The sequence below is a fragment of the Peromyscus maniculatus genome, chromosome 1 (genome assembly GCF_049852395.1).
Source record: "Peromyscus maniculatus bairdii isolate BWxNUB_F1_BW_parent chromosome 1, HU_Pman_BW_mat_3.1, whole genome shotgun sequence".
Classification (NCBI taxonomy): Eukaryota; Metazoa; Chordata; class Mammalia; order Rodentia; family Cricetidae; genus Peromyscus; species Peromyscus maniculatus.
The window spans coordinates 188,147,621-188,273,364 of record NC_134852.1 but is presented as its reverse complement, the minus strand read 5'-3'; the positions used below and the strand labels follow the sequence as shown (position 1 = coordinate 188,273,364).

At 41.5% G+C, this 125,744-nt stretch overlaps 1 protein-coding gene across 4 annotated transcripts; it reads left to right on the top strand.

Moving 5' to 3' along the window:
* The first annotated feature begins 20,765 nt into the window (after window positions 1–20,765).
* Htr7 (5-hydroxytryptamine receptor 7) lies at window positions 20,766–113,729 on the top strand. 4 transcript variants are annotated; one of them, XM_006989015.3, is made up of 3 exons: window positions 20,766–21,411; window positions 102,325–103,080; window positions 112,079–113,729. In XM_006989015.3, exons 1-3 carry the CDS (start codon window positions 20,864–20,866, stop codon window positions 112,119–112,121), a joined length of 1,347 nt encoding a protein of 448 aa, XP_006989077.1. In that variant the 5' UTR covers window positions 20,766–20,863; the 3' UTR covers window positions 112,122–113,729. The 4 variants fall into 4 exon arrangements, with proteins under 4 accessions (XP_006989077.1, XP_015862895.1, XP_076418808.1 ...); XM_016007409.3 differs by having other exon boundaries at window positions 102,325–103,085; XM_076562693.1 differs by lacking the exon at window positions 112,079–113,729 and adding an exon at window positions 107,993–108,113.
* Window positions 113,730–125,744: the final 12,015 nt, after the last annotated feature.

The following is a 125,744-nucleotide window of genomic DNA, read 5'->3' as shown; positions in this document are numbered from 1 at the left end:
AATCCATGAGAAAATTGCTTCAGCTTGTAAGCTGCTTGTCTGTGAAATGTACGGTGAGTGAACTTGCTCAAGATAGATAACTTCTGGGAATGGAATAGTTGAGTTAATCTTAAGAAACTGTCTATCCTCCCAAATTTTACTGCCTCTACTGTTCTTGCAAGACAATGGATCCTGGGACTAATTGATAATTTTGCTTCTGTAAACACTGTTCTCTTGCTGGAGATAAGTGAGACATCTACGGGATGTCTATTGTCAAAGATAGTCACCCCAGGGATGTGAGATAATTCGACCCTCCAAAAGCTGTAACTTTGTAACTTTGTGGTTTCTGCCCTTATAAGCCTAGGGTGAATATGACTAGGTGCTGCATTTTGAGAATTCTGAATCTAAAGATGCAGACCTGGCACCACCAGTATTTAATAAAGCCTCTTATTTGCTAGAATTTAGTAGTGGTCACTGTGAATCTCTGAGGGACCCCAAACCCTTAACACTCTCCACGCAGAGAGTTCCTATATAACCCTGCCATTTTGGCCATATGCTCTCTTTGCTCCTCCTTGACCCCTTTCTCGGCACCCTCTCCTCTCTTTCCCTCCACATCCCATCCCCCTTCTCCTCTCATGGCCTGGTTCAGTCTGCTGGCCATGTTTCTGTACTACTTTCTCTTGCTGCTCCGGAGTCCTCCAGATGCCTCTGCTGTGCTCTCCCTCATATCTGCAATAAAAATCTTCTCAACCATGCCTTGAAGTGGTCATTCTTCACTTCACACACTGAGAAGATGGGGTTTTGCATTCAAAGTAGCCTTTGGGCTCCTGTCAGTGCATCCAAAGACTTCTAAGTTTGGAGGAGGTAGGAAAAAATATTGGGGAGACCCATCATATGATATTTGGAAAGCCAGAGTTACTTTTTGGGGTTCTTAGTTTCATCAATAAAAGAATTTAAGAATAGACACAAATAGGCTGGAGGACAAAGAATGGACTCAAGCAGAAACTCAGGACGATTTATTAGAATTTAAAAGGAGAACTCGAGGGCAGCCAAGCTGTAAATACATCACAGCTGCCTGTAAGGAAGAGGAGAATGGAAAAGAACAAAAGCGATTCTGCTTGGAAAAAAGCAGCATGGAGGTCAGCCACCTGGTGGCAGGCTGGGAAGGCGAGCTTTAGAACAAAAGCTAGGAGGCACGGAGTGCTAGTTAGAGAGTTTTAAAGGCTCTAGCCAGTGTAGAAATGGTTACTGCATTGGGAGTCAGGCCTCAGAAAGGTGGGTAGATCCAGTCGAATCTCACGGAGGCTCAGATGGTAGAAACTGCCATAGTGGGTGGAGATTTGGGCAAGAAAAAGCACATTAAATGGTGAACCTGCTTTCTTAGGGGTGATTCCCTAGTCAGGTCCCAGATCTGGCAGGTTTTATTGACTCTTGAGAGAGTCAAGGGCACGTCTCCACCTAGAGGCAGACTCTGTTCTTTGCAGGGCTTCTTCTCACGAGTTCCTTCTCAGGGCCTCATAACTTCCCATCTTTCCATCCTGCCTTAGTCTCACTTTAAAGCCAGTGTTGTCCAAAGACATGTGGGCTGAGGACGCAGGAAGAGCCAGGATTTCAATTCGAGTGCAAAGACCAGGAAAAACTAATGTCCCAGCTCATGGTAGTGGAGGAATGCTCCACAAGGCAAGAGAGCTCGGTGTGCATAGATAGGCTTCACCTTCAACAGACTGGATAAAGCCAGATCAGGGAGAGCAATCATTTGACTTAGTCTACTTACTAAAATGCAAACTCCATGGAGAAGCACACTCACAGCCTAAACTAGAATGGTGTCCTCCCCATCCACAGGTCAGTCAAACTGACCAAACCAAAGCGAAACAAAAAACAAACCAGCAAGGCAATGCTGCTCCACATCACCTGTAGACAGCTGCTCAAACAACCCTTTTTATTTCAGGCAAGTTTACATGGGGCATTTATTAAGGCTATAGAAGAGAGCAGATCCTAAACAAAGTAGCATTTATAAATGTAATTCTTAGAAATCCTATTGTTTAGTATGTTGTGAACTCATAAGACAAGTCCCATTTAAAAAACAACAACAAAACCCCAAAGAAACCTAATTTACACCTGGCATTTTTCATTGCTGCTCTTAAGTAACTAGATGCTCCAAATCTACTTGTATTTCTGAGAATTTTACTTTATGCTTGAGTTATGTGTAGCGGTAACGCCCGCGCCGCCGCCGCCGCCACCACCACCCGTTCACCATGTCTGAGCGAGGGGCTGTGGATCAAAGAACAGAGACAAGAGACAGCGGGTCATTTGCCTCAGCAGAATGCCAAATGCCTTTTATTGAAGGAGGGAGGAGGCCTTAAATACAGGCTTACAGCACAATGGAGGAACCCCAGAGGGCAGAAGTTCACTACCAATGTTCTACATTCTTGCATCTAAGCTGTTTACACCAAATGCAGGATACAGGAACAAAGGACCTCTGGTGAGTGTTCAGGAAGAAGGAAACCGGTATGGAATCAGCATAGGGAGGACATCTGGTCAAGATCAGCAAGCAAGGCAACAGCTACCCAAAATGGGGGGCCAGGGCCCTACAGTTATGTACGTGTGTGCATTAGTATGTGCCAATACCTGAGGAGGCCAGAGGTGTCAGATCTCATGGACCTGCAGTTATAGCTATTCTGAGCCACTCAACATGGGTTCTTTGAATCGAACTTAGGTCCTCTGTAAGAGCAGTAAGTGCTCTTAACTGCTGAGCCATTTCTCTCCAGCCCGTGATGTGAGAATTTCGACAAGACTAGAAACCTTTTAGAAATGGTGCTCCTCAGAGGTACAATCTTTGAAGTAGCTTATTTTTGTGTAGGGAGAAGAGTTTTGAGAATTTGAAAGTAGACGCCTCAGAACTGGTAACCATGACAACAGATGGGCTTCCTCCAGGGGTCAGTATTCACTTTAGACTTACAAGCACAATGTGACATGGCTTCATCGAAGCACAGAATTTAAGCCAATTTATTGTGCCATTGACCCAAAGCCACTTTGGGCTCTAAATTTAAAAACCATACAAATGATAGCTAAAGTATTAACATAACCCCCACATGGTTCGTGCTCCAAATAACTATAGCGAATATTGAGAGATGTTTGAACTGTCAAAAGAAATTTACTTGTAAATGTCTTCAAGGGTACAATCTCCACCTTAGTGTGTTAGTGAAGAGTGAGTCAAACCCAGAATTTTCAGTTGATGGCACTATGGCCCCTTTAAAAACTCCGAAGTACTCTACCTTTCAAGGAAACGTAAACTGAATTGCTCATATATAGCAAAATGCTTTCTTTGGAAAACCCATTAGACTAGCAGTAATCTAGCACATTTCTTTAAAATTGCAACTCATTTCTACATATGAAAGTTAAAGACTCACTTCCTACTGCAACACACAACTGTGGCGGTGATCCTGGTAGACATGGAGGTTTGCTGGGTTCTTGACAGGAGTTCTAGTATCCTCAAACAGGAAATGAGCAGATACAGAGTTCATCAGAAGCAGAGACAGGATAGTGAGGGAACATCCATGTCCACGGGAGGAGGGAACTGAGCAAAGAGGACATTCAAGAGCCCAAGCAGCAGCTGTGCGCAGACTCAGGGCTTTTATGGCTCATTACCTGGGCTTTAAGGGACATTTGCATAGCAGAGGCTTTCTGGCACGTGCTCTGGCTGTCACACATAGTTCTAAACACGACTCCATGCATCCCGTGCTTCTTAAGTCTCCACCCAGGGGTATACAATTTTTGTATTATAATGAGTCAGTCATATGTCACCTTAAGACACTCTGGGATGCCAATTTTCACAAAGTCTATCCAAAAGTATAAGAATTATGAACATTTTCACTATGCTAACATAGGCTAACACTACTATTGTAGTAATGACAGAAAAATCCCCCACAATAAAGAATACTGAAGATCAATATCTCCTATGAATGTGGTTGTGATGATACTCAACAAATGCCATAACCCTCAGTGCAACAGCCTATTAAAAGCATCATACAACCACAGCCAAGTGGGATTACCTCGAGACTTAAGGATGATTCAGCAGTGAAGAACAACAGATGTTGTCTCTCATACCAACACAATAAGCAACAGAAACGCATGATCATCTCAATGCCAAGAAGCATGATCTTAATTTTTTTGAGGGTATCCCTTCTAACTCTTCTTTAAAAAATGTTTTCACTGTTTGGGGAATTTTTATCAGAGCAAGAATTTTCTAACCCAATTACATTTTCTTGCTCAGTTATCAGTTTTGTTTTGTTTTTTTTCTCAAAACAAAACTGACATTCCAAGCTATTTCATAGTAAAGAATTACAAAATTAAAGACAGAAACACTTTGCGGTTTTGTACTCCGGTGAAAGTTCTTTTCCCAGCTCTGTAAAACATTAATTTGTTTTTATATTTTGTGTGTGTGTGTGTGTGTGTGTGTGTGTGTGTGTGTGTGTGTGTCTCGCTGTTTTAAAATCAAGTAATCCAGGACTAGCATTATTTGCTAGACCTAGCATTTGCTCCGTAAGGTTTAGTTTTCTTTCTTAAATTGGGTTGCAAGACACTGGGTTTATGTGTGGCTTTTTCATATACACTTTCCTATGCTTAGCCCCCTAACCTCACCCTACATACACCTTCCCATCCCATACATCGATTTTCAATTCTAAAATCATTTTACAAAAACAAGAATAGAAAGGGCTTAATTGAAATGTGTCTTACTTAGGGTTACTATTGCTGTAATGAAACTCCATGACCAGAGGAACTTGGGGAGGAAAGGATTTATTTCACTCACAGTTCTATATTGTTATTGTTCATTATCAAAAGCAGTGAGGGCAGGAACTGCAGGGCAGGAGCTGATGCAGAGGCTATGGAAGGTTGCTGCTTACTGGCTTGCTCCTTATGGCTTGCTCAACCTACTTTTTTATAGACCCAGGACCATCAGCCCAAGGGTGGCACCACCCACAATGAGCTGTGTCCTCCCCCACTGATCACTAATTAAGAAAATCCTTACAGTTGGATCTTCCGGAGGCATTTTCTTAACTGAGGCTCCCTCCTCTCTGATGGCTCTAGCTTGTGACAAGTTGACATAAAATTATTCAGTACAACCTGATAAAGACCATCTTCGAGAAGCCCATGACTGGCATCATGCTCAAATACAAAATACTGAAATGTTACTCCATGTTCTTCTCCCAGAGTGAGTAACAAAATGAGGATGCAAATGTTGCCACTGCTGTTCAGTATTTCACTGTAATGTTATGGAGACAAGAAAAGGGAATGAAAGGCACCCAGATTCTCAGGTGATTTTTACCCCATTTATGTGTAAAGTGCTTATGAAGCCATACACAAAAATTTCTAGCATTAATAAGTGAGCTAAGCTCTGGTATATGAGATCAACATAAAAGTTAGTTTTATTTCTATATACCTGCAATAGGTAATCCAAAAATGAAAATAAAAAACAACAAACAGTATTATCAAAAGAGTAAAGTAATTAGGAATAAATTTAACCAAGGTATTGCCAGACTTTAACATAAAATTAGGGCAGTATTAGAAAACATTAAGTAAGACCTAATAAATGGAAAGACATCTCTGAAGTAGAGGGCTTAGTATTGTTAGGATGTCAATATTATCCAAATGTATCTATAGTTTTGTTATGGTTTAAACAGGAAATGTTACCCAAAGACTCATGTTTTGACACATATTCCATGTCTGGTAATTCTGTTTCTAGAGGTTATGGAACCTTTAAGAGGTGAGATCTGCCTAGAAAAACTAGATTTGAGGAGTGGGCCATAGAAATAATAGCCCAGCCCATAATTCTGACCCAGTACTCTGTTTCTTAGTACAACGCCCTGTGAACAAGACTCTTCTATCCACTCCTGCAACCAGGCCTCCCTTGCTATGATGAACAACAACAAAAAATCTCACTGAAACCATAAACTGAAGTGAACTAGTTTACAGATTCTTGAACTGCTCATCTTTCTTGCCTTAAAATCAGACCGTCCCCCTGTACCCTCAATATGTCCCTTTTAAATAACTAACAGCCCCTGCTGTGATAATTATAGCACACAGATCTCAGTGGGATGATCTCAGTATCTCCCACTTGTAAGTACAAGATACATTTGGGGTCCTACCCTGTACCTTATCTTGGCACATGGATCAGGTTAGTCTAGACAAAGTCACATTGTGTGGAGCTTCCTATTGTTGGCAGATTTTTCTGTTCCACCTGCCAGCTCCCAAAAAACCACACAGAGACTTCTTATTAATTATGAAAGCTCAGCCATTAGCTTAGGCTTATTTTTAGCTAGCTCTTATGACTTAAATGAATCCATTTCTATTGACTTATGTGCTGCCGTGAGCCTTGTTTACCTCATCTACGTACTGTCCATCCTGCTTTCCTGCTTCCTCCATGTCACTTGTGTCTCTGCCCTTCTTCTTCTTCCCAGTGTCCTCTGTGCCTGGAAATCCTGCCTAGCTATTGGCCGTTCAGCTTTTTATTAACCCAATCAGAGTGACACTTCTTCACAGTGTACAAAACGATTATTCCACAACATTCTACTATTCTAGAAAATTTATAAAAATAAGAGAACAGCTTTGTTCATTTTTTTTCCTCTTTAATCTCTAGGCCCTCTGTCACATAATACATGGCAGCCTTCTCTCCTAATGCGGCTCCCCTCTAGACCTGATTGAGGGCTCTCCAACTTCCAGGCCTTATTTCTAATAACTGAGCTTCTTTCTGAGTTTGGAGGGAAGGCTTTCTCTTTCTTCCCAAGGCCCTGCCATGCTGTATCTAGTCTGATGCTTCATCTCTTTTAGTGCTCTTGTACTTTGAGGACCACTCATGACCTTTTTCCATGTTCACAAGGAGCCCCCTCCCCCTCTCTCCTCATAATGAAAATTCTGAAAGGAAATTTTGTGTCAGCTCCTTTCCAAAACCAACCAACCTTCTATTCTTCTGTTACTAGAAAATTGGGGAGTCCCACCTGGGGTGCCATATGTTATCCAGGAAATTGGGTCCTCTCTTGGAGTTTTTGTCTCATTAATAAAAGAACTTAATTACAAACTCAGAAGTAAGCTTGGAGACAGTTTTATTAGACTTTAAAAGGAAAACCACAGGGCAGGCAAGCTGTCAGTTTGGTAATTGTCCAGAGGGAGACAGAGAAAAGGAAGAGAGAGCCATGCCATTTGTAAGCAGCCACATGGCGGGGAGGAGAGCTTCAGAGAAACGGTGAAAGCATACTTAGGCTCTGGCCAGCACCCAAAAGCAAGAGATTAAAAAAAGAGGAAAAGTAATTCAGTAAAGTGGTCAGGGTTAACTCAGCTGCATGGCTCTGGTTACATAGTGACGGTACCAGGGGCAGGCTTTCTAGGAAGGAAAAGTACATTATCTCATTAAAGGGATCATTATTCCTCCCATCTCTTTAGCACTGCTTCCATGAATCCAGGCAAAATAAGTGAAGTTGTTTCTATTGGGTATTTTATCAGAGATGTAAACAGTAATCAAAACCATTTTATTTTTTATTTATGTGCATGTGTGCGTGTGCTCGGACTTGAGTGTGTACTTCTGCTGTGGTGTGTCTGTAGAGGTCAGAGGACAACTTGTGAGATTCTGTTTTTTTGGTTTTTCAAGACAGGGTTTCTCTATGTAGCTTTGCACCTTTCCTGGAACTCACTTTGTAGACAGAGATCCGCCTGCCTCTGCCTCCACAGTGCTGGGATTAAAGGCGTGCACCACCACCGCCCGGCCCTGTTCTCTTCTTCCACTCTGTAGTTCTTGGGACTACATAGGATGTCAGGCTTGGGGGACAATACCTTTACATCTCCATGCTCTCTTGAAACGGGGATTTTTTTTTTTTAAAAAAATTATCTTTATTTTATTTTATTTTATTTTTTGAGACAGGGTCTTGACATATAGCTCTGGCTGTCCTGGAACTCACTCTGTAGACCAGGCTGGCCCCGAACTCACAGAGATCTACCTGTCTGTACCTTCCAAGTGCTGGGATTAAAGGTGTGCACCACTATGCCCAGCTGTCCTTGAAACAGTTTTAAATGCTTTCTTGTTTTTGAAGAATTAGACAAGATGAGCTTATAATCCATGTTGCATTGCAAATAGAAAACCTTGATGAGGCAGGATGTGTTGGAGGGCATGTACTTGCTAAGAACAAAGCAGTCTAGCAAATGTGGAGTGAAGAAAGTGGGGAGCATGGGAGTCAAGCCACATGTTCATGACCAGTGAGTTTTCATAGGGAAAGAATCATCTTTTCAACCAGTGATGCCGGCACACTGAGTACTCAGACGTACAAGAATGAGTTTCATTCATATTATATATCAAAAAGTAACTTGAAATGGGTCAAACACCCAGACACAAAGGTCTTAGAAAGAAATGCTGGTGCCAATATTCATGGAGTTGGAAAATACTTAATTTTAAAAAAGATTTATTTTATGGGTATAAGTGCTTTACCTGCATGTATGTATATGTATACCATATGTGTTTCTGGTGCTTGAGGACAGAAGAAGACATTGGATCCTCTGGAACTGGAGTTACAGAGGGTAGTGGGCTACCACGTAGGAACTCAGAACTGAATCTGTTCCTCATCAAGAACTACATGTACTCTCTCCTTTTCATTATTTTTCCTTTGTTTTAAAAAGGTTTCTATTTATTATCTTTTTTATTATTTTATTTTACTTTTGAGATTATAATTTAATTAAAACATCTATCCCTTCTCTTCCCTCCCTCAAAATCCTTCCATACACCCCTCCTTGCTCTCCATCAAAGTCATGGCCAACTTTTTCCACTAATTTTACAACAATTGTTATTACATGCATACATGTATATACATATATATTCATAAATATAATCCATTCAGTCTCTATAATGTTACTTGTATGTATGTTTTCAGGGTTGACTATTTGGCACTGGACAACCAATTGGTGTGCTCTTCCCTGGGGAGGGCCACCCCTCTTGCTCCCAGATTTCCTCAGTAAGAACAACAAATACTCTTAACTGATGAGTTATCTTTCCTGGTACTGTTCTTAAATAGGGCACCAAAATCCTAAAGTGGCAAATCTATTCTGGTCAAAACGGTAGATTTTCTGGGATTAACAGGATCAGTGTATCTTGAGGTAGCTTGGAGTTCCTGACTTCTGCCCCAGCCTCTCAAGTGCTAGGATTATGGGGATGCCATGATGCCAGGCTAGAAGCAAAATCTTTGTATTTTAAAGTACATTATTGAAAAAGTGAAAATATTACTCAAAGAATTAGAAAAACTATTTGGAAATCATATATCTGAGATGAGTCTTACATCTAGAATGTGTAAAGAATTCTTTTATTTATTTATTTATTTTTAAAATTACACTCATGATATTAATCACATTTGTGGTATTCATAGATTACATTCTCAGTATTCATTCAAATATATATACATTTAATTTTAGATGTTGAATGTCATTTCTTGAAGGGGGTAGGAGGTCTTAATTACAGGCTTACAACACAATGGGAGGACCCCGGAGGGTAGAAGTTCGCTACTGATGTTTTACAATCTTGCATCTAAGCTGTTAATGCCCATTATTCAGGATACACAGACAAGGAACTTCCCTAAAGCATTCAGGAGGGTGGAACCTGGCAGGGAATTAGCATTGGGAGGATATTAAGGTCAAGGTCCGCAAGCAAGGCAGCAGTTACCCAAAACGGGGGCCAGGGCCCTACAGGTCCCCCTTTTATTAAAAAATGAGCTTCTGACTTGGGTTGCATGGGACGTCAGCAGGTCACCTTACCCGTCATGGAGACGCCTGCCCAGGCCATACAGGTGCTCTGTCTTAGGTTGGTGCGTGCCCCCCAGGTATTACCCATCTCTGAATACTCATTATCATACTGGCTCAATTGTGTGTGAGCTGCATGGTTAATTGCTGCCAAAGATCTCAAAGTGGCACTGGGCTTGCAATCTGTGTGTTCGATACAGAAAAGACCAACAGAGGTCCTATCTCACCCATAGCCAGTAGGCAAAAGGCAACTGAGCCATTCCCTTCCTTATCAAGCCATACTGTACATTGGAGTCCTTGTAAGATAGTATCCCAAAAGCAACTGGAACTTGAGTTTATAAATTTATAATTTTCAAAGCCAATCGAGGTGTATATAATTACTGAATTAAATTTATCATGCCCAATAGGATGAAAGATTAACTAACTGTTGTAGCTACTTTTGTTGCCAGGGTCTCCATTGTGCTAGCTGTAGTAAGCAATTATGAAATGGTAGTTCCAGAAACAGTAGCAGCGGTGTGTGCCATTGTTATAACAGCAACAGCGGCAGCAGCAATGTCAAATTCTCTTCTGGATTGTGTGGACATCCACTGGCATGGATATAACTCCAGGTACACGAACCGCCAAGGCCCGTTTTTCTTGATCCGAGCATGACTTTGGCTGGCAGCTCTTCTGGAGAATCCAATCTCATGGCTACAGTTCCTAGGCTTACATTAATGCTTGCCAAAGCTGGCCATATTGGGCTCTCAATCTCCATTGGCATCAGAAGGGTAGATTTTTTCATGATGACCCATTAGGTCTCTGTCATGTTGGGCTTCAGCAGCAGCCACAGGGCGCATTCAGTGCTCAGGAATCCAAAGAGGAACCTCATTGTCCTGAGGAAAGACATAAACCAAACTCCGGGGCCACACCAGCACTAGATCAGGTCTCCTCCACATGCTAGTAGAAAGATCCTTCCATTGCTCCAGAGGGTGAATTGCAACAGGAGCCCTCCAGTGCTTATTTGTATCGGATCCTCCAGCAGAATCCACTGATAAACTCCAGCAGAATCCACCGATAAAAAAATTTAAAATATATAAAACAAGGGAAAGAATAGAATGTGGAGAGGAATGATGAGTCCCTAGTTCTCCCTTTTTTGTAAAGAATTCTTACAGGTCAACAGCAAGACATTAACAATCCAGTTTTTAAAAGGCCAAGAGACTTTACTTTAGAGCTTTCTCCAAGTAGACAAACACTGGATGATAGGCACCTGAGAGGATGCTTACTACCATCAGTCATTAAAGAACTTTGCATGAAGACAATAATGAGATACTACTTCATACTTACTGGGGTGTCTGTAATTAAACAAATCCAAGTCAAGTAATTAACAAGAGTTGATGAAGATGTAACAAACTGTAAGCTTCATAATTCCTTAAGAGAATGTAATATGGTGTGACTACCCTGGAAAACATTTTGAAACATATTAAACCTTTACACAGAGAGGTATCACATGATCCAATAGTTCTGCTCACAAGTATGCAAGATAACTAAAAACACAAGTTCATTCAAAATATTATATATAAGTTTTCATAATAGCATTTTCCTTAACAGTCAAAATGTGGAAACATTCTGAATGTTTATTAACTGATGAAGAGCTAAGCCAAATTTGGGTTACTTATTCACTGGGAAATTACTTAGGCCTAGCAATATTACAAGTCTCAACACGGGATTACATTGGAAACATTTTCTAGTGAGAAAGAAACTAGACACCAAAGGGTACAAGCTGCATCATTCCATTTATGTGAAATGCCCCAAATAGAAAAATCCATAGAGACAGAAAGCTGATCAGTGATTGCTAGGCACTTAGACAAAGGAGCTGGAGAGGGGCTGCTTAATGTGTGTGGGGTTAAGGTTAAGTTAGTATGTTGAAAACTAAGCTTGATGATGGCATTACCTAGAGGTAAGGGTTGCACAACTTGATTAATATATTGAAAATCACTGGGTTACACACTTTCAAATAGATGATATTAGGTTGTGTGAGTTTCATGTTAATAAAAAACATATGCTTGTAGACTGTCAGGAGCGTTTGGCAGGACCCATGTGAAAGGGTCTTTTCAAAGATGAAATATTTAAAATCTCATTACAGAGCATCACTAAGAAATGAACATATCTAATTGCTTTGATGGTAGGAGATCACTAATTTTGAACACCAGTTAAGTAAAATATTACCCCTTAGGCTGAATGACATTCTTCTCAGTAGTAAATATATATTACAAAAAATTACACTGTGCTGTTATACTTTGAATTTCAGTTAAAATTTGTGGAAACGTTTTCTCTCTAGCCATTTAAATGTCAAACAGGCACAATTTGCATTTTGGTCTGGAAAGCCTGATATATTAGCTGTTTGGCTTGTAGTATGTATGAATGTCTGTACAGATATATTTACATCTATGTGTGTATAGGTGTATATGGTATGTATATAACAATAAGCCTCATATAAAAGACCTATTCATTTAATAAGTATTTATATTTCCCCACAATTCTTTTTGGTTAAGAATATGAATCAGACTGAATATTATTTCCAGTTAGAGGATTCAAGGCAGAATTCTGTATTGTACATAATAATGCAAAATAATACTAATTAAGGATAGTTATAGTAAAGACAATGATAACAAAATAAAAACTCCAGCATGCTTCATTTTGTCCTATGATAAAATAGTATGTTTTCCACTCTAAATCAAAGAAATACTGAATTTCATTTATAAATTAGCTAATATTTTATTTGTCACTCAATGCATTTTCAGTTTTAATGCAATCTATGGCATGGTTCTTCAACTTTTACATAAAAGACGTCTGGGGCCAGTTAATCTTATTACAGCATTTGTCTTGAGCTTTTACGATATTCTGCAACTCCTCTCTCTGATGGATAGCATCAGATGCTCATAATATCCCTCCAGTCCTGGCAACAGAAGATGATTCTAGACTCTGCTAACAATGTAGCAGAGGACAAAGCCCTTGACTAGTAACTTGATACTTGTGTGAAGCAGATGGGGCCACTGTACTGGTGAATCTCCCACCCCTTTTTAAAGAGGCATCAGAAAGCCAGATGGGAAGGAAAGAGAATCACACCTGACTACAGGAAATATATGGGAAGAAAGGCCTTCAGGGAAGTATGCAAACTTGTAAGACAGAGATGTTCTATGTACCTAAGAAGATAGGGCCTTCCCTTCCAGTACCTAGTCTAGGCAAGGCTTACACACTTCTGAAGTGCAGAGGAACTGAATTGTTGTTTTGTGGGGCTACATGGTCTTAGACAGTGTAGAACCAAGTAGCTTTCTAGAATGTTCTTGGAGCATAAGACTCTAGATCCGTCCTGCAACCTGGGTGTCAGGGAAGAGACTGAGAAAGCACACTAAAATCTGGAGTAGTCAGAGTAATGTCAGCTAAGTAGGTTGGGGACACAGGAAGACAATAGGACTCTCCTTACACAGAGTAAAGCTCAAATTTACTTTGTATGGAAAACAGGTTTCTCTATGATCCATCCCCAGTCCACCCTCATAATTCCCAATGCATTTCAACATCTGCAGATGTGAGGAATGTTTCATGTGTTTATGGATGTTGTTGGCACTGCATTCTTCATATCCTCCAGTCTTGTACATGGACAGTCTTAGAACCTTCTTCTTGAGCTGAAATGTTAGCTCAATAGATTCTTTAGTCTCCCTGAGGCAGTATTAATGCCACTTTCCTGAGAGCACATTTCTTTGGTTTACACCTAAATTAATATACTATTCATACTGCACTGTAATTATTTAACTTGTCTTTCTATGAGGCTGTTAATGTCTGCAGAGCCAAGAACTTGCCATATTTGACTACTGACCATTGACCTGCCTGGGTACAGGTAAGGTTTCCTCCTCCTCTTTCCTTCCTCCTCCTCCCCCTTCTTATCCCCCATCTCCTCCTTCCCCTATTATCATGTGTTGAGGATAAAATCCAGCACTTTGTACATACTAACCATATGCTGTTCCATGGAACTACACCCCACTGTGAATAAAAATCCCTGAAAAGAAGCTGTGTCTGGCTGTGAATGAAAAGTCCTGGAAGGAGTCTGTCTGCAGAGACTGATGGACCGATCAGAATTTCAGTACTGTGAAGAGATTGGAATTTTGCAAGTTCAGAGGTAAATTACCTTGTCTTCTGCTATTTTTAACCTTCTAGAATAGCCATTCCTTGCCCTACATTGTATTGGAACTAACATCTTTTGACAATAGCCAAAAATATTTTATTATCTATTGACTTAGCAGAATAGTAGTTTCTGCCAATCCCAAAGCAAAGAATGTTATCAAACAGCATTTTAGGACTGCATGATACCCCCTCCCCCCAAATCTCACTGTACGTTCCTCTCTGGTATACCCACCAATGTATTTTAAATTTGCCTTGATTTATGACTCTCTTTGTTCAGTAAAACTATAAAAACTTCATGAAACTGCTTCACATGGAACATGGAACTTAGGGAAACCCAAATCTGTGTTCTGAGGCCATGGTCATTCAAAATGTCTCAAGAATAAACTCTTATTCCCTTTAAAATGAGAGGTGTGGTTTTTGCCTCAACACCACCTTGCCAATTTTCATTTCAGATACAATTTTTGAAGAATCCAGGACTCCCAACACATCAAAAAGCTTTAGAAAAGATGGAGTTAGATGCATCCCATGCCCCATTTCTTCAGGGAAAGAAAGCTCCTCTTTTTATTTTCTCTATAGCACACATTCCTGTGGCTTCTGCCTGAACTGCTGGCTCCTTCTGGAACAAAACTCCTGCGAATGCCACCTGCCGCTGCCGCTTTTCCTGTTCTGGAATCCATTCCAGCCTGCTTTTGTTCCTACCACTCCACTGAGATTTCTTGCCATTCTTAGTGTTTTCCCACTCGGTGGAGGCTTGATTGAGAACGGCTCCCATAGGCTCAGACATGTGAATACTTGGTAGCTCCTTGGTGGACCGTTTGAGAGGGATTAGGAGGTGTCACCTTGTTGAAGGAGGTGGTTGTGTCACTAGGGGTGGACTTGAAGTATCAAAACACTGGTGTCATTCCCAGTTTCTCTGTCTCTGTCTCTTTGTCTCTCTCTGTCTTCCCCTTTCTCCTCTCTTCTCTTATCCCCTCTCCACCCACCTCTCTCTGACTCATGGTTGTGGATTAAGATATGAGCTCTCAGTTGTTCCTTGCTCAGCCACCACGGACACTAATCTTCTGAAACCACAAGCAAAATTAAATGTTCCCTTTAATCAATTGCCTTGGTCATAGTGTTTTATCCCAGCAATAGAAAAGTAACCAAGATGTTCTTTGAAGCATATTCTTTCTTGGACTTTAGGTGTCCAGTCTCTGCTGGTTCTCTGTGTGCACCGGCCTCTCCCCAGTCTTTTCCCACTTCTTTTCCTTTCCCTTACCTCAGGAAGTTGGGGCATCCCCAGGCTGCTCCTCTATAATTCCTCTTGGGATAGTTTCCCTTGAACTTTTGCCTGCTTACTTGACATCTGCACTTGAATGTCCAAGATAATCTCATATTAAATTTGCGCTTTGGCTACTTTTATCTGTTATTTTTAAATTTAGAAGCTTTAGTTCTCTTTTCATTAGATTTGGACTATGGAACCTGGTAACAGTTTGTTCTTTGACAATTTTTCTTCCATGGCTTTCCTTGCGTATTGTCTTTGCAGAATTTCCATTGCTGAATAGAATTCCCACTAGAGGGCGCACATGGATCACCTATATGTTAAAAAAACCCGGGCCTAGTAAGGGAAAATACTGAACAATTAAAGTAAGAATATATATGTTCTCTGACTTTCCCTCCCTCCCTCCCTCCCTCCCTCCCTCCCTCCCTCCCTCCCTCCCTCCCTCCCTCCCTCCCTCCCTCCATCCCTCCCTCCATCCCTCCCTCCATCCCTTTCTTTCTGATAAGGTCTCACTCTGTAATCCCACCTGGCCTGAAACTCGCTGTAGGCCAGACTATCCTTGAACTTGTGATGACGTACTCAGCTCTGCATCCTGAGTGTTAATGTTACAGGCATGTGTCACCATGCCCATCTGTTCACTGATTTTCTAGTCATCTTGATTGAAAGATTTCATTTATTATTATTATTATTATTATTATTATTATTATTTTTGAGACAGGATCTCACTATATAGCCCTGGCTGGCCTGGAACTCAATATATAGAGCAGGCTGGATTGGAACTCCAAGAGATATCAGAGGTATGCCTGCCTCTGCCTCCTCAGGGCTGGGATGAAAGACATGTGCCACCATGCCCGGAAGAAGAAAAAAAAATTAAAGATTACAAATGTAAACTTTATTTTGTATAGAGAATGATTAATTTCTCAATGGAAGTAAGTACATTTTTAAGTATATTAAGATTTAATGAAAATGAAAGTAACATGCATACATGCACATGTCTGAACTAAAATTCTCCTTACCTCTGTGGGCACCAGGCATGCATGTGGTGCACAAACATGCATTCACGTAAAGCACTCATACATAAAGATAGAAATAAATAAAAATATAAGATATGATGCAATAGTAAGTACTATAACAAAGATACAGAAAAAGTTCCCTAAGAGCCTGGGGGTGGGAGGGAGGGGGACTGAGAGTAACTATGGTGACCGGCATTGTCACAGAAGACATTTGTGTATTCCAAGCTAACTTGCTTTCATCACGACAGAGCCTCAGAATGTCTCTGGTGACAGACTTGTGTCCTAGCTCTAGAACGAATGTTCTGTTATCTGTTACTGCCGTAGGGCCCTTATAGTGGCTCCCGGGTAGGATTTAGACATTTACATACAGTAATCCTGGTACAGGTTTAGCATCTCTAATATGGAAATCTGAAACCCAAAGTATTCCCAAATCTGAACTTTTTGAGTGCTTGTGTGATAGGAAAATTCCACAGGTAAAATGCAGGTGCACTAAAAATATTATGTAGAATTACCCTTTAGGCTCTGGAGTTAGTGTGAGCCTTGAGGGGATTTTATGTATAGACCTGGGCCCCATCCCCAAGGTATCTCAATATGCCTAGACAGATAATCACAATCTGGAAGAATCTGGATTACAAAGGGACACTCTGCCCCTCTCTCATTTAGCACAGTGCCTGCAAATAGAGAACTGATACCTGATTATGAGAGGATTAAAGGATGTGTCAGGAATGGATTCTTATTATACCTATGGAAATATGTGTATTATATATTTATTTATTACATAATTATAATATTATATATATTATATATATGGAAATACAAAAATCTAGAAAAACATCGGAAATGGGAAGTTTCTGGGTCTCAGCCATTTCAGTTAAAAGATACCCAACCTATTCTATACCCATTTAATCTTATCTCATCTAATTCTGGAGCCAAAGGACACCCACATTATTAGTTCATTTCAGTTAGGTAATGGGCATTAAAATGAGAGGCTGAAAAATTTGGAGAAATTAAATACTAGCCTTGCACCAAAGAAGTCTGCTGCCTTGGGCCCGAGAAACCATTGGAATCCCAGCAGGCAGATACCAACATACATGAGCGGTGAGTTTCCATGGACCCTTTGGCATAGGAAGTTTTATCCTGAGTTTTCTCCTTAAGCAAGGATTACTAGCTTATCACAATGTTCTATTTATGGGTAAATAAACTGTCCTCAGTTTATGTCCTAATGTACAGCCATGTGTAGGTTTGCATAGTTATGATGACGGATGTGCATTTGGATGAGCCAGATGAGTACCCAGAGGAAGGAAGGGCACATAAAAAAGATGAGACTCCATGTTGCAGAGCTGTGTCCTTCCGCACTCTCCCAGAGCGGTTTTGAGAGCAGGAGACTGACAGCTGGAAACACCAGAAAGCTGTATTCTCAGGCACCCTCACTGATGATTTCATGCCAATGGTTTTATAGGCAATGAGACTGGTTGAAGACTGGTGTGTTTTAAAGCTGCAGAAAGAAATAAAAGGGATAAAAACTGAAGACATGGTCTGATTTAGATGCCAACATTTCACTTATCTCCAGCATAAGTGACAGAGCGGGGAGGCAGGAGGAGACGTGAGGGATGCAGCACCTTGATACACATGTTAAACGGACAGCAAACTAACGCGATGGACAGCAAATTCACATGAGTGCCTCTGTATTGTGTAACTGTTTCGTGGGTATATACCTTTAATTTTCCTTTGTAAGACAAGCATTGAGAAACAGACACAAGATTTTAGCATTTTTATTAGGATACAATTATTTGTTCCTGAAGGCTGGAGGGAAATTGCAAGAATTCCAGATTGTTCCGTCAGAATTTCAGAATAATACAATGATAGATGAAACTTAAAGTCAACATAAACAAGGTAATGCTGTGGAAGCCAAGATTCTCAATAACGATGTTTATGCATTGTGACAGCTTATAAATTAAAAATCTAGCAAATCCTAGGACATAAACCCAGCCACCACTCGGAATAATGTAACAGAGGTGACTTCTATAAAGAGGGGGGTTTGGGCCATGTGCTATATTGACAATGAAAAGGAAAGACATTTTGAAAATCGTATTTTATGATTACTTGGAGTGTCCATATGCCACATAATTTAAAAGTTGTTACGGACTAAACAGGTTTTTTTCCTTATTAAATTCATATGTTGAAATCCTGCTGCCCAGTGTTGTGGCATTGGGGGGGGGGGCGTCACACTGGCAGAGCCCTAATGCATGGGATTAGTGTCTTCACATAAGAGACTCCAACAGGCCCTCTCATCCTCTCTACAGTGTGAGGACAAAGCAAGATGGCTGTCCGTGAATCAGGGGTTGGAACTGCACCAGGCACTGGGTCTGTTGGCCTTTGTTTTGTATTCTCTGGCCTCCAGAGCAGTGAGAAGTTACCCCCACCCCTGTAAAACTAGTTAGTTAGTCTATGGTGTTTTCCTCTACCAGCTTGAATGGAGTAAAACAAAGCAGAGACAAGAACCAGAAGTGACTATCAGATACTACAGAACTAGGCAAGCGTGTAGCTGGAACATACGTGCACTATAAATTTCGATGTAAAAACTACCAACCTCTGAATCTTTGTGTAATTCACCATTGTGAAATATTATTTAAAAGCGCCAAGGCAGAATGTATCTGCTGAATCAGTCAGGGCTGGTGGTCAACGAGGAAGAAAATGAAGAGAAAAACAGACATGAGTAAAAAAATTCAAGTAAGCGGAAGTATCTTGTGCAACGAACCACTTGAAGGGTTTTCAGACGCACGAGGACAGGTCTAAACCTCAGAAGTGAACACCGAGACATTTCACTGTGGCCACGCAATCCTGGAGAAACAGACTCTTCCAGCTTCCTTTTCATCCTCTGTACATGGGTGAACAGATGATTGCAAAGTTGCCTTCCAGGCACAAATGATTATTATTATTTTTTTTGTTTGAGAGTAAATACAGCAATAAATGAAGCTAAGAAACATCTTCTTCCACCTTCTTTAATGTTAGACAATGGTGTTTTGCGGCCCGGGCGTTATCGAATGCCACCGCTCACTCCCATTGCGTTGTTCTTTTCAATAGAGGACAGTTCTGGATTGTAGATCCTAGCAAAGGTGAACGTTGGGCCACCATTTAGGCTGTATATTTTTCTCTTTCGTTTCTTTTAGTGTACAGGGGAAGATTTTAGAGCTGGTAATTAGCCAAGCCTGAGTTTGAAATACAGTAATTACTTAACCAGTGGATTGCAATAGTAACTCTTTCCTTATCTGCCAAAACAGGGCTATTACCTTGAAAAATGAGAGTACTATTCAGGATCCAGATCAATATATTTGAGTTTTTTCCCCCTTCTTCTTCCTATTTTATAAACCATTGGGGCCTAACTAGAAGAGAAAACGTATTTGAATATTTTTGGAGCCTAAAGCTTATAGAAATCACCATGGTTTCCAATAAAACTTTCAAACAAATGGAATGAAGCAAAGTCTCATATAAATAATAAAAACCAGCCACCTTGACAGCACGTGAATTAGAGGGGGTTTTAGGTAATAGATATTAAATCAACATACACCTCCAGGATTACCTCTGCAAAACATTATAACCGGTCATTCTTTGCACGTGTGTGCAAGAATTCCTGGATGTTGAGGGAAATTCAAGCCGCATCTCGGGGTGTTGTGTACTTGGAAGCCTTAACATAACGGCATCCAGGGGCCAGTTTCAAGAGTAGAGGCCTGTTTCTAGTCCTCAAGAAGGCTAGTCAGAGTTGAAGGCCCCAGAGGCCGGTGCCCAGTGCCAGCCTAGCTGCCAGGGCCTCGAGCATTCCTCCCTCCCCGCCCCCATTTTTTTCTTTCTTCCTTTTTATCAGAGCTCCTACACCCACCCCATCTGCTGCTTCTTCTTTTCCATCTTCGCTTTCTCTCATAAGTGGTCAAAATGGGAAACAGAAGTATCTATTTGTTGCTTGGTGTGATGCTCAAAAAGGTTTTTTTTTTTAATTTTTAAAATTTATTTATTTTTATTAAAGGATTAAAAAAAAAAATCTCCAACAAGGTTCTTCACCGGTTCATGCGCTGACCCCCGAATCTTCTTAAAAAGCAAACCTCCCCCACTGGCTTGTCATTTGCTACAGTGCTGGGGTGGGGGGTGGTCTGCGGCAGGGCGAGCCGGGGCTGGGTATTCGCACGGTGTGGCGCGGTGGGGTTGCCTAGCAGGGGAAGCCCGTCCCGGAGCGCGCGGGGCGCTGGCGGCGGCCGGAGGCGGTGGCTGGGACGCGGCGCGGTTGCCGCAGGGGAGCGGCGGCGGCGGGCGCGAGGGGCGGGGCGCACTCTGCAACTTCGGCCGCGGTCGCCGGGCGCTCTCGGCCGGCCCCGGCGCTCGCCGCTGCGGGGCTGCGGTGCGGCCAGCCTGGCCCGGCCCGGGTCCACCACCCCACGCCTCCCGCGCGCCCGTCGGGGACCGCTGGCGCCTCCCGCGGGGAGTCCTCGCCCACGCGTCACCCGCAGCGGCTGGGGGACCCTGGGACGTGCGGGGTCGCGAGGCCGAGCCGGGCGCCCCCCAGTGGCCAGCGCCGGCCCCCATGGCTGGGCCGCGCGGAGCCGAGCGGGCAAGGTGAATCCAGCCCCGGGGCCGGCAGCCGGAGCGCTTGGCTGGGGCGCCGGCTCCATGGGCAGCGGCGCTCGGCACGATGATGGACGTTAACAGCAGCGGCCGCCCCGACCTCTACGGCCACCTCCGCTCGCTCATCCTGCCGGAGGTGGGGCGCGGGCTGCAGGACCTGAGCCCCGACGGTGGCGCCCACCCGGTGGTGAGCTCCTGGATGCCGCACCTGCTGAGCGGCGTCCCGGAGGTGACGGCCAGCCCCGCGCCCACCTGGGACGCGCCCCCGGACAATGTCTCCGGCTGCGGGGAGCAGATCAACTACGGCAGAGTCGAGAAAGTTGTGATCGGCTCCATCCTGACGCTCATCACGCTGCTGACGATCGCGGGCAACTGCCTGGTGGTGATCTCGGTGTGCTTCGTCAAGAAGCTCCGCCAGCCCTCCAACTACCTGATTGTGTCCCTGGCGCTGGCTGACCTCTCGGTGGCCGTGGCGGTCATGCCTTTCGTTAGCGTCACCGACCTCATCGGGGGCAAGTGGATCTTTGGCCACTTCTTTTGCAACGTCTTCATCGCCATGGACGTCATGTGCTGCACGGCCTCGATCATGACCCTGTGCGTGATCAGCATCGACAGGTAAGGGCCAGGCGGCTCCGTCCCAGGCTCTGCTGGGGATGTGCTGGGCGCTGAGCCCGCGCCAGCCTTTCCTGGGAGGATCAAGCCAGACTTCACCGCGGGATGAAGGGCTGAGCTTAAAATACAACCCCACACGCATTCCCCTACACCAACCAGGCAACTTCAAGCACAGGCTAAGCACACCTTTAAAAGAAACCTTGAAATGTTTCTGGTTTAGTGTAGGGATGATTCTAAGACCAGAGTTTTTAAAGCACCAGGAATGCCACCAGGGATCCCTTTGCTGTTTTTTTCTTTTCTTTTTAAAGAATTTGGTTTGATGCTCTCTAGCTCGATAAACCATTGCTGTCACCCATAAAATAATTTCTCTCTTGAAGAAATCAGTCAGGAGGAAAAAGTCTGTGCTGCCCAGATTTTAGGAGCTACTCTGGACAATGAAGAAAGGCCTTTGAAGGGCCCTAGCATTGGGTTCTTAAACGCTGCACTCTTACAAATGCTAATTCTGAATTTTATTCTCGTGAAAGTCTGGTTTCAGTGTTTGGCCATGCTGCCAGTTTCCTGCAAGCTTACGGACTGGAGCCTTATTCCTGTCTTAAAGGTTGGTTCTAGTCTTTCGTCATATTCCTTGGGAATCTAGGAATATTATCTGGAGAACTCCCCAAGTGGAGCACTGAAGCAGAGGTTGACCATCTATCAGAGATGCTGGGGAAAGGGAAAAAAAATGCTGCTTTGGGTGTAGAGTAGGAGAATCCTTGGAGTTTCTTCAGACTCTAAGAATATAGAATTTTGAGACTGAGCTGCTCTTTGGCCTTAGACGTATGCAAACAACAACCTGAAGTATGGTTTCAATACTCTTTGACTACAGAACACTTCTGTTTTATTTGTAATTGAAAATATTAAACCTCAATACCCACACTAGGATTCTGCTGGTGACTTCAACCCAGCACAGAACTATACCCTGTGGTGTTTAATGATACAGAGAAATAGTTGCTTATTTTCTTAGTGGACCCGCAGAACCTCTAAATGTGTAGATCTTTCAGCATGGGGACAATAATTGATGCCTCTGCATTTAAAATGACTGTGCCTCAGAGGATGCGCTGGCATGTAGCTGAGGTTTCCTCCCCATTTCCTCCTTGAAAACATTGCTATGCGTGGTTTGTTGTGTTTGAAATGTTCTTCCATTTTGCTGCTTGACCAGAGTTTATAATTACTAAATAAAGGGAACCGTAGGAAAGGGAATGTTTGTCAAGAAAAAGAAACACATTGTAGTTGTATTTAGGTAGTGATTTAGATTTTTTTAAAAACAATCCTGCCATTTTATGTCATGACAGGAGCCTCTGACAGCAAACAAGGGGTTATTTTAAGACTGGAGCATGAACTGCCTATGTGAGAATATTGGCACCAAACTTGGCAGCTGAAGTTCTGAATTACTGCAGTTAAAAGTGACAAAAAACATATGCATTTACAGTCTGGCTGTGACAACAGGAATTCGGAGAGTGCACTCGATATACATAATAAGTATATCCACGAGTGACATGCCCAGACAACCGACTGCTCAGCCAACCAAAACTCAGTTCCTCCATGATTGGAGTCCTTGTCAGTGGACCTTAGTGTAATAAAACAAATCCCAAGTTATGCTGCACGTGACGGCTCTGGAAGCCTGTCTTCATCTTGTAATTGGAAAATGATAAGCAGCACATCGAGCTAACTTGTCGGCCAGTGCTTCTGTTGCGGTGGGCACATGCACGTTCTGCTGAGCTCACACTGATTCCTATACTTGGGCTAAAGGCATCCTTCAATCTGCATGCACATGCAGTGTGGTGCCAGCAGGGTGTCCTGAATACAGCGTACAAGTTAATTCTTCTTGGCAAGATCTCAGCTTTTCATTAACTATAGCCTTGGGATTGTTACAAGTTATGGCAATATAGGCATATATTTTACCTTTTTGTTCCTCCAAGAATTGACCCACTGGTGAATTCCCATCTAAGCAGAATTTTAGATTTGCATTTTTTTTAAGATAAAATGAAAATTTTATACCACTTCATGGCTAAGCTCAAAGAACTGTGCCCACAACTGTATTTCCTTCTTTACTGTTCAGTATGTGAGTTCGATATTACCAACTCTACTGCAGTCTTGGAACTTGACTCTCTAGTTTCATTTTGCCCACCCCCATCAATTTCCTAAGAAAAATCTAGAATGATCTATTATTATTATTATTATTAGCAGAGTGAACATAGATTTATTAATGAAAAGTGCTAAAAAAAAACCCTCCTGAGAGTGAGAGAGATTGCAGGGAAGGAACATTTTAGTCTTTGAAAAAAAACCCATAGTTAAGATAAAGCTAAGCATAATAAAATACACATTTTTTTCCCTTTTTTTTCTTTTGAAACAAAGTCTTCCCATGTAGCTCAGGCTGGACTTGAACTCACAATCTTCCTGCCTCGGCTTTCCAGATGTTGAATTACGGCTATGAAATGACAACTGGCTAATGCATAGATCTTAAATGCCTTGTCCAACCCATGTGATCCACGGCACCGGAAAGATACAGTTTCGTCGTCATCCTACAAGGCTCCCTCGGGCCTTTCTTAGCAAGCTTCCTTTATAAAGTCGTAGAGACAAGGGGGGCTCCAAACTTGCTGTGGTGGATGCCATCAGGAATCAGCACACGTCAACTATATTGAGATTTTTAAAAAATGTCTCAGACATAGATGCAATCTTACTATTATTCGTATAGCTTTTCATGCACCTGAAATGCATTTTAAAACTTACATTTTGAAATACATATAGAACAGTGTACATTCTAAGTGCAGAGCTTGGTAACTAACAGCATATCTTTATAGTCAACAGTATAAACTAAAAGTGTCAACCTCACAGAGGTCTTCCCCTCCTCTAGTTCTTCACAAAGTACAATGTAACCTCCATTAGGTGATCAAGAGAGAATGAATGAAGAGTAAATTGTCTTGTAATTTTCATAAAGAATCCAATGTCCTGACTTTGGGCATCATAACATAGTTTTGCTTGACTTAGAACTTTTAAAAAGGTAGAATTGGAACTGTATAGTATATACTTTTTTTGTTTGTGATAAGGTGTGATTATGTAGCTCTAGCTGGCACAATCCTCCTGCCTCAGCTTCCCTAGTGCTGGGATTATAGGCGTGTGCTACCATGTTCAGCTTTGGCACTCACTCCATTGAATCCCCCTTCTTATGCTTATCATACTATACATAAGATTCATCTATAGTTTTAACCAATTAGTGATTAATTTATTTTTATTTATGAGTTGTATGTCAATGTACAATGATATAATCACCTGTTTTATATATATATATATATATATATATATATATAAAATTTAAGTTTCTAGTTTGTGCTATTATGTATAAAGCTGCTCTGGATGTTGATTGCTCATCAAGTCACTTTGCTGTGGTAAAACACCATGACCAAGGCAACTTATAGAAGGAAGAGTTTATTTGGGCTTGTGGTTCCAGAGGGGTAAGAGGCCATCACCATAATGGAAGTGTGGCAGCAGGCAGGCATGGCAGCTGGAGTGGTAAGCTGAGGTCTCATATCCTGAACCACAAACAGAAGGCAGAGACAGCAAACCTGGAATGATGAGAGACTTTACATTCTCAAAGCCCACCTCCAGTGACACACTTCCTCCAGGAAAGCCACACCTCCTAAGCCTCCCCAAACAGTGCCAGCAGCTGGGAATGAAGCAGTCCATAGCCTGAGACTGCAGGTGACATGTCATTCAAATAGATGCAAAGCAGACATATTGAGGGGTTTATTATTTTAATTCAGTTAAGGGATGGGCTCTGTATTACTTTTCTTATTATTGTGACAAAATATCTGATAAGCAACTTAAGGTATAATAGGTTTGTTTTGACTTATAGTTTGAGGGTGTGGTCCGTCATTGTGGGGAAGGATGGTGACAGGACATGAAAGAATAGTTCACATTGTTTTCACAGTCAGGAAGTAGAGAAAGATGGATAATGGTCTTATTAATTTCTCCTTGTAATTCAGTCTAGGACACTACCTCATGATGAAGTGTTGCCCACATTGATGGTGGGTCTTCCCCTTTCAGTGAAAACCTTCTGGAAACATTCTTACAGACATGCCCAGAGGTGATGCTAAATTCAATCAAGTTGGCAGTGAAGATAACCATCAAATATGTCTTTCTAATTCAACCTCCAACTATATCACTTAAATCATAACATTCCACTCCTGGCTCCCAAAGTCTAATTTCCATCTTAATGCAAAATACATTAAATTCATCTCTAAATGTCTTTCTAGACTTAACAGTTCCAACACTGTTCAGAAAATCTATTCTGAAACTCAAAAGAACATCTTAACTATGATTGCCTGTGAACAACAACAACAGCAACAGCAGCAACAACAAACTGTCTATGCCTTCAGTGTACACAGGCAGAGACTAAACAGTCACATGCCAGCAGGACTGGGAGGATAGTAAGAAACAGCCAGGCCAGAACAAAACCGAAACCATTCAGGGCAAACCCCCAAACCTTCAGTGTCGTATCTGCCATCTGGGACTCACGATGGAATCACCTGGGCTCCAACAGCCCTAGGCAGACACTGTCTGCTCCTCCAATTGGGCTGCAGACAGCACATACCGACTCTTTTTTTGGTCAGGGGAGAGAGGATCAGTTCTCCTCTGTGATTTTTATCTTTCCTTGGTGGATGTCCTATGTTCCTGGCCATCTCTAAACCTTTGGAGTCTTCATTTCAACATAAGCCTCACATTCCCAGCTTTATAAAAATGGTCTCCTAGGCTTTCTTGGGGGGGAAATCCAACTTTGCTACCCATTGCCCGGCCTCATTTGCTTTCTGGAACCTTAGTGAAAGTCCTCGTGACCCCATTCCCTCTTGTATCTTTCATGCCTGAAAAATCAATACCACGTATAAGACAGTGCCTCTTGAGATGTAGCCCGGGACCCGTGGACTATAACTGCAGCAGCTCCTGTACACCTTTGAGGCTGACCCTGGGAAAACAATTCCCTAATTGCTCATTTTGGAACGGAGAATCCCTTCACCAGCTTTCTCTGTCCTGTCTCTGATCTTTTAAATGTATTTGCATTATTATAACCTGGAGCCTTCAATGGATGACGGGGTCTTACCCCAGAGCACTTTTCTGCGGGTGAGAGTTTTCCCTTATGGTGTCGCTAATCACTTCAACAATCACAGCTTATTTCTCGGCACCCTCCTTCTTCACAGCTTTAAGCTCTCTCAGGCCTTTCTTCAGCAAGCTGCGTTTTCCATGTCTTCCTGCTTCACTTGTTCGCTCACTATAAACCTGGGTAAGAGCAGTAACTGACAGCCGTGTCTCAGTCTGTTGGCTATCCGGTCTTGAAATTTTCACTACCAAACAAATTAGTCGATTATTTTAAAACCCATCCCCATTCAAAGTCTCAGGACAGGCAGAACAGCGTCAGGTTCTTTGCAAGGATATAGCATGAATGGCCTCTAAGCGTAGGTCCCGATAGAATTCTTGTTTCACTCTGAAACCTTGTGAACTGAGACGCCTACTTTCCACGGTTCTCTTGGCATTCTGGTCTTCCAGACTCTCACTAGAATGGCCCACTGAGCTCTATTTACAACATGCTAGGGCATCTTTAGCTTGAAGCTCCAGACTCTTCCATTCTCCCCTGCAGATGGGTTCTTCATGCCTAGGAACTACATCGTCAGATCTATCACAACGATTGCACTCCTGCTACCAACATTCTTTGTTAGGTATGCTTCTCGTTGCTGTGCCCAAATACTGGAAGAAAAGCAATTTAAAGGAGAACTCTTTTATTCTGAGACAAGTTCTCTCATTAAACTTGGAGCTCCCCACCTGGCTAGACTGACTGGCCAGCCTGAGAGATTCAGTGGTCTCTGCTGCCCTAGCACGGGGATTACAGACATGTGCTGACACACCTGGGTGCTAGGGGTCCAAACTCGGCTCCTTGCACTTACTTGTTTGGTTCTTTTCTGGCTGAGCCATCTTCCAGTCCCTGAGAATGGCTTTAGTTTGAGGGGACAGAGTTTACTGTAGTGTGAAAATCATGCTCACAGTACCATGACACAGCTGGTCGGTCACATTATGTTCTCAGTCAGGAAAGACAGAGAGAGAATGCTGGTGCTCAGCTTACCCGCTCTGTTAGACTTTTCTGGAAACACCTTCTTGACACAACCAGGAAACGTTTCCATGGTGATTTTAAATCCAATCAGGTTGACAATGAAGGTGAGCCGTCACCAGCTGTCCCCCTAAGTCGTCCTTTACTGATGAAGTGCTGTCTCTGGCAGACACCCCTTTCTAGGATGCAGCCTTCCTGGGATTTCAGCTCGGAGATTTGGGTGTTCTCAGTGACTTCTCCCTCAGACTTACTTATGTTTTAGTCTCTGGAGAACTGTGAGACTGTCAAAACTCCCACTGAAAACTTTCAGTATGGGAGCTTTACGCTTCTCAGCTTCCTGCTCTCCTCTGTTCCAGAATTCAGCCAATGTCTTGAGTGGGATGCCAGCTCAGTGCTTGCCGGCTTTTCTGGTCCTCCCTTCTCACTGGGTTCTTGGCCTCTCAAGTCTCTAATTGTTGTCTCTCTGGTTCCAGAAGATTGCCGAAAGCTCTTCTGGTGTTTTTGACTCTTAAAAGCAGCTTTGAGTTTAGGCTCTTTCCTGGATCCTCAGCCCTTTCGGCCTGACCCAGTTTTGGCTGGTGACTCAAGGGGCTTTTAGCTTACCTTCCTGTCTTCTGTAGCGCGTTCAGTCCCGAAGTCCTCGTGTTTCAAGAGTTCTGCGATACCTACAAGAAGGTGTGTATGTGTGTGCACTTTGTATTGTATCATGCTTTTTATAGTTGCTTTAAGTGGAAACATTGGTCTAAAACATCTGAAAATCTCATTACAGCTAGAAGTGAATGTGTGCTGAAATAGTTTAAACATATAAATATAGAAACAGCATCATGTAAATTTCTTGTTTAAAACCCATCATTGGCTTTTCATTTCACTTGGGATGAAATTAAAACCCTTTTAGATATCTACAAGGACCTTGATTTGTTCCCATCTTGCTCCTCCACATCTTGTAAAATATTATGTTTTGCTCTCTACATTCTGGTTATATTGATTTTTTTTGTTTTGTTTTCTTTTCTATGATACCAAATGATTTCCTGTATCAGCCCTACTCCAAGAAAAACCATTAAATAATATTGTCATATTCTGCACAACAACATATAAAGATGTTATGTGAATGGGTGTGCTGCCTACATGTGACTGTGCACCATGTATGTGTTGGATCACCTGGGACTGGAGTTACAGACAGTTAGGAACTACCATGTGGGTAGTTGGAATTGAACCCAGGTTTTCTGGAAGAGCAGCCAATGCCCTTAACTCTTGAGCCATCTCTCCAGCTCCCCATCACAACATTTCAATCAGTGATGGACTACATACGCAATTTTTTAAAATAAATTTTTTTGAGTCACATTTTTTTTTTATTATTATTATATATGCAGTGTTCTGCCTGCATGTGTCCCTGCAGGCCAGAAGAGGGCACCAGATCTCATTACAGATGGCTGTGAGCCACCATGTGGTTGCTGGGAATTGAACTCAGGATCTCTGGAAGAGCAGTCAGTGCTCTTAACCTCTGAGCCATCTCTCCAGCCCAAACAGTTTTTTTTTTTTTTTTTTTTTTTTGTAGCTGAGGATCGAACCCAGGGCCTTGCACTTGCTAGGCAAGCACTCTACCACTGAGCTAAATCCCCAACCCCTACATATGCAATTTTAGTCTCATAAAATTATATCACCTAGTGATGTTATAGCCTGTCTTAGTTAAGGTTTCTATTGCTATGAAGAGACACCATGGCCATGGCAACTCTTATAAAGGAAAAACATTTAATTGGGGTGGCTTACATTTTCAGAGGTTTAGTCCATTATCATCATGGTGGGACACGGCAGCGTGTATGCAGACATGGTGCTGGCTGCATCTTGATATACAAGCAACAAGAAGTGGTCTGAGTCACTGGGTTGTATCTTTTGTGTATATGAGACCTCAACGCCTGCCTCCACAGTGACACACTTCCTCCAACAAGGCCACACCCACTCTAACAGGGCCACACCCACTCTAACAAGGCCATATCCCCTATTAGTGCCACTCCACTCGGAGGCTATTTTCTTTGAAACCACCACATGGCCATTTTAATTTGGTCAAATAATGTGTTTCCACAAAGATGAAACTGGCTGACAGTGCACTCCTTGGAATTTACCTCCAGTCTTTGATGAGAAACAATGCTTGACTGTGTTTGTGAAGCTGAGTTCATATTTGAAGTTCTGCTAGTTAATGAGTGGTTTGTTTTTTGTTCTACTTATTTGTTTTTGAGGTAGGATCTTGTAACGAAGTCTAGTCTGCCATTGAAGTGGTAATTTACATACCTCGGCCTCCCCTAAGTGCTGAGATTACAGGCATGGACTACCGTGTTGTATTGTAGTTAACTTTGATCTTAAGTTAGAAAGCTTAAAAATGTCCAATCCTCCAGATGAGCAATAAATGAAGTATCTGAAAAAATGCTAAATGTTGGCAAGAATGAGAAATAAAGAGAGCTGTCCTATGTTAGCAGTGTAACTGTAAACTGATGAACCATTTAACATGTTTTACCGTTTTCATGTGTTACTGAGGACACATATACACTATACCTTTGTTACTTTACTAAAAGTATATATAACAGAGACTATTGCCTACTAAAAGCATTCTATAAAAATGTTTATTGTACTCATCAGTTTAAAACTCCTGAGCTTGAGATGAATAATACACATATGTGTAGATAGAATGAGTAAATAAATTGTGGTATATAGAGATAGTTGAATAAATTAACTATGAGTCAGATCCACTTAGAGAGCTTGCTCACAGCACTGATTAAATCAAATTTTAGATGTCATATCATTTTAACAATGAATACTCTAAGGTCACATACATAATGTTGAACAGAAGAAAGAAAGTACAAAGAAATAAATATATGTGATTCCATGCACAAGAAAAGTAATTAATAGACACCATTGTGTAGGGATGTGTATTACTGGTGACTTAAATAAGGTGGGAATGTGGCTAAGGAGGACAAGAATAATGATCATTTCTAGGTGGGAAAGAGTGTGTAATCCAGGTGACATGCTTCTGTGGGTACTGCAATACTTACTCGCTTTCTAGACTGGAGTTGCAATTGGAGTTTAAAATTATTGTTAAAGCATCCATACACACTTTAGGCATTTCCTAGCACAAAACAGGTCATTTTGTAGCAAAAGAAACAAAAGTATTTATTTGAGGACAGCTTGTGTAGTGCACTTGCCTCTCTGAGATGTCTGATCAATCTGAGCAGACGCAGTATTGTCTTAGCTGTCAGCAGTCCCTGGTCTTTCGCCCCCTGTGTGGGGGCAGGGGTCATCTTTGTGTTGTTCACAGTTACAGGAAGTCATCTGGTGCTTTTCCAAGAGCCACGGTGTTTAGTTCCGACTGGTGTCTGGCTGAAGTCTTGCTTCCCTGCCAGGTTCTATGACTCATTGCCTTCGATGATCTGAGATCGGCTGTTGGCCTTAGTTCTGCTGTTATCAGCAGTGCAGGGGCAGTCTGGCCTCTTCAGATCGTCTTCCTCTTCGAAGGAAGTCATTCTTTCTCAACTCTATATGAATTTGTGGCTTGTACATACATTTTAAGAATTGTTGGAATCTTCTAGCTTTGCTAAGGAAAGATTAGAGAGACGAAACAGAATCTCTTGTTCTTTTGGGAGGAAACACTTCCCACAAGCAACTTGAATTTTCTTCTTACGTTAACTAACAGTATTGCTTTTTTTGTTCATAAACCACTTCCACATACCAAGTCTTCTCTCATCCTTCTTGCAGCATTATGAAGTGATTGTTCTCACCATGTACTGTTAGAGGAACCAAAGGTTCAGAGGGCACAGGTGACTTGTCTAAGGATATACAGTTTACAGAGATGGATCTATGTTCAAACCAGTTCAGGCAATATATATTTATATTTTTTATATAAATGTATAATATATATTATGTTTTATACAAATATGAATGTTTTATATTTATATGTTTTATAAATTTATAAATAATTATTTATAAATAAATATAAAACAGAAAATAACAGGAAAATTATATTTGTGAAATATAATAGATGTTGGTGGGGATAAATCTTGTCTTAGATCACAATAGAAATGTAGAATTAGATTGGTGGTGAAAATACCAGAAGGTATCCCAGGGATAGGAAAAGCACCCATGAATGGAGGCTATAACATCATTTGAGTGAGTTCAGAGAGAAGAGCAAAGAGGCCTTCCAAGTGAAGGGATGTCAAGGAAGAAACCCGAGTCAATAAGACGGTGCCCCTTGTTGCTGATTCTGCAGTTTCAAAGACTTATTTATTTATTATGTATACAGCATGTATGACTGTAGGCCAGAAGAGGGCACCAGATCTCATTACAGATGGTTGTGAGCCACCGTGTGGTTGCTGGGAATTGAACTCAGGACCTCTGGAAGAGCAGCCAGTGCTCTTAACCTCTGAGCCATCTCTCCAGCTCCCTCTGCTTCATCTTTAGGTATGGAAATACTCCCCACACTCAGGCTAAGGCTTCCTATAATAAAGACCGTTTCCTAGCTTCTCTTGTAGCCAGGTGTGGTCATGTTACCTTATTTGGTCCAAGAGATGTTAATAGAGCTATTAATGTTTCAGCCGTCTGTTAGCATCCCTTAAGATAGTTAGCATGAGACCCCCCTTTTTATTTTGTCCTTTCTCCTTTCTTGTTGCCTAGAATAGGAATCTGGTGACTAGAGGTTTGGCCACTTTGGTCAAGGACCATGCTTCAGAAGGAGGAGTATGAAGGAAGGGTTTCTCAGCTTCCAGAATAAGTACTGCTGGAGTCCTTAACTTCTTACTGATTAGCAATTGCTACTGTGCTACTTATTACATGGTTCAAGTCAATCAGAACCACTACATCTAACTACCAATTTCTTCCCCAATTTGATTGTCCTTCCTCCAAATGTTTCCACATTTCCTCGATCCTCAGTGTATATGTGTCATTCTCTTTTGTAAATATTTCAGATATAATCTACCATTTCATAAGTATTTCTTATGTTACTTAACTTTATAGATATCTAACAGTAACCATTTATATCACTGAATCTTCCTAGCATCCTGGCAAGTGTATTTATTGAGTATCTGACATCGAGTGTCTCTTCTGATCAAAAGGGAACATGACATATATGACTACTTTCAAGACTATTCTGTAGGTGAGAATGCTGTGGAAACCCATGTACATTGCATACAGCAAGAATGCAAAGCTTATTTGGTTCCTTTACATCATTGTAGCCATTGTCTACTGGGTGGCGTGTTTAGAAGCATTCCTGGAATCCCCAGACATAAATAGTCTCAGATCACTGTGCACTTTTTCCTCCTTGCAGTCACTTCAATTTGTAATTAAAGTTTTGAGAAAATTGACTGTAATGACTTCATGATTCATGGGCTCATCTGTACAGTCTACATGGCAGGATCTGGGCTTATCTAGCTAGAAATTGCATTTCTAGTTCCCAGCAGCAGTAAGTGTTCAGTTGCCTTTGTGGATTGACTGAAGGAATAAGGGAAGGAGGGAGGGAAGAAGGAAGGAATGATGTCTCAGATTCCTGAGTCCACATATCTAGGCCTAACTTCTTATTCTCCAACTTCTACAGAACATCCCTCTTGTTGAAGGTGGAGTTTACTTGGGAAAGCAAATTAAGACAAAAGAGATTGTATAGTGAGAACAGAAGCAAGGAGTAGGCAGTGATAAAGCCAAGGAATGGTCCCCCCAAGGCATTGTAAGCTGGTGAGTCACTTATGGCTCTCTGCACCTGTGGAACACAGACATTAACAAGTTGCCAGTAATGTGAAAGCCTTAGCGGCTGAAAGCCAGGGGTGGCTTTTACCATCATTGCTGTAGATGAGGATAAAAATGCAAACAAAATTAAATGAAAATTCCAAAGCCTTTTTTTTTTAGTGAATCAACACATTTTCAATTAAGCTCATGAATCTCACAAAGAAAGCCATAGGTGTTAGGTATGAAGGCAGTGCCTGAGTAGAGCAGCTGGGAGTAGAAATACCATTTATTAGGTGTGTACTGTATACCAGGCCCAATGACAGATTTACATGATTCTTTTTATTTAATCCCTTTAATGATTCTGATTACTTTTATACTGAACTCAAAGCCCTAAGGTGAGAAAGAGAAGCACATTATTTAACCACAGTTGGTAAATATTTTTTTTTCCTAGGGATACACAGAGAGAAAGGAGCAATTGCAAGGGGGTGTATGTGTGTGTGCTTTGACATTAGGTCTTTTGAACCTTCCACAGGTCCTTTGTCATTGGCATTGTGAATGTGGTCTGTTAACTCTGTCAACCACAGAGCATTTCTCTTCCCATTCAGATAAGAGTATAAAGATATTAAGAACAACTGTAATTATAATATTAGCATAATTCCTTAATGTTATATCTGAAATCCTTTGGGCTGGCACTATGTATTTCAGAGTTCTGATTTTTTTGGAGTTTAGAAATGCAGTTCAGTGAATGTATAAATATATAGCTGCTATGACAGTTAATTATGTGTCATCTTGATTATATTGAGATACCCATGTAAATGCCAAAACGTTTTTTTTTTCTGGGTATGTTTACACTTCTTTAAAAAACTAAAGACTAAAAATTAGTAATATCAGTTCACATCATGTTTTGCTGCCACATAAGCTTACTACTAGCTTAGTAGGAAAAAAATTGGCTTTCCCAAGTACACCTGTGTCCAAATTCCTGGAACCTGTAAATATATGACCTTGTATAGTAAAAGCATCAGGGGAGTTGAAGGTAGCAGGTGGAATCAAGGTTTCCAGCCAGTTGACTTTAAGGTTGAGAAATTCTCTTGGATTGTCTAGTTGTACCCAATATAATCGTAAGGTCTTTAAATGTGGTAGAGGAGGGCAAGAGAGTTAGAGAAGGAGACAATGCAGTGGTGTAGCAGTTATGGTGCTATTCTGTGGGACGAGGACTCAAGCCACCACTGCTAAGCTTTGAAGATGGAATGAACATGTCAAAGCATGGGAGTAGCTGCTAGAAGTCAGAAAAGATGAGAGAGAAATGGGTTCTTCTTGAGTCTGGGAAGGACTGCAGCCTTCTAATGTCTCAATATTAGCTAAGGAAGATGCGTATCACACTTGTGACCCAAATAACTATTGAATAATAAATTCATGTTGTTGTTAGGGGCTAAGTTTGTGGCCATAGGGAATCTGATACAACCAGTTTAAGAGAAAGATCTGATACCAGAACTTTTGGGGTGTCAGGGTTATAGATGAGAATTGTGGGGTTGAAATTAGTTTTAACACACAGTAGGTGCTGCTGCATTGGCTTAATCCTTTCTTTTTTTTTCTCTCGAGACAGGGTTTCTCTGTGTAGCTTTGCGCCTTTCCTGGAGCTCACTCACTTGGTAGCCCAGGCTGGCCTCGAACTCACAGAGATCCACTTGGCTCTGCCTCCTGAGTGCTGGGATTAAAGGCATGCACCACCACCACCCGGCAAGGCTTAATTCTTTCTAGAGCCCCATGCAAAGGTGCTTTTGCTGATTCTTAAGGTAGAGAAATCAAGCTCAGGAGGTTAGCAATCATTCCTAAGGTCACACAACTCATGAATGGAGGCTTGGGACTTGAAGCCTTTGGTGTTTTGGTGGGTGGGGGCTGTCAATGCGAGGGATTTAATCTAGGCTCTTGTGCATGACAGTCTGAACTATACCTCATTGCCCTTCTGTGGGATAAGTACAAGAAACTTACCTGTAAAACTGGTACTACTAAAACTTCACTTTGTAGGTTTTGATAGGATGGCATGTGGACAAACCTTTACCACAGGCCTGGTTCGTACTGTGGTATGTTAACCATTGTGATTGTTAGTATTATTGTGTTAAAGTATGCATTTCTATTTAACAGGGAGTCTATTGCTGGGCACAGAAGAATTGGATCTCTAAGAAAATATTGAGCAGTCCTAGTAAGTTGAAACTTGTAGGATAAAATTTAATAAGATAATCTGTGCCTTTGTCATCAGGACTCCCTTTCCTGGCTGGCTCATGGAGTTTTGGGTGCTCAGGATACTTGCATGTCAAAGTTTCTACATATAATCTGGAGAAAATAGTGAGCCCCATTTATTCTAATAAGCTGGGCGTCCTTCACTGGATTACCATGGCAAGCTTTTGGGGCAGGGTTAAGATGAGATCACTGTGGGATACTAGACCCACTCCTTCCCAGGTCTAAGGTACAATGTAAGTGATGAACTTGAGTAGGGATTGTGTGTGTGTGTGTGTGTGTGTGTGTGTGTGTGTGTGTGTGTGTGTGTGAAAGAGAAAGAGAGAGAGACAGAGAGACACAGAGAGAGACAGAGAGAGACAGAGACACAGACAGACAGACAGACAGAGACACAGAGACACAGACACAAAGACACAGAGGGCAGGGAAGGAGAGTTAAAAGATTGAATGAGTAAACTAGAGATTTATTTAATAAGCAAATCTTTCTTCTTTGCTTCCTAGACACTTTAAATATTGAAGATGCAAAGCCGAATAAAGACACATACCCATCTTCCAGGCATATCTAGCAGAGAGTATCAGGATTATTTTATTTACATGTTAGACTTTGGAGCTCAAAAAAGTTCAGTTAAAGATATTGTATTACCATTAATTCCTGTGTGGTATGACCTTTCTTGAAGGAGTTATGAGTCATTTAGCTTCCAGTTGCAAACAATTGGAATATTTCAACTCTTCTATCAATAAAAACCAGCTACTCTGTGATTTGTTTTCAAACAGGCTTTCTGTGCCTGAAGAATTCTTAAGAACTGCTGCATTGATTGCCCTCTAAGTCAGAAGTATGATAAGGGTCACTCTTTTGATGTGTGTTGAAGTTAGCGATGCCAGTCTTAAGATGAGAAGCTGTGGACTTTTGAGGACATCTATAATGCTTCTATTTGGGGGAACATTCTTATTGCCCATTCTTCCATTTATATTTTTGTTTTCATCATGGCCTCTGTTCTGACTCAAATTCTGGGGTGATCTGTGTTGCTGAACACTCTGATACTTTCTACTTTCTAACAGACATCTGGATATATAGGTGTTTTCCTTCTGAATGTTTTTGTCATCTGAAACATCAGGCAGAACCATACTCTAAAGGAAGCCATAAATATTTAGGCAGAAACATGGGAGACTTGCAGGGCATACCCTAATCCAGCTGTGGTCAATATGGTTCCAACTGTCTACATATTTCAGAATTTTATTTTGAGAAATGCATTTTTATATGCTTGGATTTAAAATGTCTCTGCTGTTCTCAGGAAAAGGCTTTAAAATTCTTTCTTGCTTATGAATGGATTTCTTGTGATTTCATTTTTGGCAGTTTTCTATGTACTACAGGCTCCTATGATGCTACTGGCTTCCTTTCTAAATTCCAAAAGTCAAAGTCTTTAAAATATCTATTGAAACATTACCACACCCCTTTATTATTAGAGAACTTATAGGAGATTCATGTATTTACTTCTTCAACATTTATTGATTCCCTAATCTGTATTGTTTACTTGTAACACAAATTGCTATGCTAAATGGCCTTATTAATAATAATAAAAAAAACCCCAAACCTGGAGTCAGATATTGGGGTGAAAGCTGAAAGATCAGAGGACAAACCAGATGCAAGTTCTTACCACTAGGAAATCCTCAGCCCAAGAGAGCTACTCTGTATACTCATGCCTTATATGCCTTTCTGTGTTCTGCCATCTCACTTCCTCTCTCCGCCTAGCTACATCACTTCCTCTTCCTGCCCAGCTCTATCACTTCCTGTATGTCTGTATATACCTCCAGACCTCTATGGTTAACTAATGCTGGGATTAAAGACATGTACCACCATGCCTGGCTCTCTTCCCAGTGTGGCCTTGAACTCACAGAGATCTGGATGAATCTCTGCCTCCTGAACGCTAGGATTGAAGGCTTGTGTTACCACTGCATGACCTCTATGTTTAGTGTAGTGGCTGACTTTGTCCTCTGATTCCCAGGCAAGCTTTATTTGTTAGAGCACAAAATAAAATAATCACCATGTTTACTCTCCCATATCCTAAGCAAGACAAACACACTATACTCTGGGATCGTATATTTTAATGAAATGGGCAAGAAACAGTTTACACACAGAGAGACAAATACGTTAGGACTAAGTATGACATGGAGAATTAAAGTAGAGAAGAAGGTTAGAGTGGGTGACCATGAAGGCCTTTCTAAGGAGGTAAATGCAAAGGGTGGTGAAATGGTTCAACTAAGAAAGAGGCTTTTCCCCAAGCTTGGTGCCCTGAATTCTTGGATCTACATAGTGGAAGGAGAAAACTGACTCCCACAAGTTGTCCTCTAACCTCCACATGTGGAATTTCCTCAACACACACATGTATGCACTAGAAAACAAAACAAAAATCCACTGAGATGTAGATAATGTAAGGGGTGTAGTAAGAAGAACATTCCAGTCAAAGAGAGCAAGTGTTGCGAAGGCCCTGGGCCAGTGTGATTGCAGTGGAGGGGCCCGAAGTAAAACCTTGGAGGAGATGAGAGTATCAAAGTAGTCAGCTATTATATTCAGGATTCAGGGCAGGTAAAGAATTTGAATTTTATTTAAGTGTGGTATAGCCATTGGAGCATAGGTTAGCAGGCTGGATTTCCATCCCAGTAGTCCATTGTGGCTACTTTATGGGTACTAACAGAGGAACAAGACTAAAAACTAGGAGGTCCACTGAAAGGCTTTTGCAGTGGTTCAGGAAGGAGGCAATTATAGTTTGAAATGGGTTTAGGGTGGCGAGAATGGAGGCAAGTAGAGGTATCCCAGATGTATCTTTGAGATGCAGTGGTTGGCCTTGCCTATGGACTGAGAGCTCATTTGTCACTCTTGTGCTGTGGGCTCAAGAAATCCAAGAGACAGTGATGCCGTTGACTGTGAGGTGAGAATAGTAGAGTCAGCGGTTAAAGGAAAGAGTTGTGTTTTAAATGATAATTTGGTATCAATTCTAGAAAGAAGTCAAGGGTAGAGATATGAATGTGGGTGTTGTTCTGGCTAGTTTTAAAATGCCCCCACCAGATTGACCTGTGGGCAATCCTGCGGTTCATTTTTTTTTTTTTTTTGATTGATGATAGATTGATGTGGGAAGGCCCAGTTCACTGTGAGTAATGTCACCTGTGGTGGTTTGAAAGGGAATGGCCCTCAAAGGGAGTGACACTATTAGGTGATATGGCTTTGTTAGAGTAGGTGTGGCCTGTTGGAGGAAGTGTGTCACTGTGGGGTGTAGCAAGAATCCTACTTGGTCTTAATAAAAACCTGGAGCCAGATATCAGGGGTAAATCCTGAAAGATCCAAGAGACAAAGGAACAAGTCACAGCCACCCCTTCTCAGCTCACCAACTCCTTAGCTGAAGAAGACCGAGCTCCTGTCTCCTCCACCTTATATTCCTTTTCTGCACCTAGCCATATCACTTCCTGTCTCAGTCCCCCCAGTGCTGGAATTAAAGGCATGTGTGCCTCCCAGGTACTGGGAGCAAAGGCATGAGAACCCAAGCGTTGGGATTAAAGTTGTATGCCACCACTGCCTGGCCTCTATGGCTAATTAGTGAATGGCTTCCCCCCACCCTGATCTTTAGGCAAGCTTTATTTGTTAGAGTATACACAAAATATCACCACAGTGGGGGTAGGCTTTGAGATCTCATATATGTTCAAGCCATTCCCAGTGACTCAGATCACTTCCTATTTCCTGCAGGATCAAGATATAGCTCCTTCTTTACTCTCAGTTTCTTCCCTAGCTCCATGTCTGCCTGCATGTTGTCATGTCCCACCATGATGATAATAGACTAAACCTCTGAAACTGTTAAGCCACCCAATTAAATGTTTTCATGGTATCTCTTCACAGCAATAGAAACCCCAACTAAGACACCACGTATGGGCTTGTTGTCCTGAATGCTATAAGAAGTCAGGCTGAGCAAGCTGTGGGGAGCAATTCATTAAGTAGCACTCCTCCATGGCCTCTGCACCAGTTCCTGTTCTCAGGTTCCTACCTTGAGCTCCTGTCCTGACTTCTCTGAATGATGGACTACAAGCTATGGGATGAAATAAACCCTTTCCTCAAGTTGCTTATGGTCTATTTCATAACAATAGAAACTTAACTGAGACAGGTGTCACTGTAATGATTAAAAAAAAAAAAGAAATAGTGGGAAAGAGAAGACATGAAAAGGCATTCCAATGCTCACAGTATCAAGCCTTTGGGAGATAAAGTGAATCGAAGTTAGAAGAAAATGAGCCAGCAAAGTTTGGGAAGGATGGACAGTGAGCTATGAGAAATGCCTGGGTTTTACAGAGGAAATTAAAGGGAGAGTGTTTTGGTGAAGGTGGAATGTAATCAGTTTGCTGATCTGGAAGTCATTGGTGGTCTTGACAAGGGTAGTCTCAGGGAAGTGGTAAGAGGGAAGTCTAGGGGATGGAGGTGACTTTGAATGAAGGAAAGAAGTAGAACACAATGGTGGTGGAACATTTAAAGTAGCAATAGCACTTCCAAGAAGGTTAGCTGTCAGGCATTCACCAAGGAACCCAAATTCCAACCCTATATTGGATGCAAATTGCTTATGCGAATGTCTTGAATTCCATTAGGATGGGCAAGAACTTCAAGTTCATTATTCGCTTCTATATCTCAAGCCTTACAGAGTGCTGGGCACACAGTAGTTGCTTAGTCATTTTAGCTGAATGAATGGATGGGTGACTTTAAGAATATCCTACTGTAATAGGAACACTTTAGGCTTGAGGCCATGTCTCATATCTTGAGTCTCACATACAACAGTTGAGATGCAAATGTATTCCTCAATGAATAAATGAGTCTGATGAATCTGGTTGTAGACAGAGAAACTGCAGGTAGGAAAACTCAGAGATGGGAGATATTTAGACCGAGGTTCCTGGAGCCATGAGCATGACCCACGCCTGGAGTCTCAGGCCAAAGATGTCTGTTGAGACAGAAAGGAGAGGGTAGATTGCAGGCTCTTCTAAACTTGACTGATTCTCTAACTGTAACTTCACTTGTCATCCCTTAATTTAAAACCTCATTGTTTATAATTATAGCTATATCTCCATAAAAGTAGTATGGTGGTTTCATGAGATTATATCAGTAAGGAGGTTAGCCAAAGGTCTGACTCTTATGAAACATCCACGAATGCTCAACATTGCACTAGGAACTTAGGTTCTCCAGTCAGTCAGGACATCTAGAATTGGAGAGTTGTTTGAATGGGAGGATTCCCTGATGTCCTTGTTGACTCTCCTTTCATTCTAAAAGGGATATATAAATCATATTTATCTTTATGAAAAGCCTACATGTGTTCTTGATGAGGCTTCAACAAATTTCATTCTGTCCCTCAAACTATACAACTTGCTTACTGATGTCAGAAGTGGGGACCAAAGTCTGTTCCATGGACAAGGCCAGATGTGGTTCCATCCAATCAGGAACTGTTTCTGCTCCTGGAGAAGGGAGGGTTCATGGTTGGACCATCATGTTTTAACTGGCTCTTGCCTACTCTCTGTGATACTTCCTGGGTGTAACCATGCCTTCCCTTACTTCCATGCCTCAGTACAAACTATTTCCTCTGCCTGGAATGCTCTCCCAGTGTCTGCTGATTTCTGAAACATTCTTGGAGATTCAGCTAAAGTACAGTGGTTATCGGGACGCTGTCCCTGGGCTGAGTGTTCCTCCCAAGATTTCCTGTAGTTTGTACAGCAAGCTCTATTTTGTGCCATCACCATATGAGACTGTTGCTTTATATTTACGTCTCCCTCTCTTTATCAAATGGTAAGACCCTTAGTGGGAGTTTTTTCATGTCTGTTTTCTCCTAGCTCCTATTGGCATTTGGAAGGTATTTGATATACATTTGCTCAATGGATGAATGGATTAATAAGTAAACAAATGAAAGAAGCAGATAGGGACCATTTACCTGAATCTTGAGCATAAAACATGTAGCCAGGGGTAAGTGAAAAGAGACATGGAAGCCACACCATTGATGACACAGTTTGGACTTGCTGGGCCTGTTTCCTTCCCTTCAGCATAGCTGCCGGCAGCATTTGTCTGTGACTTTGAAAGCACAGTTCTGCCTCATATGATTTATGAAGACACTGCTGATTTTATCCCCAGGATGTTCTTGTCAGGAAGGCCTTCCTGTAAGGACAATCATTGTAATGGGGTTTTACCTGCGTAGCTCATTATATGAACATCCCTGGAAGTCTTATTGGGTTAGTTTCTAAGCCTCAGAGGCACAGCTTGACAGTGGGAGTAATATGGCGGGAGTCACTCTAGCATAGATATTTCCAATATACCTGCACAACATGGGAAATCACATGGTGAACCCTGATTTTTATCTCCAGAACTTTCCTAAACACATCGCTCACTGTTCATTGTCACACCTTGGCTGAACTTCAGACATTTTTATCCATGCACACTAGCTCCAGTTTGATTCTTCTTCCAGAGAATAGCTTCTACTCTGAAAGATTTCTTGGAGACTGGAACATTCTTCTCAGATGTCTCACTTGTATACAGGCTTGTAATATGCTGTGAAAATGGTCCTAAGTTTCTTCCATCCCAGTACATACAACCCTTTAAAAGTAGAACTTCCTTGCCCTTTCATATGGGCTCTGGGCTTGGCCCTATAATCTGTTTTGGCTATTAGGATTTTGACAAACATGATCTGACTTGAAAAAGATGCTCATTTCTCCAGTTGGTGCTTTAAGGACTCTGTGATGCCAGTTACCTTGGGAAGAACCCTAGGTCAGATAAGAGATGTATAACTCGTTTACTTGGCTGCCTGTTGCCCATTTCATGAATGAAGTTATCATAAATTATTCAGATACCAGAAGATCTATCACTTGACCAGAGACATGTAATAAAAAGACAGATGAGATGAATCAAACCTGCCTGGACCAAAATGGTGAGCTGAATAAATAGCTGATGTTGAAACCACAAATTTTAGAATGGTTTGTTACTCTGCAAGAGCTAATTAATGAATTTACTCTCCTGTCTCCTGAATTCATGTTCCCATATTGATTTGTTCATATTATGGCACAGTGCCCATCATACTCTCCAGATGGGTAAGTTTATGTATGAGTGTGTCTCTCTAGGAGACCTTAGATACTCCGATGACAGGATCAGTGCCCTCAGGAGCAAAAAAATTCATCTATGTAAGTTCAAGCCCAATGCCAGGCACAAACATCCACTCTGGAAATGTGAATAAATATATGCAGATAAACAGAATAAATATACTCAGATAAACAGAATAAATGTATGCAGATCAATTAGGTATCTTTTAATCTTGTCTCCTTGTCACCAGCAGTAACTTACATATGACTTTCCCACTTCCCATTTAGCTATTCAAAACTTGGTGTTGAGCATATTACCACTGCTTTGTGTTTTCACATTCTCTTTTGCAATTATGTTGCCTTTTGACCATCCTCATAACATCTCAGTGTACCCACAGATCAAAGTAAAGTCTCTCAAGTTTTAAAAAATAGGATTATATAGCCATAAAAGACATCAGCCAAAATAAAACCTTTTGATAAAAGCCAAAGTTTCCTTTTTCTAAATTACATTTCTCAAATGGCATTATGTGATGATTGATATTTTATTTAGATATTTTCTTTTCAATGCAAAAGACTTGTACTTGCAAAATGAACAATTTTCTCACTGAAAGCTATTAATTTCATCTTGTCTAAGGTGATAAATCTTGAAACAAATTCATTTAATGCGTTGCTCCAGTATAAATTGCTGATCAGTTTGTAGCATTCTGGGTAACCCCAGAAGTCAAGTGAAAAAGGCTTCCAAAGCCAGAGTGAAGGCAAAAGAAGGCAGCACAGGTCAGTTATTAACAGACTTCCAAGAATTGCTTATTAAATAAATGCCCAGTGTGGGATTAATAATAAACATTAGCGTTTACTAGTCAAACCCTGTGCTGCCTGATGAATACCTTATTTAATCTTCATAACAGCCCCACATGGTAGGTTCTAATGTTCCCATTTTACAGATGAGGAAAGGCTTAGGGAGTTTAATCTGCGTACTCAGGATAATTTGGGCCCTAGAACCAAACACTGTTGTGTTAACACTGTTGTGTTGGATTTAGACACAACAGTGTCTATTTTAAACCTAATATCTTAATCATTGAGTTTCACAGAGAGGGGGATGAAAAAATATCTCTTGAGTTTCACAGAGAAGGGGATGCAAAATATCTACTCATGATGAATCATGTATTTTAATATTGCAAACCAAATTACTAATGTAGCCATGACTTACTTAGGGGCATGAAGTTCTTGGCTGGCAGAAACATCTTATTTATCTCCTTTTGAATCATATTGATATTGAGAGGGTAGGAGCTGACCTTGGTGAATATGTGTGTCCACAGCTGTTCCTAGTTGCCTACAAATTTTAGGTTTGCCTGTCTTTAGGTCAAGGTGTCCCCACAAAGTATCAAATACCAGAATGTAAAATGGAAAAGGGTCCTGCCCTAGTTCTTATCTCCACATCAAGTCTCCACCCTTCTCCAGTCATTTCTCTTCTGGAAAACTGACTCATGATCTGGCTTCTGCTGGACACTGCAGCAGAGGTCCTAGGGAGGACCTGTCAGAGGTGAAGGGAGGGTGTGCCACCCCTGTTTCTCTATAGGGCCAACTTGTACTTACTGTGTTTCTCCTTAAAATGTTTTTATTTTGCATTTCTTATTTTCCCTCATTTTTATTAGTTCTCTGAGAATTTTGTTCTCAGAGAACTTTTCATTTTCATTTTGATCATGCTCACCCCTCCTCCATTCCTCCCAGGTCCATCTCTCTCTCTCTCTCTCTCTCTCTCTCTCTCTCTCTCTCTCTCTCTCTCTCTCTCTCTCTCTCTCTCTCTCTCTCTCTCTCTCTCTCTCTCTCTCAAACCTGTTAAGTACAGTTTATACTCTTGGATGTGTGGCCTTCACTGGAGGGTGGTCTATGCACTAGGATTTTCACCCTTACAGAAAACTGATTCTCCTTCCCCTAGCAGCTGTCAATTGCCAATAGCTGCTTAGCTAGGGCTTCATGCCCACCTTTCGTTCTCCATGCTGGAATTTTGTTTGGCCCGAGCCTGTGCTGGTCTTGTGCAGACTGTCACAGCTGCTCATATGTGCGACGGCCCTGTTGGGTCTAGAAAATGATGTTTCATGTCTTCATCTACCACCTAAGGCTCTAGATGTTTCACCCCCTCTTCCACCATGATCCCTGAACCTCAGATAGACGGGGTATAACATAGATGTCCCATTTAGGACTGAGCATTCTAAAGTCTCTTATTCTCTGTACCTTGATCAGTTGTGGGCCTCTGTGTTGATCTTTAGCTACCTCAAAGAAAAGCTTTTCTAATGATTGTCAAGAACTGTACTAATCTATGTATATAACTGTAACTGCTTAGGAGTGTGCTTAATACCATGTCCATCTAGCAGAGTATTTTATTTTAATAGGTCCTCCCCCTAGCCCCCTGCAAGGCCTGTGACCTGCCTAGTTTCTTGGCCCCAATAATGGTGCTTAGATATGGGTTTCAACTTTTGGAGTGGGCCTTTAATCCAATCAGAAAGTTACTGGTTCCTCTCATGATGTCCATTCCACTACTGTACCAGCAGGCATGTCGCACCAGGCCAGTTGTTATTATAGTTCACAGTTGGGTAAGAGTGATGATTGTTTTTTTCCCTCTGGTATCATGCCTTTCATGCACCATGAAAATTAGCCAGTAGGGATGAGGTTTCTCAGTGAGTACCACCTTAATTTCTTCATGCTCTATGACTCAAGAATGTGGAGTCTTCATTAACAGGTCTTAACCATCAGGTTCTGGAGAACAATCAAGTATATTGGCAATATCTTGTAATATTTTAGTTTCTATGGGACCTCATTTGCTAACAATGCTAAGAGAGGTAACCCATTCCTGACATTGTGCCTTTTATTTGCTTGTCTGTGGTGTTTACTACGGGCATGGTTGAACATTTTAAAAATGTTCCTCAGCCATTTGCATTTTGTCCTTTGTAGTTGGACATTTTCTCCAGTCCCACTAGGCCCTCGCAATCCCATGGTCTGCTTGTAAAATAATCACTCAGAAGCTTATACTAATTATAACTGCTTGGACATTTGCTCAGGCTTATTACTGACTAACTCTTACACTTAAATTAACCCATAATTCTTATTTATGTTTAGCCACATGGCTTGATACCTTTTCTCAGTTCTGCCTTGTCATCTTGCTTCCTCTGTATCTGGCTGGTGACTCCTGACTCAACCTTCCTCTTCCCAGCATTCTCCTCATCTGCTCGCCCCACCTCTACTTCCTGCCTGACTACTGGCCAATCAGTGTTTTATTAAACCAGTGTACAAGATCATTATCTTATAGCAGTCCCTTGAGAACTCTTTGTTTAGTTTCATGCTTCATTTTACATAGAGTTGTTTGTTTTCTTGATATTTAATCTTTTGAGTTCTTTGTATATTCCAGATACTAACCCTCTGTCAGATACATAGCTGATAAAGATTTTTTTTCCTATTAGGCATTTTCACTTGAATTTCGGTATCTTTTCTGTAGAGAAGTTTTTTAGTTTCAGGAGATCCCATTTATTAATTGTTGGCCTTAATCCCTGACCTGTCTTTGTCCTGTTTAGAAAGTCTTTTCCCGCCAATGAGTCCAACACTACTCTCACTTTCTCCTCAATCACATTCAAGATATCAGTTCTCACATTGAGATCTTTGACCCATTTGGAGTTGAATTTTGGCAGAGTGAGAGATAAGGATCCAGTTTCATTCTTCTATACATAACTATCCAGTTTTATCAGCACAACTTGCAGAAGATTTTCTCCCATGTGTATTGCTGGCCTCTTGGTTAAAAATTAGTAGACTGAAAGAGTATGGCTTATATGTGGGTCCTCAGTTCTATTCTACTGATCAATGTGTCTGTTTTTATGTGATTATTATGCGATTTTACTACTATAGTTATATAGCAGATTTTAAAATCTAAGGTGGTGATATATCTAGCCATTCCTTGTTGTTCAGGGTTGTTTTTGTTATCCAGTATTTCCATATTGAATTTAATAATTTTCAATTTCTCTGAAGATCTGAATTGGGATTTTAGGAGGATTGCATTGAATCTGTATGTTGCTTTTGATAGGATGGTAATTTTTACATTGTTAAGCCAAGAGCATGGGAGATAATTCTAGCTTCTGGTATCTTCTACAATTTCCTTCTCAGAGTACTAGTCTTTCACTTCCTTGGTTAGATTTAGTCAAGGAAATTTTGAGGCAATTATAAATGGACTTGCTCGCCTGGTGTCTTTCTCAGTGTGCTTGTCGTTTGTATATAGGAAGGCTGCTGATTTGTGTGTGTTAATTTTCCAGCCTGTTATTTTGCTGAATGTGTTTATCAGCTGCAGGGGATTTCTGGTGAAGTCATTAGGATCTTTTATGTATAGAATTATATTATCTGCAAATAAGGATAATTGCATTCTTTCTATTTCTATTTGAATCCTCTTTATTTCCTTCATTTGTCTTATAGTCTCAGAGATGAAGAGATGGTTCAGTATATGTAAATCAATAAAGATAATCTACCACATAGACTCAAGGAAACAAACCACATGGTCATCTCATTAGATGAAGAAAGCCTTTGACAAAGGTCATATTCTTTCATGATAAAAGTCCCAAAAACAATCTAGGACTGCAGGGGACATACCCCAACATAATGAAGATAGGAAGCCCACAGCCAGCATCTTGCTAAACAAAGAAAAAGTCAAAGTCTTTCCACTAAAATCAGGAACAAGACAGGGATGTCCACTTCCCACCCCCATCCCCCCTTATATCCAATTTAGCACTGGAAGTCTTGTCCATTCCATACCCCCACCCCACCTTGTATTTAACTTAGCGCTGGAAGTCTCACTATGCTTCTAGACTGTTCATCCTCTCAAGCCTACCTTGCTAAATATCTACTGCCCTCCTGGCCTAGTTCCCCGTCCCTTTTTCATGTGAGCCCAGGATAGGAATTGTTCTCTTGTTGTCACACTCTTCCCTTTCCCTATCCCAGCCCACATCCCCGAACCATTCTCTTGGAATTATCCCGGGTGTGCACTCTCTTTCTTCCTGGGACCCTGACTGAAAAGAGAGGTTTAGAGACTATACTCCCCACTTCACATTCCATGAAAAAACAACAAAGCAAAGCTGAAGCACAGAGAAGTTAGCATCTGCTGTGCCAGCTGTTGAGGAGTACAGCCAGATGTGGAAGGCCCATGGACCTGCTTTTTTTGTCCAGTGATATTCTGCATACCCCACTAAGGAAAAACCAGTGAGGGTGGGTACCTTCCTCATGTCCTCATGTTGTAGGCAAGCCCAACCTTTTGACATTGTGGCACAACACTGCCATCTACAAAGTTCATGCTTGAGAACTACACAGCCATTTTTTTTTTTTTTTTTTTTTTAAGAAACGAATCCTAAACGTTTTAAGTTGGTTTGGTTACAGCTTTGTTTGGGCCACATTCATAGCTGTCCTGGGGTGCATGCATCCTTGCACTGCTGTGGTCCTCCCATGATGCCTTTAAAGCCAGATCATAGCTCATCTGTTCTTGGATCGTTTCTCTTGCAGCCTTATCCTTATCCTCTGGAATGAAAAAAATGCCTCGAAGGGACTTCTGTGTGTATCTGGTGACAGATTTAAAAACCATGTAGGCAGATGATTTGTGTGTATAATGAATGCTCTGCAGGGTAAGGTGATTTTGTTCTTTAAAAAATGTAAAGTATTTATCCGTTTTCTAACACCCACAAACCAAAATGGCTGCCAGTCAAAATCTTTCCATGGGGGTGGCTTTCATCGCAGTAATTAAGTCTGTTCAAGCTTGGCTTACTGTTAGAAGGCTGTTGCAAGGTACTGACACGGCCCAAATGGCCAATAAATATTTGTTGCATGAGTGAATAAATGTTTATGCTGTGGAGGAACTATAGTAGTTTAAAGTTAGTGTGTAAACTGTGCACAACAGTGTTACTCCTTTGACCTCTGATGTGTTCTCTCTGGCTGCTGAAGTCTCATGAAGTTAACTAGAATGTTGCTGATGCCTTGATTATGTTTTAGTTTGTTTTTTTGCACCTGTGATAAAGCAAGAGCAATACTTTGAAGTTTGAGGGCCTGAGTTTAGATATTCCCGTGAGACTTCTTATTAGATACGGTGATCCACACTGTAGAGCTGGATTGATAGCACTTTAAAAAAAATTGTGTGCAGGAGAGTGTTTTTGTTGTAAGTTGTCAAGAGGTAATTGCTTTTACTTTAGAGTTCAGGTCTTGCAATTAGCCTTTGAACTGGCAACAAAGTGGTACTGTCCTGTGGGAATTAGGCTGAAGCGTTCTAGTTCAGCTGCTTGGGATCTTCTAATGTCCACAAACACATTTATAATTCTTATGATTCTATGGAGGTAGATAATGAAAGAACATCATCAGAGACCATCTTTCCTCATAACAGCTATCTCTTTCTTCCTGGTAGCTAGGATGTCTGGCAGCCTCCAGACCTGGGTACCAAGCAGCAGTGGTGGTCTGGACTCACATTTAACAACTCTTCCAATCAAAGTTTTACCCCCACAAAATCTCTGTACAGGTTTGGGTCCTTCCTTTCCCTTCCTTCCTTCCTTCCTTCCTTCCTTCCTTCCTTCCTTCCTTCCTTCCTTCCTTCCTTCCTTCCTTCCTTCCTTCCTTCCTTCCTTCCTTCCTTCCTCCCTTCTTTCCTCCCTCCCTCCTTCCCTCCCTTCCTCTGTCCCTCCTTTCCTTCCTTCCTCCCCAGCAATAATAAAAACAAATGTAGGAACCAAACAAAGATTCATTGCTCTCTTAAACTTCTAGGGAACAACTTAAAAGGTCTTTTATTACAATATTTCCTTATGTGGAATTTCTTTAGCCTGGAAACTCATCCCCTTGTTATCATACTAGTCCAGAGCCTTCTGCTTCAAAGTCTAGGGGCTGTGTCATCCTAAACAAATGAAGGACCTACTTTGAAGAAAATCCTGTAAGGTTTTTGGAATACAGAAGTGTCTTTCAAATATTTCTTCCTGCTTTGAATAGCAGATTTTTGTATTTGATAAATGCCAACATTGTTACGATGAATAAAATGTAAATTTACTGAGCATTTAAGCTATCATAGTAGGTTTTTGTCATTCTGTACTTTTTCAATCAACTAATATTAAAGTATAATTACTATTGTGTGTGGGTTTGAAAAATGTTTAAAAATTTTCAATGTTTTAAGAAGAGTGGGAATTTTCCCTGAGATACTGCCTTAATTCCACCCCACCTCAGAGCTAGCAAGGAGCTAAATGGTGTCAATTTGAATGAAGTTTTTGGCCTTGATTCTGGACTAATTTTTGGGGGTTTTGTGCCTGATATGTTTTGAGGAGGGGCTGAACTAAAACAGGGGCAGGGCAAAAATGAGCTAAGGAACCAGAGACAGGGGTGGTTGGTGCCAAAAGATGAAATGAGGTCTTCAAGGGAGAAGATTTGGGCTTATAACACTATTCAAAAATCGGTGGATATTTAGGAGAAGTTAAGAGAGAATGAAGTCCTTGTTTAAAGAGAAGGCACAATCTCAGCATGTTCCTGTAGACTTGAGTTCTAGCTCACAGTAGATACAGAGACAGAAAATGATAGAAGGAGGAATGGGAATGAAAACTTGATGTTTCACTACATTTTCATCTTTTTTTGTTGTTGTTGCTTAACACCTTTAATAAGGCATAATCTATATGGCACAAAATTTACCCATTGTAAGTATACTGCAAGTATATAGATAAGTGTTTTTGAGTGAGAGTGTTGTGTATCTATTAATACAGTGTTCAACATTTCCAGCATTCCCCAAAGTTCCCAGTCTTGGGAACACATACTCTTGTTCTCTGGTCTCAACTATGCTGATTTCTGGGTCTATTGATTTGCCTTTCCTGGAAATTTTGTGTAAATGGAACAATACAACATATAATATCTATATATGGCTTCTTTAACTTGGCATTACTTTTTTAGGTTTATCAATATTACAGTTTGCATCGATAGCCCCCTTTCTACTGAATAGAATCTATTGTATTAGTATACCCTATTTGGGTTATCCATTCAATGGCTGGAAGACATTTGAAGAGCTTCTGCTCTTAGCTGTTGTAAATATAGATTATCTTAATCCAAAAATCCAAAGTCCAGAACACTCCCAAATCCACGTATTTTTTTTTGTTGATAGATAAAAATTGCATATGCAATCTCATATGACAGTTGAACACTGCAGTGTTTAACATCTTATCAAATTACCTTCTATGTATATTTGTAACATAAACAGAATTTCATATTTAGGGTTGGCTCTATCCCCCAAGACATGTCAATATATGTATGCAAATATGCTAAAAATGTCTATAGTCTAAGTATTCATCTGGTTCCAGAGATAAGAACAATTTAGTCTGAAGTTTTTCTGGTCCCTCCCATCTCCCATGGCCCCACGGTCCTGCAGCCGCTCAGACCCAAATGAACACAAAGAGGCTTATATTAATTACGAACTGTGTGGCCTAATGGCTCAGGCTTCTTGCTAGATAGCTCTTATATCTTAAATTAACCCATTTCTATAAATCTAAATCCATGTGGCTTATAGCTTACCAGTACTTTTATATCTTGCTTCTTTTGGCGGCCAGCAGCAGCTCTCAGCTCTGCCTTTCTCCTTCCTCTCTCTCTAGTTGGAATGTCCCACCTAACTTTATTCTGCATCACCATTGGCCAAACAGCTTTATTTATCAACCAATCATAGCAACATATATTCACAGCATATAGGACGATGTCACCCATCAATTCTTCCATGAAGATTTGTATACAGGCCTTTGAATAGACAGTGGTTTTTTTCTCTTAGATTGAGACCTGTGAGGAGAATTGCTATTATATATGTTTAGCTTTGTAAGGCACTGACAAACCTTTTTCTAAGACAATTGTGTATTTCCAACACCAGTGCCTGGAAGTTTCAGTCTTTTAAATCCACACCATGATGGATAATATGGATTGTCAGCTTAGCAGAACCTAGACTCACCTAAGACACAAATCTCTGGGCAAGTCTGTGAGAGAGTTTCTAGACTGGGTTTATGGAGCTGGGAAGACCTAACCTAACTGTAACTGTGGGTGTCGTGATTCCATGGTTTGGAGTCCATAAAGAGGTGGAAACGTGTGTGGGATGGCATAACAGGTAAAAACACTTGGTGCTTGCCACACCAGCCCGAGGACCTGAGTTCAATCCCCAGAACTCATGTATGCTAGTTAATTTTTTTTTGTCAACTTTACACAAGCTAGGATCATCTTGGAAGAGGAAATGTCAATGGAGAAAATTCCCCCATCTAATCAGCTGTAGGCAAGCCTGTGGAAGGGGCCTTCCCTGGGTGAGTGTTCTTCTTTGTATACGAGAGGAGGCTGAGCAAGCCACAGAGAGTAATTCAGTAAGTAGTATTCCCCCATGGCTTGTGTTTCGACTCCTGCCTCCAGGAGTTCCTGCTCTGCTTTCCATTCATGATGGGCTGTGATTGGGACATGTAAACTGGAATAAATGCTTTCTTCCTCCAGTTGCTTTTGGCCATCATGTTTATCACAACAATAAAAAATCTAGCTGTGACACTTAAAGGTGCAAAGGAAGAACGAACTGCATAGAGTTGTCCTCTGGCCACCGCAGGAATGCTGTGGCGCATGTGCCCCCATCATATACGAACGCATACAATAATACTTTAAAAGTTTAAAAGGAGGAGATGAGCTGAGCATCATCATTCATCTTTCTGCCTTCTTACTGTGGATGCAGTGAGACCAACTGTCTTAGTCTCTTGCCACTGTGACTTCCCTATGATGAAGAACTTTCAACTGTGAAAAAAATAAATCTTTTTTTAAGTTGCCTTTGGTATGAAAAGTAGATTCATTACTGTGATAAACTTGGCTGTGTGGTTCTTGGGTCTTTGGAATTGCTTAGCTGAAGAGATGTGGAAGTGTTTGAAACTTGGAGCTAGAAAGCCCTAGAATGCTGTAGGCAGATCTTAATGGGACGTGGTTAGCCTGGAGGGTACACAGAAGCTGATGCAACTGTGGTCCAAGGGAGGCAGGTAATATATCAAGTTAATAAAAGAACTTGGCGATGTAGTCTGTAAAGGCATCATAGATCTGTGACTGACAGAGTAATGGAGGCTTGTCCCAAGGTTCCAGAAGGCCACTGCAACCAAGCAGTGTGTGACAAGGTTAGATTCCCTTCAAGGAATCTCTGAGAATTAAGTGTGTGAAGCTGTAAAGGCAAAGCCCAAGTTTCTATGGAGGAGACCCCAGGATGTTAGAGATGTTGGGATCATAGGATGCATTCCAAAGAAAACTACATGCGCAGAGTGGAGGCATGCAGAGAGTTGCTATGTGCTACCCAGGTGCCAGGGCTGCTAGAGTGGAACTGGACAATTAGAAGTGAGATGATTCCTTTATGAGCCTCAGATGCTGGACATGGAACTGCAGGATTTGTGTTTACCTTGATGGGTGTCAGTCTTGTTTTGACCCCATATTTACTTTCTATGCCCCAATTCTTTCCTTCTGGAATAGGAGAGTCTGTGCTGTGCCATTTTATGTTGGAAGTATATACCTTGTTTTTTTTTTTTTTTTTTTTTTAAACGTTATTAGGGCTCACAGTTAAGAGATTGCCTTAACTTCACAGAGACTATGCATTTATACTTTTGAATACCATGGGAACTGTGAAGACCATGGGGACATTTGAAGTTGGACTGAACACATTTTGCATCTTGAGATGGCCATAATCTTATGGGGACAAGAAGTAGAAGGTGAATTACGAATATGATTATGTTTGGGTATGAAATTGACAAGGCATAGAACTGTCATGGTTGATACCATTGTCAACTTAACAGGATCTAGAATCATGTAGGAAAAAAAAAAACAATTGTCTAGATTGGGTTATTGGGGTGGGAAGGCCTAGCCTAACTGTGGGTGGCACCATTTCATAAGGATCTGGGACTGAGCAAAGCGTGTAAGTGAATTGTACATCAGCATTCATATTTCTCCCTCTCGACTATGGCTTTTAACTTCTGCCACCACGGATTTGCTGCCATGATGATGGACTTTAATCTCAAACTGTGAGCCAAAGTAAGCCCTTCATTCAGTTGATTTTTGTCAGAGCAGTGAGAAAACTATCCAATGCACTCACCAGCTCTTGGCCTTGCAGTTCTGTTTGAAAATAGTCATGACTGGCTGGGTACTAGAGACTTTTGATGTTGCACGCTGGTGAATATGAAGTAAAACGTCATGGTTTTTCCCTACCTGGTCGTGATATTAAGAATCCTAGTCAACTGTGTACCTTCATATGTGAAATGAACATTTGAAATTTATCCCCACCTTTTAATTGGATTATTTAAGTTCTTTACCAGATAATTCTTTGTATTTTTTTCAGAATTAATAAGCTATTTTCACCCTTTAAATTTAGGTGCTGTGGGGCAAAGTCTTTAATCATGAGGCTAGGGATAACATGAAAAACATTCAACTACTCTGAATGACCAATCTAAGTCACAAAGGTACTTACTTGATGGGACCCCTCACAGAGCTTAACTGCTGGCAGATATGGGAATATTATATTTTCCACAACTAGTACCACTAGTCTAGTATGTGAACTTGGTATGAGAGTTACATTAGGTACTGTTGAGTACTTTGAGAGAATCAGGAATTGAGGCAGGAGGAGTCCCAAAGATGTCAATGTGGAAACAAAAGAGAACAGCCTGGAGTCTCCCCAGTGGACACTGGGGGCTTCTAGGTGTTGTATGCATGTATGCACATGTGTATCTGTGTGCAGGTGTGCTTATCCATGTGGGCTTGTGTGATGGCCAGTGGTTGTGGCTAGGATGTATTGTTTAATTACTTTTCCTCCTCTGAAACCAGTCCTTTTGCCTGGAATCACTGGTCAGTGTGACCCTGTGGTCCACCTGCCCTTGTCCTCTGGTTCTGGGGTTATTGCCATGCATTGCTATGCCCTGCTTTGTCTATGTGAGTTTTGGGGATCTGACCTAAGATCCTCATACTGGTGCAATAGGCATTTAACCTACTGAGCCATCTCCAGCTCCCATTAGGGGTTTTGATCTATGCAGACAGGTATGGAGGATCACCTTTGGTTTAAAGGATTCTCTGAGACATTGAATTCAGCTCAGGCTCTTAAGAGAATACTGTAGGAATCTCTCAAAACGATCCTACATGTACTTCCCACAGTCCAGGGGATCTGCCGATAGAGAATAAACTGATAGTCTTCCAAAAGCCCCCTGGTGATTCTAATGACACCACCTTTTGAGAAACCCTGTGGAGAACACACTGTTGCTTTGAGTATGCTTGTACCTAGTCTGGAGTGAGCTGCATATAAGAACATACTGTGTAAGCTTTTGCAAACACGGTTTCTTCTTCTTGAACAAAAGTAGATGGAAGACAGGCTCATCTTTGGAGCATTCCTTTAAACATGTGATCATGTTTGATGTCAATTATTCTCCATCACATGTAAAAGGAGAGTCCCTCATTCTTAGAGAATTAGCATTCTTCCCGTGAAAGGCCTGAGAGCTTTCCTGTTGCACAGTGAGCCTTCCCCAACAGGAAGAAGATTGGAAAAGAGCCTTCCAAGTCAGCATGATATATGGGCCCAGAGAACATCCAAACTCTTACTCGCAATTCTTCAAATAGTTCCTCATTTAGATACGGTTATTTTTGGTATGGCTAACAAGGCTGCTGATCTTGCTCCCCAGTTGTCAGGTTAGAAACAGAAAAGAAGAAAAGAGAGACAAACGGCTCATAGCAGGCTCGACACATTAAGACAGCAGCGGAGTTGGAGCCAGAGCATCCTGGTGGAGAAAGGGAGATGGCTTTCTCCTCTGAAGAGCTAGTGGGTTGATCCAGTTCATCTCCAGGGTCCCGTACTGCTCGAAAGTTCAGTATGTTCAAGAGAAAAGCTATAAAAAGCTGGAGAAAACCATTCAAGAATGAAAAACCTAGAAATCTGGGCCCGGTATGGGGGAAATGTTCCTAGCCTCACTGCTCTTGAGGGCAGGGCTGAGCCACACACAGTATGGTAGCTGACTGTTGTGCTAACAATGCTGAATCATTAGATGGGTTTGTTTTATAGATGCCCTTTCAGAAGGCAAGAAAGCACACAAGGCACTTTAGAAAGATTGCACTTAAAAATACCAAAATTTTTACTGTTTAAACATGCACTGCTTTTAAAAAGTCCTTTGAAGGATTGTTTCCCTGATACAGTCTTCCTTGTTTTCTTTCTTTTCCCTCTTTGACAGGTCTTTGTATTGCTTTATGTCAACTCAAAGCACTTGCCATCCCAGAGTGTACTTTCTACCTTGATAAGATTTCTAGTCCTCTTTACTGTGTATGCTGTTAAACTTGAACCCAACATTTAAAAATGTCTTCTAACATGGTTTTATGGTCACTGATAAGACAAGAGATGGTTGATTCCTTGAGGACAAGAACTGAGCTGCCTTTTGCTTGGTTTCCACTAAACGTCCATAAATGAATGGGTCTTAGATACATGATTGAGTCAAGGAATCAGTGAATGAATGCATTGGGGGAAAATGTTCTTTACCCTCTTCTAAGCTCTGAAGATTTGTCTTTTTTTATGTCAGTCTTTGTGTCTTCCTCACTTTTCCGTCCCCACCCTCTCACCCTGTCTTTACCCTCCTTGCACTCAAGCATACTTTTCTATTATTAAACAGCCTTTACTGTCCTTGGATTAACCTCCTCCATGGTCATTACTAATGATTCTTTTATTATAAGTGTTTTGTCACAGATTTTTCACATTTTAATCTCTTAGTTGACCTTCCTTGACTTTTAGCATAGTACCCGAAACAATCAATTTAAAAAGAGGCAAGGTAGACGCAAGGGGATGAGCTCAGTCCTGCCTCAGTGTGATGTGCCATGCTTTGTTCAAGCCCATGGGAGGCCTGCCCCTTTCTTAAAGGAGATAGAGTAGGAGTGGATGGGGAGGAGCAGGGAACAGGAGGTGAGGAGGGAGTGGAAACTGTGATCAGTATGTAAAATAAATGAAAAATGTTATTTAAATAAAAATTTAAAAAAAGAGGCAAGGTTTATTTTGGGTAACAGTTCTGGAGGTTTTGGTTGATGGTTGGATGAATGCATTGCTTTTAGTTTTGTGTGTCATTGAGAGAATGAGAGCAGAGAAAGCTTTCACCCTGCATATGGAAGCTCAAGAGAGATGAAGGGGAGATACCCACATATTCCCTTCAAGGATAACCTTCCCCCACCACCATGACTTAGGACTTCCTACTAGACTCTACCTCTGCCTTCCCATAATAGCACCATATGCTGGGAACCAACCATTTAGCATATGGGCCATTTGGGTACAAAATTGCAAGCCATAATAGTTCCCATTATGGTTACTTTTTAAATGGCTAGAGTATAAATTCCACGATGGCAGAAGATATAATATTTTCCCTGTTTGTTAGCATAGTGCTTGGATCCCAGCAGGCTCTGTGTTAACACCAGTGGAAATGAGAGATTATGGACCTGGTCTTTAGGTAATTTTGATGTTTGGGCCTTGTCTAGAGCTATTTATTTTATATTAACATCATAAAATTACTATATAACTTTTTATCTACTTGCTTAATCTATGCATTGAGAAAAAACTTTAAATTCAGTTTTAATTGTGGTTAAAAACACATAGTGTAAAATTTACCATTTTGAATATTTAGCATCTAATTTACCAGTATTAACTGTATTTAAATTGTGGAACAGATCTTTAGAACTTTTTCAACGTAGAAACCTGGAGTTCTCACTTACTGAATGGCCCTTCACTTCCCTTTCCCTTTCCTGGCTCTGGCAGCCACTATTCTCTGATTTGGATTGATTTAGATACTCCATAAATACAAACACATATATTACTTGTCTTTTCTGTTGGGGGATTATATAACTTAATATATCATGCTCAAGGGTCATCTAAGCCACAACATTTGACAGGACTTAGTTCTTTTAGGGATTAATACATGCTGCATTGTAGATATGTTTTAACTTTCTTTAACCATTTGTCAGTGGACGAACATTGGGATAGCTTTCACCTCTTGGCTGTTGTAAGTAATGTTGAAATGAAACCTAAGTGCAAGTATTTCTTCAAGATCCTGCTTTCCTTTCTTTTGGCTACATCCCAGATGTGGGGCTGGCAGATCACATGATACCACAACTTTAAATATCATCAGGAATATCCACAATGTTCCCCATAAGCTTCTGTTTCATTTGTATCTCTACCAACAGTAAAGGGTTTCAGATTTCTCCAGAGCTTCCTCCATATTTACTCCCTTTTTTTGGTCATGTTGCTTATAGGAATGGGAATGAGGGTAGAAGCATCTTTTTGTGTTTTGCATTCTCATTTTTCTAATTCTTAGTGGCAGTGAGTGTATTTTCTCATTTTATTATGCATGTAATTTGTATGCGTGAGAGAGTGTATTTGTGTACATGTCAATGGGTGTAAGTGTGCATGTGGAGGTAATAGATTGACATCAAATCCTCTATCATTGTCTACTTTATTCTTTTGAGTCAGGGTCTCTCATTGAATTGAAGTTTGCTAATTGGCTAGATTGGCTTGCTCAAGAGCCCCGGGAGGAATCTGTTTCTCCCAACCAGTGTTAGCATTTCAGACATGCTCTGCCATGCCTGTCACTTTACCAATGGACCCTCTCTGTGGCTGCTGTGTGTCTTCTTTGAAGACATGTCAATTAGTTGTTTGCTCATATATACATATATGTTATATAGATTTTAAATATATGTATTTAAAATAAACTTACAAGAGTTCTTTATGTATTTTGGATATTTGGTACTTATCAGGTGTATTATTCACAAATATGTTTTCCTCATTATATTTCATCAATGGCCATCTCACCCCCTTGATTGCTTTACTTGAGGCACAGACTTGTAAAGTATTATGCTGTCCCTTTTCTCCAACTTATTTCTGTTGCCTGTGCTTTTGATGTCATATATGAAGCCATTGCCAAACCTGCTGGGATGAAGCTTTCTTCCCATGTTTTTTAAGACTCTCATAGTCTTAGGTATTAGATTTTAAGACCATTTTGAATTGAGTTTTGCACATGCTGTAACAAAAGGATCCATCTTTGTTCTATTGTGTGTGGATATTCAGTTTTCTTAGTGTTGGTTGTTGACTGACCTTTCACTGGCGGTTGTGAAAAAAATCATTTGACTATCTGTTAGTGCACAGAAATTATTTCTAGCTAGGCTCTGCATTGACTTCTGTTGGGTGGTAAGCCTGTCTTTCTGCCAGTGATATACTGTTTTGACTACAGCAGCTTTGTAGTTATTTCTCAAATAAGGAAACATGGATCATCCTGCTTTGTTCCTTTTCAATAATAATTTATGTATTTAATATGCACACTGACTTGACATGAGTGTGTTTTTCTGTATCTGCAAAATACATCAATGAGATTTTGACAGACATTGCATATGATTATTGAATTTACAATATGTAATTTTAATAATATTAGTTTTTCCAGCACGTGGATATGGGATATATGGGATGCTATTTTCATTTATTTGTGTCATATTTAATTTGTTTCAGTAGGGTTTTGTGGTTTGAAGTGTACAAGTCTTTTGGCTCCTTGACAGTTTATTTCAAATTATTTCATTAGTTTTATCGTCAATGTAAACAGAGCAGGTTTTGGAATTTACTCCCAGATTGTTCATAATAGTACATAAAAATGGAAATTATTTTTGTGTGTTGATTTTATATTTTGAAACTCTTTTGAATTTATTATCTGTAACAGAATTTTATTAAGAGGGAAACTTTCAGGAGTTTCTGGATATAAGATTATGTTGTCTCTGAACAGAGAGAGTTAGATTTTTTTTTCCAACTTAAAATGCTATTTATTAGTTTAGTCTAATTTCTCTGCTTAGGACAAGTGGAGCATTCTGTGTTGAGTAGAAGTGGCCAGACAAGGCATTCTTTCCTTGTTTCTAATCATAGGAAAGAAAAATAACTTGCAGTCTTTCAATATTAACTGTTGTTAAGGTGTGAATGTAAATGTCCTTATGGGCTCGTGTGTTGAAGATGTTGGCCCCAGATGTTGATACCATCTTGATTGGATCTTGAAGGTGTTAACCTTATCAATGGGTTAATCTCTTGGTAAATCATAGAGAAATGGGTTATTAGGAGGTAGAGCACAGCTGGAGGAAGTCACTGGGGTGTATGCGTGTGCTTTTAAAGGTGAAATTTCATCCCTGGGCTCTCTCTTTCAAAATCAATCAGCCAATCTCTCTTTCTTCCCATATCTCTCTCCTTCGCTCTCCCGCTCTCTCTTTTTCATGGCTGCCATGATGTCAGGTACTTGCTCTTGTACAGTCTTCTCCCATGATACTCTCTCATCATGACTCAGAAACAAGAGTTGGCTCATGCTGGATGGAAACTATGAACACAAATAAATCTTTATTTCATTGCATTGTCTTGGATATTTTATCTTTTTTTTTTTAAAGATTTATTTATTATATATACAGAAGAGGGCGCCAGATCTCATTACAGATGGTTGTGAGCCACCATGTGGTTGCTGGGAATTGAACTCAGGACCTCTGGAAGCGCAGTCAGTGCTCCCAATCTCTGAGCTATCTCTCCAGCCCCCCCCCCTTTTTTTAAAGATTTTTATTTATTATGTATACAGTGTTCTGTGTGTATGCTTGCACACCAGAAGAGGGCACCAGATCTCATTATAGATGGTTGTGAGCCACCATGTGGTTGCTGGAAATTGAACTCAGGACCTCTGGAAGAACAGCCAGTGCTCTTAACCTCTGAGCCATCTTTCCAGCCCAGATATTTTATCTTAGCAGCAGGCAATTGACTGACAAGTATGATAATATTTGTGACCTCTTCATATATAACCTTTATTATGTTGTGGTAGCTTTCTATTTCTACTTTTGAGTGTGTGTGTGTGTGTTTCTATGTGTGTGTATAATTATGAAAAGTTGTTGGATTTGTTAAAAAGCCTTTTCTGCATTAAGTAAGAAGATCGTGTGGTTTGGTGCCTTTATTCTATTAATGTGCTGTGTTACAGTGATTGATTTTCATAAGTTGAACCATCCTTGCTTTCCAGGAATGAATCTCACAATACTATTAATATGTTAATTGAATTAATTTTGTTATTAATTTGTGGAGATTATCCCACCAATATTCATGAAGAATATAGCTTGTAGTTTTCTTTAAGTATTTTTGCATTTGGTGTGTTTTGACAATATGTAAAGATATATCAGTGAAACCATCTTGTTCCAGAAATTTGAAAATATTTTCAGTTTATTTCAGTATCATTCATCTACTTGGATGATCTACTAATTTGGGAAATTAGTATTTCCCATATACATTGTGATTTAGCTGAATTTTACATTCCGTATCACCTGACATAAATATGGTGACCTGTGTAAGCTTTATTTTATCAGTGTTTGCCCAGTGAGTGTTTATTCTCTGTCTTTTTAATGGCTGTTTTTACTTTTAAATACCCATTATCAGCGCACGTAAGAGAACAGTTTCAAGGAGGGAAGCTGCCTTTTGCTTCAGTTTCAGAGGGTTCAGTCCATGGTGATTTGGCTGCTGGCACTTGGACAGAACATCATGATGGTGGGAATATGGTGGGGAGGTTCTTCACTTTATGGTGTACTGGAAGCAGAGAGCAAGGAAAAGGGTAGACTAGGTATCAGATATAACCTTTAAAGGTATGTCCCCAGTAACCCACTTCCTCCAAGCAGGCCCCACCTACTATAGTTTCCAGAACTTCCCGTGAGCTGGGGACTAGTTAGTTGCTTAACACGTGAGACTGTGGGTGACACTACACATTCAAACACGACAGGAAAGATGGGTGCTAAGCCTTGAATTTAAGGCCTTGAGCAGGCCAAACAAATACCCTATCAACCCTTTAATTTTATACCCCTAGCACAATCTTTGACTTTTTATGACTTTTGTATTTGTGTTTATTTCAACATGTGTCACTAAATATTTAATTTGTTGATGGTAGGCTATAAGTGAAAAATGCATAAGTAAAATGTGGACCTATGTTGATAGTGTTTTAAATCAAGAATTATGATCAATTTATTCTTGTACCACTGCAGAGAAACCAAGCTCCACAAGCCCCCATATAAAACAAACAAACAAACAAACACCCCCAAACAAACTCCCAAATAAAACCAAGCAACTCTTTTTCTTTATCTTCTCAGTTAGACTTCAATGTCTCCAGAATCAGAGGCTTGGTAGTGTCTTATTTTTAATTATCTACCATGCCTTGCATTGTATTAGAAGCCAAGGAATTTGAAATTTTGAATAATAGAATTATGATTATATTCTGGCCCCTTACGTGAGCGAATGGGATGAATCCATGCTGCACTGGCTGGTTTTGTGTGTCAACTGGAGACAAGCTAGAGTCATCAGAGGGGAAGGAGTCTACTTGAGGAAATGCCTCCATGAGGTAGAGCTGCAAAGCATTTTCTCAACTAGTGATCAATGGGGAGGGCCCAGCCAGTGGTGGGTGGTGCCATCCCTGGACTGGGTTCTATAAGAAAGCAGGCTGAGCAAGTCATGAGAAGCAAGCTAGTAAGTAGCTCCCCTCCACAAATTCTGTGTCAACTCCTGCCTCCAAGTTACTGCCCTGTTTAAGTTCCTGTCCTGACTTCCTTCAGTGGTGAACAGTGCTATGGAAGTGTAAGCTTAATATAATCTTTTCCTCCCCAACTTGCTTTATGGCCCTGATATTTCGTCACAGGAGTAGATAGATACCCTGACTCTAAGACACATGAAGACAGAATTTTGTTTCATTTTCTCTTTAATACTTTTAATAGTCACCCGATTTTTTTCTGGGAGACAAAAACTTGTGAAAATGAGAAGTTTGAGCTGCATGACTTGTATTTTCAAACTTCTTTAATGTCATACGTCTTTTTATATTATACTGAAAGCAGATTTGTAGATTTCCCAGGTAAGTACTAAATAACTATAGGGAACAGCTGTGACTGCATAATTCAGATTCAAGGACTAAAACTCCTGATAATGGAATAAATTTCATGTTTGTAAGACACTGCTAAGAAATATCAGGAGGAGCCGGGCAGTGGTGGCGCACGCCTTTAATCCCAGCACTCGGGAGGCAGAGGCAGGCAGATCTCTGTGAGTTCGAGGCCAGCCTGGTCTCCAAAGTGAGTTCCAGGAAAGGCGCAAAGCTACACAGAGAAACCCCATCTCGAAAAACCAAAAAAAAAAAAAAAAAAAAAAAAAAAAAAAAAAAAAGAAAAGAACAAAGAAAAAAAAAAGAAATATCAGGAGACTGGGGGATTAGAAATTGCAGTGTTATCTTGAAGAAATGAAAAAATTAAAAGGGGCCAGGCAGGTGTGGTGGTACACTCTTTAAATCCCAGCACTCAGGAGGCAGAGGCAGGCAGATCTCTTAGTTCGAGGCCAGCCTGATCTATGGAGCAAGTTCAAGGACAGCCAGGGCTACACAGAGAAACCTAAAATAGAAAGAAAGAAAGAAAGAAAGAAAGAGAGAGAGAGAGAGAGAGAGAGAGAGAGAGAGAGAGAGAGAGAGAGAAAGAAAGAAAGAAAGAAAGAAAGAAAGAAAGAAAGAGAAAGAAAAAGTTCAAAGGGAGAAGCAAGAGTCAATTTGAAGAAAACATTGCTCCTTGGGCTCATTAGACATAGGCTGATAGGATCAAAACATGATGTGCAGCTTTGTTTGAGTTAAGACTTGAGGTCTGTTACACACACACACACACACACACACACACACACACACACACACACACACACCCCTTTAGGCCAGCCTTACATCTTCTTGTACTTTTATCTTAATTTAGGATTTTTAAGATGGGCAGCACCCTTAAAGTTATTAGGAAAGACACAAGATGGAAATATGGACACCTGCAGGACACACATGGCAGCTAGGGAGTAGAGAGAGAGGGATGTGGGGACCTGTGGGCCAATGCCTTTAATGGATCCAGAACATTATCCAAAGAGATCATTTTTTGTAGGGAGCTACAAGAACTCCTGCTATGTTGGGGACTTGTTTTTGTGGTGGATTTATGAAGGCTGCGCAGTGTGGAAGTCAACAGGGTCTGATACACAGGCTGTAACTGCCACATAGGGAAGTGGCTACTGGGAGGTAGTTATATGAGGCAGAAAATATCTGGATTGGCCACACTGAGGAACCGAGAATGTAGTCAAGGGCCACAGGCTTCTGTTATGAGAAAGTCCAGCGTATGTTTCTAGTGGTTGATGGGGAAATATAAAATTATAAGAATTCTCTATAAGCTTCTTCTCCTTTCAGTACACATGAGCAAAAGCATTTCTACACATCTAGACCTCTCATCTGTCTTGAGCACCCTATGAGTCTTCTCTGGATCTTTTTTTAGTATTTTTGACTTCCTCTCCCTGGTTCTATTCAGTGTTCAGTGTGCCATTTAAACACTAAGCTGTCAACATAACCTTCCTTTAACATCCAGGTTAGAACCTGTCATCCCCAAATCTATCTCCTCTCCATTCCTTTAGGAATTATACGTACGCGTGCGTGCGTGCGTGCGTGCGTGCGTGCGTGCGTGCGTGCGTGCGTGTGTGTGTGTGTGTGTGTGTTATATGTATGTGTTTACATATATTATAGTGCTCATGAAAGAGAAGAGCTTGAAGGGCTTGGCATAAAACCTTTTGAACCTCTGTTTTAAATGCAGTATCAGACAGGAAAGATAAAATGCAAGTGCATGGAATAATTAAGGGGATTATTATATTAGTACATATTTATTAGTTAAAATTTGTGATATTCTATTCTTATAGCAATCCAGAAGAATAGCAAGCTGGTTTAATAAACTTCAGATGCATTCTGTGTGTGAGACAGTTGCAACCACATGCAGTTAATTGTCTACCTTGATTTTCTCCTTACTACATTATTGCTTTCTCTTTAGCTTCGTCTACCCCCCCTCCCCCGCCCCGGTTGCCTGACATCAAGAAAGCTACACAGAGGAATGGTTGAAAATGGCAGCCTTTTAAAAATGTGCTTACTTAATTTAGCTGTTACAATTTTTTTAATAGCTTGTTCCCTAACTGATACAGTAGCTCAAAGAGTCGGAAATGCTTGCTTAAAATTAAAGTCATGGCAAGTAAGAGTGCATGCGGTTACTGTTAAGTGTTCAGCTGAAAGAGTCAGCTAATGGGCTCCTCAGTCAGTTTAATTTGTCACCATTTGGCAGAAAATACCACACAAATGTATCTTGTCACTTAATTGAGCAGAACACACAAATGTCACAGGATTGAATTTGGTTGCACAATTTTGTTCAAGTAGACATGTGCAGGTCTGAGTTTTTTAAAAATGGAAGAAAAAAAAAGCCAGACCTGCAATTTTTCTAATCGGTGTCATCTTCCAAGAAATCCAAATATGTTTCCAGTGAGGCTTGATGTTGAAAGGTTCCAGGAAAAAAAGCACAGTTAATAGACCCTACAGACAGAGTCACTTGGGACCTCTGTGTCAAAAGATAAGAGTGAACGACAGTGAGTGTGATGCTGACTTTTAAGTCACTTAAGAAGGGAGTAATGTAATTTAACAATGGAATTGGAATTTAATGATTGCAGAAGCCTGGCAGCAGTTTAAATACCACCTGGCTGCCATGACAGAGGCTGGCCTGGGAAAGACCACTGTGTCTAACTCTTTTCCTTCTTCTAGGTGTGAACAGTGACAGTGTGTGCGTGAGTCTCTAGCTTAATATCAAAGTGTGTGTACTATGTCCTTAGTTTTTAAGAAATCAATGGATGAATAAGTTAGAAAAGAAGAATAGCAACTGCAAATCTCCACTGAATGAGTGTTTCCTATGCAAAAACACAAAGGTGCTCATAACAAAACCAGGTTTTGAATATTGCCCTTCCTATATCACGGAGAAGAAAATGGAGGCATTGAGAGATTATGTTTTTGTGCAGGGTTGCTCAGCGTACATGTACACCAGAGCCTGGATTTGAATGTGTGTGTGTGTGTGTGTGTGTGTGTGTGTGTGTGTGTGTGTGTGTGTAAGGTCAGAAGACAACATTGAGTGTAATTTCTCAGGTGCCACCCATATTTATTTTCTTATTTAAATTTTTTTGTACTTTTTAAATTTTGTTTCCGCCCACCAACTCCCAAATCCTATCTAACTACCTATCCACCCAACTTAATGTTCTCTTTCTTTTTCTCAAAACAGAAAAATAAAACAAAACAAAACACAACAAAACCAAAAATAAAAACAAACTGACCAAAAAAAAAAAAAAGAAAAGAAAAATGTCAAAATGAAACAAAAAGCCCACAACAAAACAAAACAAAACATGGGAGCTTGTTTTGCATTGTTTAGCTTCTCCTGGACATGGGGCTTGCCCTGAAGTGCGGTTGAAATACACAGTGATAATACTATTGGAGAGAACTGATTTTCCCTTTGTCAGGAGGTATCAGTTGCAAATAGCTTCTTGTGGTGGTATTGTGTTCCCCGAAATATTGTGCACCCTAATAAACTTATCTGGGGTCAGAGACAGAAAAGCTACAATATTAAACATAGAGGATAGGCAGTGGTAGCACACACCTTTAATCCTAGCATTCCAGAGGCAGAAATCCATGTGTTCAAGGATACAGCCAAGCATGGTGACTCACGCCTTTAATCCCAGGGAGTGATGGCAGATAGCAGAAAGGTATATAAGGCATGAAGACCAGGAACTAGAAGCATTTGGCCTGGTTAAGCATTTGGCTGGTTAAGCATTTGGCTGGTTAAGCATTTGGCTGGTTAAGCTTTTGGCTGGTTAAGCTTTTGGCTGGTTAAGCTTCAGGCTTTCGAGCAGCAGTTCAGCTGAGAGCCATTGGGATGAGGACACAGAAGCTTCCAGTCTGAGGAAACAGGACCAACTGAAGAACTGGCAAGGTGAGATAGCTGTGGCTTGTTCTGCATCTGATTTATCAGCGTTCACCCCAATACCTGGCTCAGGTTTGATTTTATTAATAAGAACTTTTAAGATTCCTGCTACAGCTTCTTGGTTAGGGGTGGGACCTCGTGTCCACTTCCCCTTCTCCATTCTGGGATTTTGTCAAGTTTGCATCTTTACTCATCCTAGGCTTGTGTTCTCATGGTCTCTGTGAGTCACATGTACATCAGTCCTGTTGTATTGGGAAGACATTGTTTCCTTGAAGTCACCCACCACCTCTACCTCTTACGATCTTTCTGCCACCTCTTCTGCATAGGTTTCTGAACCTTGAGGGGAGGATGTGATGAAGATATCCCATTTAGGGTTGAGTGCTGCAAAGACCCCCACCCTGTGTGCCTCGTCCAGTTGTGAGTCTCTGTGTTAATTACCATCTATTATCAGAAGAAGTGATTGAGGGCTGAACAAGGCACAGATATGAGGCCCAGCCTAGTGTGGCCACCAGGGTTTTCTGGTAGAGATTGTTTCTCCAGGCAGTGAGTATCATAAGGGAATAGAGATGGGCTAGAACAAAAGGCTCAATGGGGCAGAGGGGAAAAGATTCTCTTTTCTTTTTTTGAGGCAGGATCTCTCACTGGCCTGGTATTCATCCAGTGGCTGTCTGTTAGCCCACCTGCCTCCACTTGCCCTGTGCGGGTATTACGAGTCTATGCCACCATGCTTGGCTTTTAAATATCTCTTTATGTGGCTTCTGGGGAGTGAACTCTGGTCCTCATTCTTGTGAAAACACATTTGCCAACTCCAATCCCATTTCTGGCTCTTTAACCTCCCCAGATCCAAATTTTGAACCACTCGAGTATACCAACAAAATGTATTTAGCAAGACAGTGTCTTCTCTGCTGATTTATTTTTTTGTTTAGCTGTGGCTGATTTTAGGCAATCATGCCAGGCTGATCTTTCTGTTTCGACTGTTATTACCATGGAAATGTGATGATTCTTATTCGGCTCTTAACCTTCAGCAGTACATTTGCCATCAGGAATCAAAGGAACAGACTCTGTCTCAGGGCTTGGATTGATGTAGAATCTGATCTTGCCAGGGAGCTTTCCCACAGTCCTTCCATTTCGGGCAGATGCACTGATGTGTATGTAGCCTCCCTTCTGACAGTTTTATCTCTGGCAAAATAGAAGAGAATAGCATTTAAAACCAAAGCCTCGGCTATTTTCCTTTCTGCTTTACATTTCAATGACTGTTGATTTTGTGGCTTGGGAAGACTATATTTAAAGAGAATACAGAAGAAAAGAAAATCATGAAAGAAGAGTGGAAGCACAGGCCAGGAAGATGGCTGGGTCTTCGTGCCATCTTCCAGATTTTTCTACATTTTGTTGCAGAACAATGCAAAGTATAGTTTAGGAAAGAGAAAATGGGATTTGTTTCACAGATCCTTTTTTACCTCTGGTCTCAGTAGTCACTTAGCAGACAGATGTGCTGGGAGACTCAAGAAGGGAGAAGGACAACTCAGCACGCATGCTGGAACTGTTACACTGTTTGGTGGTATTGTAGAGTGCCGTATAATGGGAGGACCTGGCTGGAGGAGGGGTGCAGACTGGGAGGACTGCACGGTGGAGGGGACACTTGAGCGAGGTCTTGAAGCTTGAGTAGGAGTTTGGCAGACTGCGAAAGAGCAGCAGACTCTGTGATGCGCCCTCCACCTTGGTTGCTTCTGTGTTTCTTGTATTTTCATCTCTCTTCCCTTTTCTTGCTTTCCCCCATCTTTTTGTAAAATAAAAAAGTCACCAGGAGATTAAATAAAAAAGCCACCAGGAGATTAAAACTTCAATAAAATATCCTCTTATTGCTCCTGTTCTTTATTTTTATTTTTTGTCTTTGAAAATTTAATGCAGGAATACAGTGTATCTTGGTCATATCCACCTCCATTTTTTCTTCCAGCTCTCATAAGAGGTTAACAAAACAAATGCAACCCATTTTTTTTTTTTTTTTGCTTTACTCTGAATGATTACAGATGCAGGCTTTCTTTAATTTTATACTAGTGTGTCAGTATCACAACTGGTAAATATTTAGTAAAAGAGAGTTTGGTTCCTAGCAAAAAAGAGATAAAAAAGTTTTAGTTTTCCTTCAGAGTTTGTATATGGATGCAATCTGATCCCTGGTCTTCAAATCATTTGTTTAATTTGCTTTTCAAGTTAAGTGCCACCGTGTACTGTTGTGGAATATTACCATGGAAATGTGATGATTCTTAGTTTAGCTTAGTTTAAAAGGTATTACATTCATTTATGCTGTGGAATATTTGTTTAATGATGCAAAGATGTGTTACATTCTCTTACGTTGCATTTGCTTAACTCTGTGAAGCTGTCTTACTTTGCCTGCCTAAAATAACTGATTGGGCTAATAAAGAGCTGAACAGCCAATAGCTGGGCAGAGAAAGGATAGGCGGGGCTGCCTGGCAGAGGGAATAAATAGAAGGAGAAAAAAGGAGGAGAGGAGGACACCAGTGGCCAGCCACCTAGCAACACAGCCAGACTCAGAATAAGAAGTAAAGAAAGATATAAGGAATAAAGAAAGGTAAAAGCTCGGAGGCAAAAGATAGATGGGATAATTTGAGATAAAAGAAGCTGGCTAGAAACAAGCCAAGCTAAGGCAGGGCATTTATAAGTAAGAATAAGTCTTTGTCTATTTATTTGGTATCTGGGTGGCGGGCCACCTAAGAGCAAAGAGTAAAGAAACCAACTACAGTGTACAGAGTCACATGTGGAGGTCTTTCCTGTGAGAATCTCACGGGTTTCCCCACAGAGCTCCATTAAAAATGTTCTGCTTTGCTATGCTTTAACACTCTCAGCACCTGATCTGTTGGGGGTTTGCGATATTGTTTATACACTAGGGAACCAGATGTTGACCTCTACAGAGAGGCTGTTGGTTAGAGCCTACCCAGGAATGCCAGCCTTTGATTTGGGCTGGTGAGATGGCTCAGCAGGTACTAGTATTTGCCATGCAAACCTAACAGCCTGAGTTTGATCCCCGGAACCTGACTTCCAGACACGTGCCTGGTACACTTGTGTTACCACGCCACGAACAACATGTATTTTAAAAAGAATGCACCATTTGGTAAGCATGAAGGAGTTGTGAAAGCGACTGCCAGAGGTCTGTAGAGTGGTGGCAAAGATCTCTGTGGTGCCATCTGTCTTGGCTGTGCTGTCACCCACGCCACAGGGTCTTCTTGCCTGTGACAGGCTCTATCCACTAGATGGAGCTAGTTCTTATCACTGCTGCTCCAGCCCCAGGTAAATGGAATTCAGTAAAAAACAGCCAGTCAAATGCTTAGTGAACACCCATGAACCATGCCCCGTGGGAATGCAAGCTGTAGGTGACAAAGATAAGCCAGGAGGGAGCCTTCGGTGAGCAAGGGAGGGCAGAGAACCTCTCTGTGCATCTTAGACTGTGAAATGGGGAAGCTTGGCCTTGTTGGGTACCCAGAAACTTTCTAGATTTCTAAATGTCCTGTCATTCCAAAGAGATATCTTTGTCATTAAACAATGTCATTTTCACTAGAAGTCTTCCTGAGAAAATTTAGTGATGCAGGGGACAGCTTCTCTATGGCTTCTGCTAGCTGAGCCGGGGCTCAGGAAGGCCTTTCATGGGGATGTCTTCCCTGGGCTGGCTCTTGGGTTGCTGCTGTCTCCACTCCTCTTGTGTGCCCCCCTCTGGTGCTTTTTATGTACATCGAACAAACATCTTGAAGGCAAATGTCAAGGCGAGGAATAAGAAAGGCTTAATTTGTCACATCGACTACAGCTGTGTGTGGCACTGCAATTTGCATTTTAATGTCCTGCTTATTCCAGAAAAGTGGCGTTTTATAGATTTCCTGTATTATTCATGGATTTCAAGGCTTTGTAGTTTAAAAATAAAGGTTCAGGTAATCACCGAGCATAAGGGAAGTTAAACTCTGTCGAGTTGCTCATTCCTTCCAGTTCTCCTCAGTTTCCCGTCTGTTGAAGTCTTGCGGAGTCCATCCCCGTGTTCTGTATTCAATGTCAGGAGACACATACACACAGAAAAGTTAATTAATACACCACATCTGGTTTCCCATTGGCTTCAAATTTACAAAAGAATCTACTTGGTTTAAAAAAGATCACTGACTTGCATAGAGAAACATGGATAGATCCACCGAAACAGGCCAGTACCTGTTGGAAAGGTGGACGTAGCCTCGTGGACAGAGGCCTGCTTGAGGCCTATTGAGATCTACAGTGTGCTAAAGGGTCCATGTGCTTATTCTGATTGTTGGGGTGTGTGGAGTTGGTCAGGCTGAGTGAAGCCCAGATATTAATCTGCCTCTCTTGCAAATTATGTGAACATAGACTGGTTCAGGCCACAGAGAAGCCTGGGCTTGTGTGTTGAGGAGGTCCCCTCTGCAGAAATGCCTGGAATGAGCAGCGCTGAAGATGGAAGTCAACTGATGTGAAAGTGCCCTGCAGAAAGGCCACCTCCCTATGCTCACATGAATTTAGAGGAGCAAGCACACTCTGTGGGAGGATGTGTCCTGTCCAGGGCTGCTTGGCAGGCGGCTCACTGCTTGCTTTCTAGCTGGACATGCTTTGTGGCATAGTCTGGGCTCAGTCCTTTTCATTGGATGTCTGATGCAGTCCAAGGAATAGTAAGAAATGGGAAAATCAAGACTGTTTGAAGGACCATGTAAAACAACAACAGTAACAACAACAACTAGCCATAGAGATACTGAAAATTGACCACAAAACGGAGGCTAGAGGAGGGTCCTGTGTGTCCTCCACTGTTACTTGACTGATGCTGTCATATGGCCATAGTGGAAATGCTTATTTAGTGCCAGGTACTGAGTACTGAGTCTTGTGTTGTATGGCGGTCGTGTGTGTGTGTGTGTGTGTGTGTGTGTGTGTGTGTGTGTGTGTGTGTGTTGGGTAGGAATGGGACCAACAGACTGACAGATGGGAGTAGGATTAAAAGTAACAACTGAAGTTATATCTAGGATTTTTAAAGTTTCTAATCTCCATTGGCTTTTCACCGAGAAGACAGAGTTCAAATTGTCATTTTTTTTTTTCTTTTTCAGATATGGTCTCACTATGCATGTTGACTTGGCTGAGATGTTCCCCATAGGCTCAGATGTTTGAATACTTGGTCTTTGGTTGGTGGTGCTGTTTGTGTAAGTTTAGGAAGAAAAGCTTTGCTGGAGAAGTATTTCACTGGGGGCTGACTTTGAGGTTTCAAAAGCTACGTACTGTAATTCCCCATTTACTTGCTCTATTTCTTCTTTTTTCTTTTTTTTAATTATTAAGAAGATTTCTATACACTTTACATACCAACCACAGATCCCCCTCTTCTTCCCACCCCCCAGCTTCCCATCCCTCTTCCCTACCTCCCCCAAGTCAAGGATTTCTTGCTTGGGGATGGGGATGTGAGCTCTGAGCTGTTCCAGTCACCATGTCTGCTTCCTGCTGCCACATTTCCCTGTTATGACAGTCTCTTATCCTCCTCTATAAGCCCAAATAAACATATTCTTCTGTAAGAGTGCCTTGGTCATGATGTTTTATTACAGCAGCATGGCAGTAACTAATATACTATGTGTGTCTCTTGGCTAGCCTGGAACTCCTTATGTAGACTAGGAAGGTCTCAGATCTGTTATGATCCTCCTGCTCCTGACTTCCCAGTGCTCAGATTACAGGTGCACTAGGCTTCTCTGTCACTATTTTGATTATGTAAATCCAATATTTACATCTGTTGGAGTGATCAAATACATTTTGTTTCTGATTGCTCTAAGTGATGTCTATGGGTCAAAGAAGTCTTGCTACAGTTCTGTGTATTTTATTAAATAGGTAACTTAATTAATTAATATGTGCAGCTAGTATTTATTTAATGCCTATGTCATGCCAGCCATTGTGCTAGGATATGATTTCGAGATGAGCAAGGGAAAGCATGCTCCATTTTAATGCTTCTTACCTTACTGCAGATGCAGATAAATAAGTAGGTTCCTGTAACACAGTACACTCAATGAGAAGATGTCTATGGAGTACAGAGCAGGACACATGGAGACTAGAGTGTCCTTCTGGAGGGAGCCAGCATCCAAGGTGAGATTCTGAAAGAGCACCATGAAATGCTCCAGGCAGAGGAGCTGTCTGTGCAGTGGTGGGAACCAAAGTCTTTTCCAGACTGGTTGGCAGAGTGCACCCTCATGAATGGGACTGGGGAATGATGCAGTGCTGGTGCTGGTCATGTCAAGTCATGTGTGCAGCTCCCTCATGGTGCTCTAGATCAAGGTGGGACTCACCAGGCTTGTTATGACTGAGTCTCTGAGAAGAGAAAATGGTCAAGGTTAACACTCATTAATCCTTGTTCCTAACACCTCTTGGCTTCCTGATCCTCCAGGTCCTGTGACTTAGTTGTAGATCATTTACTATATCTATAACTCCCTTTGTAGTGAGCTTGGATGCATGTTTTAAAAAATTATGTATCAATATAATTCTTTATTATAGTTGCCACTCACTGCATATAAACTCCATAGCAAGCTCTGTACCAGGCATTTTAAAAATGCTGTTATTTAAATTCTGACACAGTCTCGTAAGGAAGGCTCTAGTACTCTGGTTGTGTAGGTGAAGATTAGAGGCTCTGAGAGATGGAGTAATGTAGCATAAATTCTAATTGGTCTTAATAATAAAAACCCAGAGTTGGGTATCAGGGTGAAAGCTGAAAGATCAGAGAAGCAGAGCAGCCAGCCACTAGAAACACTTCTTACCTCTAGGAATCCTCAGACTGAAAGGGGCCGGGCTCCTGTCTCCACCCAGCCTTATCACTTCCTGTGTCTCCTCCCAAGTGCTGGGATTAAAGATGTGTGCCACCACTGCCTGGCCTCTAGTAGCTAGCTCCACACTCTGATCTCCAAGCAAGCTTCATTTGTTAGAGGACAAACAAAATATCTCCACAGAGTAATCTGCTTTTAGATTTCAGTAGTGTTGTTATTCACACCCAGGCTATTTATTCCAGAGACAGGTCACAGACTCCAAAAAGTCTGAGGCCCAGAGGAAGAATAACATGTAGGGATTGATAATGCAACAAAAGAATTATTAGTGAGGCATTTCAGGTAAATTTTGTTATTAATTTTAATATAATAAAAAGATAAAGAGATAAATGTTACCTATTGGGTTGGCTGGCATTATGACCAGATAGTAATGTATATATTTAAGATTTATTTACTTTTATGTATATGGTTGTTTTGACTACACATATGTATATGCACCATGTGGTGCCCATGGAGGTTGGAAGAGGGGGTGGAACCCCTGGAACAGGAGTTAGAGATGTTATGAACCATGTGGGTACTGGAACCTAACCAGGGTCCTCTGTAAGAGCAACAAGTGCTCTTGACTGCTGAACCCCTTCTCCAGGGTACATATGTGGTGTATTTTATGATATAGATAAATTATAAAATACAATACATTTATTTCACAGCATCTAGTCAATATGTCCTGTCTTAGCAAGAATATAATTAATCATAATATTTCTTTTTATACTTTTATTGTTACCTGTCAAGAATTAAATTTTCTAGAATACTTGCTTGAAGCCACAGAATAAAAATAATAATTATATAGTAACCTTTCTCCTAGGGGCAGACAAGACCAGAATAAATCACAGAAAAGAGCTGGATTCTAATAGAGTAGAAGAGAAAAGTTCTGTAGAGGAGGATTATTTTGGGTGAGGGCTCTAAAGTGTGTCACCACAGTAAGTAAGCAGGTGACACGGAGAGGCAACAGTAAGGCACTCTGGTAATCAAACACATGAAACCCTGGGTACATTCTACCACTAAGATCTCAAGACCAGGATGTGAAAGAGAAAGAGGAAGCGGTTATAACCCCACGTCTTCGCTGAGCGCTTGCTGTCAGTGAGTGAAAACTTCCCAGTAGGCCCCACCTTTTACCATCACCTTCCACAGAATGAAGGGCTGAGGACCAAACCTTTGACGTGTGGGTCCTTGGGGTACCATTCTAAATGCAAACTATAGCAGCAATTATTCCCTTTTATACATTTTAAACATATGCAGTGTTCCATGAGCACATAATGAGGAGTTACTTTATTATAACCATGTTATATAAGTATCATTACCAACCCTATGCTAAAATGGGGCAATGAAGCCTTACAGAAATTAAATGGCTCTCAATAGCTTAGGAATTAAAAGTCGGGTCTGAATTCGGTCCTCCTGACTTCTAAACGTATATTCCTATACTTTATTCTTCTGGAAGCATCTCGGTGCTCTTTCTGAGAAGCAGAGCCAACAGTATGGTATCCAGAGGATGGCAGGGCAAACCAAAGGGATAGCTGTCTACCTGTGTTTACTGCATCACTAGTCACAATATAGCTATGATAGAGAATCAACTTAGGTGTCCACCAATGGATGAATGGATAAAGAAAATTTATATATTCACAAAGAATATTTTTCAACCATAATGAGTGATTAAATCATGCAGGCGTTATTTTGAGTGAGATAACCCAAACACAGAAAGATGAATGATATGTGTTATCTCTGCTTTGTGGAAGTTAAAAACAGTAAAAATTGACTTGAAAGTAGAATAAAGATTGCTAAAGGTTTGGAAGTGGAGCTTGATTTGATTGCTGTATGCTATCATATCACACAGAAGCCATTAGTATGCTTAACTAATACACAATAATCTAAAATGAGACCATAATATGAATTACCTCTTAATTTTCAAAATAGATCCACTAATTCTGTGCATTTCCCTGCCTCCTTTGGTCAGTCAAGGCTGTAGTGGATAGGTTATCCAACAGCGAATGAGGGGAAATGAGAAGCCATATTTTGGGGAAGATCATTCACTGTGGATGTAGAATCTCTAAAGCACTCTTTCCCTTACATGGAGACACATGACTGAGTGCTCTCACAGAAGAAAACTGAGAGAGTCTCCTGGGCTCAGAGGAGAGGTGACATGTGTTAAAATTATGCCATGATTTGGGAGTTGTTAGTGACCAGCACATAATGTATGTGTGGACTGATAGAGTATTTGGGAAATAAAATGCAGGGAGAGACAAGGAGTGTCTTGCAGTGAGGTTAGGGCAAACACAGGAGCCAGATCAGCGTGGACCTTGTCTATCTGTTACTGTTTCCTCTATAAGATAAATATTGAGTATTCCTCACTACAGTTGTTATTTCTGAGCTGATTTTGAAGTATAGAGTTTCATTCTGCCATTCCTGATGTTAGGCCCTTATCTTCTGTTTATCCTAACTCTCTTCTCATCATTTTATTCTCCAAAGGAAGAAAAAGTTGAAAATTCTTTTAAAAGGCCAGGGAGTGATGCCTGTTTCCTCAGGGAGAGCTCCTAGGATTGCATAGGAAAACAGAACCGTGGAGCAACAGGTCCCACAAATTTCCTCTTTCTGAGTATCTCCTCTGTGTTCTCAGCAAGAGTCAGGGTAGCCTCTCTTCAATGTGGTTGACCCCTCCTTTCTAGCACACAGTGCAGATATTAGGGGTACTTGGTCTTCTCTGCTCACAGTGGTGATTAAACACAAGCTCAGAGATCACAGGGAACAAGACAAAAGTCAGGGTCCTTGTGATAGTTTAAATGATAAATGTCGTCTGTAGTCTGAGACGTTTGAATATTTGGGCCCCAGTTGGTGGCACTGTGGGAGGTTCGGGAGGTGTGGCCTTGTTGAACTAAGCCCCTGTGCTTGAGCTTTGAGGGTTTGAAGACCAGAACTGTTTCCAGCTCAGTCTCTTGTAGCTCAAATTCTAATTGGTCTTTGTTAGGATTCTGCCCTTACTCCAGCTTTGTGATCGCACATGCACAGTTTAGGGGTTAAGCAAAAGGTCTTGCATCTTACATCATCAGTGTGTGCTGGCAACTACTTATGCACCTTAAAAAGCAGGACATAGACTCCACGCTCTCTCTGCTATCTCTCTGCTCTGCTACCCCCACCATCTTTCTCTCTCTTCAGGCCTGGTTCTCCTCTTTCCCCTCCCCTCTTTTCCCTCCTAATAAAGCTCTGAAAACTAACACTGAGTTCTGTCCTGACCATGACCTTTCCACAGGGTAACCAGCACAGTCACCAGCACCGTTTATCATCCTTTCAGTCTTAACAATAAAGACCCAGAGTCAGCTATCAGTGTAAATGCTGAAAGATCAGAGAAGTAAAGGAGCCAGCTGCTGGAGAGACTTCTTACCGCTACTGAATCCTCAGACCGAAAGGGGCTGAGCTCCTGTCTCCTTCTGCCTTGTATTATTGTCTCTACCTCCCTAGTGCTAGGATTAAAGGCGTGTGCCTCCCAAGTACTAGGATCAGAGACATGAGATCCCAAGGGCTGGGATCAAAGGTGTGAGACACCACCATCCAGCTCTGTTTCTCTTTTAGACTGGTTCAATTTTGTGTAGCTCAGAGTGGCCTTTACTCCTGATCATCCTGCTTCCTCTTCCCGAGTGCTGGGATTAAAGGTGTGTGCCACCACTGCCTGACCGCTATGATTAACTAGTGGCTAGGTCCACACTCTGATCTCCAGGCAAGCTTTATTTGTTAGAGCACAAGCAAAATATCACCATAGTCTCTCTGAGGTTCAAGATGTGAGCTCTCAGCTTCCTGTTCCAGCTCCCATGCCTGCCTCCTGCCATACTTCCCTTCTATGACAGAATATTAGCCCTCAGGAACTGTAAGCCAAATAAACCCTTCCTTCTATAAGTTGCCTTAGTTATATTGTTTTATCACAGCAAAAGAAAAATAACTAATATAGGGCTCAAGGCTGGATGGAGAATGTTTTGAAGTTGTGTCTGGAGAGGTATAGAATTAAAGCTGAAAAATGAATTTGAGGCAAAGTTGGGAGAAGCAGGAGGAAGAGAGCCATATGCAAAACGGTATCTGGTTATTGAGCTATGTTCAGCTAGTGTAAGAGACAGGAAAACTTGATGTGAGAAACAGTAAGTATAAGCAGGAAGAGGTTGGATTCACTGCAGAGGCAGAGGGTAAGTGCCCAGTGTGTGTTTTTGAGGATATCCTAGTTTGTTAAAGGAGCTGCATCTGAGCAGTCAAAGAAAAGGTGGTTTTCCTTCAGTTCATTATAGAGTCTACATCGTAGTCAAGAGTTTGTATGTAGATGTTTATTCTGCTAGGCTGCAATGCCCAACATGAAGAGACTCATATCATCCCTCTGTTTCTTGTGATTGATGGATCAGTTGATAGAAACCAACTTTGGGAGGGGGGAATGGAAGAGGGAAAAACTTTTGGAAATTTGTCTTTACAAATGTACACAGGAATTTTCAACACTGGCTGAGGAGGAAGAAATGAAAAGCCTTGTGTGATTTGGGTGCTGAGTGAGGAGTGACACTGTTATTGCTTGATATAAATTGTGTTCTCTTACTGGTTCTATACATTTCTCACTTTCCACCATCTTTCACAAGACACAGGAACCCAGGAGTCAACTTTTGTTTCCATCAACTGAGCTGTAACCATCTTGGTACTCAACTCCTGGATACCTTTTCCAAATCCTTTTTAAAAAGCAGAATCCTGGTTTTGCTCTTGATGGCTATTATTCCCAATTTAAATACTTCACAGTTCTGACCAATGGGATTAAAAATGACAGTTCTTGGGGCTAGCTATTGGAAACTTCTTAAAATTAGACTTGGTTGTCTTTTTTCTTGCTTTCCCCTAATTTCTTGCTGGAACATGGCTGTGGACACTTTTTGTAGAAGCTATGTTAAGGCCACAAGTATGTCTGTTTAAGATGAGTCTTGGGTCTTTTTAAGACTTAGAAGCATCTTGGGTTCCTGATGGTCTGGAGATTCCTGGAACCTGTCTCTGTCAGCTGCCCCTAACTCTAAGGAAGACTTTTCAGCTCAAAGCATTCCATACTGTTATGCCCACAGAACTCTGCAAAAGACTTGCTGTAATATTTCATGTCACCACAACTTTTTAACTGACCTTAGCTAAGTAAGACTTTTAATTAATTAGATTATCTTTCCTTTATGCCTCTGTTCATGCATGGTTATTAGAGACCAGCACTGCTGAGGTTGTGCAACTCCAGGAATCATCTATTATATAGTCAGGAGAATGTACTGATTTAGGTGGAAACACACATAATATAGCTTAGAAAGATTTTTACAAAATGGAACAAAACCATAGTCTCAAAATTCAGTTAATAAGACTATTGTCCTCTAAGTATTCTGGTCAGTCAATATTTTTACATCTGATACTATGAGTAAATATTGATCTTGTAAGATAAGCTCTCACTATATAGCTTTGATCAGTCCCAAGTTCTTTATGCATCTCAGGCTAGTCCTGAACTCCAAATCATCCTGCTTCAGCCTCTAGAAGGCTGTGCTACTACACTCAGCCTGGTTTTATATATTTCTCACTTTGTTTTTTGAGACAGGGTCTCTCTGTGTAGCCCTGGCTGTCCTGGAACTCTCTATGTAGACCATGCTAGCTTCCAACTCATGGAGATTCACTTGCCTCTGCTTCCTGAGTGCTGGCATTAAAGGGATGTACCTCCATACTTGGCTTCCTATTGGTTTTTTAACTTCCTGTTGATGTTTTGTGAATTTTACATCATGCATCCTGATCCCACTTATATCTCTGTCCCCTTCCTTCTGCCCTCTGCCCTTGCAACCTCCACCCCCCAAAAATTTAAAAGTAAACCCCCAAAACTAGAAACTAAACTAACAAAACATAAACCTAAGCAAACAAGCAAATAAACAAAAACCAAATTAAAAAAGAAAATGTTACCCAGTGAGTCACACAGCAGATCCTTAGTCCATACATCTTTATTTGTAAGTCTTTATTGCAATGAGTCATTGGTTTGGTTCGAGGCCTCTGGCTTCTGCTACACCCTCGATACTGGGCCCTCACCGGGACTCCTCTTGGATATCCTGTTGTTGCCTTGTGTCATGGAGATCCTGTAGCTTTGGATCTGCAGATCTGGTTCCTTCACAGGCCCAGCAGTTCATAGATGAAGTGGATGTTGGGGTGGGCTCCCTTGTAATCCTGGTTCTGGGCCTGAGTGGTAGCTGGGTTTGTCAGCCTGTCAGCTTTTCCACATCATCACTACACAGGCTAGCTCTCCAGCACCACCCTGGCTAGCTCACTCAAATGTAGTCGACAGCAGGGAGCAGGGCCAGTTCTCCTACTCTCACACCCTTGGGTCCAGCTCACCTGCACTCACACTCTTGGGTCCAGCTCTACTGTTTTGCCCTGGTGAGGTGCAGGGTCTGCTCTCCAGATTGCTGCCCTTGGTGAGGGACAGGGCCAGCTCTTCTGTTCTCATGCCCCTGGGGTCAGCTCTCCCACCTGTCACAGGTAGCAAGGGGTGGGGCGCATATTTCCCTTACCTTTGCCATCTCTTGGCATGTGAGGGAGGGGGTAAAGGCAGTTTTCCTGCTCTCATACCCGCAGGCCTGGCTCACCTGCACCTCCACTCTAGTGTGTGGCCCAGGTGAGGTGCCATGCCTGCTCTCCTGTGTCCTGCAGCTGGTGAAGGACAGGGTCATTTCTTCCACTCTGGAGGCACTGGGGACCAGCTTTCTCACCTGCCACAGTTGGTAAGGGGTGAGGGGAGGTAGGACATTTTCTTCCTTACCATAGCACCACATGACAGATGAGGGAGAATGGGGGTCAGTGTAGCTAGAGTTTTCCTGCCTGGCCCACAGTCAGGACAAATCTTTGTCACCCGCCAGTCCCACAGCTGCTCAGACCCAACAAAGTAAACAGACTTATATTGCTTACAAACTGTATGGCCGTGACAGGCTTCTTGCTAACTGTTCTCATATCTTAAATTAATCCATTTCCATAAATCTATACCTTGCCATGTGGCTCGTGGCTTACCAGCATCTTCACATGCTGCTTGTCATGGTGGCGGCTGGCAGTGTCTCCCCCCACCTTCCTGTTCTCTCAGTTCTCCTCTCTGTTAGTCCCGCCTATACTTCCTGCCTGGCCACTGGCCAATCAGTGTTTTATTTATTGACCAATCAGAGCATTTGACATACAGACCATCCCACAGCAGGTCAGTCTGCCTGCTCTCATGCCCCGTAGGCCCACTCACCTGAATCCTCTGCCACACCCAACAGGGTCAGCTCTATTGTGCTGCCCAGGGGAGTTGCAGGGCCTTCTCTCCCGAGTGGTGCTGCCAGTGTGGGGGCAGTGCCAATCCTTCCTCTTTCATGACCTCAGGGCCCGCTCTCCCACCCACCACAGGTGGTGAAGGGAGGGGGAGGGGAGGTCATCTCTCCCTTGCCCATTCCACCGTATGGCAGATGAAGGGTGGGGCCAGATCTCCCATGCACTTATGCTATGCAGGAGCAGGATCACCTGAGTCCAGTCAGCAGGGTCAGCTCTACTATACTCTCCCGGTTGCTACAGCTGGAGAGGGGCAGGATCTGCTTCCCCATTTTTGTGACTCTGGAACCAGCTTTCCCTGCCTGCAGTAGGTGGTGAAGGGTGAGGGACGAGGGGCAAGGTGGGTATCTCTCCCTCGCCCACGGCACTGTGTGACAGACCATGGGGCCAGCTCTCCTACTTTCATATCTTCAGGGTTGGCTCATCCACACCCCCTGCCAGTGTAGCTAGAGTTTTTCTGGTCCTGTCTGGCCCACAGTCAGGACAAATCTCTCTAACCCGCCAGTTCCACAGCAGCTCAGACCCAACCGAGTAAACACACAGAGACTTATATTACTTATATACTGTATGGCCGTGGCAGGCTTCTTGCTAACTGTTCTTATATCTTAAAATCAACCCATTTCTATTAATCTATAAGTTGCCACATGGCTCATGGCTTACTGGTGTCTTAACATCTTCTCATGGCATGGCTGGCAGCGTCTCTCTGCCTCAGCCTTCCACTTCCCAGAATTCTACTCTCTCTTTGTCCCGCCTATACTTCCTGCCTGGCTACTGGCCAATCAGTATTTTATTTATTAACCAATCAGAGCAACACATTTAGCATATAGACCATCCCACAGCATGCCAGTAGGGACATCTCTACTGTACTGCCCTGGGGAGGTACTGGGTCCTCTCCCAGAGTGGTGCCTTTGCTGAGGGGCAGAACCAGTTCTTCTTAGTGCTGCAGCCAGTGAGGGGCAGGGCCAGCTCTGCACAGCCCTCTCTTCACTGCTTTTGGTGGTAACAGGAGCCACAGGCATCAACACGGACTGCAGCTATGGCATGGCCATGAACCCAGACATGGCCCTGGGCAGCAGCCCAGGCTTGAAGGACACTATGGCCCTGGGTGGCAGTGCAGGAAACTCAGATCTGCATGGCCTCAGCAGAGGTTCCACCCTCGGACACTAACCTGGCCCTAAGTGGTGGCCCAGACCCCTGATATCGGAGTGGCCCTCGTGAAACTACAGGCCATGGACATCAATACAGATCCCAGCTGTGCTTGGACCTTGGACTCAGACATGGTCCTTGCCAGAAGCCTGGGATCAGATGCCGCAATGGCCCCAGTTGGCAGTGTAGGTCACTTAGATCGGCATGGACCCAACGGCAGCATGGCACTCGGACCCCCACATGGCCCCAGGTGTGGGCCCAGATCCTGGGCATCTGCACTGCCTTCAATGCTGATAGGAACTTCAGACATCAGCCTAGGTCCTGTCTGTGGCAGGGCCGTGGACCCAGATACCGCCCCTACTGTAGCTCAGGCCTGTATGATGCCCTGGCCCCAGCAGCAGCACAGCCCTCAGGCACCAAGAAGGTCATAGGTGGATCCTGGGCATCAGTGTGGCCTTTGGTGGCAACATGGGCCACAGACAGCACAGACTCAGGCTTGTAGTAGGACCAAGGATCCAGATATGGTCCTTGGCAATAGCCTGGGCCCAGATGCCATTATGGTCCTAGTTGACATTGCAGATCGCGCCTGGATCCGCATGGCCCAAGTAGCAGCATGGCCCCCAAATGCCAACATATCCCCAAGTGGCATCCCAGACCCTAGGTATCTGCTCAACTTTTGATGGTAACAGAAGCCACAGACATCCACACGGATCCTGGCTGTGGTAGGGCCATAGAGACCCAAACATGGCCTATGGCCACAGTTTGGGATGGACAACTCCGTGGCCCTGGGTGGCAGCACCAGTCACCTGGGTCTGTATGGTGCCAGTGGCAGCTTGACCCTCTATGACCAACATGATCTCAGGTACTGGCCTGGACTGTGGGCCTCTGCATGGCTCTCGGTGGCAACAGGAGCCATGGAAGTCAACTCAGAGCCCAGCTGCATCAGGGCCATGGCATCAGGGTGATGTCTAGGCTGGACATCACCATGGTCCTGGGTGGTGGTGCAAGGATCTCGGATCAGCATGGCCCCTGTGGGGCACATCCATTGGACATTAACTTTGTCACAGATAGTGATCCAGACTCCAGACATCCACAGGACCCTTGGTGGTAACAGTAGCCACAGACATCAACACAGACCCCCACAGCTGCATCCGGGTCACAGACCAAGTCATGGTCCTTGGCAGCAGCACAGGCACAGACATTGCCATGGTCCTGGGTGGCAAGTAGGGCATCTACTTCACCCTATTCTTAACTGACCTCACCTTTTCAGATCTGCCTCTCTCCCCAGATCATAAATCATTCTGCCCTTCTCTCTCTCTCCCATTTCACCACTCTGTACTCACTCGCCATAATGGTACTTGCCTGCCTGGTACCAGAGGTGCCTGGTGGGCTCATGAATGAAATTCTTCATGCCCCAGAGACCTGGGGCAGAGCTGCCCATATTAGATTTTTAAAAGCAGAAATAAAGCTCATACTCATTCAGCCATATCTATATTGTGATACATGAAGTTTTGGAAATTAACTGTATGATTACATTAAATTTAAGTTATACAGAGTAAACATTTAATCTTGAGATATGCCTAATAGGATTCATCTACCTGTTAAAGACATAGAGATTAGCTAGGTTCTGAGTTTTCAAATAAATATACTTGAACTAGAGTTGGCTAACATATAGGGATATAAATTAGTGGTAGTGTGCTTTCCTAACATACTCAAGGACATGGGTTCAGTTCCCAGAATCCCAAGAAGAAAATAAAACCCTTATCAGTAGAGATGGTCACTATAAACATATGAATATATTTTAATTCAAGCATTTCAAAGTGAAAAGTTAGAGGCAACAACAGAATGATAGGTCTGAGCTCTGCTGGATAGTAAAATTAGCCACTCATTTAACTATTAAAATAGTGAAATAAAGCAGCAAATACCGTAGTCATGAAATAGCACTAAGAATATATTAGAAAGAACTAGAAGCAACTGGGAACTGTCATCTCAAACAATCATGTCCAATATAGTAATTAAGAGTTGTACATGGAGTACTGTACTACAAATGAAGTTTGTGAGAATTATGGTAAGCTGTCAAAATGTAAACTAGATTTCAAAGACTTCATGCAAACATAGTAAAATGTCCCACTCATTTTTTTGTTTGTTTTTTGAGACAGGGTTTCTCTGTGTAGCTTTGTGCCTTTCTGGAACTCACTTTGCAGACCAGGCTCACTCATTTTTATATTGATTATATGTGCAAGTTATATTTAGGATATATTAAGTTGAATAAAATAATGTCACTAAAACAAACTGTGTGTGTGTGTGTGTGTGTGTGTGTGTGTGTGTGTGTGTGTTTATTTGTAGGTGCACTTGTGTGAGCATGCACGTAGAAGTGTAAGGACAACCTGGGGTGTAATTCCTCAGGATACACTTACCTTGCTTTTTGAGACAGACTCTCTTGCAAGCCTGCTGCTCACCAGGTAGACTAGGCTGGCTAGTCAATGAGCCCTGGGGACCTGCTTGTTTCTGCCTTGCCAGCTCATTTGCTACAGGTGCGTGTCACCGTGCTTGGTCTATTTTTATTTATTTATTTTTATGTGGATTCTGGGAACCAAGCTCAGGTCCCCGCCTGGGAAAAACACACATGCTTTTAAGGTCGGCCTCCTTGCTTTGGCTGCCATTCTGCTTTGTTGTTCACTCGTAGAAGAACATGATAGACTCTTGTTGTGTAAGTGAATAAATGCAGCAGTTTTAAGTGAGACAACCAAGAAAGGGGAAAATTTAGAAATACATATATTAGTATGATCTGTTAGTAAGGAATAAAATCTTTTTTTTCCCTCTTAACAGCATGTGTGTTTTTCTTCTTATTCAAAAAATCCTATTTGGTTCAGGTGTCCCTCTCCTACACATGCCAATCAATCACTGAGAGTTGTCCCAAATGCCTGCCTGTCAGTAGTTTAAAGAATAGACATAGGGCATATTTTGTGCCATTAGGCTGTGAGTATAGGATGGCTTAAAATGGTACTATATTGTTTAATTTGCCCAAGGAAGAGGTCAGATGTTCTAGTCACTCTCTCTCTTTCTCCACTCTTTCTCTCTCTTTCACCACCCCACATACACACACAGTGTGAAGTGATAGACCTATGACCTCACTTGACTGTGGTAATCATTTTACAATATACACTTGTAGCTAGAAGTTTTCCTGGTCCCACCTGGGTCCTGCAGACCCTCACTCCTGCAGCTGCTCAGACCCAAATGAACACACAGAGGCTTAATATTATTTATAACTGGTTGGCCATTAGCTCAGGCTTACTACTGACTGGCTCTTACACTTAAACTCAGCCCATTTCTGTTAATCTATATGTCACCATGTGTTCTGTGGTCTTCCCTGTGTGCAATTACATGCCGCTCCCTGGGTGGCAGGCTGGCATCTCCTGACCCAGCCTTCCTCTCCCCAGAATTCTCCTTGTCTCCTTTTCTAGGTAAAGCCACAGGAGCCTGGTGACCTTACTTTGATCTCTGGAATCCACAATGGAAGGAGATAACCAGCTCCTGAAAGTTGTTATCCGAAATACCATGGCATGAATTTGACTGTGTGCCTGCATGTGTGTTCTCAGACACACAGCCTGTACACATACACATGCTAACAATAAATAAAAGAAAATAAAAATGAAAATAGCTTTGCACTATTTGAGGGCTGATTTAATTTTTTTTTGGTTATACATACTCATTGTAAAATTCAAGAAATTATAGGAAGTACAAGAAAGGAAGTAAAAAAGTCATATAAACTCTTTATTCAGGTAGAGAAAATGAGTGTTAACCTTTTGTGAGTAGAATTTCAGGTGTTTCTTTATACTTATGTCCAATAGAAGGTGAACATGTTGGCTAGTTAGTCAATTTAGGTGGCAAGAAAGTCCACAGTTTAAAAATTATAAGAATAAAATAATATTCTTAACAAATATGAAATTATTTTATTAATTATTACTTATAATTAACAAAATATAATTTTACTACATGTAATTAATTTATTGCATATATATAACAAAATATTAAACTAGTTTATTTTAAATTCAATAAATTTATTTACTGTATTGATTTATTATTATTTGTACATGTATGTGTGCTTGTGCACATGTCAAGGACAGAGGACAACTTGCAATAGTTGGTTTCTCCTTCCACCATTTGAGTCCTCAGGCTTGGCCATGAACACATGGATAGGTTGAGTTCCAGTGGCCCCTGATTCACTTAAATAAAAAGTAAGAACTTTAAATAAAGAGTATTAATTTTAAGAAATATTTACTTGTGAAAGGTTATGTGAAAATTAAGGGGCAAAATGTAAAAGATGGCAAGAGTTAATTCATTGAAGTTTAGTAGGCAGAATCAGTTCATCTGCACATGACAGTTGAACATGTGAGTGCTCTCACAGTATATTTCTCCCCCAACTCCTGATTCTTGTGGTTTATAATGTCTTTATTCTGTAAAAATTACATTTTTTGTGTGAATGCAATTCCTACATGTTAGTTCAGTAATTAAGCAGGTTCTGTGGTTTTAAATTATTTGTGTTGATTCACCATTTGTCAGATGAATTTTATTACTCTCCTCCAGAGAGCTTATGGATATTACTTTCCTCAAGGCCTTTAGTGTTTGAGAATGTCCACTTGCTAACTTTTTAGTCTTAGATAACAGGCACAATGTTATTTCATGTTTTTATACATTTGGATCTTTTAAAATAGTTTTCTAGCATTTTCTAGTATAAGATGGTGCTGTTGAGAGCTGGCTTGATTTTTTTTCCCCCTACCTTACATATTTCTTGTTATTGGTTTTTCATACCAAATACTTCTAGTGGTCTTTCTCATCTCTTAAAGCTCAGTAACTTTACCAGGATAGATAATCTTAGATAATTATTCTGTATAATTTTTTTCCAACAGTGTTATACATCCTTTGATCTTTAGATTCAGCTTTTTCGTTGGAAGATATATTTGTCTACCTTACTTCTGTTTACCTACATACTTTTTTGTTGCATTTTCTTGGGTCCATTCTTTTTCTGGAAAGAGGAGTCACCCTTGTTACCTTTGTGCTTACTTCTTATCTATCATCTTCTCCCTGATTGCTTGAACAAATTCTTCTGTACATGTTGTTCATGACTGCTCAAGCCCCCACTTCACACAAATGGTCTGCCTTTAGCTCTGTCTGTTCTAGCTTGGCTGCTTCTAACTCATCATTAGACCTGCACTGTGTTGTTTTGGCCTCAATTTATTTCCCAAACTCAACAATTTCTTTTCCCATCTCATTTTGCCCTTTCAAAATATTTATGCCTCTGTTCTGGTGATTACAGGTGCTTGCTAAGGTTCCTTACTGTGCAAAGGACTTACTTCTGTTCCAAAGTGTGTTTTCCTTTTGAATCGATGCTTCTGGAGTCTCATACATACTCTTAACTGGTTCCTTTTATTGTTGTGATTATTGTACCAGATTGTATTGTGACAGAAGTCTTTGCTGTAAGAATTCTTTTGGATATTTTGCTCATTCCTTATGTAGTTATTACTTTTACTTAGTGTTTTTTTCCTACATAGAGTGGTTGAATGCTTATTGATACTCTTCCTTGTTTAATATCATTTATTTCTGTTCATTTCAGCCAGTATTTATTGCATGTACTTTCTGAAGCCTGAGTAGGGCTGGGAGAAGGGAGTGGGGTTCACTGCAAGCAAAACCCTTATTCTGTGCTTTCATTAAATGTCCTGGCCCAGCACATATTCCATTAGCCAGATGTGTCTGTTTCCTGGAACTCGACATATCTCCTTGTTCAGTCCTGAGAGATGAGTGCTGGTGGCTGTCCTCAACTCTGCTGAAATATGTCAGGACTTCTGTTTCTCATCTGTTTCTCTTCTTTCTGTTTGCTGACTTCTCATGCCTCAGTTTGATTCTCTGTAAATACTCTTTAAATACTTAAATATTTTTTAGACAAAAATATGGAAAGAGAGAGGGGAGATGAGGGAGTGAGGGAGATATGGAAGAAGGGAGAGGGGAAAGGAAGGAAAGAGAGGAGGGAGGATATGAGACCATCATAGTGTGAGTGGAGGCTAGAGGACAACTTAAATTCAGGTCACCAGACTTCTGTAGCCACCTTGCTACCTTGCTAATAATCCTATTAACTAAAAAAAATTTTTTTTTGAGACAGAGTTTCTCTGTGTAGTTTTGTGCCTTTCCTGGAACTCACTCTGTAGCCCAGGCTGGCCTTGAACTCACAGAGATCCGCCTGCCTCTGCCTCCCGAGTGCTGGGATTAAAGGTGTGTGAGCTGCCACCACCTGGCCCTATTAACTAATTTTTAAGGAATTGATTCACCCACTTCTTTTTAAAGTTTTTTTTTTAAATTCATTTTATATATCAACTACAGATCTCCCTCTCATCTCTCCTCCCGCTCCCCCTCTGATCCACCCCCCATCCCCTCCCTCAAAAGGGTAAGTCTTCCCATGGGGGGCACAGCAAAGCCTGGTACATTCAGTTGAGGCAGGCCAAGCCCTTTCCCCCTGCATCAAGGGTGAGCAAGGTGTCTGATCATAGGTAATAGGATCCAGAAAGCCAGCTCATGTACCAGGGATAGATCCTGATCACACTGCCAGGGGCCCCTCAAACAAGACCCAGTTACAAAAGTGTCTCCCTTATGCAGAGGGTCTAGTCTGGTCCCATGCAGGTTCCACAGCTGTCGGTCTAAGGTTGGTGAGTTCCTGTGTCACTCACTTCTTTTTAACAGTACCATTTCTATGGATGAGGTGGGGTCAGGAATCCTGCTGTCATAACCCAGAACTGTTTTCTTCCCTCAATCCTTCTGCTCCTAAGCAAAGTTCCAGCCACTCATCTGTTTTGTTATTTGTTGTAAATGTTTTGACTTTCCAATTTTGTTTCCTCTGAGGAATAAAAGGCCAAGTTTTTGAGATGGGAAGAAAATTCAGTTTATTGTAAGCAATAATGCAATTGAAATGATTAACATAATTCAGGGGTCTCTATTAATCTTCTGTACTACTATTCATTCTCATGACTTTCTTCAGTGACCTAAATTCTTTTGATAGCTTTCACATACATAAAGAGAAATATAAAATTGACTAAAAAATATAGCAAAAAATAACTTCCTCACATAAAGTACAGTTGGAATCCTTGTCTCTTATTGAGAAGGTAGCAAGTAGCTTTTGGTTTAAGTCCATCAATAGAAAACTGTACCCTTTGCTTCCATTATCATACGGGGTAAAGTTCAATTTTCTCCTTCCACAGCCCACATTCTTGGTGCAGTTCCTTCTCCTCGAATGTTGGTGGACGTGATCTAACCAGATGAGTACCTTTCAGGGAAGATCTAAAGGCCGGGGAGATTCAGAGTTCTCACATGGCCTTGGAGATGTGTATTTCATGAGTTCTACAGCTGCAAGGCGGTGAACTGTCAGCAATTACGTGTACTTGGTGGAGGACACTGAGCCTTGCAGTACTTCAGTCCCGGCCAACATGATTGAGCCTGGTGAGACCCTGGGTAGAGGACTCAGCTGACCTCTGCCTAGAGCCTTTCAGGACTGTCAGATGCTCTGGCAATGTTTAAGTCATTAAATAGTGGCAATGTGTTACGCATTAACAGTAAGCTAATGCCATGTATAAATTTTAAAAGTGTTTGTAGAGCTGAGTGATTTGCTTTGCTTTAATTTAGTCTGAGGATCTCCATAAGGAGAAGCTCTTACTTTTTGTTCTATAATAGTTTATTTTCTCAGACAGAAGGGCTTTGTTATTCTATTTCCATACTTGGTTGGATTTGTCACTTTTTTTTCTTTCTTCTTCCTGCTTCTCTTCCTCAACATTGGTACTTCAGGAATAAATTTAGAGTTTTTACTGCTCCAAATCATAATTGCAACTTGGAAACAGGGGTGAAATGGCTTTAAGTTAATGTCAAATGGTAGGGTTAGTGTATTTTTTTAGAATCACTTTTAATTAAAAATAAGATTATTTACATGCATTGAGAGCATTGCATACATCATAGCTGAACAGCCTGTTTAACTTTTAAAAAGCGAACATATGTATGTGCTAGTCCTAGATAATGACCCCAATTTTTATCTAACTCTTATGCATTCATAACCCCTTTCCACCAGTTAATCACTAGTCTGTTTATGTCAGCTTAGACTAGTTTTGCTTACTTTTAAAGTGTGTGTTTTCTTTTGTTTCGGGCTGCTATAGCTCAGCATTGTTTATAGGGGGCAAACACTGATGGTCAAGCTGTAGATGGCTCGTTCTCACCATTTTGGAGACTCCCATCCTGTCAGCATGCTGCATCTCTAGCTCTGTGGGATTCGTGGAACTGTGCTCACTTCAGTCTTGGAGAATACCATGGCTTAATTTGGGGCTGTTGCTGATTGTGCTTCTGTGAACATTCTTGTACATGCATTTGATAGTTTTGATAAGTGTCATTTTTTATTCGGAAGAATTGCTGGATCATATAATGTAAACTATTAAGTTTTATTGGTGGCATAATCAGATCAGGCCCACCAAGAGTTTTCAAAGTTACTGCATCAAGTGGCTCAGAACATTATGGATTTAATCATCATCATCATTATCTTTAATTCTTTTGATGGGCAAGATATCTTTTTTTTTCTCAGATATTAAGGGCTAGATTCATGTACATACCTGATCACTTCCATATATGCATGCATTCACATGAGGTATATGTGTACAAACACCTAACCACAGGCTTGTGGACGAATTCATTTGTGTACACATACGTATTTATGGGCACTTGGAGTATACATGCACTCGGTCTTAGGACAATGGAAATCCTTGCAGAGACACTCTCTATCTCTGTCTCTGTGTCTCTGTGTCATGCCCATGCCTTTATGCAAATTCCCAGAGATACATATGCCTGGACATCCAGGGCCAAGCTTGTGTGTGCACCTGTTCACTCACACTTGTACATATATAGGCATCCAAAGGGATGTCCACACATATACTAGATACCCCAGCCTTGGTCAATGGACGCCTCTGAATTCGCACCCAGCTCTAAGCACTTGGCCAGAACATGGACACACACAGACATGAACACTCAGGCAGCACAGGCGGCTAGCAGGCTAGTGTGCTTAGCACCTGTGGTGGTGTGATGAGCAATGGCCCCGTAGACTCCTGTGTTTGAATGCTTGGCCCACATGGAGCGGCACTGGGGGTGGGCTTTGAGTTTTCAAAACCCCAAGCCAGGGCCTGTGCTACTCCCTTTCTGCTGCCTGGGATCTGGAAGTAGATCTCTTTCTGCTGGATGGGATCTCCAGTACCATGATGTCTGTCTACATGCTCCCTGCCATGATGTCAATGGACCAAACCTCTGAAGTGTAAGCAAGCCCCATTTGAATGCTTTCTTTTATAAGAGTTGCCATGGTCATGGTGTCTGTTCACAGCAACAGAACACTGACTAAGGAAGAAGTTGGTCCCAGGGAGCAGGGTATTTATTGCTGTGATAGGCCTGACCATACTTTTGTTCGGAGAAATGTGGACTTGGGGGCTATGATTAAGGAAAGCAGTTGAATGCTTTGGGTGGGGCTTAATGGGCCATCCTAGTAGAAGCATGGAAGACAGCAGTGCCGAGGGTGATTTGAACTGTGATGACCTAGTCCAAGAGGTTTCAGAGAAGGATATTAGTAAGTGATCTAGAGACTGTTCTTTTGATATTTTGGCAAAGAACGTGGCTGCTTTCTGCTCTTGTTCATAAAATCTGCCTGGGGCTAAACTGAAGAGTTATGGATTAATAGATTTGGCAGAGGAGATTCCAAGACAGCCTAGGATTGACTGTGTTGCTTGGTTATTAGTGCCTATGCTATAAATCTATAACAAAAAAAGAGCAAGCTGAGCAAGGAAAAATACAAAATGTACAGATTGAGGAGAAAAGGAGCACCAGGAAGTGGAATGGAGCTAAGCCCAGTATGAAATAAAAAGTTTAAAGAAAGGCCTGGTGCTAAATAGAATAATAGGATTGGGGACCCCAGGAAAATACCCCATCCAACTTGTAGGAAGGAATTAAAAAGTTTGAGCAAGCCGGGTGGTGGCAGCGTATGCCTTTAATTCCAACAATCAGGAGGCAGAGGCAGGCGGGCAGATCTCTGTGAGTTTGAGGCCAGCCTGGGTTACAGGGTGAGTTCCAGGAAAGGCTCAAAGCTACACACACAGGGAAACCCTGTCACGAAACCTCCCCCCTCCCCCCAAAAAAAGTTTAATCAGTGAAGGAAACCATTGAAAACAGAAAACTGGTGAAAATGTATTTGAACAAGGGGGCCAGTTTCCAGCCCCAGCAAGCAGAAGAACTTGGCCACTCGATGGGCAAGATTGTCTTATGGTTGTTTTATGTGTTTATTTATAAAACACTATTACTTTTCCAAATTTGTGTCATTTTGTTATTGGCTTATGAGGTCAATTTTGAGCATTAAGATCAGCATTTAAGAGCTGAGGATATAGCTCAGTGGTAGATGTAGCTCACTTGCTCTCATGCACAAGACTCTCAATTTGATCCCAAGCACTGCAAATGGAAGAGAAAGAATCAGCGTTTAAATGTCTGAAACAGGTTGGGGAGATGCCACAGATGGAGTGTGTACAGATCTGGAGTGTATACATGAGTGCCTGATCTCCAGCACCCATGTAATGAAGTCAGGCATGATTGCAAGTCTATCACCCTAGTGCCGACAAGGCTGAGAGAGGCGGATTCCTGGGGTTTTGCTGGCCAGCACATCTAGCCATTTGGTGAATGCCAGGTTCAGTGAGAGAGCCTGTCTCAAGAGGATAAGGTGGAGAATCATCAGAGTCACCTGAAGTCAACCCGTGGCTTCCACCTGCACATTCACACATGTGCACACATGTGTATACACACACACACACAGAGAGAGAGAGAGAGAGAGAGAGAGAGAGAGACCACGCACAGAGACATAGACACACACACAGACACACACCACACACAGAGACACAGACACACACCACACACAGAGACACACACACATACAGTAACACACACAGACACAGACACACACACAGAGACTCAGATACACACACAGTCACACACACAGACACAGTCACACACTCACACAGAGACACACAGCCACACATAGACACACACACACACAATTATACACTAAGAGGTCTGAAATAGTATAATGTGGAACAGAAGAGAAGAGAGAGTAATTATAATAGATATTTTTGGAGAATTTTATTTCAATTTCATGTCATATATACATACTAATTTTAATTTATAAGCATAAATGTGTCTCTTTTATCTCTTAGTATGAATGGCAGCAGAAAGGTTTCTAAAACCTTGTTGTCTATTACATACCCAATGCCTCTCTAACTTGAGTAAGACATAAAAGCTAAGACTATCTCATTTAGCTCAGTCCTCGGACAGAGCGAAAGATGTGAGACTAGAAACATGGTTCACTGTGGTTTCATCAGGCCACACTGGAAGCTGAGATGGAACATAGGAAATAGAGGTAAAGTACCTGTAAACTGACAGAAGAAGACACCCGGCGGGGTCTGCAGTGAAGACACCATATATATAGTTAACTGCAAGTACACAGATGTTCCTGGGCCTCCAAACCTGGGAAGACAAAGGCGATTTTAGAATCCCGTGTTTCAGAAGCTGCTCATGATGTTGACCAGTTTGGGGGACCTCTACATGCTTGGAGTTTTCTTCCCATGAGGGAGGAAGTCTGTGGAAGAGACTTTCTGAGTGTGTGAACTTTCTTCTTTCAGCTGAGTACTCTTAAGAACCACTGTATTTTAGAATAATTCCATCCATTTGTTTTACCCCTTGATAAAATTCTGCCACATTGAAACTCAGGAGAAGTTGTTGAATTAAGGACCATTATCTACATTTCTATACAGCTACAACAGGAGGCAAGCAGCAGAGTTAGCTTGTTTCCAATCCCTCTCCATGTGGATTATAGCTCCTTAATCCTCTTCCCTTTAATCTCCTACTTCAGTCAGACCCCCAATGTGAGTTGCTTACATTTCTCAATTATATATTACTTTGGCATCTTTGTCTCCAAGATGTACTGTATTTTAACATTTGTATGTATTTTAAAGTTCATTTATGAAGGCTTCATAAGGGCTCTGATTTCTAATTAAATGTTAGCGTGATAAATATTAACTTGTATAATTAAGGAATATTCAGAATTACTCTATTTTTTTCCATAATTTTTTTATTCTCCATGTTGAAGGTAAAATTTATCCCATACAAGGTTTGGGGAGAATGAATGTATAATTTGAATAGTACTTCCCTGAATAGCAATATTACTTTATATAGTTAATTATAGGATTTTAAATACTCGTGAGTTCCATTGTGCAAATCTGTGAATGTAATAAAACACTTTTGACATGCTAATCAAATAAAACAATATAAGATTTAATTATCCACTTTTAAAGGATTTTATGTGCTTGATTGTCTCTGTTAGAATCCTTCAGGTAATTCAGGAATGTTAGAATCCTCTTAAATATTTTATTTTGTTCTTAAAGTGAAAAAACAGCCTTTTTATATGCTCACTTTTAAAAACCTTTAAGAGTGAACACTGTAAAGAAAAATTTAAAACCATTAAAATATGTACATCTCAGATCAAATTCCAATTGACAGTTTGCTGTGCATTCTTGTGGACATATCATTATATATGCATGTAAATATAATGTAAAACATAGACCTAAATGTATACGAAGCTAAGCTAATGTATAATATAATAATCTGATGCTGTTTTCTATATACTCTTCTTTTGTGTTTCCATGTCATTCAATACGGATGTGAACAATGCCTCTGGATCACTGATGACATCACATTCGGTGAATGAGACACACTGTGATTTATCACATCTCTTGTCAAAGGGTTAAATGGTGCCTCCCCCACCCTCTGTCTTTTGTTAACGTCTTTGTAAATTAGTCATTTTGGTTTTGCACAGCCATCTCAAGACAAATTCTCAAAGTCTGGTTTCTGAGGCAAAGGGCAGACAATGATGCATGTCAGTTGACAAACTGTCCTCCAGTTTTCCACCTCAGTCCTCTCTTGTAGCAGAGTAATGCGGTCCCTCCTTCCCCAGTTTTCCAGATGGATTTTGTCTTTTATCTTGTGAGTGGTCAGAATATATGCCATATGTCAAAATTTGCTTCTCTTTGATTATAAGTAAAGCTTTGCGTATTTGTGTTTATTGGCCACTAGTATTTTCTTCTTTGGTCAGTTACTTGAATAATTTTATCGGAATGATTGTCTTTTTGTTCACCAGTAAGAGTTCTAAGAACAGTGAGGTATCTCCATTTGAATCCCAGTTTTCTTTTTCTTGACTGTTATTTATTTTTAAAACTGCTTTTATTTCTGTGAGAATTTCACACTGTATTTTGATTTTATTCATCCTCAACTTCTCCCTTTAACTCCTCCTATATTGATCCCTGTGGTGGTTTGAAAGTAATAATTTCATAGGGAGTGGCACTATTAGGAGGTGTGGTTTTGTTGGAGTGGGTATGGCCTTGTTGGAGGAAGTATGTCACTGTGGGCAGGCTTTGAGGTTTCCTATGCTCAGGATACAGCTGAGTGTCTCAGCTGACTTCCTGTTGCCTACAAGATATACAACAATCAGCTACTTCTCTAGTACTGTGTCTGCCTGCATGCCACCATGCTCCCCATCATGATGATAATGGACTGAACCCCTGAAACTGTAAGCAAGCTGCTTCAATTAAATGTTTCCTTTATAAGAGCTGCCTTGGTCATGGTGTCTCTTCACAGCAATGAAAATACTAACTGAGACAATCCCCATCTCCCTATCCTCAAACTTCTTGTCCACTTAAAATTATTTAATAACCCACCAACTCCAATCTGTGCTGTTCATATTCTTCTGAGTATAGGACCATCATCTACTGGAACATGGTCAACATGCCAGGACCTATATCATTAAAGAAAACTGGCACTGGGCAGTGGTGGTTCATGCCTTTAATCTCAGCACTCGGGAGACAGAGGCAGGTGGATCTCTGTGAGTTCAAGGCCAGCCTTGTCTACAAAGTAAGATCTAGGACAGCCACCAAAACTACATTGAGAAACCCTGTCTCAAAAAAACCAAAGAGAAAAAAAAAGAAAGAAAAGGAAAGAAAAAAGAAAAAAAAAGAAAGAAAGAAAACTGGCTTTCCCTTCCCCAGAAACCATTAGCTATCCATAGCTCTCCAGTTAGGGGTGGGGGCTCATGAACTCCTTCCTACTCCATGCTTGAATGTTGACTGACTTGATCTTATTCAGGTCTTGTGCTTGTAAAAAGAGCTGTTGTGACCTCACAAGTAGTGGTTCCCACATGTCCAGAATGCACTGGTTTGTTCTGGTTCTTCCTGACTTCAGGCTCTTATAACCTATCCATCTCCTCTTCCATGATGGTCCCTTAGCTTTGGGGAGGGTATGATATAGATGTCCCATTTGTCGCTATGACTCTCTGGTCACTTATTTCTGTGCCTTGACTAGTTATGTGTTAATTGCTGTCCACTGCACAAAGAAACTCCTCTGGTGAGGTCTGAGAGCTGTGCTAACATGGGTTCAAGACTGGTCTGTCCCCTGGGCCTGTAGCAAGTGTTAGAGCTGCTGGGAAATGTTTGTTATTTGATTTTAATTGTTTCTGTAGTGATTTTAAAATTTAAATAAATGCCATTTGTTAATTTTTCGAAGTTTATTTTTATTTATTTATATTTGTGTGATGTGTGTCTGTATTGTGTCTGTGTATGAGGTGCCCAGGAAGGCCAGAAGAGGGCATGGTATCCCCTGGAGGTGGGTTAGAGGTGGTTGTGTGCCACCTGATATGAGTGTTAGGAACCAAATTTGGGTCCTCTGCAAGAGCAGCAAGTGCTCTTAGTTTCTGAGTCATCTCTCCAGTCATTATTATTATTAATATTTTAAATAAAAAGTAAAAAGTTATAAATGTATTATTTATAGTCCAATATTTTGTCTTGTAGGTAGGAGTACTCCATCACACAGTATTGAAGGAATCCCTATATTTTCTCATTGTAGTCTTAAAGTTTAATTTCTTGACATGATAATATTTGATCCATCTGGGATTTATATTTAATAAGGTGAAAGAGGAGAAGTAAGGGTTGTTTTAACCCTGCTTGTCAGTAAGTTGTCAGAATGCATGGCTATTAACCTTTTGTAACTGATTTAAAATGGCTCATTGTACATTATCCTCCCATATAGTTGAACCAATTTATGTGACATATCACACCTACTCTTAGCCACAAAGTCCAAGAAGTAGTGACTCATGGGATGTACTGTGTTGTAGTTTATAGTTTCTGTGGTGTTGGGAATTGAGTTCAGGGCCTTGTGCATGCTAAACAAGAATCCCATCATCGAGCCAGAGCTCAGCACTTCACCTGTGCTCCTCTTTCATAAGAAAAAAATTATCTCTGTGACTTTTATACTGGCTTCAGTGAGATAACTATCACTTTATTATTTCTTTTTAGATTATGTGCCCATTTTTAAATTTTTTTTATATGTGCCCATTTTTACACATTGACTCAAGCTGTGAAATCAGCCAACCTAACAGAAGTTCTGGAATGTTGTTCAATTGGGGCTGTATGATATTTATAAGGATCATAAATATTAAAGGAAAATTGGCACTTTCATAGTACTAGATATTCTTATTAAAGACAAAAAGTATTTTTCTCCATGAATTTAAGTGTCCTTTTAAGTACGTCAATAACATTTTAAGTTTCTTCATGTAAGTCTTGACCATTTTTAAAGCCTTTTAGTAATATTTAAGGTCTTCGGTTGTTAAAGAGCTTAATCTCCTTCATAACATTTATATTTAAGTTATCCAAACATAAGCTATTGGTTTTGTTTATTTATTTTATATCCAGAAACTTTAGGGAACACTTAGCAGTGTGTATGTTATCTTTCAGTTGATTTTAACTTTCTAAAGTCTCATTAAATGGGATCTGGCCAGGGGTCCTCTTTATTGTAGGGTGTGACTTAAGAACTTAAGAGAATACAGTCAAAGCATGACAATGTTTATGGAACATTGTACACTGTGGCTAGTCTTTTTCTGTCCCACCAGCCAGCTCCCAAATCATGACATGAAGACTTATTATTAATTATGAAAGCTTGGCCGATAGCTTAGGCTTGTTTCTAACTAGCTCTTATAACTTAAATTAACCCATATTTTTAAATTTACATTTTTGTACATGGCCTGGTTACCTTTACTTTACAATGCCCATGCTGCTTGCTCTGCATCTCCTGGTGTCTCCCCCTTTTCTCAACATCCTCTCTGCCCCCCAAATCCTGCCTAGCTATTGGTTGTTCAGCTCTTCATTAAACCAATCTGAGTCACACACCTTCACAGTGCACAAAAAGACTATTCCACAACAGTACTCTGAGGGCAGACTAACTATGGTCTGGCTCCCACTCCTGAAATATGTTAGTTAAGTGTGCTAACTAGTGTATGGGCAGGGGCTCTTATGAGATTGTCTAGTGTTCTGAGATATCACTTAGTACTCCATTGTTTAATCTCTGATGACAAATATTTGTGAATTCTGTATTGTTTATGGAGATAGGAGAAAGGCTGGATTTTCAATTGAGCTTGAGGCATAGTTCCTTGTTCCAGCAGGGGCATATGAAGAACACAGAGGTACACTTGAATTGCCTTTAAGTAGATGGTTAAGAATTTGTGAATTCAGGGACTGCTAACTTTTTTTTTTTTTTGCAGCCATCCAAATAAAACATAACTTCTTATCTTGAGCGATTCTGTCTCCTTGGAATTTACACCTGTTTTAGGCAACTCAAACCCCTCACCCCTAGGTAGGTGTAAGGTGGTCTGTCAGTGCCACCTGGTGGTCACCTGGGGAACCATGTGAACTACCCTCAGTTGTCTAGCTCTTGATGAACCTTGGCTTTTGGAATGTACTGATTGGTTAAGCTAAAGCTAGGTCCATATATACATTTAGAAGAGCAACGGCATTCATCCTTATGGCAAGATAAGCTTAATCATGAGCCTCCCATCAGTGCCAAGGTCTTTTTTTTGGGGGGGATCACTTTTATTTAAAAATATTTCTAGGTATTTGTTTCTGCAGCTTGCAGCTGAGATGATTCTACGTAAAACAAATTCTATCTCATATTTCCTTTTCCTTTATATTTTCCTTCACCCTGATTTGTTCTTTCTGGTTCATTTTCCTTTTTCCTTTCTTCTCTGCATTTATTCCTCTAGTTTTTTTCCCCAGAGTGAAGTATTTTATTACAATTTTCCTTTACAACTATTGTATAGTTTTGTAATCTAAATTCAGAAACAAACTAGAACCAGAAACATTTCTACAGAGACTATCTCATAGGTAAGTACACATGTATATAACTACATAAAAGAATAATGGGAATAGGAATATATGAAATAGATTTTCAAAAAAATACCCCTTTCCCATAAAACCGCTCAGGAACTGTTTGGTAACTACAGTCCTAAAGTGTTAAATTAGACAGGATGTGCTGGCAAGGAGCAACAATACAATCAGTTGTGACACAGCGTGTCTGTCATCCTTGGTTGACCACCACAGAAGAGAGGAGACTACACAGGAGGCCCACTTAAAGTCCAATTCCAGATAAACATCGTTACAGTTTGAATATGAAATGTCCCCCACAGGCTCATGTGTCGAGTGCTTATCCCCAAGGTGGTGGCACTATTTCAAGAAGTTCTTGAAACTTCAGGGGGTAGGATCTCATTGGAGGAACTCGATCACTGGGGCCATGCTTCTGAAGGTTGTACCCAGTCTCCTGTCACGTCTCCTTACTCTGCTTGACTCTCACAAGGGGCATAGCTTCCTCCTCCACTGTACTTACCTTTTCTTTTTAAATTAGTTCTGTAAGAACTTCATACATTGTATTTTGACCATATTCACCCCGTTACCCAACTTCTTCCAGGTCTACCCATTTCCCCACCCACTCAACATTGTGCCCCTATTATATTTAACCCATAGAGTCTGACTTGTGCTGCCTATGTATTTTTGTATATGTGGCCTTCCTCTGGGTCATGGTTGATCTGCTATGTAGATATACTTAGAAAACTGATTCTCCTTCTCTCAGCGGTTGTCAGTTTCCAATAGCTCTTTAGCTAAGGGTGAGGCTATGTGAACACCTTCCCACCTCCATAGTGGGAATTTGCCTGGCTGGAACTCCAGATCTTGTGCATGTTGTTACAACTGCTGTGAGCTCATATGTGTAACATCCTTCATGTGCAACACTCTTCCAATTCCAGAAGACACTGTTTCCTTGTGTTATCTACTACCAATTGCTCTTCAAATCTTTCTGGTTCCTCTTCTGTAATGATCCCTGATCCTTGAGAGGAAAGAATGTGAAATAGATGTCCCATTTATGGCTGAGCATTCAGTCTTTGGTTCCCTGAACCCTGGCTGGTGTTGGGTCTCTATGTCAATCATCGTCTACTTTAGAAAGAAGTTTCTTTGATGAGGGCTGAGAGATGCACTAATCCATGGGTATGAGGATAAATCATTAGGAGTCAGTTTAATACTAGGCCATTTAGCAGACTAATAGTAGTAGACTCTCTGTTAAGGCCTATGGTCTGTCTAGCCACAGGTTCCTGGCCCTAATAATTATGCCAGGTATGAGTTTTAACTTGTGGAGCTGGAATTAAATACAATCAGAAGGTGGTTGGTTACTCCCATGACATTCATGTCACACCACATGTTTTTTCCAGGCTGGTCTTTAATATAATTATTTAAAGTTCACAGATGGGTATGACTGATGATTATTTCCCCTCTCTGGTAGTGTGCATAATACCTTCCAACACTATGAAAGCTAGCCAGTAAGGATGAAGCTTTCAGATGAATACCTATTGATTTATCCACTCTGTCGTTATTCTTGATTTCTTAGGAAAACATTCTTTGTCTTTTTTATCCCTTTGGGAGCTCAAACATGGTTCTAACTTAAGTTGATAAGCCCATGTCTGCAGATATTTCTTACTATGAACTTGGAAGGCAAAACCTGTGAAATGAAGAAACTCTGCAAGTCCCTGGAAGGCACGGAAAAATCCCTTTTTACTTACTGTGGCTACAGCCCTTCCGTCTGCTCTTCATAATTGCATTTGGTGCTGCTTTCAAAACACTTTATCTGTTTGATTTATTGCTATATACTCAACATTGAAGACAGCGCCTGGCATATAGAAACAGCTCAATTGATGTGGTCAACCCTTTGTATTGTGATTTCTCCATCAGTAGATGCAGTCAGCCACAGATTGCATGCCAAGTGATTAATTGTATCTGTCCTGAACAAGTACAGACTCACCTTCTTGCCAGGATTCCCAATATACTATGGCAACTATCTACACAGTGTTTATTATCTGACTAAATGTTATAATTCATCTAGACATGATTTAAGTCAAGGAGTGTGTGTGTGTGTGTGTGTGTGTGTGTGTGTGTGTGTGTGTGTGTGTGTGTGTGTAAGTAGGTTATGTGATATTTACATAAGGGATTTGAACAACTTTAGTGTCTGGAGACCTTAGAGCCAATTTTAGAAATGCTCATACTTGTTGAAGGAATGAAGAAATAGATATTCATGGTGAGTAAACAAATCTGACTTGTTCATTTTTACTGTATCTCTGTTTTGTAAATGATGTAGAAATACTAATTTTCATAAAAAAAGATCATGATTTTGAAGTTCTGTGAGATAACTTAAGCATCAGTGGTGTTAGCAGATTGAGAACTTTCAGAAAAAGAGCTGTTGGTTGGAAAGCTGGAAATCCTTCTTTTCAGGCTTTAATAGTGGATCTTCCATACTCATAATGGGAGCACAGACCCATCAGAATCAAGACCATTAAACATATAGAGAATAATTCCAAACATTTACAAATATTAAGCCTTTAGTCAGACATCTCACCATTTATGTTTTTGTGTGTCTGCCTTGTGCCTTTGGCATTGTAAATTTCTATAAAAGAAATGCAGACCTATTCATTATCTCTCTAGAAGCACACACAGGGATGACACTGCATTCGCCTATTCTTCATGAGGACTGTCCCCTTTCTTGTGGTCCATCTCAGAACTGGAGCACAGAGCAAGCCTCTTTTAATTTCAAAGAATGTTCCTCTCATGGTGCTGTTTGGTGAGAATTTTATGGCAATAACAAAATAATCACTTTCCACTCCTGATTCCATTTTCAAATTCTGAGAGTCCTCCAATGCCTCACAAATCTCTGATCATACGGACAAACCTCTGCTCTGCTGCAAAGGGGACAGTAGAAGGAATGAAAAGCTGGCCAGAATTAAGACTGTGGAGACGAGGGGGCGTATAATATCAGGGTGACAGACCTTCACCAGGCTGTGAAGATGTGCCACAACGTTTGCACATGAGGAGGACTGCCTTAACCCTGGCTGGTTTTAATGGTGATGGTCATGGGAAAGTGCAGGCATTTCACATTTACCTCCTTGGCTGCACTGGTCGTCAGGATCTACAAGGTGTAAGTAAACCATTGGCTAACTTTACCAAAGGGCATTTGAAACTTGGCATTTCCTCTGTCTGACTGCATGGCCGGGAATAAAACAGGTAAGGTGTGAAAGCCCCCATTTACCTTTCTGCAAAATGGAAATAATGGTCCTATTGGGCGGCCAGCACTTCGTGGCCAGTGATGATTGTATTCAGTTCTTATCTTTCCATCTCTCCGCTAGGTACCTTGGGATCACAAGACCCCTCACATACCCGGTGAGGCAGAATGGGAAGTGCATGGCCAAAATGATCCTGTCGGTCTGGCTTCTCTCGGCCTCCATCACCTTACCTCCGCTCTTCGGATGGGCTCAGAATGTGAACGATGACAAAGTGTGCTTGATCAGCCAGGATTTTGGCTACACGATCTACTCCACCGCCGTGGCATTTTATATCCCCATGTCGGTCATGCTGTTCATGTACTATCAGATTTACAAGGCCGCCAGGAAGAGCGCGGCCAAACACAAGTTCCCAGGCTTCCCACGTGTGCAGCCGGAGAGTGTCATCTCCCTGAACGGTGTGGTGAAGCTCCAGAAGGAGGTGGAAGAGTGTGCAAACCTTTCGAGACTGCTCAAACATGAAAGGAAAAACATCTCCATCTTCAAGAGGGAACAGAAAGCAGCCACCACCTTGGGGATCATTGTGGGAGCTTTCACAGTGTGCTGGCTGCCATTTTTCCTCTTGTCCACAGCAAGGCCCTTTATCTGTGGCACCGCCTGCAGCTGCATTCCGCTTTGGGTGGAGAGGACATGTCTGTGGCTGGGCTATGCAAACTCTCTCATTAACCCTTTTATATATGCCTTCTTCAACCGGGACCTGAGGACCACCTACCGCAGCCTGCTCCAGTGCCAATACCGGAATATCAACCGGAAGCTCTCTGCGGCAGGCATGCACGAGGCCCTGAAACTGGCTGAGAGGCCCGAGAAAGTCGAGTTTGTGCTGTAAGGTCATTTATCACTACCATCCTTTTGTGCCCCAACCCCTTTCATGCGGTTTCTTGAATGTTGGGGAAAGCGCCCCCAGTCAGTGGCTAGCATATTCCCTACCAGACATCAGGTGTGAATTCAGAATACTCTTACTCACTCACATTGAGGTAAAACAAACAAACAAACAAACAAACAAAACAAAACAAAACAAAAAACCAAAACCAAAACAACCAACCAACCAAACCAAACCAAACCACAACAATAAAAAACCCATGGTAGGTAGGTATTTGAAAGGGCAGAGGAGACCGGTTTTCTGATGAATTTCATTTTATATGACTGGTGGCATACAAGGTGGTATTCTCCATTTCCTTCATCATAAAGAACATTTCAGTTATGTCTGTCCTTGGATCTGAATTCCTAGGATATTACCATCTTAATTGCTTTTGTACTTTCATGTGGCAAAACATATTTGGTGATCTCATAGTTCCCAGGGAAATGCCTCTTTTGAGGAAGAAATGCCTCCTTTGATTTTTCTGGTATGGAACTGAATCCATACAGGAGATGGCAAGTTGGGACAGAGCACTAGTAGCCACTGAGCTGTCACGAAGTGCTTCCTGTCTTGGTATCCAAGAACCGATTCCTGCTGGAGTTGACCAAGTTTTGATGTTGTCTGGGACACTCAATGGGAGTTGAGATCTGAAAATGTGCTACAAAGGGCTAATGGTGATAAGGACTTGGGAGTTTCACAAGTCACTCACATATTAACAAATTTGGCGTTGTTACAGAGGTGAGAGGCAAGATAGCAGGGTGGCCAACAGGTAAAATGAAGACTTTTTTTTTTTTTTTAAAAGAAAAAGTTACATAAAGGAGATTTGACCACTGAGTGAGAAAAGAATTTTGGGATGAGATCATAGAAGGTTCTGGTGGCTGAGATGTTCCTGTGCACTGAGGAATGGGAATAGGAAAGAACAGAGCAGAGAAGCTTGAGGGCTTTCCCTCAGAGGGACCTTCTCTGTCAGCTTCCCTAGGCAAGTGACATGTTCTTCACTAATGACCCAGCTAAGTCTAGGTCCCACATAACCTCAATCCTAGGCCCACAAGTCTTCTAAATACTAGAGTGTGTTTGTCTTAGAATGGGAAATTGTTAGAGTATAGCTCTTCTGGTTCTTGGGCTGGGGCTGGCATCACAGTGTTCATTTCTACTTCTGTTGTGTATACTCTGTTGTACATATGAAATCGTTCACAATACAAAAGGCTTCATTAAAAAATTAGCATGTGACATCAGGTTCTAGAACACTCCTTATAAGCAACCCCTAGGACTTTTCAAATCTAGATGATCCCACTGAATTGAGTATTTGCCCCCCCCCCCCCCGACTGTGAAATTCTTAGAGAAGGAGCTACATTTTAGATTCCTGTTTGCATCATCTATGCCAGTGCTAGACAGGTGTAGAATACCAACGGCAGTATCTGCCCTGCTACCCAGTTCTCAGGGAATGAACTTGTGGCTTAGGGTAATTGATACAGGATAATTGACTTATGATCGCATAGATAATGTGGAATGAATCATCCCAGTGCAGGTGCCCTTAATCGTCCCATCATTCTACTTGTTAGATGAATTCAGTCTGAGGTAGTGAAGAGCTACTGAATGGTAGAGCTTGGAACAGCAGACACCAGCTTACTAAGAAGGCAGCTAGGATGCTGTCCTTACTCTAAGTGAGCTGAGTTTGTTAGACATGCTGAATGGGTGGGAGGGTCCCATCTGGACAGAATCCTAGTCATTTCTCAAATATAGGCAATTAAGCCAAGCCATTGATAGGAGTTCTAGGGTGTGGACTGGGAAGTGTGAAGGTGAACCGAAGACAGCTGTAGATTTCTTGATAAAATAGCTTTGGATTAATGAGTATGGGAAAGTGAAGGATTTGGTGAGTAACCTATTTTAGTTGGTGTACTTCTGTATGCCCTGGAAACAGCTATTTTTTGGGACAAGTTGTCAGGTTATTTTGCTTGGCACCAGGTTTGTTTGGCCATAAAGAGGAAAGTGTGTTCGTTTTATTTCTTAGGAGTAACACAATGAGGAATGTGTTTGAGGAAAGTCTTTGGAAATGGTGTGGAGGGCAGACACCAGTGTGAGATGGGGGTGTGGGTGTGGGTGGGGGTAAGGGGTGGGGGGCAGGAAGTCTCATTCAGTAGCCAGTGTACAAACTACTAGAATGCAGATGATGTTCTGATCATCTCTCTATTTACAGGCCTCTGAGGACTTGTGGATAATTTTCCTGATTAGTTTATCTAATAAATTCACAGGTAATTCAGGTATAAGAATAGTAATTTAAAAAATGTGACATAAACAGCTTTCCCTGTTTGAAATAATAATAGCTCACATTGACTGAGCATTCATTGTCAGCCACTACACTGAGAACTCTATGGGAATAATACCACTAAAACTTCAAAAATTTACAATGGGCTAGTTTTCTCCATTTCCATTTTGAAGATGATAAAACAAGAGCTTGGCGAGATTAAATCATTTCCCCACAGTCCTTCAGATAAGATTGATAGAGTTGGATTTCAGCCCAGGAAGCCTGTGTTCAGAAGTGCTTTTAGTTTCATGCTACTGTACCTTTTATAAAAATAAATCAGCTCAAATAAAGCACAGGATGCTTGCCTGTCTGTCCTTAACTAGTGTGGAGGCTTGGGTGTTGTTTCCCCTTAGTCCCAGACAAGGGTCAGCAGACTTACATGGTAAGAGACCAAATGATAGTATTTTAAGCCTTTGAAAACTCTCCTTGCTACTGTCATCCACTTAAGTAAACAAGAGGACATGGGTGTATATACCAACAAAACTTAATTTACAGAAGAGATGGCCAGCTGGATTTGGTCCATAGGCAATAGTTTGTTGTCCCTTGATTTAAGAGAGAATTACTGGGCCTAATTACATCTCTCTCAGTTTGAATTTATAACATGTAGGATATGCAAATCAGTTAAGATTGTTGGCCTAAAAATATCCATCAACTTTAGGATGTATTTACTGTTAGAACTATTGTATGGAGTTCATATAGCAGCCATGTTTGAACTCTATACTAGGCAGTTTTGCTGTCAGCACCAATGTTAGAATATTCATTCTCAGTTTTTTTTATAACTTGCACACACTGTGGCAGAGACATAAAATGTGACATCATTTTTGCTGTTGTGCATGTATTTCTACACAGAAAGTATATGCAGATGAAGTCCAGATAGAGTCCAGAAACATATACTTTTGTGATCATACAGAAGTACAGAAAAATCTTTTGTGATCTGAATGTTTGTCCCCCGCCACCCCTGACAAATTTATATGTTGAAATACAGACTCTAAGGCAGCAGTATCAAAAGGTGGGGACTCTACGAGGTGACTAGGTCATGAGGGCCCTTATAAAAGGGAACAGAGGGAACTGGCCTATGAAGGAGACAGAAAGCCTCACAGATACCAAATTTACTGGCTCATCAGTTATGGACTTTCTAGTCTCTAGCAGTAAAGGACATTCTCAGAAACTACCACTTTATGGTATTTCATTGTAACAGCACACGAACACCCAGCTTTGTTTTGTAATGATGAAAGTCACAGGTAGAAAGCTGTGTCAGTCAACGGAGAAGAACATGACTTAGCTAGTGCTTACATGAATGCTATCAGAGAAGACTTCCTGAAAGAAAGGTGAATCTTTGAGGCTAGTCAAAGCATTTATAATTAACAGTGAACAGAGGGGCATTCCAGGTAAAAGGGACATTTATGTAGAGCCACCAATATAGGAGTTAATGCAAAGGACAGACCAGCCAGAGCTGAGACCTAGACTAGTTTCCGGAGTGGGAAAACAGTTGGAGATCAGAGTAGAAATGACATAGAAAGTGTTACTAATGATCTATGCTGGTCCCAAGATTCTGGACTTAAAGTGTAGGCCACGACTCTCAACTCAGAGGAGTCATTGCCTCTTCTCCTGCAGATGGTTGACAATGTCTGGAGATACTTTTGGTTGTTATTACTGGAGTGTGCCTCAATGTTAACTGTCATCTACTAGGTGTAGGTCAGGGAGGCTGCCAGCTATCTTACAATGCACACAGGGGCCTCCTGCAGAAAAGACTTACCCAGCCTATAAGGAAGAAGCTTGGGAACTCTGATGTAGATGGTAGTAAGCCATCCATATTTTCTGTAGCTAGGGGATAGAACCATCAAAGTAGAGGACATTGGCTCAGAGACATGGTCTAGGAAGACTCAGAAGGTGGAGGCTGGATGTAGAGTCCCTTCTCTGGTATTACTAGAAACACTGGATGGCTTTCTGTGCCTGAGATACAGCACCAGGCATGGTTGGGGTAGAAAGAGGATGGTGTAACAGTGTTCACCTTGGGAAGTTCACACTCACTGTGGGTTTAGGTACTGTTGAGGTCAGTGACACTTGACCATGAAAGACATATTGGAGTTAGAACCTGCATGGTCCACAGTTACATTCAAGCAAACACTAATTAGAAAGCTGCTAATTGATTTGACTAGACATATGTAAGTCTCATGTTTTGCTAACTTGTTCTTTGGTATTATTAGGTTGGATGATATTTGGGGTTATAATTTACTGAGTCTGAATGGTAATCTGTCACTGTGGTCTCTAGAAGAGTGACAAAAGACATCCAATCCGCAGCTCAGAGCAAAGGAGAAATCATCTTAGACTCCTACTTTTCCAGCTCCCTCACACATCTGGTGGCCACCCCTAAGGACTCTGAGAAACTCCCTATAACTTCTCCTGCCTTTTTCTTCCTATCTGGCTGCTTGGGTTCAGGCCTATGTTATTTTGCTTCTTGTTTGGCCCTTCTTGACTCCATTATTTTTTTTCTCCTACACTTCAGTTTCCTTGTTTCTCTGTGTGTTGTCACTTCCAAATATTTACCCATTTCTTCCCACTTTCTTAATCAGCCTAACCCAAGCTTCAGGAGTCCAGCAGGCACTGGAGAATTTCCCTTGGGGTAACGGAGTGAACACAGGGAAAAAAGCTGTGAATACTGTTGCACGGGTAATTTGAATTCACTGCTATCAATTCTAATCTTTTCACCATTTCTCAAATGTTTAAATAAAGGCAATGACAAAATGTAACAACGTGACATGAGCAAGGTTCCTTTCTTTCTCTTTAATTGGATGATTTCCCTCAGAGACTTGAACTGCCACAGATTGCTTTTAAGTATCTTGCCACAAGGACTTGTTCTTGGGCATCATTTATGAATAGCATGGAAAGGCAGCTTCTAAAATACTTTGCTCTAAAAGAATATCATGGAGTTGTTTTGAAGCAGCTCTTCTTTTCTGTCTCCCCTCTTCTCCTTGGTGATTGTATTGTCTTCATCTTCAAAGAGCCTCTTAGAATCCCCATCAATTGCAGTAGTTCTCGGCAGTGACTCATCGCAGAATAACCTTGGGTTTCTGCCATGAATTCTGTCAATTTGTCACTCCAGGCTTTAGGCTGCAGCTTTGGAATTCAACCTGATTGCATGCTTTCTTTGTGGAAAGGGGTAATTTTAAAGAAACGAACTAAAGTACATCCCGGGGAAACTGGGAAGAAGCATCAAGGCCCCTGCAACCCTGAGTGTCTGTGATGGGTCCCTGCCTTAGCGACAGAAGCAAAAAAAAAAAAAAAAAAAAAAAAAAGAGTTTGCTGTTCTCTGGACATATACCTCGCAGTGAACAGTGATCTTTTCTTCATCATTAATTGCCCGAAGTTCAAGTTCAGTGATTTGCCTTCATTAAATAATCAACTAGTAATGACAATGGTTTCTTCGCTCCATGCTTTACAGTTCCCCAGAGTTTAACTTTGAAGTATCTTAAATCAGGAAGGGTGTTGTTCTATGTAGTGTTTTATGTAATGCTGAGGATCAAAGTCAGAAGCCTCACGCATGCTAAAACTCACCCACCGAGCCCCAGCCCGTGCCCTGCTCTCTTCTACCACTTGCTTTTGCTTCTGTTTTTCCTCAGTTGGTAATAAATGCAGGTAGCACAATGTAAAATCAAACAGTACAGAAAAGTACACAATTCAAATAAGACTTGGGGGTATTCTTAGGAAGATAATTTACATGGTAAAATCATGAAAGAAGTGATATCAAGGTAGTAGGGTTTAATAAGAAGAGATGGGGGGCTTAGGATAGGGGTTGCTGAAGGACAGTCCAGTCCAGTGATAGCTGTTGGTGGAGGTGATCAGGGGACCTGGAACATGTCTTCAGTGATATCAGGAAGTTGAGTAGGTTGGGGTTGTCCCAGGGAACCAGGTGGGTTTTTGACAGGAGTGATACTAGGCTGTAGTGGGCATGATGGAAGGAGAGACTATACCATTAGCAGTAGGAATGTGTGCTATAAAACTAATGTAGATGTGAGGTCTCTGCCTGGGGAGACTATATGTTCTATATGAAGATGGCATTGACGATAGGAGAGAGGCTAATGGTATCTGAGCAGTCTGGGACCTGGGACCCTTAAATCATCACCATGGCTAACAGGTGGGTGGTGAGAGAAAGATGGACTCTGGAGATGGTGCTGGACTGGAGATGGAGCCTGGGGTAGAGTTTAGGAACTGGTGGGAGCAAAACTGAGTTAGAGGATGCTGGCTGTGTTCCTTCCACCTGGTTGGAAGAACCAATGGTCCCAGGATAGAACTGTCTCCAGAACTTCGTTAGTTGAGGACACAGCTTATTTCCTGTGTCTGCTCCAACCCATGGTCAGTTGAAATACAGCAATTGTTCTCAGGCACTATTGAGTTGAGAGTCGAAGCCGGAGATTGTGTCTTATGGAGAAATGGATTTTATCAGCAGGGATATTCAGTCATTGTCACACTTATATGAAGGACTGGACAGAGAAGGGAACTTGAGATAAATGGATTCAGATATAGGGACAGTGTAAGTGGGGCAGGGAGGCTAAACTGGAAGCATACATAGTCCTGGGCCTATGACTGCCTAGACCATCTCCTAAATATAGTGCTCATGTGGTAAGTCAAGGGCTGTGAAAATGTGGCATTGTGGGAGTGTGGTTCTATACTAGGAGAATGGATACTTTCTCAGTTGTTGGCCGAAGTTTCTTTATGGCCCAAGACACTTCTGTGAGTCTAGAAGACAGGCCTGGAGGGAAACAGGATTCTGATTTCTGTGTAGGTCAGTTACTAGGATATATATTTCTAGGTTTAAAGTGGGTGAAGATTCTCAGTGGAAGTAACACAATTTTTTTTTGTGTGTGTGTGTGTGTGTGTGTGTGTGTGTGTGTGTGTGTGTGTGAGAGAGAGAGAGAGAGAGAGAGACAGAGAGAGAGAGACAGAGAGACAGAGACAGAGAGACAGAGAGACAGAGACAGACAGGAGACAGAGACAGAGAGACAGAGAATATGCTCTGTACTTTGAACATATTGCCCCTTATTCTTTCTTAGCTCTCTTTAGCTAAATGCATTCTTCTTTTCAAGTCCCAACCCCCCCCCCACTTTCATGTTTGTCTTTTCGTGTGAGAGACCCACTGCATCTAATTAGTGTTGCTTTATTGAACATTGTTACTTGAGAAAGGGCAAATTTCCACTGGCTCTACTTCTCCCTCGGGTACTGTTTAACCTTATGAGGCTCCCCCCTCCACTCCTGATGGGATGTTAATGGACCCAGCCTTGTGTAGGTGACTAAGCCTTCTATGAGTTTATGAATGCAATAGCCATGCCATGTCCAGAGGACGGGTTTCATAGCCCTTTCTCCCATCTTCCTGCTTTTATATTCCCTTTCTCCTCTTCTTCCCTGTCCCCTGAGCTTGGCAAGAGTGAGATAGGTGTGTCACATAGGGCTGATCATTCAGTGGTCAGTTATTCCCAGCACTTTGGCTGATTATGAGTCTGCATTAACCATTGTCCTCTGAAACAGAAGCTTTTCGGACTCAGGCTGACAGTAGTACTAACCTATGGGTAACATAACTATTTAAAAGGCAGTTTGAAACTATGTTCATTTAGTAAAAAAAAAAAAATTAATAATATAGCTAGATCCTATGACCTCCCAAGCCATAGTTGATCAGGTTTATAGGAATAAATTCCCTCCTATAGTGAAAATCTTACCAGAAGGGGATTGGTTATCCCCACAAACATCATGCCACCATATCACCAGTTGGCACATCTTGTTTGGTAGGTAGTTACTATAGAATGAAGGATTCATAACTAGGTAAGACTGCTGATGACTTTTCTTTACCAGCAGACTGTGTAGTATCTTCTGGCAGTAGGAAAGCTAGCCATCAACGGGGAATTGTTGAGGTCAGTTCCTGTTTGATTTCAGCCAAAGTATGTGGTATCTTCAGCACAGTCTTATCATCTAGTCTTGGAAAGTAACCATGGAGATGGCAGTAGTCTGCATTGCTTTGGTGCCTCTCTGGCTTCCCCACCCCAAACCTCCCAGGGGTGTACCCTACACTGGCACTGGGATTTTCACTTAATAACTTACAGCTTTTCAGAGCAGCTGTCTACATACATGCAGGGTACCTTTCTTCAAACTCTTTTTTAAAATTGTATTTTAATTGGCTTACAAAATAGATTTTCTGTATGGCTTTTTTACATCTTTAGTTTGGGCTTAGCCTTCCCACATCTCTTCTCCCCTCTTCACATCTCACCCTTGTTTAAATCTTTCCAACCTTGATATTGCCCTCTCTATTTTCATACTGTCATTATTTTTTTAACAGTCATTATTTTCAAGTAGGGAGAAGATTATACTATTTTGCAAAGATTTTAAGTTCTTTTGAAAGCAAAGCCATTTTTCGATACATCTATATTATATTTGGGGGCTCATTCTCAAGTATATTACTAGGGGCTTGGTAACTTACAGAACTTTTGACATTTATGAAAAGAGGCACATTATATTTTCTTTCCCATTAGAGATGCTCGTGAAACCTTATAAATCACCAATGACTGAAATCACTGACTGCCATAAAAAAGATAAAAAAATCCACCCACCACAAAATATGAAAATCCACACTTATGATCTGGCTAATTATCTTGTCTCTCTCTCTTTTATAGACAAAACTCTGACCACTGTAGAAAAAAAGTTCATGATACATGATCCAGAGTGGAATATTGGAGATGAACAGTGCAAAGCAGGTGGAAACCAGGAAATCATTGGCTGAGACTTCAAAATGGAATGTGGCTTCTGTCTTCTTGGCATGGCTGAAATGGAATGGGGTGATCTGTTGTACAAAGTGTATTTTGGGGGAGATGGCGACCTCTCCCTTTTTTCCCCTGTGGATCAGTGATATTGTGTTTAAATGAAAATAGTTCTCGGTCTCAGACAGCCATCCCGGCAGTAAGCACACTAACAGAGCTGGGTTCCGGGAGGGAAGCAGTTTCTGGTGCTTTCCACAAGTCCACATCCACGTGAGTGGGGGAAAATCCTAACGCACAATTCCCATGCTTCCAGTCTAGGCTTCGTGGTAACTCTTCAGGAGTCATTCATGAGGCAGAGTACATTCTGTGGTCTGACAGAAGGGTGTCTTTCCAAGCAAACTGCAGTAAGCATAGTGTTGAATGTATTGCATGTCCACGTTAGAAAACAAAAACTTGTCATCAGCTAATACAAAGCGATTCCCCAGAGCAGTGTCTGTCCAGAGCTTTTGTCAAATACTTTGGCTTTTCTGCAGGGTCCCTGTGACTTCCTACCAGTGTATGTCCACTGTTAAACCCTTATCATTGTGGTGTAACTCAGGAACAGATCTCAGGATGGAGAGAGGCAGAAAACCTGAATAAAGCTTTTCCTTGCACTCACACTCCTGAAGGCTCCTGGGAGAGGACGGTAACGGAGAAGAGTGAGTGCCACCTAACTGCATTGTATATTAACATGATTCTCGGCATGTTGTTTACTATCATCTTCTACAAGGGGGCAAGGAGTCCACAGGGCTGGTCTATAACTGTGTGTCACGAGGAAGGAGTGTGGCGATGGCATATCCATGAATGGGTGCGGTGCTTCTGGAGACAGCGCAAACATGTTCATCCAACTGGACTGTGTGAAGCAGAGGTCACCTGGACCCCTGCTGTGAAGACTCTAGAACATCATTCTGTTTCATGTAGAGAATTTGTCTCTGTGTTCTCTGTATCTTAAATCAAATGTGTGCCTGATGAATTCTGTCCTCTAAACCCCTCCCTTCAATAAAAATGGTCAACATTAAGGACAGGTAAGGAGACAGAAAGGGTTCCTTTGTGGATAGCATCCTTTAACACTACACTATGTGTGGGTGAAGGAGATGGAAGGGAATAGATCAGAAGAGTATCTATGTCTACAAGGGGGAAATGAATGCAAACCTTTATTTAATAAAAAGAGAACTGAAAGAGAATATTATTTTCCTACAATTAAGAAGGCTGTCCTCTCACAGGATACAAGGAGTTCCAACAATGATTATGGACTTCTTCCAGCTGTCACTGACGTTGTTTATTATGAGACATAGGGAAGGGCCCCTTTCCTGTGAAGGGGAGGTAGGCATTGTCCTTTCAGACAAAGTGTGTACAAATTCCTGAGCCGCAGATTTGCTAGAGTGACCGTATATACTTATATTCATAATTTAAATAACAATGATGTCAGATACATGTTGTTAAATTTGAAAATGTTTTATTACATTACATCAAATAAAGGTTATTTGTAGCTGTAATAAAGCAACCAAAGTAATTGTTTTTAATAAAAGGTCTGATGTCATACATGTTACTCTACAAAGAACGGTGGGGGCATACTCTGTGCTTGTGCTTGCTAAGACCCTAACAGGTAGCTGGGAGTGCTGGTGCACACCTGTAATCTTAACACACAAGAAGCAGAGGCAGGAGGACCTTGAGTCTGAAGAAAGTCTGAGTTTACATCTAGAGACACTGTCTAAAAACAACAACAACACAACCTAACAAATAATTGAGTTTTGTACTAAATTACATTTCAATGTAGGAATTTATCCACTTAGTGGCCTTTACGTTTTAAATCAAAGAGTGTTTGTTTGTTGATTGGATGAACACTGGCCTCTTGCTCCAGTCCGGATTGTCAGTGCTGAGAGGGCAAAGGCGGGAGTGGAGTAGTCCTTACTTGGGAGGAATTTGTCCTCAGGACCCCAGCAGCCATGTATCAGGCCATCAGTGAGGAACAGAGCACTGTAACAGGTTGCTGAGATGGTTTTCTTTCTTGCAGCACACGGCAGTACCTTATGGCTAGTTAGTGGCATTAATGCAGACTTTGTGTTTGCTTAATTCACTATTCAAACTAACTTTTTATCCCGCCTGATGTTAATGCCTGAGTGTCACACTCTGCCTCACTGTAGCTGCAGGGGCTACCTGTGTGCATTGCACTTGAGATGCGTGGCAGGCAAATGGAAGGAAAAGGCAGCAATCGAAAGGGAGGAAATGTCCAATAATTAATCTTTCCTGTATGATGTAACTTGTCTCTGCCAAAGGCACAGCTTTTGTTTTAACAAAGAACTGAGAGAAGTTATTGAGGTAAACATTGTCCTTATAGTTTATGACTGTTTGGGCAAGAATGAGTGATGATTAATCTCTCACTTTAGGGGATCAGCTGTCATCTTCTGGCAAGGCTGAGCACTGGGAAGCCATGCTTGGGAAGTGAAGTGCTTGTAAGAGACACTGAGTCACTGTTGCCTCTCTGTTTAGCTTTATTCAGTAAATATCAAACATGGTACTCAGGGTTTTCCTGGGCTTTTTGGAAGCTGCATCAGACATAAGTCTCCAAGCACTTACGTGGTGTCTTGTCCATGAGAAGCCTGTTTATGTATTTGATAATCATATTCTCATATAGTTTTATTAGACTGATTGTGGGCATGAAGTCACCAATCTGTGTTAAAAATTTGCATTATTTTTTCAAACAGTTGGTGCAAACACAATAATTGTTTGAATTCCCACCTGGAGATGGTAGAACTTTTCCTTTCAGCATTTTAGTTGTCAATCAAGTTCTCAATGGAATGGATACAAATGTTTGTAAGCCTTGAATTATTTTAAACAGTTGATGATTTTTCTTTCTCAGGATCTTTACACATGCTCTCCCTCTGCCCAAGATGCTCTTCCTACTTTCCATTATTCACTAGTCATGTGTCTTCATCATTGTTTTCATCACCGATGTGGTGGCTTGGCTGAAAATGGCCCCCATAAGCTCATAGACAGTGGCACTATTAGGAGGTGTGGCCTTGTTGGAGGAAGTGTGTCACTGAGGGTGAGCCTTGAGATTTCAAATGATCAGAACAGGCTCAGTGTCTCTCTTCCTACTGCCTGGTGATCTGGATGAAGAACTTGTAGCTAGAGTTTTCCTGGTCCTGCCTAGCCCATGGTCAGGACAAATCTCTCTCACTCACCAGTCCCGCAGCTGCTCAGACCCGACTAAGTAAACACACAGAGACATATTACTTATAAACTGTATGGCTGTGGCAGGCTTCTTACTAACTGTTCTTTTTCTTAAATCAACCCATTCCTATTAATCTATAAGTTGCCACGTGGCTCGTGGCTTACCGGTATCTTAACATCTTATCATGGAGGTGGCTGGCAGCTCTCTCTGCCTCAGCCTTCCACTTCCCAGAATTCTCCTCTCTGCTTGTCCTACCTATACTTCCTGCCTGGCTACTGGCCAATCAGTGTTTTATTTATTAACCAATCAGAGCAATACATTTAACATACAGAACATCCCACAGCAAGAACTCTTAGCTACTTTTGGAGCACCATGTCTGCCTGTGTGCCACAGTTCTTCCTGCCATAACCATAATGGACTAAACTGCTGTAAAGCACCCCGATCAAATGCTTTCCTTTATAAGAGTTGCTGTGATCATGATGTCTTTTCACAGTAATAGAACACTGACTAAGATAACCAATATGCCCCTTTTATTGAGCAACATGTTAGGAACATATAGATGGTAGGCATGTAATACATGTTTCTTAATGGGAAGAAAGAAGAGAAGGATGGAGGGGAGGAGGAAGGGGAAAGAAAGGAGGAGAGGACTACAGTTGATTTGGCATTTTAAAATATTTTTACCAGAAGAAGTGAGATTTTCAATGTTGTGACCTGCCCAGGGAGGAGCAAGTAAGAAACTCCTGTTAAGTCTTCTGTGTGTATCCCAGGGCAGGCCTCCACTGCCCAGTACCACTTGTTTATCATGACTTACTCATACCAAGAGAGTGACCTTTTCTCAATTTTCTGCACTGGTGGAGCAGAGCTGTGTATGTGCTATGGCCCATATGTTGAGACTTGTTTATCTACAGCTAGCCAGATGGTCTTTAACAGTATACATAGAAGCCATTTGGAAACTTACAGTGGGTCAGCACAATCTGAAAACACCCCAGGAATGCATATCGTGGTGTCCTTACTTGCTCCAAGCTTAGAGTGAGAAATTCCTTGTTCAATATTATGTGTAAATATTCAGCCTTTAAAAACCAGCTCAGAAAAACTCTCATAGAATGGAATTTGTTTGGCTGGTGGCTCTTTAAATTGGAATTGTCTACATGCTAGAGAGAAAAATGTTTGCTTGTTTCTTTCCTTTTTTCATTCTTTCTTCCTTGTGGTGCTAGGGACTGAACTCAGCACCTTTTACATACTAGAAAAGCATTCCCTAAACATCCATCCATTAAAATAACTTCTGAGGCTGGAGAGAAATCTCAGTGTCTGAGAGAGCTTACTGCTCTTGGGGGAGGACCCAGGTTCCATTCTCAGCAGCCTCATGACATCTTAGAGCATTCTTTAACTACAGTTCTAAGGGATTTGATGCCTTCTTCTGGCCTCTGAGGGCAGTGCATGGATGTGATACACATATGTAATACACATGCACACATACATACATACATACATACATATACACAAGAACTCATACACATAAAATAAAAATAAATCTTTAAAAAGAATTAATTCACAAATAGCATGGGGAAACTTTGATAAAGTTCCAGTTTTTAAAATATGCTGTGTAGTGTAAGCTAACAGATGTGATATGATTATCTATAAAAACATAACTGTGTAGTGTGTATGGTGGGAGCTGGGAGGAGGGAGAGGTTGGCAGGTGTCAGTAGGTTTGGAGATGAGAGTCATGCTGTAAAGGAATCACACCTGTGCTATGGAGAGAAATAGCGAGGGGCAAGGGAATACCTTTGATGTGTATTATGGAATACTTTTGGTGCCCAATTATCCTTCTTAATTATATCTTGATTAGGCTATTATTGAAATACTCTTCATTCCACAAACCCACACAGTTTCACAGTAGGAGAGGAAGCCAGCTGTAGATCTAATATGTTTTGGATTATTCACCAAAGTGAATGATACACCTGTAGAAAAACTAGATATTACTAGAGCCACAGAGGACCACAGAGCTGAAGACTCTCCTGGTTGGCCTGATTCCACCTGTACTCTGCTGTAGATGAGAGATGGCTCTCCAAGAGCTGTGCTCTGTCTGAATTTGTTTAAAGGAGAATGGAATATACCATCACTTCGCCAACTGTCTTAGATGAAGTGTTACATAGCTTTTTGGTTGAAGAATAAAACTGAACTCTAAGGAAAACTGAAGTAAAAAAATACAGTATAAACATATGATTTTAACAGGCAAAAACACATTTCAGCAGATTTGATGAGAACAAACATTACATATAGAGAAGGAAAAGAATCATAGAAATTGACCATTGTTTTCACTGAAAGTGAGTAGTGACTGGATTGGGGTAGTTGAGCAGGTTCCCCCGTGTAGAGATTACTGTAGTGTAGTCATAGCTTGTACAGGGCACTGGGTTTGCAAAGCATTCTGGGATGAGACCATCCTAACAGAAAAGGCTCAAGTCAGCAATATGAACAGAGAAACTGCTTACTCCAACCATGTTGGAAGAATTCTTTTTTTTTTTTTTTTTTTTGGTTTTATTATTATTATTATTATTATTATTATTATTATTTTACAACACCATTCAGTTCAACATAATAGCCACAGAATCCCCTGTTCTCCCCCTCTCGCCCACCCCTCCCCCCAGCCCATCCCCCATTCCCACCTCCTCCAGATCAAGGTCTCCCCCGAGGACCGGGGTTGACCTGGTAGACTCAGTCCAGGCAGGTCCATTCCCCACTCCCAGACCGAGCCAAGTGTCCCTGCATAAGTCCCAGGATTCAAACAGCCAACTCATGCAACGAGCCCAGGACCTGGCACCAATGCACAGCTGCCTCCCAAACAGATCAAGCCAAATGACTGTCTCACCCGTTCAGGTGGCCTGATCCAGTTGGGGGCCCCTCAGCCTTTGGTTCATAGATCCTGTGCTTCCATTCATTTGGTTATTTGTCCCGGTGCTTTATCCAACCTTGGCTTCAACAATTCTCACTCATATAAATCCTCTTCTTACTCACTAATTAGACTCCCAGTGCTCCACCAGGGGCCCAGCCGTGGATGTCTGCCTTCAGATTCCTCAGTCCTTGGATGGGGTTTATGGCACCACTATTTGGGTGTCTGGCCATCCCATCACCAGAGTAGGTCAGTTCCTGCCGTCTCGCGACCATTGCCAGCAGTCTTTTGAGGGGGTATCTTTGTGGATCTCCGTGGGCCTCCCTAGCTCTCTGCTTCCTCCCCTTCTCACCTTCTCATGTGGTCTTCATTTACCATGGTCTCCTATTCCTTGTTCTCCCTCTCTTTTCTTGATCCAGCTAGGATCTCCCACACTTTCCCTCGACTGTCGCCCTTCATTGTTCCCCCATGTTGGAAGAATTCTTGAGTCAACCTGTCAACAACCGTGTGTCTCCTTGTGTGTTATTGTTGTTATTATTATTTCATTTTTGTTTTTATTTTTGCTTACCCACAGTTAAGTTGAATCCACAGTGCTGTCTGGAAAGCCCTGAAAAGTATTTAATTTTTTAGAACGAATACATTAGCTAAAGTACTCCCAAACCAAAGGAAGAGTTTTGAATATCAACAGGAGATTTTTGAAGGTACAAGGTCATATTATTAGAAAGGTGACCATGGTACTTTATATCTCAAATCCAAAGTTTTCCAAACATCATTCTCAATAGGAATAATCTAGGGGCTTTCGTATTGTGGTTCTGGGGACTGAATGCAGGATTTTATGCATTAGACCTGCCTCCCTAACAAGGGAACTTGTTGGCATGACGGTTCCTTTGCCATTGATGGCTTCAGGGGAAGGGTGAATCAGTTTTCTTGAAGAGTGGGGTCCCTAGCAGATTATGCTTTAGTAGATGGCTCTGCTAGTATTTGGGCAGCACATTGAAATCAGTGATCTATAAAGTAAAAAAATAGAGTAGAGGAAGTTGGGAGGGGTTGGATCTGGGGAGAACAGAGGGATGAGTCTGGAGTGAATATAATCAAAATGCATTATATGCATGAATGAAAATCCTAAAGCATTAATACAATATTATATTAATTTCTTAAAATGTGACCTACTGGCGCCCATTTCAAGATTCTGATGTGTTGTGTTTTGGATGAGATGTGGCATGAAGAGGGTGTGCAACTAGACTACCAGGTGATTCTGATGAAGCTGTTCTGAAGTCTCTAATCACTGGGAATTATTGTTCCTATGAATGCTGGCTAATTGAATTATCTAGATAATTGTGTGAACTGTTAATCAAATCATTTGTAAATAGTTATAGAATCTTTAGCAGAGAATTTCACAAGCTTCCAAATATCCTTTCATTCTCAGCGATACCAAACCCCACAAGCATGTAGAAGAAAACAATCCACATGTACTTTAGATAATCATCTTAGTTACTTTTCTATTGCTTAGTTATAAGTATTAATTGGAACTTACAGTTCAGAGGATGAGTCTGTGACTGTCATGGCATGGAGCATAACAACAAGCAGGCAATCGTAGCTGAGAGCTCACATCTGGAGACCAGCACAAGGCAAAGGGGGTGGGAAAAGACCACAAGAGAGAGTGTGAGAACAAGCACCAACTAGGAATGGCCTTCACTTTTGAAACTTCAAAGTCTATCCTCAGTGATAGACTCCTCCTCCCACAAGGCCACACCTACTAATCCTTTCCAGACAGTTCCAACTGGGCACAAGTATTTAAATATATGAATATGAGGCTATGGGGGCCATTCTCATTCAAACCACCACAATAATTCAGGAACACAACACTTAAAGACATGCAGATGCTCAAGTTTGATTTCTATTGTTACAGTCTTCTAACTTAATCTTGAAGTCTTTCTAGGAGAGTTTGACCATGGGAAAGTTAGGTTCAGATGTTTCTGTCAGGTGAGACACAATGAAGAAGTGAAAAGAGGTTTCTACTTACAGTTACCAGAGAGGCCAGGGTGCTGATGTGGGGCTGTTGTGGAAGCCTGGGAAGGATAGCAAGGGATGGGGAGTTAGACAGAGAGACTCCAAGGGATTATGTCTTAATTAATTAATTGACTTCCTCCAGAGTGTCGTGGATTAGCTGGTTTAAGAATGACTGTGAAGGGAGATCTTATTGGAATGACTCTAGTGTGGACTGTTAAATCTTATGTCACCAGCAAATATGGGATGTGTTGTGTTTTGGTTAGAGAGAAGAAGAAAAAGTGGTTTGACATTAGGGAAGGGAATCACGTAGGGAAAGGAGCTCTAGTTGAAGTGCTGGACTATATTTGAATGGCAGGGCAACAATTTTCTTAAATTCACAACAGGAAGAGGTGGCAAGTTCCCACATCACTGAGAGATTACTTGCACCAAATACTTAATGTTAGCATTAGTTACGGAGTCAGTTAAAAGACCAATGCATCACATTTCTGTTTCCATAGCAAAGCAACTAACTGACCAATGTCTGTCATTGAAATGATTAGTTCTTTGTAAAATAGGTGATGAATATCAGCCAAGAAGTGGGGAATGATGACATTGTATAAGGTGTACACTTTCAGTTTTATGTGTATTTATTGTGCAGTTTATGACAATGATTAATAGCAGCTTTGGGTTAAGTGTTTACTGCTCACCAATTATTCTAATAATCCTCAGAAGAATTCTAAGAAGATGTTGTGTCTGTGTATTAGAGATGAGGGAACTGAGACCGAGGGAGTACAATGACATTGGCTTCTATTTAGAAACACTAATCTCTCAGCCAGTGGATACTTTACATTATACCTTTTCGTCTATGTCACAAAATGCATGCTGGTTACTGACTACTGGACTGCCATTGCTGTGATAAATATCTGAGAGAAACAACCCAATAGGAGGAAAAATGTGTTTGCCTCGTGGTTGCACAGACTTCAGTCTGTGGTCCATTTCTGCCACTATTTAAGGCCCATGGTGATGCTGAGCATCATGGTAACGAGAACATGAGAAGGTACAGATGCTTGCCTTATGGCTGCTAGGAGAATGAGAGCGAGTGAGGGAGCATGAGAGAGAGAGACAGAGACAGAGACATAGAGACAGCCAATGCTTGTGTAATTATCAGCCATCCTTCTTATCCCCTTTTATTTGATCTGGATCTCCAGCCTGTTGGACATCTTACCTAATGGTAAAATCTACATGCATGGCAGCTATTCCTGAAAATTCATCTTTGCTATACTGATCTCTGTTGGAAGGCCTTGCTGGCTGGTTAGAGGTTGCAGTATGTCACGGCCTGTCAGCTTTTTTCCAGGAGCTCTATGACATGGGGACTTTCTCCTTCCCTAGTGAAACTTCCTGCTCTCTACTTGCCCTTATCTGGAGAATATCCCTGGGCCTGGAGGACATACTTTATCTAAAAGCTGTCTCTAAGCCAGATGCCTGATTTATCTTTAGCTTGATCCCTGGCACAGATTTCTGTTAGAAGCCTCCTTGCTGCACATATGCTAAGACTTGTGCTAGGAGCCTTATGATTGGACTGTGCCACTTAATGAAAATTAGGGTTTGCCCCCACTCTCCTCAATCTTATATATTCTTTATATTCTGAAATAAAATTGAGCTGATTCACTGAAGTCTGCCTCTTGGGACATTGTACCCACAGCTGCAGAACCCTGTTCCCTGCTTCTGCTCCCTCCATCCTCATGGACCAATGCAGCCAATGATCCAGAGGAAGAAGCAGGGCCACAGATAGCCTAGGTTTCTTTTAATCCCACCAAATGAACAGCGACACTGATTTTGTGAGCCTGAAAATTTGCAGGTGAACTCCGACAGGACTTACTTTTTGAGCCTCCAAATACCTTTCCCCAGTGTGAAGTGCTCTTGCACTCCTCAGTTCAGTTTTACACCAGTGATCACTCCAATGGAGCAAAGATTATGATTGTTGCTTCTTCATCCCAGTCTTTGATGTCTCTGTTTCCAGGCAGCTGGTGCCCTAATGTTTTTTCTTCGTTAAATTTCTATTGCAGCCTGCTTGTGATGCTTACTTTTATGTGCCAGTCTAGACAATATGGACATAGAGTACCCAGACATTTGGCTAAATGCTGTTTTGGAGTGTATTTGTGAGGGTCTTTTCAAGGGTTTCTGAATGGTACAACCACATATGAGTGGGCTTCAACCCAGTCACTGAAGAACCAAGTAACTATAACACAAATTGTTAGATGGTCTTATTAATAGAAAACTCAAGAGCCAGATATTGGAGTGAACACTGAAAAATCAGAGAAACAGAACAAGACATAGCTAACCTCACCTTGCCAATTCTTCAGCTGATCTTTTTTCCTCAAACTGGAAACCTCTGTGTCCTCATCCAAATGGATCTCAGCTGAACTGCTGCTAAAAGCCTAAAAGCTTAAAAAAGCCTGTAGTTCCTGGTCCTCACACCTTATATACCTTTCTGCTTCCTGCCATCACTTTCTGGGATTAAAGGCGTGTGTCACCATGCCTGGCTGTTTCCAGTGTGACTTTGAACTCGCAGAGATCCGGATGGATCTCTGCCTCCAGAATGCTAGAATTAAAGGTGTGTGTGCCACCATTTTCTGGCCTCTATGTCTGTCTAGTGACTGTTGTGTTCTCTGACCCCAGATAAGTTTATTAGGGTGTACAACACACTGGGGGACACAATATCACCACAAGTAACCACAGAAAAAGAGGAAAAGGAATTCGTTGTCTTCCTGTCTTCATAAACTAGGATATTCTTTATCTCTGCTTCAGGCCTTTAGCCTCCTATTGAACTATACTACTCCCTTGTCTGGCTCTGCATGTTACAGACAGATCACGGGACTTCCCAGTCTCTATACCACATGGGTAAGTTCTTCATAATAAAGATCTCAACTAATTCTCCACCCTTCTTTCCCATCCTTCTCCCTGTTGGCTCTGTTCCCTTGAAGAACCTTAGTTACAGCAGCTATAATGTGTAACTTTCTATATTTTCCTCATCAAAACTGACCTGTCGTGTGCCCCCCCTCACCTTTGGGCAATCCCCTCTTCTTACAAGGCATGTAGTAGTTATAGTGTGCTAAAGCAATTTCCTGGATCAATACTGGAACCTGAAAACCTTTGACGGAAGTTTCAGATAGTGTGACAGCAGGCTGTTGACTAGGATCTGTAAGCCTTACAATTGTTTACCCACAGATTCTACCAGGGATCCCCAAAGCTCAAAGTGTATTCTTATCCAAACCATCTATGTGACTCGAGCCAAGTCCCTTTTCTGATACTATTAGTGCAGAGAACTGAGGGACTTCCCCAGCTTATTAGAACAAAAATGAATGAGGGTAATTAGGTAATAGCTGGGACTTGTCAGGGTGATTTGGCCAGCTGCCCTCAGCTACTGGCCTTTGCGGAGATCAGTGAGTCTGTGAGACAACTTGGGCTGTGCTGCTGGCCCAGGACAGCAGTTCTAGAGAAGAAAGCTCAAAGCCATCTCATTATTCCATCAACTTCTTCATGAATGGTTTTGTTTGAAATGTTTGACGGTATTTTGGAATTGGAGATAAAATTAACACCTGAGACTATTTCTAGGTGTGTGAATCAGAGATTCCTCTTCACAACGCATTCCCTGGGCTCCTAAAAATTAAGTTGCAGCAAGCTTTTAAATATTGGCAAAAACAATAGATTTACTCAACTGAATCAGTTTAAGCAAAATTTGGCCTAATTCCCATTCATCCATTTGAATCAATTAAAGCACAGATTTTTGGATGAAACCATTTAAAAAATATTATCATGTGGGATCTATTGGGTTTTAAGAAAACTTTGCCTAATAGAAACGAGATATGCTTTTATTTTCATTTCATCATGGAAAATGTACATGTAAGTTATCTACTGTTGATGAAGACATGTGGGGGAAAAAGAGGTTTTCTTAAAGGAGATCATAACCAGAATTTCAGAATGGTGCTATTAGACAAAGTTGAACTTTTGAAAAAAGTGAAGCAGAGCTTTTAAATTTGACATTTTGAACAAATGGAAGAGGATACACTGTAACAAAACCCACTAATTTATTGTGACATCATTTTGTCTCATTAGCTTCTTTCTGTTTTTAATAAAAAAGAAGGCTAAAAGTTGAGGACCTGTTTCTATAGCTTTTGTTAGAGATGGGTGGCTTGGGAAAGTTGCCTCTTCCCTTTGAGTTCCAATTGCTTCATCTGCAAAGGGGAGATAATGCTGAGCAGTTCCCACAGGGATGCTGAGTCGAGTTCGTGATGCACGTGACGAGGTCTGAGAACAGAGCCTCATGCACTGACACTCGCTTGGTTTCTGCTACCTGTGACTTATCCAGTCTCATTTTCCTTCTTTCTTCTCTCGGGTGCAAGCATATTCCCGAACATGTTTGTAATTGGCACTTAAAGATTTTGGCCATAAAATATTTGTGTCTTAAAAATTTGCACAATCATACATTTTGTACACACTACTGTACTGTGTACATCCTTCTGCGACATGCTTTTTGTAATTTTTGTAATTTTGTAATTTGTAATTTTCATGTGTGTGGGTGTTTTGCCTGCATGTATATCTGGGCACCATATATGTCTCAGATGCCTGCAGAGGCCAGAAGTGGGTGTCAGATTATATGGAACTGGAGCTACAGATGGTTGTGAGCCTCCATGAGGGTGCTGGGAATCCAGTCCAGGCCCTCTGGAAGGGGAGCCAGAGCGCTCTCTCTCTCTCTCTCTCTCTCTCTCTCTCTCTCTCTCTCTCTCTCTCTCTCTCTCTCTCCCGGAGCTGAGGACCGAACTCAGGCTTTGCGCTTGCTAGGCAAGCACTCTACCACCGAGCTAAATCCCCAACCCCTCTCTTTCTCTTTTTTAAAAGTTGTGTTTGTTTATATTGAGGTGCTTGCATTACTTATATTTTAGACAACAGGTCTTATCATGTGTGTTTCCTTTTTGTTTTTATTTATTTCTTCTTTCATATATTACATTCCAACCACAATTTCTCCTACTTCCACTCATCCTAGTCCCTTCCCCCTGTGTACTCCCTCCCTGAGATCCACTCTGTTCATTTCCCTTCAGAAAACATCAGACCTCCTAGGGATATCAACCAAACACAGCATAACAAGTTACAGTAAGGCTAGGCACATCCTTATATCAAAGCTAGATGAGGCAACTGAGTAGGAGAAAAAGGGTCACAAGAGCAGGCAAGAGTCAGAGCCAACCCCCACTCCCACTGTTAGGAGACCCACAAGAACACTAAGTACACAACTATAACATATATGCAGAAGACAGCTCAGACACTTACAGGGTCCATGTTGCCGATCCAGTCTCTGTTAGCTCCTATGAGCCCTGCTTAGTTGAGTCTCTGGGCAATGTTTATGTGGTGTCCTTGACCCCTGTGGCTCCCACAATCCTTCCTTGCCCTTTTCCACAAGATTCATGAGCTCTGCCTAATATTTGACTGTGGGTCTC

Coding starts and splice junctions, on each gene's coding strand:
- Htr7 (XM_076562693.1), top strand. CDS start 20,864: ATGATGGACGTTAACAGCAGCGGCCGCCCCGACCTCTACGGCCACCTC. Junction 21,412..102,324: donor TGCGTGATCAGCATCGACAG/GTAAGGGCCAGG, acceptor TCTCTCCGCTAG/GTACCTTGGGATCACAAGAC. Junction 103,081..107,992: donor GAGAAAGTCGAGTTTGTGCT/GTAAGGTCATTT, acceptor TTTCTTAATCAG/CCTAACCCAAGCTTCAGGAG.